This window comes from Chlorocebus sabaeus, chromosome 23 (assembly GCF_047675955.1).
Source record: "Chlorocebus sabaeus isolate Y175 chromosome 23, mChlSab1.0.hap1, whole genome shotgun sequence".
Taxonomy (NCBI): Eukaryota; Metazoa; Chordata; class Mammalia; order Primates; family Cercopithecidae; genus Chlorocebus; species Chlorocebus sabaeus.
Window position 1 is genome coordinate 8,007,210 of NC_132926.1, and position 144,179 is coordinate 8,151,388.

The following is a 144,179-nucleotide window of genomic DNA, read 5'->3' on the forward strand; positions in this document are numbered from 1 at the left end:
CTCAGATCTCCCATCTCCGAGATTCTCAGAGGAAGAAGGATGACACTGGAAAGTTCTAGGTTGAGCTCAGTTTTCAAATCCAGATTCAGCCCTATGAACAGAAGGAGAAGGAAATGAGTATTTGAGCCAGAGGACTTGGGTTTGAATCCTGGCTCTGTCACTTGTTAGTTGTATGACTTAGGGCAAGTTATTTAACCCCTCTGTGCCTCAGTTTTCTCATCTGTAAAATGGGCATGATAATAGTTTCCCCAGATTTAACCAGCCCTGTCTATATTCTCCCAGGTTAAGTTACTTACCCAAGGTCAGATAGCAGAGCCGAATGGATTCCAAAGACTCCAAGTTCAATTCCCCTCTCTTCTCAGAAATGAGCCTTTTGTTTTTGTTTTTGTTTTAGTAGAGATAGCGGAACCATTTATATAAACTCTGAGATATACAACACCATTCTTAATCCCTGTGTCATACCTTAGATATAACTTTTATATTGTGTAAGGCTTTTATTTTTATATTTTTCGAATTATTATTTTATTTTTTATTCTTATATTTTAATAGTTTTGGGGAAACAGGTGGTGTTTGGTTACATAAATAAGTTATTTAGTGGCTATTTAACGAATGAGCCTTTTGAACTGGAGTCCAGCAGTCATTTGTGGCCATATTTCCACTGCAAAAACCAGATTCCATAGTGGCATGAAGAAAATAATGGGGAAAACTGTCTCCCAGTGGCATTTAGCTGACCATACACATTTGTTCTTGAATGCCTCCATGCGCCTCCAACCCTCTAATTCCTCTCCCTCTTCCTATGCTTTGTGGCTTTGGGAAGTCCGGATGAGTTCTCTTACATTGGTGTGAATTTGGCCAACATTAAAAAAAAAAAAAAAAAAAAAAAGAAATTTAAAAAGCAAAGAAAAGCACAAAAGATGCTGTTTGGGAGGAGGTGTATGTTCTGAAGGGCCTGGTCCAGTCATAGCACCGAGGCTGCAGTGAGAAATAGTAAAGCTGGCACTTCTGCAAGAAGCTGGCCACTCTCAGCCCAGCTGGTAGCATGGAGATGGAACCATGACATCTGGCACAGTGTGTTCAAAGCACTTTCTCTCCAGCCCTCCCTGGACACCCAGCAATTCCTCACTCATCCTTAGGGTTGCATCTCCTCGGGAGGACAATGAAAGGAGCTTGAGGGAGGACAAAGGATGGGTTTTATTTCCACTCTAATATTCTGGATTAAAATCTAGAAATGAATGAGAACTGGCTCAAGTGGACCTAGAATCAGTGGATGACCCTGAATGCACACAGTGCTCTGTGTGGCCGTTCAGACCTTAGCCATGAGTCATGTCATTCCACCTTCCGAGGGTGAAAATCTCCATGCTACCTGCAAGAAGATGGTAGGGTGAGGGTTAATAGGGAGAAGAACACGCTCCCTAGGGATAAGCCTGACTCCACTTCCCACCACTGGGACCTGTGCCAGTTGTGGTTAAAAGTTTGGAGTTTGGAGCGATCCCAGGGTTGGAACCCCTTCTCCACCACTCATCCCTGAAGATCCATCTAAGCCTCAGAGTCCTCATCTGCAAAATGAGGGTGATAGTAATAGTACTTCACACAGCTGCAGCATAGCAGGAATGGGCTACCGCAGGTAAGGCCACTTCACAGTCCCCAGCGCTCAAAAAATAAGCACTGTTATTATTCAGTTAACTTCCCTGTGCCTCATTTGCCTTATCTCTAAAATGGCTCTAATAACACTGGCCTCATGAAGTTGTCCTAAGGGTTCAATGAGACAATAACTGTTGCAGATGCCTCATCAACACTAAATTTCTCTTCTATTAGCCGGGCTTATCTCAAGAAATTGCTTCCAACTGTGGGCGGTAGTCTGGAACTAACCTTGTGAAAGCCTCTGGCACACAGTAGGTATTTAATTTGAAAAGCAACAGCAAGTTCTTGGCTGTGTCTGCACAGACCAGATAAATGATAGAGCTTTCTGTAAACAGGCAAACTAGTTATTTCATGCAAAACAAAGAAGCAAATGTCCATGATTGTTTCCTCAACAACAGCAGGCAGGACCCTAAATTATCCAAAGAATCATGCTAAATCCCTGGTTTCCGTCTTCTTAAGTAAAACCCAAGTCTACCCAACACAGGAAGAAACAGCCATCCCAGGGGTGAGTCTTTGGGTAGCTGTGATAGAGTGGTTCCGGGTCATACATGTCCCAGAACCAGCTGGGGGTTGTCTGTGAAGTTTACAGCAGCTTAATCATGGAACTCAAAGAGAATTCCCCAAGGCACCCCGGACCCAGATCTGGAGAAAGCCGCCCTGGCTGCACCTGTCTATAGCAGGTGGATGTGGGCTGGCCGCAACTCAGCTTCCTTCCTGGGGCCCTCCCAGCTCTCCCAGGGAGCCGCATGCCAAGGCCAGGGGCCGGCCGTAACATTGCTTCAGTGTGGGGTAGCCCAGCGTGCATGTTATAAGCATCTACTGATCTCCTGTTGTTCCCAGGCACTGAGCAGGGCCCTAGAAAGAATACAAATGATGATAACTAACTTTAATGTATACTGTCTGCCAGGCTCTGCGCTAAATACTTCCTTTTTTAAAAAATAATTTTTTGGCCGGGCGCGGTGGCTCACGCCTGTAATCCCAGCACTTTGGGAGGCCGAGGCGGGCGGATCACAAGGTCAGGAGATCGAGACCATCCTGGCTAACACGGTGAAACCCCGTCTCTACTAAAAATAGAAAAAATTAGCCGGGCGCAGTGGCGGGCGCCTGTAGTCCCAGCTACTCGGGAGGCTGAGGCAGGAGAATGGCGTGAACCCGGGAGGCGGAGCTTGCAGTGAGCCGAGATTGCGCCACTGCACTCCAGCCTGGGCGACAGAGCGAGACTCCGTCTCAAAAAAAAAAAAAAAAAAAAAAAAAAATAATAATAATAATTTTTTAAAAATAGACACGGGGTCTTGCTGTGTTGCCAGGCTGGTCTCAAACTCCTGGGATCAAGTGACCTGCCTGGCTTAGCCTCCCAAAGTGCTGGGGCTACAGACATGAGCCACTGTACCCGACCACTAGACACTTTTCAAAGGGTAACCTCTTTCATTACCACCATGGTCCTTGGTGATGGTCTGGGCTGAGCAAGCTCTAGTTCACAGATGGAGGACTAAGCCAGACAAATGTCCCCATCCCCACACCACCCCTAGAACCTAAGGACTAGCCTCCATGATCAAGGTGAAGTTTCTGAGCATGACATTCAAGGCCTTCTCTGCCAGCTTCATTTGCACGTTCATGGGTGCTGTGTCTATGGGAACACTTGGCAGTTCCCACAAGCCCTTGACTGTCTCCCACTCTGCTTTTGTGCATTAGCTCTCCCTGTCTGGAATGTTCTTATGTTCCCCACCTTCCCCTGAATTCCTACTTGTCTTACATTAAGAGTTAGCATGTGAGGGCATCTTGTACAGCCCAGGCACTTTATCCACAAAACAACTCTGATTTAAGCATTTTGATACCCATTTTAAGGAATAGGAAAGTGAGGTACTGAATAGGGAGGCAACTAACAACAGGATCACAGAGCCAGGAAGAGGCAGAGCCGGGATTTGAACTCGTAGAAGTTGGACTTTGGAGGTCATAGTCTTTTCTGCACCACAACGTGCTTCTCCTTGGCTCAGGAATCTCCTCCTCTGAGAAGCCCTCGCTGACCTCTCCTGCTGGGTTAAATGCAGGAATGTGGCAGAGCCTGCCCTTACTGGCCTACAAGAGCCAATTATTAAATTGTCAGGAATTTTGCAAGCTGGTTGTTAAATACATCAATTATTAAAGATTAAATTATAAAAACATATAATTAAGTAAATTGTATTAAAAACACAGCTCGTAAATACTCAAAACTCATCACTTCCTAATTATTTTTATTAGATTTTACTATTATCTAATGCTCTTAAGATTACCTCCATCACAGCTGTACAATGGAAATTCTATATAATAGTGTGCTACTGTGCCTCTCTCCATGATATCTCATTGGTAACTTTGAAATTGGCCATGACTGGAGTATTTATACCATGGAAATTGGCAAATGCTGGAAATCAGAGTTTAGTTTATGGTTGTGTTGATGGTATAGACTTTAAAAAATGATAAAAAAAAGTATTAGCAATGCAGATTAAACTTCAAATGTATGTCCTGTCTGTAGTTATTACGTTATTAAAAGCTCCCCAAAATTGAAGAAATAGTCTTCCAATACAGCCATGCACTGCTTAATAATGGGAAATGATGGGAACACATTCTGAGAAATGCATGCATTGGGTGATTCTGTCGCTGTGAGAACGTTGTAGAGTGTACTTACACAAGCCTAGAAGGGATAGCCTACTGTACGTCTAGACGATCTGGCCTATTGCTTCTAGGCTATAACCCTGTACCGCGTGCTACTGTCCTGAAGACTGCAGGCAGTCGTAATACAAAGGTGAGTATCTGTGCATCTAACATAGCTAACCATAGAAAAGATAGAGTCATAATATGGCATTATAATCTTATGGGACCTCTGCCATATATGCCGTCCAACTGAAACATTGTTAGGCAACCCATGACTGTCTTTGAAAACTGTTACCCAATTTAGCGAAGAAAGTCCTCACGTCATCGACGAACAAGTGGGGTCCCAACAGAGTCTTTGTTCTTTTACTTTCATCTTGTGAATGCAAATGAAAATATCGTGTCAGAACGACAGTCAGGAGAGCTAGCTGTTAAGCACTCAGCCGCAGGCCACTGGCCAGGTGCTCCCCGCCGTGGCTACCAGACCCACTGTTTCTCTCCAACTCCTCAGTCTCCTCTGGAGAGCAGGGCTGAATCTCTTTAATTTTTGTATCCCCAGTTCTTGGAGTAGGCACTCAATCATGGTTAAATAAACAAATAAATGCACGTGTGCCTGGATAGATAAAGAACTAACCCTATCTCCAGCCATCCTTTCCATTAAAGACTTTCTTAAAATATCCATTGATGCGAGTTTTAGTCCTTTATTGCATGCTGCTGACTGCCATGCACCAGTTGACTTAATACTCTCATGGCTTGGGCCCATCACATAAAGAACACTAGAACGGATGGGAAAAAAATATTCTAGACTCAAGGGTTCATTCTCATGTCCATGTTCAAAACAGCGCCCAAATTCATCTATTACTGAAGGAAATACAAAGTCATTAACCCCACAATCCTCCCTCAACTCCAAAGCTGACCAAGGACTCTCAGGAGGAGCTGGTGGAGCTCCGTGGAGTGATATGGTCACATCCAAGGCTGAGGAGCTACAGTCCATGGAGAAATGCGGCGGTGTTTTTGATTTTCCACGAATGTCTTTAAACACGGTCTCATTCCTGATGAGAAGAGGCAGGCAATTTTCCTGTAAGAAGAGCTGATTTCTAGGTCCAAACCATAACCAAGTACTTGGGAGTGCCATCTTAGATCTGCTGAGGCAGAAAGGAGAAAGAATGGCTCAAAATAATTTACAATAGGCTGGGTGAGGTGGCTCATGTCTGTAATGCCAGCACTTTGGGAGGCTGAGGCAGGAGGATCATTTGAGGGCAGAAGGTTGAGACCAGCCTGGCCAACATGGTGAAACCTCGTCTCTACTAAAAATAGAAAAATTAGCCAGGCCTGGTGGTGGGTGCCTGTAATCCCAGCTACTCGGGAGGCTGAGGGAGGAGAATCACTTAAACCTGGGAGGAGGAGGTTGCAGTGAGCCAAGATCGCACCACTGCACTCCAGCCGGGCTGACAGAACAAGACTCCGTCTCAAAAAAAAAAAAAAACAAAAAACCACTAAAAACCGAACACCAAACAAGCAAAAAACTTACAACACAGGCTTAGAGGATCAGAAACAGTCACCAATATTCCTGATGTTTCTTTTGACAGAGGCCCTCTGTAAACCCTCACTTTCCTCTTCCCTTTCCTGGATGCACACGACTGGAACTTCAAGTCCATCTTAGCAGATAAACAACATAGCATGTATCCAATAATATGATTAATACAAAGATTGGTGGTCTTAAACTTACTAACAAATAATTAGTCACCAAATGAATCAGAGAAAAGAGCAGCCATGAGCACGTTAAGTCACCTGCCCAAGCTGGTTGTGTGTATGTATTGGAGGTGGGCCCCTTCCCAGGGCCAACCGGGTACGATATCGGGTGCAGCAGCCTCAGAACCTCTTCGAACATATGTTTCTTTCCCTTAAAAAGAAGAGAAGAACAGGGGAAATTCAACTGCTTCAGCTTGAAAGTCAGTGCTAAGGGAGGCATTAGGAAAACCTTTCTTGTGGCTCAGAGCCCTGATTACCGCAATGAAAGTCCAAGGTGTGGTGCCATTTGCTCAGCATGCTCTGGCACATGAAAGAAAATGATTCAGGCAAGGAAAATAATTACACATTAATTTGTGTTTGGCAACTGTGTTTGATTCCCTTGGCCCACAAAGCAAAGATAAAAGGTGATATTGTTGAAAGTGTTTTATCTGCCTTCAATGGGTTGCCATGGGCTGCACTGAGACAAGCTTTCTGGGTCGGGCATTTTCCTGATGTGGTGGGCCTGCCTTTTATGCTCCGTTGCTGTGGCCAGCCAGGAAAGGTGTAGTGACAGCTAATAAGCTGTTTACTGCCCTGGCCCCTTTGTGTTTGTGGGGTTCCCATGGATCTGGCCAAGTGGAGAGGAACAGGGACCCTCTAGGGTAAAAGTTCCAGTCTCCATCCAAGGGGCACTCATCCAGCATCATGGTACTGCATTTTGCCATAGAATAAAGAGGCCACCTAGCAAGGGACATGAACCCAACCACCTCTGGAGACAGAGGACGTCTGTGAGCCAAGCTGCACAGGCAGGCAAGGTTGTGAACAGCTGGCTGTGCCAGGAAGGAATACAGGCCCTATGTGGCCAAATCACCTGATGTCTTGTAAAGAAAAATAAGGAAATCTGTATTTGGAAAAGCACAGTCTTGAGTTTTGGCTGTGGGCTTCATTAAAAATATAAGAAAGCATGTCTGTGGGTCACACCTGGCTTATTGGCCACCAGTTTGAACCTCTGCAGAGCAGAGGTTAAGCGCTAGCTTCTAAAGTCAGAAAGACCTAGGTTCTAAGTTCAGTTCCATCCCTCCCAGTGGGTGACTTTGGACAAGTTATTTAATCTCTCTAAGCTTGGGTTTCCTGTTTGTAGAATAGAGACAATAACAATTATACCTTCTTCCAAGAGTTATTATGGGGATTAAAGGAGACAATGCAGGCAAGTTCTTTGCACAATCCCTGGCAAATAGTGAGCTGAATAAATGTCAGTGATTATAACTATTTATAATTGAACCCCTGGGTGAAGCATCATGGGAGGATAAAAGAATAATCATCGCCCCAGGCTTTTTGTTGAATATGCAGTCTGTGACACAAAAGCTGCTCTATAGATAATGACGTGGCCACTAAATACATGACGGAGTGAGTGAGTGAGTGAATTAACGTTCCATCTTCTCTTAGTCTCCCTGGACCTCGACTTATTCATCTTTAAAATGGATAGGATGTCCCTACCTAGGCAGCTCAGAGGGATGCTTGACTGCCTCCTGACATTATCTGTCAAAGGCCCTTAGCAAAGATTAGAACCATCCCCTGGGAATGTTATCCCTGCCTCTGGGAGGGGCAGCCTTAGCACTGAGATTGTTCTTAACTGGAGGAGGATTGCTCCTTCCATCGCCCCCACCCCGCCTCCACTCTCTTCCCTTCCCCCAGTCTGATTTTTGCCCCAGGAGTCTGACCTGGATGGAAAACAGGCTCCCCAGTCTGTGGGATTTGGTCACTGAGGAGCCTCACTGGAAGCTGAGGGAGAGAGGGCAGGGAGTGAGTGAGGGGCACTTCTTCTCCAGCCTCCTGCCTCACCCTGCAGGCAGTGTCCTTCTACTGAAGGTCACAGCTCTTCTCCTGGGAGCCCTCTCTGCAGACCTCCCTCCTCACAGGTTCCAGGAGCTGCAACCTCTCCTAATCCCCTTAGGTCTAGGGGTAGTAGCTACACAAGGTCCTGACCCACAGCTTTGCTTTTCCCCCTCTTGCCCACACCTTTGATTCTCACTGATCTTCAGGGTCTCAGCTGTTTCCTGCTGTGACCCTGATGGATACAACAGGATATGCTCTTCACCACCCAATGTATGAAAAATGAGTTCTCTAATAAAGAAGGCTCCAAGTGCCTTAGTAGAGAACAGAAGCTCAAGGATCAGACAGGCTGCAGCTCAAATCCCTGTTAGCCATTTACTGGTTCTGTGAACCTGGACAAGTCCTGTCACGACTCCAGGCCCACTTCCTGATCTGCAGAGCGAGATCCTGCCGTGTCACCCAGTGAGGCTGTGGGGCTGAGATGGGCCATCGATGGCCCTGGCTTGGTGCCGGCTGGTCAGGCTGCTCAGGGCCACTCCTTCACCTCTCGTTCTACCTCTCTTTTCTTTTTTAAAACTCCTTTCTTCTTTCTTAGAGGCAAGACTGTTTCTTCAGCCTTTTTGCTTTTTTTAGACTGTGCCTAATACAAATTGCTCCCTCTGGCAGGGTGCCTGCCACATATCCTGTGCTCAGGGTATCGGGGGACTTTCCTTCTGACCTCCCAACGATCACCAAGGGTTATTATGGCGGAAACACAGTATAGCACGAAATCAGGGTGTCAGGAAAAAAAGGATGGTGAAACTTATCCTTGCAAATCTTTTTCAAAAGATTCGTCCGTAGATTTTGATATATCTGATTTTAGATGTATACACTGCACCATGGGTCTACACAGATAGAATGTACACAGCAATGCACAGTATATTAAGAGCTATATATGCAAAGTACAGCTTTACAGGGAACTCATTTAAAGAAGAGTGGAAGCACATGTAGCTGTCATTGTGGGCATTGAAAGCATCTAATGTACAAACTACACTGATTTGATAGATAAAGACATTGAGGCTCAGAGACGTAAGCAATTTGTCTAAGGACACACAGCTAATAAGCGACAGAGTGAACATTCAAAGCCAGGCGTGTCTGACTCCAACATTTATGTTCTTTCCCCTATGGCATAACGTCTGAATTTCAGTTAGAACAAACGGAGAAACAGAAACTCCAAGACAGCATCGCTAAGATGCCTTCCAGATTATTATATGGGAAATGGCTCCAAGTACTGGTCCTGCTGTCTTGTTCATTCCCAGTTTCCTGACTGTGTGGGGCTCCAACCTCCGGCATGGTGAGACCCAGGACCCTGTGCCAGGCTGGGGGGCAGGCGGGTACTCCCTGCCGACACCCCCTGACGACCCAGTGGAGGCAGCAAAGGACAGAGGCCTTCACTGCTTGGCAAGCCAGGTTGAGATTTTTTTTTTTTTTGGCCACCGATGAATGGTGGTAATTGTTGGGAGATTAATTTAAGATTCTCAGATGAAAGATATTACAAAAGTGCCAGGCCCAGAAAGAGGAGGAGGGAGCGGGAGCCCTGGCTGAGCCTGTTGCTCTCCCTGTGGCTCCGGTGCTGACTCAGGCCCTGACCTTGGGCAAGTCATTTAACCTCTTTATGCTGATTTTCCTCATCTGTAAAATCAGCTAATGATGGTTCCTCTTCCAAACCACTTTGATTCTCAGATGAAAGCGTCCATAAAAGTGCACAGGATTGCTATTAATTGGGCCATTATTATTTTTATTATTAAATAGATTAAGTCCACTAAACTTTAACTATGTTTTGACTTCCCCTGACGGGCAAGATGAGCAGTTAACTATCAGATGACGGGCCTCTCTGAAGTCGCCCTGTGTAGAGAAGCCCGGCAGACAGGCGCTTCCTTCAGGGAGGCTTGGGCAGAATCAGTCTGTGCTGGGCCTGCTCAGCAACTTCTGTTTCCAGCCTTAAATATCAATATATCTCATTAACTGTAAGCAATGCTTGCAGCAATTAGAAAGAACGGAGATGGAAGTGCCTCTGCTCTACGCCTCAGCTGTATGATTTTATAGGCAAACCCTGGAAACCCTTTGCAAGTCAGCTTCTGCAGTCGAATAGTGGGACCGGCATTGTCCCACCTCCTCCCAGGCAAGGCTCAGAGGAGACAGGGCTGAGCAGGTGTCCATGCTATGTCAGGCTGAGTGTGGCAGCTGTCAGTCTCCAAAATGCCAGCCCGCTGTTCCGAGACAAGAAATCAGTGTTGGAGTGTGACCCTGGAGCTCAGATCCTGTTTCTACGCCTTCCAGGTGCTGCTGGAAGACAGATAATATCTAGCTTAGAAGGATTTGGAGAAATCCTTGACCCAGTGCCTGACACAATGCATGTACTCAGCAAACTGTGACCACTGTTAGTGTCAGAAAGCAAGCCCCTGGTGAACAGCAAACAAAATGAGGCTCCCCCTTTATTTAAGAGGCGATAGATACCTTTCTAGATTTGTGAGACATACATATTACAAACATATAAAAGTAGCTTGATCTTTCTTTTTACATAGCTACCAAAATGACATCAGTAATGCACAGTTAGTGAGAAAAGACCGATAAACTCAAAGGAGAAACTGCGTCACCTACGGCCCTACCATCCAGGGCGCCAACTGGGAGGCCTTTGGCAGGCGGTGTGTCTCCCCCTTTCTGACACTTTTGTCCCACACAGTTGTAGGTAGCTAACGTTGCAGATCTTAAGGTCAAAAAGAGGCACTCGATGGCGAAGAGCCCTAGATCCTAAAGAAAGCGACTTGAGTTCAAGTCTCCCAATGATACTAAACACTGCGCAATGCTTTCTGCTTTGGTGCTGAATTTTCTCCTTTACATTATGAAGTCTTTTGAGTGGATTAATTGAGTTTCTAGAAGTATGGAATATGGACATATTAAATTTTTTTTCACATACTGCGCCTTTATTAGGAACACTTGGATTGAAGCACAGACATATATTTTTAAAAATCTACACCCAGCAAATCAGACCTTTGATTTCATGAAGGTGTATTGAAATACATTCATCTAAATAACAAAGCTAGTGGACTCAAAGAGAATTGTAAGTAACAGTGAGATGCATTCAGACAAGGCAAAGCAGCTCGGGATGACTGGGAATGCCTGAGAGTTGGGAAATGTGGGACCAAATGGTCTCTAAATTATTTCCAGCTCCAAGATTCTTTGGAAGATTTGTTGGGAAGATGCAACGTGTCAAAATTTATAAAGCGGTGAGCACAGTGCGTGGCTCATAGCATGTGATAAATGCATGAAATTATTATTAATAACTACTCTATAAAATATGAGGATTATTATACCCACTTAAGAGATAAACTGAGGTTTAGAGAGGTAAAACTGCTTGTTCAAAGCTGTACAACTAGTAAATAGCAGAGTGAAGATTTGAGCCCATTTCTCACTCAGTTCATGCTGCTTATTTTCACCCTCTCCCTGGGAAGGGAGAAGGTGTTTCTATGAGAGAGAGAGGTGCCTTTGATCCAGATCACATGCTCTTTCTTCTGTTTGTATGGTGCCTTCTACTTTCAATAGCCTTTTCACTCATTATCGCATAAAATGCTGCTGATGTGGTCACTGCCAAGCCTGGATTATACTTTAGACTCCTCTCTCTGGCATCTTAATTCTGCTTAAAATGTCCTTAAGTTTCATAATTTGCAGATAAAAAATGAGGATGCCTCATTTGATCTATCACTTATGCACCACCTGACAACAGACATTACAACATATCTGAAATTAGACTGTCCCAGAAAGCTTGTTTATTTGGTTTCTGCACAGAAATTTCATCTGCTTTTAAATCACGCTGTCCCCACCCAACTCACTGCTGTCAGTGCACCGCTGGGAGCAGGAATAGAAAGGACAGGAAGTGAAGGCTGAGCTCCATTGAGTTCCATGTGCACAGTGGTTAAGAGCATGTGCCTTGGCTGCCTTCAGGAAGACCTGGGTTCAAATCCTGCATCCCCTCTTCTCAGCTGATGTGTTCCACTCCGCCCTTCTGGGCCTGAGTTAGTTTGTTTGTTTCTTTCTTTCCTTCCTTCCTTCCTTCCTTCCTTCCTTCCTTCCTTCCTTCCTTCCTTCCTTCCTTCCTTTCTTTCTTTCTTTCTTTCTTTCTTTCTTTCTTTCTTTCTTTCTTTCTTTCTTTCTTTCTTTCTTTCTCTTTCTTTCTTTCTTTCTTTCTTTCTTTCTTTCTTTTCTTTCTTTCTTTCTTTCTTTCTCTCTCTCTCTCTCTCTCTTCCTTCCTTCTTTCCTTTCTTCCTTTCTTCCTTTCTTCCCTCCTTCCCTCCCTCCCTTCCTTCCTTCCTTCCTTCAGAGTGCAGTGGTGCGATCTCGGCTCAGTGCAACCTCCGCCACCCAGGATCAAGTACTTCTCCTGCCTCCGCCTCTTGAGTAGCTGGGATTACAGGCATGCTCCACCACACCCAGCTAATTTTTGTATCTTTTAGTAGAGACAGAGTTTCACCATGTTGGCCAGGCTGGTCTCAAACTTCTGACCTCAGGTTATCCACCTGCCTCGGCCTCCCAAAGTGTTGGGATTCCAGGTGTGAGCCACCGCACCAGGCCTGGAGTTTCTTTATTTGTAAAATCATCTCTGTCTTTGAGGGCTTTGATGAAGATGAAATGAGAAAATCCATAGACTGTAAATCATTGAGCTCAGCACAATTCCTGGCCCATTTAAGTGCTCAATAAATAGTAACAATTATCATTTGAGCTTCACTTCCGGTGGGAAGACCAGGCTTCTTTGATGATACCCATCCTGAGATCAAGTAAAATCATGTCTGTGGCTATTTCCTGGGCACTCGGAATTTTCCTCATCAGTACACAAGTCCCTGCTGTGGGGATAGCCTGCAATCAGCCCTCGGCATAGATGCCTGTAGAATTTGTAACCAGCAATTATTACCATATTTTCTTCTTTGCGAGGTCCATTTTTTCTTCTTTCCATTTTTTTAACTTGTGTGAAATCAGAGCAGGTTGTAAAATCTATGGGTACAGGTAGCATAGTGGTAAATGTGTTGATTTCCTTTTTTTCCAGAAAAGCTATTGAACCATCAGTGGCAACGCAGAGTGAGCGAACATGCAAAACTTCCATTTCTTGCATTGCTTCCAACCCTGGGTCTGTTCCGTGTTGATTGTGATCGCAGGAGCTCAACTCAGGCTTGCGCTGTGAAGCCAGCACCCTTGGCCATGGAGCCTCCAGGGAATGAGCTGGTGCTGCGGCGCCCTCTGGTGTCCACGTGGCTTCCTCCAGGACTTGCAAGAAGCTGCGCGGAAGGCAGCAAAGGAAGATTTTTAAAAACATCTGTCCAACTTTCCTTCCTCCTGCAAAAAGCTGCTGCAGGTAGTGTGAGAGGTCTCATGCCTGTCTCACGTGCAATAGTATCAGTGATAAGATCGGCCTTTCATGAGAAGATAACGCAGCAAGCATAACCCAAATGGTGAGTCCCGGCCAGGGACATTTCTTTTCGGGACAGGTCTAGGAAAGCCCAGGTTTCCTTTAGTTGTTTCTTTGCTAAAGCCAAACCCAGCTCCGCTTTCTCGAACAACCTGAGCCCCAAGGTCTCTACTCTGTTCTTTGTCTGCCAAGGACAAGAAAGAAGGAGAAGGGATGCTGGGTCCGGAGAACGACTCCTTAGGAACAAGAAGAGAGAGGGACTAACATATACTTCCAGGACCCTGGTCCTGCCTCTGTGACCCTTCCTACACTTTGATCTCCTGGCACCCGTCAGATTGGGAGGCCCCAGCTGTTTGACTCTGCAACTGACACCAGTCATACGCGCTCTGCTTTTACTCGGAGGCCAGGATCTAGCGTCCAGTCCCCAACATTGGTCAGAGTCCCATTTCTCTTTTCTTTCTTTCTTTCTTTCTTTCTTTCTTTCTTTCTTTCTTTCTTTCTTTCTTTCTTTCTTTCTTTCTTTCTTTCTTTCTTTCTTTCTTTCTTTCTTTCTTCTTTCTTTCTCTTTCTTCTTTCTTTCTTCCTTTCTTTCTTCCCTTCTTTCCTCGCTTCCTTCCCTTCCTTCCCTCCCTTCCCTCCCTCCCTCCCTGCTTGCTTGCTTGCTTTCTCTCTTTCTCTCTCTTTCTTTCTTTCTTTCTTTCTTTCTTTCTTTCTTTCTTTCTTTCTTTCTTTCTCTTTCTTTTTTTTCTTTCTTTCTGTCTCTCTCTCTCTCTTTCTTTCTTTCTCTCTCTCTCTCTCTTTCTTTCGACTGAGGTTTGCTTTTGTTGCCCAGGCTGGAGTGCAATGGCGCAATCTCGGCTCACCGCATCCTCCGCCTCCTGGGTTAAAGTGATTCTCCTGCCTCAGCCTCCTGAGTCGCTGGGATTACAAACAAGCACCACCAGTCCCGGCTGATTTTGTATTTTTAGTAGAGACAGGGTTTCTCCTTGTTGGTCAGGCTGGTCTCAAACTCCCGACTTCAGATGATCCACCCACCTCGGCCTCCCAAAGTGCTGGGATTATGGGCATGAGCCACTGTGCCTGTCTGGACTCGCATTTCTGAATTTGCTTGTCAGGTCTCATAACAGATCACTGGAAGGAAGAAGCATAGCCTGATCACCCAGCCTGATTCAGGATGAAATGAAAATCTAGGGATCAGAAGAAAATGGGAAAGGAACCATCAGCTTCAGTCATTTGAACCGAGTCAACCCATAGACCCCACCCAAGCAAATCTTGCCATCGTGATCATGGTCAGTTAGCATGTAGAATGTATCCCTGTATGCTTTGATGATTTTGATGCTGCCTTTTTGGATTTACCCTATAAGAAAGACTCCCTGAACTCCAGCCCTATCTCCAGCATTATTCACATTTTCAGGCAGTGGTTCTCAAAGTGTGGTCCCCCAGCTAACAGCATTAGCATCAGCTCAGAGTTTGCTAGAAATGCAAGTGCCTAGACCTGCTGAGTCAGGAATTTGGAGCATGGGCCAGCAATCTGTGTTTTACAAAACCTCCCAGGTGAGCGATCTAGGACCCTTATAAGGGGAAACAGAGAGAGATGCAGTATGTGCCGTGTACCTTGCTTGGCATTTTCTTCTATATGTTTATATAGGTGGGGTGAGTTTGAGTGGTTGGTGATTTGAGATGACGATGAGCTTCAAAGAGGAAGACCTACTGGACAGCTTTCCAAGTATTTGCAGATGAAATGCCACCATTTTGTTTGAAATGAATTTATGTATAATACATATACGTTATATTTAAACAAGAATGCATGTTACTAAGTAAAGTATAAAAACCAAACATACTCCTGCCATGTGATCCAGCAATTGTGTTCCTTACCATCTACCCCCAAAGAATTCAAGCCATCGCTGGATGCGGTGGATCACACCTGTAATCTCAGCACTATGGGTGGCTGAGGGGGGTGGATCATGAGGTCAGAAGATTGAGACCTTCCTGGCTAACACAGTGAAACCCCTCTCTACTAAAAATACAAAAAATTAGCCAGGCGTGGTGGCACGCGCCTGTAGTCTCAGCAACTTGAGAGGCTGAGGCAGGAGAATTGCTTGAACCCGGGATACGGAGGTTGTAGTGAGCCAAGATCATGCCACTGCACTCCAGCCTGGCGGCAAAGTGACAACTATCTCAAAAAAAAAAAAAAAAAAAAAGAAAAAAAGAAAAGAAAAAGAAAAAAAAAAAGAATTGAAGGCATATCCACACCAACATATGCACATGGATATTTACAGTAGCTTTATTCATAATTGCCAAAATTGGAAAGCACCCATGATACCCTTTAGTAGACGAGTGAACAAACTGTGGTGCCTCCAGATCATGGACTATTATTCAGCACTGAAAACAAATGAGCTAGTAAAGCCATGAAAGACATGGAGGAAACTCAAATGTATATTTTAAGTGAAAGAAGTCAATCTAAAATGGCTACATATTGTCTGATTCCAAGTATATGATATTCTGGAAAAGGCAAAATTACGGGGACAGTAAAAAGATCAGAAGTTGTCACGAGTTGGGTCAGGGAAAGGATAAATGGGAGCTCAGAGGATTTGGGGGCAATAAAACTTTTCCCTATGACATTGTAATGGTGAATACATGCATGCATTTGTCCAAACCCATAGAATGTACAACACCAAGAGTGAACTCTAGCAGAAACTATAGAGTTTGGATGACAATGATATGTCAACGTAGGTTTATTCATTTTAATAAATGTACCACTCTGGTGCAGGATGTAGGTAATGGGGGAAGCTGTGCATGTGTGGGGTAAGGGGTATATGAGAAATCTCTGTGTCATCCTCTTAATTTTAAACTACTCTAAAAAAATTAAGTAGGCCTGGTACTTAAAAAACTAAATACATGCCTGTAATCTCAGCACTTTAGGAGGCCAAGGCGGGTGGATCGCTTGAGCTCAGAAGTTCAAGATCAGCCTGGGCAGTGTGATGTGCAGCATTTTCCCCCCAATTCCTCCTTTTTCACCAGGTTTGCTGTCTTCAGAGGATTGCCTTTGTGTAATTTCGGCACAGCGGGAAGTGACAGAACATCAACAGTCATACTTCTAGAATGAGAGCCAACCTCAGTGCTGCTTTCCTGCTGGGAACATCAGTGGCTTCTCTCTGCCTGGAGGAGAGGTCTGTGCTCCTTTGTCTGGCTTTCAAAGTCTGCATAATCTGCAGACCTTCACCCTTAACCTGCCTGTCCATCTTGATTACTGCACTTTCCTTCACAGGTTTCTTTGCTCAAGTCCAGCCCAGCTACTCACCATCTCCCAAAAGCTCTGCCTCTGTTCTGTGCCTCGCCACTCTGCCTCAATTCATGGGTCCCTTCCCGACTTGGTGAGCTCTTCTATGTCCACCTAGGGCCCAGCTGAAAAGCCAATACCTCTATGAGATCTTCCTAATCCCCAAGGCAGAGTTAAGCTCATCTTCCTCCCCGTTCAAGTCATCAGACTTGCATATACCAACATTTCAGTAAGAACGTGTTGTAGTGTAATTATTTATCTGTATCTCTGTCTCTTCCAGCAGACCGTGTTTTGCTCCTCAATGATTCAGTTCTGCTATTCTCCATGATCAGTACCTGGCATATAATGAGCGTTCAACAAGTTTTCTGAATGGATGAGCCAAAAGTAAGGAGATAACTCAGACTAGGTTTTATGGCAGGGTTTACCAGTAGAGCAAATTATCTGCTACCACCATCACCAGTCCCAAAGTTAGTTGAACATCAGAGGTCCCATCAGGAGACAGGCCATTCCAATGATGCTCACATCACCACTGTCATCTGATGCAACCCTCAAAGATGGGGTCTCCCTGTTTCCCCACTTTGAGAATCATTGTGAGTTACGAGAGATGTTATTGATGGGACCGTGTTGGCCTATGAATGGTGTGAGAACAGAAAAAATAATTGAACATCATTGATTTCAGGATTTTCTTTAGAGAAAAAAGGCATTAGACTACAAAAGATACATAGGCGCCTACCATTCATCAGAAACTTACTGCAACAAGATCCTGATGCCAGCTAGTATATTCCTCCTGCTAACCTCCTGAGCTCTCTTCTCACTCAGCAGTTAATCAGTGGAGCAAGTTATCTGCTGCCACCACCACCACAAGCAGTCCCAAAGTTAGCTGCACATTCAAGGACATCTACTCTCAAGAACATGGAATTAGCCAAAATGTGAAGGGCACATCAATCCAACAAAAATAAAACTTTTGTCTTGAGGGAGTTGTATCTCTTTGGGGCTTGTTGAATTTTCCACTTTTTTTTTCTACAAGCAATATAAATAGTTTCTTTTTTTTAGTTTTCATCTTGTTTACATAGGTGGTTGATGGCAAACCCAGAAGATTGACTTAATTTATGGAAATGATTCACATTTGTAGTTAGGTTTCCCATAAAGTGAAAAGCTGATCAGTTTTCATCTGTAAAATACAGAGCAGAAGCCCTCACCAGGCTGTAAAGGCTCAAGTGCCAGCCACCTTTTTATATTTTCCAGGAGTCAATGAAAATCCACAGAGGATTCAGAGACAATTCAGATCAGTGACGCATAAACAGGCACCCTTTACTATGTACTGACTTTGTGCCAAGAACTTTAGAATCATGATCTTGTTTAATTCTCATGGCAACCCTGTGGGCTAGGTATTTTGACCCTCACTTTATAGATATGGAAACTAAAGCTCAAAGAGGGTAAGTCACTTGCCTAAGGCCACAGAGTTATGCCCCAGCTCCAGTTAGTCCGTGTCACATCTTCCAATTCTCCCATAGAAACTGGGTATCCTGATTTTTATGGAAGGATACTAAAATGTTGGTAATCTATTAACAAACAGTTTAAAACTCTGAGCAGGCATACAGGACCCATCTGGTCTGTGGGCCCTGGTGGGATCAGCCGTGGTTCTTGCTGTGACTGTTTCTCTCTCCCTCTCCCTCTCCCCAGTCCTGCGTCCTTCCCTCCTTGACAGTGCTGATATTGACAGCAGGTCCCAGTAACTTCCTGTACTGTATTCCCCATCCCCGAGTCTATTTCTGAGAACCTAGTAGACATGGAAAGGAGGAATAGTCTGATTAAGTGAACACTTTACCCCCAAAAATCATCCAAAGTTCTAAATTATTGAGTCTGACAGAGTTTTCAGAATTAAACTAAATTTACTGCTCACTTTTTCTTCCTCTTGTCACCATTGTTATCCAGCAAAGTGACAGCTCACAGGAAGGATTCAACCCATCATAGATAAAGAAGCGACGTCTAGATGTGTGTGTAGATTAGTAGCTCTGCCATCTCTGCTTAGGAAACAGAATGAACCTAAAAAGGCTGTGAATCGTGGTGTGCTAGCAAATGTTAAACAACCGGCAATCTAAGAAAGGAAAAAAAAAAGTCCTAATTGATAGTGCTGTTTATTTCTGTGGTGTAAATACTCCCGCCACGGCCGATTTCAAGCTACTTAGTGCTGATTGGGAAGAGATATACCCAGCAGCTCTTGCAAGCAGATATGAGTCAGCTTCAGGACATGCTGGCCGTGAATTTCTTTTCTCCCCAGCAGAACATTAATTTTATTTATTTTACAAACTCCGATCAAGTCAAAGATAGTAGTGTAATAATTCCAAAGGTCAAGCTTGTTTTTGTTTTGTTTTGCTCTTTAACATTTATTTTAGTTTTAGGAATACATGTGCTTACCAGTCAGCAGTGATGTAAGCACTTGGCTGAGTAATGCAATTCAATTCAACAGACATTTCTTGAGCACCAGCTGTATTCAGGATGCTGCGTTTGTTCTTGTGAGACGTTCAGAGAACAAAGGGCGAGGCTCTAATACGATGCTGCATCAAAACTACGCAGAGATTCTGGAGAGTAAGCTCTTGCCCTAGGGAAGAGTTGGACAAGACCATTGGTTTTTATCTCCTTTTCTCCTGGACCCACATTCCAGAGACAATAACATCTATAATTTCTGGGTTCTGATCCTCAGTCTACTGCTTTGTCATCTTTCACTGGTGATAAACCAGTCTGGATGTTGTAAGCACCAATGCTCATGGGGCAAATGGAACACTGTGGCAGCTCTGGATGATGTTATCCTCCCCCAGAGAGGATTGCTCTTGCTTCTGGAAGGCAGTCAGAGTCAGTGCAAATCGCTTCTTTTCATTTAGAAATTGAGCTGTTGTGAGGCTGAGCTGCAGATTTTCTAAGGCAAGACCTGTGTCTGCTTGTCCTTACTCCCAGGACATCATCCTTCATGGATCCTAACTAAAAGTCTTGGGTATTTGCCAGGGCTCTTCCTCCTTAGAGGGTCCTTCATTCTATCTTCTCAATCACCCCATATCCACAAGACTGACAGCAGCTTTGCTCGGTGTCTCAGAACCTTGGCCCTCACTGCTCACAAATGGTCACTCCCTTGAAGGGGAAGTCACAACACCAGACGTTGGGCTCACTTCTCTGTATTTCCTTTGACTGCTAAAGTCTTGGCTATCTTGGTCACTCTGTTACCTTTGACTCTCCAGCCTGGGAGACTCCTGAAAGTCCTGCTCACTTCCCTGCCTCCCGGTTGCAACCTCCCCATGGTTCTTTCACCTCCCGGACCATTGCAGCCCAGCAACTGGCAAGTGACTTGAGCAGGCCACATGCATTTTCAAGCATTTTCCTTCCTCTGAGATCCTGGCTACTCAAGCTGTGGCACCTTTAGTAGCTCTTCAATGTCATCTTATATATACATATATATGTATATATATGTATATATGTGTGTATATATGTCTAAATTATATGTGTGTATGTGTATATTTCATATATGTGTGTGTGTATATATATGTGTGCCTTCGTTCTGTTTTTTAACATTTATTTTAGTTTCAGGAGTACATGTACTTACCAGTCAGCAGTGATGTAAACACTTGGCTGAGTAATGCAATTCCGTTCAACAGGCATTTCTTAAGCACCTGCTATGTTCAGGATGGTGCACTAGTTCCTGTGCAATGCTTAAAGGCCAAAGGCCAAAGACTAGGCTCTGATATGATGCTGCATCAAAACTACACAGAGATTCTGGAGAGTAAGCTCTTGCCCTAGGAAACAATTGGACAAGACCATTGATTTTTATGTCCTTTTCTCCTGGGACCCACATTCCAGAGGCAATAACATGTATTGTTCCTGGGTTCTGATCCTTGATCTACTGCTTTGTCATCTTTCGCTGGTGATAACCCAGTCTGGGGACAGATAGATTGATAGATAGATAGGTAGGTAGGTAGGTAGGTAGGTAGGTAGATAGATAGATAGATAGATAGATAGATAGATAGATAACATCCAGTTTTTCTATTTACTCTTAATGGGAGGGTTGCTATAAGACAAGCTATTCCATCATAGCTAGAACAGAAGATGTAAACCCTGATTTTTCAATGCTGGCAAATAATCTAATTTTTAAAATATATTGTGTGATCCAACACTTAAAAGTCAAATAAAACATATCTTTAAGCCACAGCCAGTTTCGGCCCACAGGCTGCCAACCTGTGACCTCTAGTGTGTTGGAATGCAAGCGAGTAAGAGTTCTGCTTCAATTGGGAGGCCTTGACTCTTACGATTTATGTTTGTAGTGTGTAGAGTCCAGCTTTGAAGAGGACTGGACTCTCTTTGGTCAGCGACCAGAGTACAGACATCTGAATCTACCTTCCCCCCAGCTTTTCCCCAAATTGGTTTCTTATTCCTGGGTGCCTAAAAGAGAAAAGTGATTGCATGAGATGAATGGAATAAGTACTGGGCCTGGAGTCAGATTGGACCTAGGTTCTAATCTTGATTCTGCCACTTATTAGCTATGTGACTTTGCATAAGTCACTTAACCTGCTTTGGGTGTAAGTTTCTTGAAATGTTGTTAAAATTCCCTTCATAGGATTCAAATTGTTGGCATAAATCAATAATAATGAGACTGTCCGGGGTATGTGGCAGATACCTAACACATATCATGCTAGAGCCAGGTCCCACTTCCCAGGGAATCCTCTTCTCTTTGGCCTCTCTTTCTCTTGCCCCTGTTCAGACCTGCAGGTCCTTTGATCCACTGTGTCTCCAACCCCAGATCCTTTGGTCTTTGAAACAGGAGATGAAGAGGCAGCTCCTGTCTGCTGCCCACACTTACTCACTATCATATATCCACCAGAGGAGCTAGGAGCTCCAGCTCATAGGCCATCAGAGCAGCATAACTCCACCCTGGGCTGGTGTGATTTATTTCTGGGAGGGCTGGGGCTTGAAGAGAGGGGAGGTTTAAGAATTAACTCCTCATAAAACTTAAACAAGCAAACAAGAGAAAACAATAGAGTCATCTGGTGTCACTTTAGGCTCATCAGCTTTCCAACTTTCCCCAACTTTGGAGAAAAGAAGACATACTGAATTGTTACTTAATGGGGCCTTCTAGATGTCACACGTGCAAGAAAATACGGGTATCATGCTGCCTCCAATCACACAGTGCTGGCCATATATTTTGCTGTTGTAGTTGTTTTAAACAAACAGAAAACTGTGAGGTCAATGATAAAAGCATTGAGAAACTCCCCATACCATTTCTTTTGGGGTTCAGCTGTTTCTGAAATCAAAGAACTGCAAGACAATTTAGAAACATCTTCAGTCAAACCCAAACTGTTGACTGATTTTGGGAAAAACCCTGAAAGCAAATATTCTCCATGCCATAAGACTAAGAAGAGCTGAAAAGCCAGCCAGAATCTGTAGGCCTTAAGAAGAAACACTGGGCAGAGATGGAGAAAGGAGAAAGTATGATTAAGAACGATTAATCTGCGTAATTCAAGGACATTGGACAATCCAGAGGTCCTCATTTGACCTGTGTTGCTACAGTCTAATGTTCTAGATTTAATTTAAAATGGTGTTTAAAGGCAAGAATAAAAGACCAAAGAAAGAATAGACCCTTTTGAAGTGTCTCTGTTAATTTTATTAACCTGGAGAAGAAATTATTAATTTGGTAGAAGGTGAACCCATGTTCACCAGCCAGGTAAGATTAAAAACTCATTGAATGCTCACAAAAGCCCTGGGACATCATTGTTTCTTATCTGATCTGGTGCCAGCAATGCCAGAATTCAAACCCACCTCTCTTCTGTGCTCCAACCCCAGTCCCTGCCTGGCTGGACGAAAACGCTTCTTCAAAAGGGCACTCAATGTGACTGTGTCTAGATCCAAAAGCTCACATGTAGCTGTGTGTGCAAATTCTCTTTGAGCTTTCATCGGGGAGAATTATATAATAATATCATATGATTTTGCAAGAAGTTCACCAGGGCTATTTCAGAGGCTGTCAGCCAAGACACTGTTCAGACAGTGAGGCGTCAGAGCTGCCACTACAAAGTGGATGTTAATTACCTAAAACAATGTGTGTAATAGGCAAAGAAAAAGAAACAACCTGCTCTCTCAGTCCAAACCACTCATCTATTATAGCGCCAACTGCACAGTTATTTAGCCTGGAGGAGTTGTAATTAGCCGGTTTGCAAATTAATAAGATCTTTTAAAAAAAAAAAAAAAAAAGCAGAAAGAGCCTACGAGAGGAAAAGAATGGTGGGAAACTTTGTATCTCTGATTCTTGAGGAATATATTTAGCCTGCAATTGCCTCATGACCTGCCCCGAATTCATTACTATGTGCCGTGCACATTCTGCCTGAATGGCATAGTAGGGGCACAGCACAGATCCAGCAAGCAGGACGGGGGGTGAGAGATGACCAACGAGAGCAGCAGATTGGCCTGTTTTTATCTTGAATGCCAATCGCTCGTCTGGTTCGAGTTTGCAAATGCTAATTCCTATACTTCATTGTGCCAGAGTCATTAGAACATACCCAGGTGAATCAAATGCTAAATCATGCTGGTTTTTAAACAGCCAGAAACTAGGCATGACTCAGTCCTAGTAACAATGGATAATGGCTAACCAAGGACACTGTAATTAGCTCTTTAATCCTGTTGACCTTCAATAACAAGACAGACATAATGAATGGTTAGTTGGTTTTGTTTCATGGAGGATGTGTTCTCTCCCAATAATGAAACACTTTTTTGCTTCTTCTTCTTCTTCTTTTTTTTTTTTTCCTGTTTATCCTATTGGCAAAGGAAGTTTCAAGATGAAAGAGGATTCAGCCAGCTAGAGGACGGGTGTTATAGCATACTTAGCCAATCAATGGAGTCACTCCAAATTCTCTTAATTCCAACTTAAGGGCTTCCCACGCACAGGTTACAACTATGACGACTACTATAATACATAAACTGTAGTAACAGCCATTAATTTAGCACTTACTATGTTTCAGCTAAACAAATTATTTTAATCACCATATGAACTTTCCAAAAGGGGGTATTATCAGTCCCGTATTACAGATGAGGAATTTGGTGCCCACATAGGTTAGAAAGTTTGCTCAGGATGCAAGCAAGGGGGATTTGAATCTAGACAATTTGTCTCTAAAGTCCTTTGCACGATGCCTCCTGACCACAGGAGTCTCTCGTAAAAGATTAAGGCCAGGTCTATGCAAGGGGCCAAGGAGTCACTGTCAAGTTATCTAAGCTTATTTCACTGTCCTCAGCCTATCCAGTGAAGGTCAGACGGGTAGAAAGAGTAAACATCAGCCTAGAGAGTACGGCTTTAGCTGCCCTAACTACAAAGCCTCCAGTTTTCCAAAGAATATGACCCCTATTTACTGGCTAACCTCTGACAATCCATCAGTAGAACTTCATTAACTTAGCTTATTGCTTTGAACTTTGGCAAAATTAAAATCCCATTGAATGGACCATCTAAAACATATGTCATGGGTGTGAATGGAATATGGATGGGAAGAGGCAAAGTGAACTTTAGGAAGGAAGCACCAGAAATAAGGAAAGGGCTGGAAATAGGAAGGTGGGGGACGCTTCACTGGCTGCTTGATCAGGGTCAGGCGTGTGCAGAGACGGAGAACCCACGGACACCAAGTCAAAGCTCAGCATGTTGGACTGGACGTAATGTTTCTGTGTAAGCTTCATGAGGGCAGGCTTCTGTCTGTTTTGCTTAATGCTCTAACTCCAGCAACTAAAACAGTACCTGGTACATGGTGGATACTCAAAAATATGTATCGAATGAATGAATAAGTGAGGGAATGAAAGAATGTTCTTCTCTCTTGTCTCAAGGAGACCACGCCACTTCATAAAGAATAGCAAGGGTCATTGATTGTCAGGTTGAAGCATCTCATGGCTCTCTCTTAGGAATAAAGGAGTTTTCCCAGAACTGCTTTGGCAGGCTTTTGGCTGCACCTCATGAACCTCAGCTCATCTCATAGGTCACATGACCTTTCCTGATTCCATCTCCGGTAGGGGAAGTAGAATTATTCTTGGATCTACAGCATCACCCTCAATGGTCGGGGTGGAATCAGCCCTCCCCAATGTATGTGGCCACAAGGGGAAATTCCTTTATTCCTAAGAGGGAGCCATGAGATGCTTCAACCTGACAGTCAATGACCCTTGCTATTCTCTCCAAGAGATACTTGGAGAGAACTGAGGTTTTGTTAGGAAGAAAGAAGGGGGAACTGGCTGCTGAGAGGTCAACCAACAGCCCCCATAGGCAAAAGATTGTTAGTGTCTGGCATAGGGTGGGTATGTAATGACTATTTAAGGAAATAAAGGAATGGTCAGTAAAAGTTTAGAGCCCATCCCAGCACTTTGGGAAGCCAAGGTGGGCAGATTACTTAAGGTTAGGAGTTCGACACCAGCCCAGCCAGCATGGTGAAACCCCGTCTCCACTAAAAACACAAAAATTAGCCGAGCGCAGTGTTGGGCGCCTGTAATCCCAGCTACTCTGGACGCTGAAGCAGGAGAATCTCTTGAACCCAGGCGGCAGAAGTTGCAGTGAACTGAGATCACACCACTGTACTCCAACCTGGGCGACAAGAGTGAAACTATGTAAAAAAAAAAAAAAAAAAAGTTTAGCTCTCAGAGTACACAAAATTCTGACACATCAGTTAAAGGCGATCTTGTCCCTATGTCTCAAGCAATACCAAAATAGTGTAGGTTTTCAAGTCAATAACTGATTAGGTGGCTAACTGGGGAGGTAGGTACTGTTTCAATAATGTGGACAAGGTCACAGGACTTGTACATTATTTTTTAATTTTGTTTGTTTGTTTGTTTTTGAGATGGAGTCTCGCCCTGTTGCCCAGACTGGAGTACAATGGCGCAATCTCGGCTCACTGCCACCTCCATATCCCCGGTTCAAGCAATTCTCCTGCCTCAGCCTCCTGAGTAGCTGGGACTACAGGTGTGTGCCACCACGCCCAGCTAATTTTTGTATTTTTAGTAAAGACAGGGTTCCATCATATTGGCCAGGCTGGTCTCAAATTCCTGACCTCAGGCAATCCACCTGTCTCTCCCAGACCATATGCCACTGGGTTGCGCCTATCAGGTTTAGAGTTACAAATTCAAAAAGATCAAATGACATGCCTGAAACCCCCACCACTCTCATGTGGCTACTCTCAGCATTGTATTTCCTATATCCTTTAGTGTGAGAAATAGTTAAAAAAATTTTTTAATATAATCATAAGCATCCTTATAATATTACCTTTATAAGTGCTGTAGGATAAAAAAATTTACATTAACAGTTGAATCAGAGTTCCTCCTAAAAAGTAACCTGCATTCAAAAGGAAAATACATTTAATTACAAGCAAAAGACAAAGCATCACACAAAAATTACTGATTGTTTTGCATTAGACATAAACAGAAATTTGGGAGAGATGGGAAAAGAGGAGAGAGGAGATCATTAGAAATGGAGGTGAAATATTTAAGAACTGATGTGTCGAGCATTCATGTTTAAGATATGGTGTGTGCTTAGGTGAGACCACTGTTCTCTGTCCTCCAAACCTTCAGCAAAATTTTATATACATACAGAGGTCTTATGTAATTTTTTTTTAAATGAAAAAGAGGATAAATTTGAAGACCTGGGGCAAAGAGATTCTGAACAGGAAAGCAGGAAAAGCATGTACCGTTTTAGCTGCACACTGATCAAGCATGTCAGATGTTGTCCTTAATTAATTATGTTTTTAGGTCTTTGGCTCTACATGGTAAAAAGGGGTTTCCTTTTTTCCTAAAGAAGGGGTTGCCTGTGGAACATCCTGAAGGATCAAAAGAAGAGGGAGGTGACATGAGATCATAGCTTGCAAGTGGGGACCAGGAGAAGAGGTAGTTAATCAAACAGCCATAGAAATTCAAGGCTAAGCAAGGAGAGGGGACCAAGATATATGCCCTTCACCTAAATTTTCTCATCACACTATTTTGAGAATACAAATGAAAACATATTCTTTACTACTAAAGGTTTAAAGTATCTGGCCAGGCACGGTGGCTCACGCCTGCAATACCAGCACTTTAGGAGGCTGAGGTGGGCGGATCACAAGGTCAGGAGTTCGAGACCATCCTGGCAAACACGGTGAAACCCCATCTCTACTAAAAATACAAAAAATTAGCCGGGAGTGGTGGCGGGCACCTGTAGTCCCAGCTACTTGGGAGGCTGAGGCAGAAGAATCATTTGAACCCAGGAGGTGGAGGTTGCAGTGAGCAGAGATGGCACCACTGCACTCCAGCCTAGGAGACAGAGCGAGAAGCTGTCTCAAAAAAAAAAAAAAAAAAGGATTTAAAGTATCTGCATATTGTATATACTATTAACACGATTTTTAAAAATGAGAAGTTGGGGGGAAATACTTGTAACATACATAGCAGAGAGTTAATATGTTTAACATATAAACCACTTTTTTAGGGCAATAAGAAAGTGAATGCCCTATCAGAGAAACTGGCAAAAGGCATGAACGTGAGCTCACCAATGAAGATCTCTTTATACAGATTAAGGCTATCATTAGATACTGTTCCCCAAAACACACTCAAGATACATAAAGAAAGAAAGTTGGACAGGCAAGAAGAAATCAACAAAAATACCAGGGTAGAGGAGATTGTTAATCAAACTTCCTTCTCTTTGAGAGTCAAGCAAGCATCAAAAACACAGTGGAAAAAGTGGATGAAATGATTGTTTAGCTCAGTTTAATGCATCAAACTTAGTACCTACAAAGAATCCACATTCTTTCCAAGTTTCCTTGGGACAGTTTAAGAAAATGACCATTCTCTAAACTAGACAGAAAATCTCAAAGAAATCTCTTTCAAAATGAGAAAATTTGTAGAACACATCCTTTGACCACAATAATGGATATTTAAAGCAAAATAATACCCAAATAACAGTAAGAATATATTTGTGGGAAATTAAAAACATTAATCTAAGTAACTCTTGAAAACAGAGGAAATTAAAAATGTAATTATGGACCATTAAGACAGTAACAATGAAAATATATCTTAAGAGATGTGGTCAAAATTGAACTCCAAGGAAGGAAACAGCCTTGAATTCTTGAATAAATGAACATAAACGAGCAGAATATCCCACCAAAAAACAACTTGAAAAGAAAATAACGAATTAAACCTTAAAAAAGAAGGCATTGCTAAAAACATAAGTATCAACTAATCTATTAGATACAAAAGAAATAAATACCCAGGAGAATTGATAAAACTGAGAACTGGATGTTTCAAAGACCAAATAAAGAGACAAAATTCTAGAAATTCTAATTAATTTTAAAAATAAATGTATGCCTTTAATATGATTAAAATACTTTGTGGTATAGTAGTAAATAATCAGATCAATGGAATGTAATACAAGGTCCAGAAACAGAGCTAATTATAATACATTTAATGATAAAAAATTAAGCTTAAATAAGCATAGAAATAAGATACAGGAAAACAGATGAAAATAATTAATTTTAAAACCCCATGTTTTGCTGCCTCACACCATACAATGAATAAATTCCAAGTAGATTAAAGTTCTAAATATATAAAATATACCCATAATCTGGAAGGATGTGTGAGTGAATTATCAATACTCGTTAGAGTGGGGCTTTCTGGGCATGACCACCAAACAGAAACCTAAAGAAAAAGATCGAATAAATTGGCTATATATTTAAGTATATTTATTTATTCAGTAAACAAGTAACGTCTTCTACGTCCAAGCACTGTAAGAGGCACTTAGCGAACGGCTATGAACAAAACCCACAAAGATTGCTGCTCTCAGGTGAAGGAGACAGAAGAAAAGAAATAGTAATACATTGCTTCGTAAGTAAGCACTGCCATTGGTTAGGTGATGAACTGTACAGCTCATAGAAAGCGGTAAGAATAAATAGACACAGAGCATGGTGAGAAGATTGAAGATGCAGAGAATGAATTGCAATTTTAAATAATCTAGTCAGTGTAGATTTCACAGAGAAGACGACAGCGGTGACAGCCTAGAAGAGATGGAGGGAGCCACGTGGCTGTCTCAGAGAAGCAGGGGCTATTGCAGCCACCCAGGCAAGACCCAGTGGCAGCGTGTGTCAGGGGGAGCCGTGCATGTGGTTGGAGTCTAGGCAGAGCCAGCGGGACTTCCTGTGAGGTTGGATGGGGAGTAAGCTCACTCCCTCACACTGTGCTCAGGGTGTGTTTGCCTGAGCAGGAGCAGCTCGTAGGAAGACGGGCAAGGCTGTGGGCCGAGCAGGTGTGTAGGCAGAAGACCAGGATTCAGTTTTGGATACATTGAGCTTGAAGGATCCCTTAGACACCTGGCCAAGAAGTCAAGGGGCAGCTAGGTGGAGGAGTGTGGAGTTCAGGAGGAGGGTCTGGGCAGCAGTTAGAGATCTGGGCAGGTTCAGAGCATGTCTTAGTCAAGCTGCCGTAACAAAATACCACAGACTGGGTGGCTGAAACTACAGAAATTCATTTTCTTACAGTTCAGGAGGCTGGAAGACAGATCCAGTACCAGTGTCATTGGGTCCCGGGGAGAACTCTCTTCTTGGCTTGCAGATGGCCACCGCCTTGCTGTGTCCTCTCATAGTGGAGACAGAGAGAGAGAGATTTTTCTCTCATCTTTGTTTGTTTGTTTGTTTTTGGTTTTGTTTTTTGTATAAGGATACCAGCCTTTAGAGTCTGGCCTCACCCTATGATGTCATTTCACCTTAATTACCTTATAAAGACCTTATCTCCAAACATAGCCATATTAGGGGTTAGGGCTGGAACATACGGATTTGAGGGGGCACCATTCAGTTCATAGCAGTGTACAAATGGTATTTAAACCTATAAGACTGGATGAGATGACCAAGGGAGGGTGTGAGAGTTGATAAGAAGGGGAAAGGGGCCAGACACGGTGGCTCACGCCTGTAATCCCAGCACTTTGGGAGGCTGAGGCGGGTGGATCACAAGGTCAGCAGATCGAGACCATCCTGGATAACATGGTGAAACCCTGTCTCTACTAAAAATACAAAAAACTAGCCAGGCATGGTGGTACACACCTGTAGTCCCAGCTACTTGGGAGGCTGAGGCAGGAGAATCACTTGAACCCAGGAGGTAGAGGTTGCAGTGAGCCGAGATCGCGCCACTGCACTCCAGCCTGGGTGACGACAGAGTAAGACTCCGTCTCAACAACAACAACAACAAGCAAAAAAAAGAAGAAGAAGAAGGGAAAAGGAACCACAAAAGCATCAGAGAAAGCTAACTGATTACAAAGCAAATGACGCTGGGAAATATTTGCCACATGGAAGGAACAAAGGATTAATATGCTTGTGGCACACGAGGTACCTTGAAATGAATGACACTCCCAAGGAAAACTGGACAAAGGACATGCGCAGGTAATTCACAAGAAACTCCAATGGCCTTTAGACATACTAGGCACTACTTTACCTCTTAAATCATCAGACACATGCAAACCAAAAGAATCATGAAAGATTATTTTTATCAATCAGATTCTTCAGAATTAAAGAAGGGTGACTGGTTGGTGGCTTTTAGAAAAAGAGGCACTTCATGAATAGGTAATGAGAAGATAAATAAGTAGAACCCAGAAGGCACAAAGGCACACCTAAGACACAAAGCTTTAAAAATATGCCAATTGCAAGACACATTTATGGAATCAGAAGTCAAGGGTAGGCCGGGCACAGTGGCTCACACCTATACTCCTAGTACTTTGGGAGGCCGAACCGGGTGAATCACTTGAGGTCAGGAGTTCCAGACCAGCCTGGCCAGTAGGGTGAAATCCCATCTCTATTAAAAACACAAAAATTAGCCAGGCATGGTGGGGGCACCTGTAATCCCGCTACTCGGGAGGCTGAGGCAGGAGAATCATTTGAACTGGGAGGTGGAGGTTGCAGTAAGTTGAGATCGCACCACTGCACTCCAGCCTGGGCAGCAGAGCAAGACTCTGTCTCAAAAGAAAAGAAGTCAAGGGTAATCTGGGGAAGAGGAAGGTGTTAGTGGCGGGGGAGACACTGGGGTGGTATCTAGGGTGGACTCGGCGGGGTATCTAGGGTGGGCATGGGAGCATGGGAGGTGTCTAGGGTGAGCTTGAGGAGGTTCTAGGATGGGCATAGATGTCTAGGTGGACTTGGAGAGGTTTCTAGGGTGAGCATGGGGAGATGTCGAAGGTGGGCTTCCAGAGGCATCTAGGGTGCTAGTAATATTCCACTTGCCGGACTAGGTAATGGTACATGGGGGTGTTCACTTTGTGAAAATTCATTGAGATACATTTCTTCTTCATGTAATTTATACCTCAGTATAAAATTTTAAAAATAGAAACACCTTTCATTTGACACAGAAATCCTCCTCCTTCAGTGGGCAGAGGAAGCAGCAATTCAGCTGGTACTGAGCACCGCATTGAGAGCTACGCTTCAGCCCCAAGCAGGTGCATCCACCTTCCTATGCTCCAGGGATACAAAAACAACCTGGGCTGCCTTTTTGTCACCACTCTCAGCTCCCAAATGCCAGGTACCAGCAACAGCCAGAGCAGCCACAGGCTCCCTCTCTTTGGACTATTGAATTTAACTCCATGTGAGCCCTTTTTACTCAAAGAGCTTAAGGAGAAAGAGGAACCAGATTTCCCATTAGACGAGAAGCATGTGTGTTGCTGTTGCTTTGCTGGTGGTTTTCAACAGCGCTGTTGCCCAAATAGAACTACCCAAAGGAGACACCTAATGGCAGTAGTTGAAATTTTCCTCTTTGTATACAGAGATTTTTTTTCAAGGACAGGGGAACAGCTGCAAAGCTAATATGGTCAAATAATATTTAATTCATCTGGACATCCTCCTCAAAGTGATGATGACAAAGTTATCATCCCCATTTTACAGATGATGATGTTGAGTCTTAGGCCACGTCACATGTCCTGAGCATTCGTACCTGGTGGTCTTGGTGCTGAGGCAGGGCCAGGGGTATTGACTTTAGAGCTTGCTTTCCCCTGTCAGTCCAGCCATCTCTAACTGGATCTTCTTATAAATTCAGAGTTAGGCTTTCACCAGGGAAGCCTATGAAACACATTTTTTTACAAGCAATGGGTTTAACAAGTAGAAAATCAGTTTTATTGTTAAGGAAAAAAAAAAAGTGCTGATAAAGTGAAGACAGATTCCCTAGCCGGCTCTTTCTACTGCTTCAGATCCTGAGTTAAATGTCACTTCCCCAGAGAATTTTCACTAATCTCCTCCCCATTCATCTCTCGGAGCACCTTGTTTTCTTTCACACCCTCATCGTGAGGCATAGGTGACTCTGTTCCTTGTTGTTCTCATACTCCACGGGTATAGGGATAATTTTATCACTGCTGTCTCACCAGCGCTTGGAGCAGCACCTGACAAGTAGTAGGTGCTCAGTAATACTAACAGCACAACTCAATGGTCATTTGATTCCCAATCTCCACCATTTCCCTATGCTTAAGAGAAACGAGAGAGAAATTCAAGTTTTAAATTCTCTAAGAAAAATCCAATCATTCTGTTTGCCCTGGAAAATGGATTTCTGAACCTGGTTCCCAGGCAGGCAGCTAGATGGTCACTGGGCTGAGACAGCAAGGGCTTTGGGAATCAAAAAACCCAAGTCAAGTCTCAGTTTTACCTCTTAATAGCTGTGTAAGCTAGGGTACATTTCCAAATCTCTCTCAGGGTTTGCTTCCTCATAGGCAGGTGCTCATATAGTCTCTTATCTACATTGAAACACTTCTGAAAGGGAAAGGGAGCTCAATTGATAATGCTACTGTACATCAGCGCTGTCCCAGTCTGGGGAGGCTGGGGTGCAACCTGCCCCTACTATGAAGCCTGCTGCTGGCTCACAGAAATCATGTGAGGAACTGAGCACACAGCAGGGGCCCAGAAAGTGGCAGCTTTGTCCTCACACTTCTCTGATGGCTGGACTTCGGGGAGCAAGGATCTAGAGCAGTGTTTATTCACCTTCACTGCTGATACAGTTTGGCTCTGTGTCTCCACCCAAATCTCATGTCGAATTGTAATCCTCAGTGTTGGAGGTGGGGCCTGGTGGGAGGTGATTGGATCATGGAGGCGGAGTTCTCATGATTGGTTTAGCACAATCCCCCCTTGGTACTGTACAGTGAGTGAGTTCTCACGAGATCTGTTTATTTAAAGTACAGTATGGCACCTCCCCAGCCCTTCCACCTGCTCCGGCCATGTAAGGTGTGCCTGCTTCCCCTTTGCCTTCTTCCATGACTGTAAGTTTCCTGAGACCTCCCCAGAGGCAAGAGCCATTATGCTTCCTGTACAGCCTGCAGAAACATGAGCCAAGTAAACTTCTTTTTTTATAAATTACCCAGTCTCAGGTATTTCTTTATAGCAGTGTGGACTATTACAACTGCCCACTGGAATCACCCAGAAGCTTATGAATCACAGATGCTGATGGAATTGGTCTGGGGTGCCGCCTGGGCATTAAGAGTTTTCAAACTTCCCGTGTGATTGCAATGAGCAGCCAAGCATGAACTCTACTCCAATGCAAGCGATTCCAATTCCCTGCTCTCCTCAACCACTCTACTCTCTCTCTTTCTATTATAGTAAAACATAAATAACATAGACATAACATAGAACTTACCATCTTAACCTTTTTTAAGTTTACAGTTTGGGGTCATTAAGTATCTTCACGTTGTTGTGTAGCCATCACCGCCATCCAGCTCCAGAATTTTTTCATCTTCTCCAACTGAAACTCTGTACCCATTAAACACTAACTCCCCTTTTTCTCCTCTCCCCAGACCCCGGCAACCACCAGTCTGCTTTCTGTCTGCTTGAACTTGCCTACACTAGTACCTCCTATAAGAAGAATCATACAATATTTGTCATTTTGTGTCTGGCTTATTTCACTAAGCATATGTCCTTGAGGTTCATCCATGTTGTAGTGTGGGTCAGGATTTTCTTCTGTTTTAATGCTGGAGAATATTCCACTGGGTATGTATACCACATTTTGTGAATCCATTCATCTGATCATGGACACTTGGTTGTTCCTACCTTTTGGTTATTGTGAATATTGCTGCTATAAACATGGGTGTGCAAATATCTCTTTGAGATTCTACTTTCATCCTTTTGGGTACATACCCAGGAGTGGAACTTCCAGGTCATCACTATTCTCTTTTTAATCACTGTCTTACCCACCACCCAACATATTTTTATTTAAGACAAGTCATTTATTCTATCCGAAATCATCTTGAATCCACATGAAGGCTGAGCTGAAGGGAACTTGCACAAAAGAAAGGAATAATATGTAAGTTAATGGTTTCTCAGCAGAGCAAAAATTAGTCACAGATTTGCAAATTCCCTGAACCTGGTGTATTCTGTGCTTGTAGTGAAGGTTTTTGCTGATAAAGCACAGGTGTGTCAATGCCGAACAGCCCAGGCTCATTTTAGATGGATTCTGACATGAGATGATGGTTTCCTGTCTGAGCTCATGGTTTGGATGTCTCCGAGCCATTGCTCCCGCTGGAACCCAGCCCTCCTGATGCTTGGGGGTTGTGACAGATCAGGGAGGAAGTGACTTTGACTTTGTCTTCTTCATGACATAAACAATAAACTGTGGACTTTTCAGGAAGCCTCCTGGGACCCTCTCTACTTCTTGACCATACATGGCTCTCCCAGATGTCAGGAGGATCTTCCTTCTCTGTTTACAGGAGCAGTCTAGCCCATCAGAGACTGAAAATCTGTGGCAATGACATCAAAAATGACACCACATTCTTGGAGCTCAATGCCAGTGTTTGCTCCCAAGAGAGATGTAATTCCCTGAACACAGGAACTGAGCTCATTCCTGCACTGGGCAATGATGATAATCAAATACGGTAGAAGTTAGTCAGCCTGTACGATGGAAGCCATGATTAAGCTGATTTCAAATTTTCTGTAACGGAGCTGGTCAGCCTTGAAATGCAAGAGGAGAGTACCAGGAAGTGAGAGGAGGTCCAGGCGACAGCTGCTCCTAAATGGAGATTTTCTTGTATTATTGTTTTACAGATTTCTGCCTGCATCTCTTAAACAGTCATGTCCTCATTACAATTTTTCCTGGGCACCAGCCATGGGACAGGCTCTGTACTAGGACGCTGGCTAGTTCCATTGTTCAGAGCATAGGCTTGGGTTGGGTCATCATGCCTGTGAGTTCTCTGCAGGCACCTCCTTCTTCAAAGGCTTGGCAGGGATAACAGTAAGCAGAGAATAAGAGTCTATGCAATGTTCGCTACAACCATGGCAATGCCAATGCCAAATCAATGTGAGCTCTGACTCCCAGCAGCCTGTAAAGTCCATAAACCATCTCCGCTTGGCAGATGGACAAATGGGGGCTCAGGAACATTAAGTAATGTGCTGTGTTAGATTCCTACTGCTGCTATAACCAATGATCACAAACAGTGGCATAAAAGCAACACACATTTATTCATTTGAAGTTCTATAGTTCTGAAATGGGGTTCACTTGGCTAAAATCGAGGTGTCAGCTGGGCTATAAGGCTCTATGGAAGAACCTATTTCCTTGCCTTTTCAAGCCTCTGGGGCAACTCTCATTCCTTGGCTCTTTCTCCCCACCCCCTCATTTTGTCTTTTCCCCCTTGCTTTCCTCATCATGTTCCCTTCTTCCTCTTCTGTAATTGAATCTCCCTCCTGCTCACTTTAACAAGGGCACTCGTGATTACATTCAGGGCCCACCCTGATAATCCAGGGTAGTCTCTTCATCTCAAGACCTTCAACTTAACCACATCTGCAAAGTCCCTTTTGCCATTTAAAGTAACATTCACAAGTTCCAGGGATTGGGATGTGGACATCTTGGGGGTCATTATTCAGCCTATAACAATAGCTGAAGCTACACAGCCAGTGAGTGACAGAAGTAGGACTCACCTTCGATTGTCTGATTAAAAATTCATGCTTTTCATCTTTCAAAAAAGTTGTAATTGCACAAGAAATAGAAATATTCCCCCTTTTAAAATGCACAACATTCTATGGAAAGCTAAAGCCTTCTTTGACACCCGCCCCTCAGTGCAATCCCAGCTTCCTCCCATCTGCAGAGATGTGTTTGCTCCACTGGTTATCACTTTGAAAGGTTGCTTGTCAGAACTTTTTTCACTCATTTGCATGCAAAGTTATCTACTTGTAATATATTTACAGCATTTTTGTTGTGTGTGCCTAGTATGTGTTATTCTGCCATTCGCTCTTTCTACAGCTTGTTTTATCTTCTAGCAATGTATCTTGGACACTTATCCATATGGATGCTAGAGAAGTCCCTCATCCTTTTTAATAGCTGTGTAGTATTCCATTTTACAACTGTACTCGTTTTTTACACACCATCTCCCATTGTTCCCAGTTTTCCACCATACATTCTTACACATGCCTCTGGGGCCACACATTGGGATGCATCTCTAGGGTGGACACGGAGAAATGGAATTAGTGGATGATAGATTTTAAATTGTGTTAGATACTGTAAAATGCCTTCCAAATGAAACACAGACTTTTCCTACTACATTAGGTTTCCTAGCAAGAGAAGAAAAGTGTCCTGGGAAAACTTTATCATGCTCAGATCTAGATACCTGAGCTCCCTCAATGAATAAACTTCAGAGGAAGCTCCCTCACTTACTGGTGAAGTCCCACCCTCGTCATTCATTCCAGGACAGTCTGGTCTGGTGCAACTCAGTGGGAATGGGCGCTCAAGGCATTTGCTTCAACTAATTATCAAACCCTTTTGTCTATAAATCAAACTACTGGAAATGGTGTTGGCATGAAACCAGGAGCCTGGAGTTCTAGGCTCCCCTCCAGTTAGGGTTATCAGGTATCTTGTATGGATGCAGCATGTCCAATATTTAGTGAATTTATCCTGTATTGACTTTGTCAGGGTCCCCTAAACACTCTGTATTCAACTTTCTACAATAAGTTAGAAAAATTCAATAGTTAGAGCTACCTTTCAAATGTAACTGAGTGTCCTGTATTTTTATTTGTTCAATCTGGCTACTACACATTTTTTTTTAATCGGGGAGGCAGATTAACCTGGAGGTGTCAAATAAGCCTGGCTTCAGATCCCAGTTGGATTAGTTTGCTGAAGTTGTTGTAACAAACATCTCAGACTGAGTGGCTTAAACAGCAGAAATTATCTCACAGTTCTGGAGGCTGGAAGTCCGAGATCAGCGTATAAACAGGGTTGCTTTCTTCTGAGGCCACTCCCCTTGGCTTACAGATGCTGCCTTTGTAGAGTGTACGTGACCTTTTCTCTGGGAGTGTTTTTTGTCACATTCCTAATATCTCTTCCCTTTCTTGTAAGGACATCAGTTATATTGGATTATGACCCTACCTCAGTGACCACATTTAACCTTAATTACCTCTTTAAAGACCTTATCTCCAAATACAGTCACATTATAAGATACTAGGGGTTAGGACTTCAACATATAAATTTAGAGGGGAGGGGACAGAATTCAGCCATAACACCAGCTCTGGCATTTATCTGCTGTATGTATTCATTCAACAATATTGGGAATTGAAGAAGACTTACACAGCATTAGACAGTGGCCAGGCGATGGGGGAAAGTAGTTAGCAAAATGGACACATCTCTGCTTTTACGAACTTTACGCTTTGATGGAGACAGGCAGTCATCAGACAAATATATGAATTGAAGTGTACAGATGAAACAGAGCGTGCCTGGGTTGGTGAGAGAGGGTTTCTCTGAGGAGGTGACATTTAAGCAGAGTGCTGAATAAGAAGAAGAACCAGACATGCCAAAATCCAGAAATAGAACATTTCAAGAACAAGAGCTGTGCAAACGCCCTGAGGTGGGAATGAGTTTCAATTATGGAAACAACAGAATTTTCTGTTCCAAAATTTTATGAGATTAAAATTTTTTTGTTATGGGATTTTTTCAAACATATCCAAAGTCAACAGAACAGTATAATAAACCCACATATGCCCATCATCTGGCGTCAACAACCATCAACATTGTGGCATTCTTTTTTAAAAAATTCCCTGCATTTCCCAGTCCCCAGATTCTTACTCAATCATTGTTTTTATAGCCTTTCAGATGAAATTTATACATTGAAATGCATGAATTTTAAATGTATGATTTTGACAAAACTGTACACTGGTGTAACTCATACCTCCATATAATATCAAATGTCTCCATTTTCTCCAGAAAATTCCCTCCTGCCTCTTCCAAATCAGTTCCTTTCCGCTCACTCAACAACTATTCTGAATTTTTCCACTATGCATTAGCTTTGCCCGTTCTTGAACTGCCAAACATTGAACCATGCAGCGTGTACCCTCCTGGGTCTGGTTTCCTGTTTTGGGCATCATGTCTGTGAGATCGTCCACGCAGTTGTGTGTGGCCATATTTGTTCCAGTTTACTGCTGAGTCGTATTCCATGGCTTGAATCAGCCACTGTTGATTTATTCCTTCTCCTGTTGATGGATAGTTGGGCTGCTTCTAGGCTGGAGCTATTATGAAGAAGTGGCTGTGAACATTCTAGTACAAATTATTTCATGATGTGTGTTTTGATTTTGCTTGGATAAATGCTGGCTCATAGGATCAGTATCGGTCTAGCTTCATGAGAAACTGTTAAAACTTACTCCACACTGGCTACACTGCTTTCCACTCCCATCAGGAATGTGCATTGGTCCCTCCACATTCTCATCAGCACTTGATATCCTTAGTTTTTAAAGATTTAAGCCATTTTAGACAGTATATAGTGATATCTCAATGCCTTTTTATTTCACACTTTCCTAATGACCAATGATGATGATGATTTTTCATATGCATATTGGCCATTGAGATATATTCTTTCTTAAAGTACTTCTTGCCCATATTTAAAAATTGGCTAGCATGTCTTATTATTACTAAGTTTTAGGAGTTATGTATTCTGAGCAGAATTTGTGTGCCAGATGTATGTTTTGCAGATATTTTCTTTCACCTGTATCTCGCCTCTTCATTTTTATATCCACTTTTTAAAAGTTTAATTTTGAGTAGACATTATTTTTAACCTTACAGCAAAATTGAACAGAAGGTACAGAGATTTCCCCTGTACCTGCTGCCCCACACCTGTATAGCCTGTTCCATTATCAGCATCCCTCACCACAGTTGAGCATTTGTTACCATAGATGAACCTACATTGACACATCATTATCACCCAGAATCCAGAGCTTACATTAGGGTTCACTCTTGGTGCTGTATATTCTATGGGTTTGGATAAATATGTAACAACGTATTCATTTCTTTTAACATGTCTTTGGATGGTAATGGTTATTAATTTTGATAAAGTCAGATTTATCAGGTTTTTTTCTTATATGTTTATTGCCATCTATGTCCTGTCTAAATACCCTTCACAATATATCTGCTACTGCTTCTGTCATAAGCTGTCGCTTGGTGAAGTGAACCCTGTAATTCTAGATCGTTCTATACTCTCTCTCTCTCTTTCTGTGTGTGTGTGTGTGTGTATGTATGTATGCGTGTGTGTGTGAATAATGTAAGCCAGGACTCAGGCTGTCTCTCTCAGAATCCATCTGGATGGCCGTTACTGAACAAACATCCCAAATAGTGAGCAAATAGGGGAAAATCCTTGTTCACATGAAAGATTCAGGATTCAAGAGGAGACCAGTCTGAGGAGTCAAAAGTAAATGTCTCTCTAAGGAAGAAATGGGAAACATAATGTTAGAAAATCACTCTAGGTGGTTGAAAAGGGAATATTCTAAGGTCATTTGAGACTTTTAATATTGAGGTCAAATTGCTAAATATTCAATAGGGGTCATGAATAGCTTATTTGGTGCATTAGAAAACATAGCCAATGAACTGGAAGACTTGCAATGAATATGATGAGCAAAATCAACAAACAAACAGATAAATGACCTGGAGCAGAGAGCCATTCTACCGCTGAAAGAAACTTACTATTTTCATGTATTTATGATCAGTGTTATAAATATTAACATACACAGCAGGGCATGGTGGCTTATGTCTGTAATCCCAGCACTTTGGGAGACTGAGGCAGACAGATCACCTGAGGTCAGGAGTTCAAGACCAGCCTGGTCAACATGGTGAAACCCCATCTCTACTAAAAATACAAAAATTAGCTGGGTGTGGTGGCAGGTGCCTGTAATCTCAGCTACTTGGGAGGCTGAAGCAGGAGAATCTCTTGAACCCAGGAGGCGGAGGTTGCAGTGAGCTGAGATTGTACCATTGCACTCCAGCCTGGGCAACAAGAGCGAAACTCCGACTCTCTCTCTCTCTCTCTCTTTCTCTCTCTGTCTCTGTGTATATATATATTTGTATATGTATTAATATGTCCTCAGGTTTCCACACCAACACATGTGGACAGATAAACTCCCATTAACTCAAATAGGCTGGTTTCTCCTCCATCTATGATATGGTTTGGCTGTGTCCCCACCCAAATCTCACCTTGAATTGTAAAAATCTCCATGTGTCAAGGGTGGGGCCAGGTGGAGATAATTGAATCATGGGGGCAGTTTCTCCCATACTTTTCTTGTCATAGTGAATAAGTCTCAGGAGATCTGATGGTTTTATGAATGAGAGTTCCCCTGCACAAGCCCTCTTGCCTACCACCATGTAAAACATGCTTTTGCTTCTCCTTTGCCTGCTACCATGATTGTGAGGCCTCCACAGTCACGTAGAACTGTGAGTCCATTCAACCTCTTTCTTCTTTAAATTATCCAGTCTCTGCTAACATACATCTATATTAGCAGCATGAGAACAGACTAATATAGTAAGTTGGTACCAGATAGTGGGGTGCTGCTGTAAACATCTCTTAAAATGTGGAAGCAACTTTGGAATTGGGTAACATGCAGAGGTTGGAACAGTTTGGAGGGCACAGAAGAAGACAGGAAAATGTCGGAAAGCTTGGAACTTCCTAGAGACTTGTTGATCAAAATGCTGATAGTGATATGGACAATAAGGTACAGGCTGAGGTGGTCTCAGATGGAGATGAGTAACCTGTTGGGAACTGGAACAAAGGTGACTCTAGCTATGCTTTAGCAAAGAGACTGGCAGCATTTTGCTCCTACTCTAGAGATTTGTGGAACTTTGTACTTGAGGGAGATGATTTAGAGTATCTGAAGGAAGAGATGTCTAAGTGGCAAAGTGTTCAAGAGGAAGCAGAGCACAAAAGTTTGAAAAATGTGCAGCCTGACAATGCAGCAGAAAAGAGAAACCCATTTTGGGGGGAGCAATTGAAGCCTGCTGCAGAAATTTGCATAAGTAACCAGGAACCAAATGCTAATCACCAAGATAATGGGGAAAATGCCTCCAGGCCATGACAAAGACCTTCAGGGCAGCCCCTCCCATCGCAGTCCTGGAGACCTAGGAGGAAAAAATGGTTTTGTGGGCCAGGCCCCTGCCCTCACTGCTGTGTACAGCCTAGGGACTTGCTACTCTGCATCATAGCTGCTCCAGCCTTGGCTAAAAAGAGCAAAGGTACACCTCTGGCCATGGCTTCAGATGGTGCAAGTCCCAGGCCTTGGGAGTTTCTGAGTGGTGTTGAGCTTGCAGGTGCACAAGAGTCACGAACTGAGGTTTGGGAACTTCCATCCAGATTTCAGAGGGTGTATGGAAATTTCTGGATGTCCAAGCAGAAGTTTGCTGCAAGGGCAGGGTCCTCATGTAGAACCTCTGCCAGGTCAGTGCAGAAGGGCGATGTGGGATTGGAGCTCCCACACAGAGCCCCCTGGGACTGCTGTGAGAAGAGGGCCACCATTCTCCAGACCCCAGAATGGTAGATCCAGCTTGCACCATGTTCCTAGAAAAGCCACAGACAACTCAACACCAGCCATGAAAGCAGCTGGGAGCAGGGCTGTACCCTGCAAAGTCACAAGGTTGGAGCTGTCCAAGGCCATGTGAGTCCATCTCTTGCATCAGCATCACCTTGATGTGAGACTCAGAGTCAAAGGAGATCATTTTGGAGCTTTAAGATTTGACTGCCCTGCAGGATTTTGGACTTGCATGGGACTTGTACCCTCTTCATTTTGTCCAATTTCACCCATTTGGAATGGGTGTATTTACCCAGTGCCTGTACCGCCATTGTATTGAGGAAGTAACTAACTTGCTTTTGATTTTACAGGCTCATAGGTGAAAGGGACTTGTCTTTTCTCAGATGTAACATTGGACTTGAACCTTTGAGTTCATACTGGAATGAGTTAAGACTTTGGGGGACTGTTGGAAGGGCATGATTATGTTTTGAAATGTGAGGGCATGAGATTTGGGAGGGGCCAGGGGTGGAACGATATGGTTCGGCTGTGTCCCCACCCAAATCTCACCTTGAACTGTAATAACCCCCATGTGTCAAGAGCAGGACCAGATGGAGATAATTGAATCATGAGAGCAGGTTCCCCCATACTGTTCTCCTGGTAGTGAATAAGTCGTCAGGAATCTGATGGTTTTATAAATGGGAATTCCTTTGCACAAACCCTCTTGCCTGCCACCATGTAAAACATGCCTTTGCTTCTCTTTTGCCTTCCATAATGATTGGGAGGCCTCCTCAGACACATGGAACTGTGAGTTCATTAAACCTCTTTCCTTTATAAATTACCCCGTCTTTGGTATGTCTTTATTGGCAGTGTGAGAACAGACTAATACAATCTGCCAGCCTTCCTCTCAACGCTTCTCCAAGTTATCCTGGGGAGCCTCTGGGGATGGGGTACCCCCTGTGAGCTCACAAAGGGACCTTCGCACTGTGCTTTTCCATGCATGCCACACTGTGCCCTATTTAGGGAACATCCCAAAAGACTCTGCCTGCTTCACTCATTCATTCAAATTCTCACAACACTGATTGAGCAGAGGCTTTATGTCAAGAACTGTGACAATACTTGTAATGCCCTGGGCTATACAGAACACTTCTGGCCCCCACAATGTGTCTTTTAAGTTTCCTCTGCCTAGAATATTCCTCCTTGCTTCTACTCTTTTCTGTGTGGCAAATCCTACTAATTCAACAAGTTCCAGTTCATATATCCCATTTATGGCATAGCTTCTCTTCATCTCTTTCATGAAATTATGGGAAAAATAAAGTTGTTCAGACTTTAAAGACCAACAGACTTGAGCTTAGTCTTCTCTGCCACTTAGCAGCTGTGTGACTCAAGTCATCTTCCTTGTTTGTTAATGGGAACAACACAAGTGCATTCCTCAGAGGCAGTTTCAAAGACGTGATGAAATAATATGGGAAGAAATATGCCATGAAATAATATGCCATCCAATAGATAGCAGCTGTTAGAGAGCATTGAAAAAGACATTTGATTTAAAGAATTTCATCTTTCCCACCTTGGTCAGTCTCAGAGAAGATCAAAACATCCAGGGCACAAGAATTATATCAGCATATTAAGAACACATGCAAAAACAGGGTCAAGGTCGGAAAAGACGATGCCCTCCCCGAGTGTCTTCTGCCCAGCCCTCCCCACCCTCCCAGTATACTGGGATCTCCACACACAGTGGCCAGAGCTCTTTATCTAAATAATCACTACCATTTCTAAGCAGCATGATTGCTACCACAGAGACAATAGGACACTATACTTGAATTAGGACAGTCCTGGAAAATCCAGAGGTACAGATCCTGTTACTATCTGTTTTTTTCTTAAAAAAAGAAATGACACCCATCAGATGGGCACAAATGACAAAGCCTGGCAAAATCTATTGTTGGCGTGAAGCAATAAAACTCATTTACAGCACATGCTTACCAGGCGACATGGGGGAACATGGTCATCTTGGCAATTCTCGTGCTAGTGATAACTGAGCAAAAACCTGAAAGCTGGTCATTAGGCGAAGTGGTAAATCAACTGCGTCATGTTTATGCAGTGGATTATTGCTCAATAATGACCACTAATGAACTAGAGCCACCTGTATCTCAAAAACCATGTTGACTGTGAAAAGTAAGCTGCAGAAAGATGTAAATATTAGGATACTCCTATATCAAGTTTAAACACATGCACAACTCAAAGCTGCACAGTTTTAGAGACCTATCTGTTCATGGTAAGCATGCAACAGCATCACCACCTTCAGAGAAGGTGGAAATCCAATCAAGTAGGGGTAGCCAGGGAGAGCCAACCATATGTAAAGTGGTTGATGTTTCTGGAAGTATATCAGAAGGAATCAAGCAAAATTCTGGGTTTCACATTGGTGGGTGGTGACTAATGAACGTTTGGTATATTATTGGCTACACTACAATGTCAGCTTCAAATACTCCAAAACAATAAAACAGGAAATGTTAATTCATCACCTATTGGATATCAGGCTATGTTATATGTGTCACTCACCTTTAATTAAAGTATCCTGTGAAGGAATTATCTGTATCTCTGTTTTACAGGTAAGGAAACAGGTTTCCAGGCATTCGCATTCCATGATTTGCCAAGGCCAACAACACAGCTGGTAAGGATGGAGCCAGGTCTCCAGACTGAGTTTGTTTAATTTAAAAATGCACGTTCTTTCTGCTACAGCCACAGCCTCTAAAGACAAACTGTTTTCATGAGTCTATCTCATGACTAAGCTGTTCTCCTACTCCCTCTTCATATCTCTCCTCCCATCTCCCCCTGCCTCCTGGCACCAGACCCTGTCTTCTGCTCTCTCCCCAATCCGTTGCCTGGCATCAGTGACCTCAGCCTACCTAGCCTCAGAGCAGTTAAGAGTATCTGGTTTAAGGTAAAGAGGCTGACTGTATCTGGGTTGTTTCTAGATCCCATCTGGGCAGCTTCTCCACCCTATGACACTGGGTGTTTGTGGGCTTTAGCTGAAACACATGGGCTAGTGGGAAGGCCATTGACTCTGCTCTGCGCTGATCACTGATTCTCTATTTTTTCCCTAAAATCATCTTGGGAGCCAGACAACAGGATCCTCTGTCCTTGTCTGTCTCTCTCTCTGTTGGCCACAGTCCTTGATGAGACCACATCCTCACTCACTGGGCTACAGCCTCATCAATCTTGCCTCCAGTTCTACCATCTTCAGCCTGAACCCCACACTGGTACCAATAGCCAGAATGATCATTCAGCCACTCACCAAACATTGCTGAAGAACTGTTGTGCACCAGTTTCAGAGGTTGAGAAAATATATGCCTCTGAAAAACTTAAAGTGTAAGAAATCTCAAATATATTTTGGAAAAGATGGACCCTTCTTTTCTTAGTGACTTAGCTCAGTGACTCCTTAAACCCATTGACCAGAACATCAGTGGGAGGTCCCTGCAAATAGGCGTTAAGTAAGCTCTCCAGAGGAATCCAACACTAATGTTTGAGGACCCTGGCCTAGGAGGGTAAAGCCCAAGGCTCTTAGATTGGATTTGATGGCGTTAATAATCTGCCTCCTATCAACCCTTCTATTCTCCTCTTCATCCTCTTCCCTCCCGGGAGTCCTTGGTTTTGACTACATTTACCTGTAGATCACTTGTTTGGATCACCCCAGACCTAACTTGTAGTAGTATTTCATAATAAATATGTCATCTCTCGAAGAGCACAATGATTTTTAAAAGCTGTGCAAAAATACATATATATGTATACACACACATATTTAACATACATTATTCTTCTCATCTGCAGTTCAACCCAACACAACAGTTGTTTTCCACTGAAATATACAAACGACTGAGGACATTGACAACATTGTGCCTTTCCAGAAAGATGGCCATGACATCGCTGTGATCACTGCTTACATTCCATGCTACCTGATTTGCATGATGTAGGTGTCGCTGCTGTGACATTGACAACCTGTGACTCCCCGGCCTAGTGAATCCTGCCAGTGCACGTGATATGCATGAATGAAATGGAGTGTTTTTAGGATGGAATGCCACTAAAATCATCCGGGTTAATCCTGTCATCTGGCTGTTTCCAGTGTCTGGATATCTGGATGAATGATTTGCTTGAGAGCTCCCCAAATATAGCGGAGGCGGGGATCAGCTCTCTCACACCTCTAAGCTGCTATACATGCTCATCCTTCTCCCTAAAATGCTTGCCCTCTGTGTTTTCCTGGCTACCTTGTGTGCTTTATTGAAGCTGTCTCCTCGGTATGGCAGTCCTTGCTCTCCTTTCCCTCCTTTTTCCTCCCAAAGCACATTAGAGCTTCCTTTTTTGTCATCTGAATTACAGCCTGTCAGGGGATGCTGTATTCATTCTGACCCTGGACTCCACTGCCTCCAGCGCCACGTGCTAGCATAGGAACTCTAGTCCCTGCACAGGATCCTGAAACATTTTGGGGTGTTCTATTTCCCTAGAGCCTTGGTGAGTTCTCCTTTATAGTTTCACATGTCCCTCTAACACTCTCCATACATGCAATTATTTTTTCCTCCTCCTTTGAGAAACAGATGGCAACAAACACAGATAGGACTGTCAGCGATTATTCTAAAGTAAGCCATAGCACGGTATGTGTCCATATTTTCCAGAAAGCTAAATTCACTTGTCTGCAATAAACATAAGATATGATGCTTGTAAAGTTGAAATAAACATTAGGTATGATGCTTGTAAAGCATGAGCAGTGTGTGTTTAAAATCATGCAGCTAACCCAAATGTTCATCAGTTGACGACTGGATAAACAAAATGTAGCAGATCCATACAATAGAATATTATTCAACCATAAAAAGGAATGAAGTACTGATTCATTCTACAACTTGGATGAAACTTGAACATTATGCTGAGCGAAAGAAGCCAGACACAAAGGCCACATATCGTATGATTCCATTTATATGGAATGTCTAGAATAGGCAAATCTATAGAGACAGAAAGAAGATTAGTGGTTGCCAGGAATTGGGGGAAGTGACTATTTAATAGGTATAGGGTTTCTGTTTGGAGTAATGAAAATATTTTCAAATTACATGGTGAAGTTGGTTGTACAGCTTTATGAATATACTAAAAACCACTGAACTGTACATTTTAAAAGGGTGAATTTGGTGGTATGTGAATTATATCTCAATTTTTTAAATTACGCAGTTACTAAATTGCTACTAAAGAATAGAGGCAGTTGCTCATTGAGCCTGCCTAAAATGTGGTAATAGCCCAAAGATTGGGTGTCACTGATGCCAATCATGTCTGTCCCAGGAGAGGTTACAAGAAGGTACAGAACACCCCCATGTTTGAAGCAACCTCCTGGTCTCAGGTTCAACACCCCCACCCCACCCTACCGAAGTAGAAAGATTTCATATAAGCCCAGAAATATGAAAAAGAAGAAATCTCAAAAGCAAAGCAATAACATTCGACTGGCCATATATGTTTCATTTGCCCAGGATAGTCTCATTTTACACCTACAATCACAGGGAAATTGTTAATGTCGCCCTCTTGCATTCTTTAAATTATAGGCTTGAGTGGGAAATTATTTGGTTGCCCTAATAGAACCTGTAGGGGAAATAGCTCTGTGTTATGCCATGCCATATTGAATACAAAATAAAAGGCAGCAGAGCAAGTCGTTGACCATCTTCCATGTCTCACTGTGTTCTGCAGCGTCTGTCTCAGCAGTTGTACTGTAAGAACCAAAGCCTCGAAAGGGAGCCTCTTCATTCTGGCAAAATGCTCAAGTCCAGTCTCCAAGGAGGACTTGCCTGCACCGGCAAGTTCATGTGGCTTCTCCTCACACTGAATGCTGCCTGTGGGATGAAGGCTGCTTCACTTGGTCCTCCAAGACCTGCGCTGGGGTGGAAACTCTGTCCTGTTGGAGTGACAATGCCCATCACCTCCACCAGCCACTGTTGCTTCTGGCCCTGACGGCGTCACAGGGGCACGGTTGCCTTCTGCCGCAGAGGCCTTCTGGAGCTCTGAAGTGCTGTGGGGTGTAGGGTGAGGATTCTCTCCATTCCTATGCTCTTCCACGGTTCCTGGCTTGGGGCTAGCTCAGTTAGTGGCTGCCACTCACTTTCCAGAACAAGGAAGACCCTCTTCCCCTCAAGCCCTGTGCTGGATCTGGTTTCTTGCTCCAGGCTTCTTCCTCCCAGCCTATAGAGAATACTCCCTTGTGGGTCCACTGACCCCCTCTGAAATGTGGCATCCATTGCTCCTCTGGGACCCCGCCCTCTTCAGAGACATCTGCGTAGGTCCGAATGCACTGTGGACATATCCTTCAGGCTTTAGGTTTTATCCTAGGAGAAGGGGGGCAGGCGATGGGAGAGAAAAGGGAAGAAGCAGAGAGAACCATTTCCAAACAGGTGCTTCATGGAGAAGATCATTGCTTAATTCTTTAGCAGATATGCTTGCTTCTTAGCTCTGGCTCCACCAGGAGCCCTGGAATATATTTTTATTTTGCATAGTATTATGTGTTTATGCATCTGTTTTCTCCCCTTAACCATGAGCCCCTTGAGATCAGGGAACATTCCTCACTGTACCTACCTCCTAGCAGAGGGTCTGGCACATAAAGATGCTAATGAATATTTGTCAAATGGCTGCATTAATTGAAATTCAGTTACTTATCACAACCTTCCCCACCAAACATGTACAGCTCTGGATTTACTAATGTATAAGAAAACTGACTTCAACAAAGTGGAAGTTCTGCTAAACTCTCAAAAGAGAGAAGAGTTGTGTTTTATAATTAATTTTAGTTCATAGAAATCAGCAAATGTCTTCTACAAACTTTGATTAAATCAGAGAAGAACCCAAAATGTGGTCTACCTGCTTTAAAGAAGTGAGCTCTAAATCTTACTCATGGGTTGAAATAATGAGATATAAAGTTTAGTTCAGCTTGTTGCTGAACACCAAAATTTGACCAAAGACCATGGCTGGCATGTGATATATTTCTTTCTTTTGCTTGACCTGAAGATGCCTAGAGAGAAAGTTAAAGGTTAAGAAAGAGTGTCAGCTGACCACTGACAGCCAACTAGAAAAAATTGCAGCACGCACATTTTCCCTCATCTGGAAGAAAACATTATTTGTTTAGTTTTGCTTTATTTTGATTGTTTTTGGGGTGGGAAGCTAGCTAGTATGTATATGAAGAGGGGGCACAATGCATGTATTAGACTCCTATTATTTTTGCCTCCCAGTGTTCCTGCCACCTGTGAATAGTGCTTTTCTTTTTTAAAAAATCATTTCTCCCTCTTCTCCAAAGATGGGAGTCCATCAGCAAGGCCGTATTCTCCCAGGACCCTGCTCTTTGACTGTGTAGGGGTGAGCCCTCAGACATGAGCTATATCAATTAGAGCCCTCTCCCAGGGTTAGAAACAGTCAAGGTAATTGTGTATGTGAGGCTTGACAGAGATTGAAAGTCACATTTTTTGCCACATGAAGGAAAACCAATTAAGTCAAATTGATTAATGTTTACACAGTACATCTGTTTCAATCCTTTTGTTTTTAATCTACCTGTTTCGAATTTAAAGTGAATCTCCTATAAGGAACATATAGTGGGATTATAGTTTTTTATCCACTCTTTCAATCTCTGTCCATTGACTGGTTATTTACACCATTTACATTAAGAGAATTATTGATACGCCAGCATTCAACTCTGTCATTTTATTATCTGTTTTCTATTTATTTCTTCTGTTTTTCATTCCTCCATTTCTCTTTTCTTGCCTTCCTGCAGGTTACTTAAATATATTTTAGGATTCCATCTTGATTTATTTGTAGTGTTTTGGGGTATTTTTGTATGATTTTTGTTTCTTTAGGTGTTACAACATACATATATGACTTACAACAGTCTACTGGTATTGCTATTCTACCGCTCTAAGTGAAGTGTGAGAATTTTGCTTTCATTCTGATTTTGGAGAGGGAGAGATTGGATAGTGACCATATACAGACCTTTATCTTCCCTAGTTTTAAATATTATTTTCTTGGATATCAGACAGTATTATAACTTTTTTAATCATCAAACATAATTTATAAACTGCATGAGGAAAGGATAGCTTATCATGTATGCCCATTTCTCAAACTCTTTCCATTGTTTCTTCCTCCATCCTATTGTCCTTAGTCCTGATGCTCTGAGAGTCCTCCTTTAATCTTCTCTTTTCTGTTCGAGCAATTTCTTTCAGGCAATCTTTGAGTTAGAGAAAATTCTTTTAGCATTCTCTCATCTCAGAATATTTTATTTCTCCTTTATTCCTTGATAATTGTTTCAGGATATAGAATTTGTGGCTAGTAATTTTTTCTTTCAGTACTTGAAAAATATTGTGCTGCTTCCTTCTGGCTTCTGGTTTTAGATGAGCAATCCTTTATCATTCAAACCGGTGTGTCCCTATAAAAGATGTCATTTTTCTCTGGTGACTTTCCAGATTTTTTCATTTTTCTTTCTAATTTTCAGAAGTCTAATTAAGATGTGTCCTGGTGTGGATTTATTTTGGTTTAAAAATCTTCGTTTTGGAATTTACTCAGCTTCTTGGATCTGGAGGTTTGTATCTTTCCACAGGTTTGGGGAGTTTTCAGCTATAATTTCATTGAAGACTTTTTAACTCCACTTTTTTTTCCTTTGGGACTCTGACAATATAAATGTTGGCTATTTCATTATTGTACGACAAGTCCTCAGGCTTTGTTCATTTTTTTAAAATATGTTTTCTTCCTGCTGTTTGAATTGGGTGAATTCTATTGTTCTGTTCTCAAGTTACCGATTCTGTCCTCTGTCATGTCTACTCTAATATTGAGTCTATCCAGCATGTTTTTATTTCTGTTCCCATTTTATTATATGTTCCCATTCTATAATTTCCATTTGGTTCTTTGTTTCTTTTTCTTTTCTTTCTTTCTTTTTTTTTTTTTTTTTTTTTTTTTGTGGCAGAGTTTAGCTCTTGTCGCCCAGGCTGGAGTGCAGTGGTGCGATCTCAGCTCACTGCAACCTCCACCTCCCAGGTTCAAGCGATTCTCCTGCCTCAGCCTCCCGAGTAGCTGGAACTACAGGTGTGCGCCACCATACCCAGCTAATTTTTGTATTTTTAGTAGAGACAGATTTTTTGCCATGTTGGCCAGGCTGGTCTCTAACTCCTGACCTGAAGTGATCCGCCTGCCTCAGCTTCCCAAAGCGCTGGGATTACAGGCATGAGACACAGCACTTGGCCCATTTGATTCGTTTTTAAAGTTTCTATTTCATTGCTGAGATTTTCTGGTTTTTTTTTTATGTATTTCAAGATTTTGTGATTGTTAAAGCATTTTTATGACAGCTGCTTTAAAATTCTTATCAGATATTTTCAACATCTTGGTGTTAGCCATAGTCTTTCCTCATTCAACTTGCTATTTTGTGTGGTTCTGAGTATGACAGTTGTTTTTTTTTTAACTGTGGCCTGGACATTTTGTGTATTATGCTAAGAAGCTCTAGGTTAGACTTAAATATTTTATTTTAGCGGGCCATCACTCTGCTTAGGTTTAGCATGTAGGTCTTAGCCTACTTTTATGGGCTGTGGTTCAAAAGGCAATTTAATTCTTAGAGCATTTGCAGTATTATTTTTATCTTCTTTGTTTATCTGGTGCCAGGAAAGCCCTCACTGGTTCCTGCCAGGGTTGCCCGAAGGGACAGAAAGAGTTTCCCCAGTGGCTGGGCCACTTGCGTGCTTCTTGGTGGAGAAGGCGTGTGGTAGGATCACCCTATGGCTGCCTCTTCACTGCCCCAGTGCTTCTTGGCAGGGAAGGAAAATCTTGGACCTACCAGGTCAAAGAGGCTTCTTGGGCCAGGATAACTGCTATAGTGGGGTCTCTCCTATCAGCTCTTCCCACCTTCCTCAGTATCTATCAGTGGAAAAGGGGTGTCCCAGGCCTGGTGGGGAAGAGGAGTGCCTCCTTTGCCCACTGTGTCTGGCAGAACTCCCAGTCAGTGTCCCTGCTGGAGGTGTCAAGCTCTCCTGTGGTCTTCAAAGGGAGACCCTATTAAATCCAGGGTGGGAATGAACCTAGCTGACTACTTTCTACTGCTCGGTGAGAGGTTGGGAAACATCGGGTCTCGGTGGCCTCTTTCTCTGTTAAGTGGAGGGACACAAAATATCCTGTTGCTGTGCTATTCTTGGGGTTCTCAACTAGTTTGCCTTTTTTAAAAAAACAGCATTTCAGAGTTCTCTTTTGATTGCTATATTGTTCAGAGGTCTCCAGAGAAACACAACCAACAGGGTGTGTGTGTGTGTGTGTGTGTGTGTGTGTGTGTGTGTGTGTGTATACAGAGAGAGAGAGAGAGAGATTTATTTTAAGGAATTTGCTCATGCAGTTGTGCAGGTTTTGTGAGTCCAAAATCTAATGGGGTAGGCTGGTAGGCTGGAGATTCAGGGAAGTGTTGCAGTTCAAACCAAAAACAATTTGCTGGCAGAATGACTTCTTGCTCAGAGATCTCAGTCTTTATCCTCTTAAGGCCTTAAACCAAATGGAGGAGGCCCATCCATGCCAAGGAGGGTAATCAGCTTTACTCATAGTTCAAATATGAGTAAAGCATTACATTTAATGTTAATCTCATCCAAAAACCAACCTCACAGGAATATCTAGAATAATGTTTGACAAAATATCTGGGCACCATGGTCAGCCTAGTTGACACAAAAAATTAACCATCGAGTCATTTCTTGTTCCATTTCCAGGATTCATCCTTGTGCTTAGCAGGAAGGAGCACGGGAAAACATGTTTACACTCTGTTGGCTGGACTGGAAGGTTAAAAAAAATAGGAAGCCCAATTTGTAGTAAGAGAATGAAGCTGACCCACAGAGAAAAACAGCAATGAGACCCCACGAGAAAATGGGTTTGTGTCCTGAGTCCATCTGTTCCCTTCCCTTACTGAAACTTGGTCTTCCAAGCCCTTTGTTGTTTCATTAGTTTGACTGGAGTTTGCTTTTTGTTTGTTTGTGTGTTTTTTTTTTTTTTTTTTTTTTTTTAGATGGAGTTTCACTCTTGTTGCCCAGCTGGAGATCAATGGCACGATCTTGGCTCACTGCAACATCCGCCTCCCAGGTTCAAACAATTCTCCTGCGTCAGTCTCCCGCGTAGCTGAGATTACAGGTGCCCGCCACCACGCCCAACTAATTTTTTTGTATTTTTAGTAGAGATGGGATTTCACCATGTTGGCCAGACTGGTCTCGAACTCCTGACCTCAGGCAATCCGCCCGACTCGGCCTCCCAAAGTGCTGGGATTACAGGCATGAGCCACCGCGCCCGGCCTGACTGGAGTTTTTGTCCCTTACAACAACTCAAGAGCCTGGGAAGGTTGATCAACAAGACATCGATGGTGGGACCAAAAGCTCAGCCGTTTCAGCAGCAGTTATTCTCCTCTGACATGACATCTTCTTCTCTGTCCTGGGATGAGGACCGATCTGGAGAACAAGCCCTTGGCTGGGCCAGTAGGGGTGGATTCCTAGCAACCAGATGGGATTACGGTCTCTCTCAAAGGAAGAGCAGGAATTAGGTCTGAGGAGGGGGAACACCAGTCATGGAGAGAAGTTATTAGGATCCCGTCTGATGGCTAAACTGGGGACAGGGTCAGGAGACAAAGATCAAGAACACGCCAAGGTGTTGCCACAAAATGACAATGCAGAGATTTTCAAATTCCTTAGGCTTGGTGCCTTATGGATAAAAAATGTCTATCCAGACTATTACTATCGCAGGTTTTCTGACGGATTCATGATATCCTCATTGCCCCAATCTGCACCTTCTATTTCTATGAGGCCTCACTGAATGCACCATAAGAATTTTAAAATATCTTCAACTTTGAACCCAGGGCTATTGGATTTCCCGTGACTCTAAAGCCGAGTGCTCTGCCCAGGAGAAAACATCCATGAGAAAATATTCCCAGAGCAGTTGGGTCCTTATAACCAGACTAGCTTTCTCGATGAGGTGAAAAACCAGTCGGAATTGGAGCCCTTCAGACTGTGCCTGACAATTGAACCTTTACGTTTCAGCTTAAAACACCAAAGGGAAAAGGGGAACGTGGGGGAAACAGATGTCTTTCTAAAAAAAAAACAAAAAATGAAAATGAAAAAAAAGAGAGAGAAAGAAAAGAACACGCCACTCTAACCTCAACTTTATTTGCATTTTATCCATTTTATATATTTCATGTTATAAAAACAGTCAAGCCCCAACCGCAAGATTTCATAGATAAGAGGGAAAAGCTGGACTGTGCTTAATTCAATATTTTAGAGAAATGCTCTTATGGGCAGTCAGCAAGCGGCATCTCAGCCAGACCAAGTCTGCTGACGACTCTGAAAAATGTGACTGATTCACACTGGGACACCACATCTCATAACACACCGTGTGTGCAAGAGGCTGTAATTACGAAATGTTTGCATTAAGGAACGTGGGTGCCTAAATACAGATGTTCCTCATTGACACTAATTGGACGTGACATGGCTTTGGCCTGCTTTATAACAGTTGCCGGAACAGGCAGCCCACTTCGGCGTGTGTTCTCTGAAGGCCTCTGTTTCATATCGCCTTGATTAGAAGGGGGAGTGGGAGCAGGAGAGGACTGTGCATTAGCGCTGGGCCCTCTTCTGTCCCAGGGCTTGGTGAAAAATGCCTCTCAATTGAAGGGGCACTGTTCTCAGGGGCTGACTGTGCATTTTCATTCAGTTCTTTCTCTTTCTGTTTAAAAGGGAAAGTTCTCCCTTGGTATCCCCTGCCCCGCAATGAAGATGGAGTGAAGGTGCCATTTGTTTTCCTGCTACTTCTTAATGTGTCCAAGATGTGCTGTCTGCCTACAAACATCCACAAAGAAAGCCCTTCTCCTGCCTTCTCTGAAGCTCCAGTCTATCTACCCACTGACCTCCCTTCCACCACATACACTCAGAGCCTTCAAATGCAAAAGGCCATTTCTCTAAAAGAGTCGGTAATTGACACACACGTGAATTGGGTACCTACTTTGCCTGAATTCAACTACAAATAGAAACGTAAACCAACAAGTGCAGACTTTCTGTGGCCGATGTGTACATTTCTGTTGCCTTATGGATCTATTTTCCTAAACAGAGCAGTAATTGATGGTGTTATTGCTGTAGTTTTATGATTGCTGCTGTTGTTTTAAGATTGCTAAATTTCTGTAAAGACATGAATCAGGTCACCAGTTGCATCAGGGTTTTACAAACCACTGGGTGAATAGCAGACAAAACTCATGCTCATCAGTGAGCTGTAACCATCTTTGATGAGATAAGCACAGAAATTGAGAGTAGAACTTGTTTGTTTTTTGTTTTTTTAATAAATGTTTATAGTTATTTGACATTTCTACACCATTTAAGCTCATGACCAGTGGACTTATCTGGCTGAATAGGGTATAATAATATAGGAGCTTGTAGGAGCTTGTTTCATGTAATTTAGAATGAAAGCAATGAGGCATTGGTTGAAAATCTGTGCCCCAGGCAATGTTCAGAGAGCCTTGCAGATGGAGGTAGTGAGGGCAGGGGTTAATAGGGTGGGCCCTGGAGTCACGCTGCCTGGGGTCACCCAGTTTACCGATGGGACATGTGATCCAGGCAATCTGACCCTCAATTTCCTCATCTGTAAAAAGGACTCTTAACAGTTTTGGGGGAGGATGTAAATGAGTTGATGCATATAGAGCCTTCACTGCAGTGCTTGCTGTAAAGAAAATTATTACTTAATAAAGCTGTCATTGACATGCAAACTTCATTCCACAGAATATTGTGAAATAGCCTTAGAGGTGTGAATCTATCTGTCATCCTCTGTATGAATGTAGGTATGAATGCATCTATCTCTCGAGCCTCAAGGCTATTCTGGCAAAATAAAAAATCATCATCTATTTATTTACTTAAAACCAATGGGCCATTAGATTAAAATGAGCTTATATTCAACGTAACATGAAGACACATTTTTACAAAGCAAACGAATCGAGACACAAAGGTCACAGTGGCGGCAATAACAACACAAACTAGGCTGTGAGAAGAGATGTGCTCAGGCCTTCCTGGATTTGGTGACTTTCTTCTGAGCCTAGATATCTGCCGTTTGAATCTTCCAGCATTTCTGCCTCCCTTACGGGTTTGCCCTTTGACTCTTCTCTTCCACTTATCTACTGTTGGGTAACAAACCACCCCGAACTTAATGCTATACAACACCAACAATCATTTCTTTTGCTCATAATATGCAAATTTGGGCAGGGCTCAGTGGAGCCAGCTCTTTACTGTTCCCCAGGATGTCAGCCAGGATGAGTCAGAGACCAGGGGCTGAGATCACACACAGACTCACGCACTCACTTCCTGGTCTGGTGGTGGTGACTGGTCTGCCTCTGTGGCTGCTTAACTTTCTCACACCGTGGGTTCCAACAGCAAGCACTGCAAGAGAAAAAGACAGAAGTGTGTCACATTTTTATACCTAGACTTGAAAGCTACCTAGTGTTCCATTCACACGTTCTGTTGGTTGAGAAAGTGACAAGCCCACCTAGGCTCAAGAGGAAGGAACACAGACCCCACCTAATGACAGGACTGACAACGGCACTTTGCCAAAACAGCCTGTGTGATGGACTTGTTTGGGGGGGAATTCTCCTTTTTAAATTTTAAATCCCAAAGCTTTGGATCTGGAGGTGCATATTTTTTGCATTTATATCCTTCCCCAAATGCATTTTTCTCAATAACAATTTATTGGAAATCCTTGCCATCAAGATGGTTATAGTCTAGCGGGAGAAACGCATGAATAAACAGATGAAAAAAAAAAAGCTGACTATCAGGAATTTTCTTGGAGGGAATTAGAGAAGGCCCCATCTAAGCCCAGCTGGGAAGTCAGAAAGTCCCCAGGAAGAGGGGTCTGTGAGTTGAGTATCAAGCATAAGGAGAGGGAAACTGTGATGATTAACTTGATGTATCAATTTGGCAAGGCAATGGTATTCAGATATTTGATCAAACACCAATCTAGATGCTCCTGAGGGCATTTCTTTTTAGATGAGATTAACATTTAAATCAGTAGACTTTGAGTAAAGCAGATTATCCTCCATAATGTCCATAGACTTCATCCAATCTTGAAGGCCATAAAAAAAAAAAAATGAGGTCTCCAAGAAAGAAGGAATTTTTCAGCCTGCCTTCAGACTCAAGATACAGCATCAACTCTTCCCTGAGTCTGCAGCCTGCCAAACTGCCCTGCAAATTTTGGAATGTCCAGTGCCAACAATCATGAGTGAAATCCTTAAAATGAATTTATCCTCTCCCCCTCTTTCTTCTCTCTGTCTTTGTCTCTCTCTCTGCAAATGTGCATGTGAACACATGTGCATACACACACACACACACACACACACATACACCCCTACTGAAGAACCCTGGCTAACACCGGAGGTAGACATGGAGGAGAAAGGAAAGCAAGGGTCATTCTAGAATGAAAAAACCCCCACAAAACCAGCATGAACAAAAGCACAGGAGGGAGACATGCATGAGAATTGTGGGAATGTGCACTGCAATTTCTGTAAAGGTTCTTAATGAGGGCCTCACTGTCAGATTCAGATACGACAGAAGAATCACTAAGCTAGGCTACTTTGGAATCAGCTTATTATCACAGCTCCTTATAGAAGGTAGGGGCAGGTATTCAGAAGCATCAATCCTATCCCAGTGAGTTCTAGTTTTATCTGTTTCAGGGATTTCTAATACTACTATCTTAAGTGCTCCTTCTGATGCCATTAGGCTAATTCAAGGGAGTCAGTAACTTCTCTTGACAATTTTTTAACCCCCACCAAAAACTATATTAGTAAATACGTCTATGGACCTATCATGTGGACAACATTGTGCTAGTCTTTATTTAGGAAGATAAAGAAAAATAAAGCAAATCCCTGCCCCCAAATTGGCCACAGCCCAGAAAACTGAAAACAACAACAACAACAACAAAAAAAACCCAACAACTGGTAAGTTTTAGCACTCTACTGTTAATGATCATTTATCTCACACTAAACAGATTTTTTCTTACTCTGTTTCATTATCATCACCATCACCAAACAATTACTGAATGCCAGATGATGGATGGAGGGATGGATGGACAGATGGGTGACTGAATAGACGAGTGAGTGGGTGGATGGATGGATGGATGGATGGATGGATGGATGGGTGGGTGGATGAATGGAAATACCTCTAAAGGAAGAAGATGCTGGAAACTCTGTTTTTTAAGGACAAGACAAGCCCAGAACACTTTCAGTGCCAGAGAGAAACAATCAATATAGAGTCTCCACTATTGTTTATAACACCCTCAGGAGTAGATATTATCATTCTTATTTTACAAATGGAGGGACATTTGTTGAAGCAGTTAGCATCCCCTAGTCTATACTCTATTTAGTTACAATGCAGTTAGGAAAGTGCTGCGATGTGGGTATATGCAAAATTTTATAGAATATGATAAGCTGAAATTACCTGCTTTTGAGACCAAAAAATTTTAGACCATTTTCTATCAAATTGGAGGCATTATTGGGCACTGAAGAAGCTGGTGCGTTAGAGATGATATTTTAAATGTGCCTTGAAGAGGGAATGGGATTACTCCTGAGACTGGGTAAGGGTGTCCCAGGGTGTGCATAGGCTTTGGGTGTGAAAGTGCATGGCATATTCAAACAATAGCAAGTTTGCTTATTATACCAGTAAGCCCACGTAAGAGAGGAGGAAAACGAGTTAGGAAAAGAGGTTGAGACTATGTGATGCAGAGTCACGAATGGTGTGGTAAGACCTACCTGAGGGTAATGAGAAGGCAGTGAAAAGTTAAAAAAATAAAATGAGGGGATAAGTGAGATTGGCTCTACATCTCAGTAAGATAACAGTGCCCAGGGTAGCATAGATTATAGCAGGAAGAAACGGAGACGAGAAGCTCAAGTCACTGAGAAGTATTTAAAGAAATTGAATTATCTTAATTCAGCATTTACTTTTGCCAGTATATATATCTACAAGACAGAAAATGATTTACAATTCATTTAAATTCAGGAGTGGGTGGAAATGGTCGATTCGATATTTTTAATCAACCAAAAAAGTTTGGCCTAAAGTTAGCAAGGCTTGTTGATTTGTGGGTGGCTAAACTTAACCCTCTTTGAGTCAGTATTTTATTGACTTTTTGGCAAAGCACAATTTTATATTTTTGAGAACTATCCACTTGACAACTTTCACATGAAATTGGAGGACTTGCTCTCCATCAAATAGTTCTTAGTAACTTGAGTTTCAATACTTTTATGTAAAGGAATCAAAAACATTTAAATCAAATTTCCTTTCAAGCAGACATCAACTTCAAAGTGATGGGAAAAGTGGATTGACAAAATCTGTTAAGGGGCTTGGTGGGCTAAAGTTATTTTGGGGGAAAACTGGTATTTTAAAAGGTACATAGTGAAAGCAAAATAAAAGAATTCACCAAAATTCCAATCCAAATGCCAAGAAATCCAATCCTGAATCCAGCACCTCTCCTCAAATTTCAATATCATTTGAATCCCAAATGTAAGTCTAACGATTTTAACCAGATGGAACTAATCTTTCTCACCTATTCTCTGCCGTGGGTTAGCAGCCAAGTGAAAGCCCATGCGGCAGGCATCCTCCCACACAGCCCCCAGTGATCTCTTTCTCCTAGTATTCCCACCCTTGCATGCCCCATAGTGCTATGGTTAGTCTGTGTGACCACTGCACGTGGCAAAGGTGATGGCATGTCGCTTCAGAGACTAGGTCATGAAAGACTGTGGCTTCTGTCTTGGGGACCGGCTTTCTGTCTCTAAGACTGCTTACTGTGGCGGAAGCATGCCTATGGAGAGGCGTGGGGGGCAAGGCACCCAGCAGTGAGTGAGGAAGACCCAGTGAAGAACAGTATTGCCTGAAATAAATCATGTGAGTGAACTTGAAAGCAAATTCCACACCTTGGTTGAGTCTTCAGATGACTGCAGCCCAGGCTGAACGCTTCACCACAACCTCGTGAGAAACCCCGAGCCACACCAAGTTCCTGACCCTTGAACACTGGGAGATAATAACTGTTATTTTAAGCCACTAAATTTTGAGATAATGTGTTATACAGCAATTGCTAGCTGTTATACCCTCTGCTATGAAAGTTTTCTTTTTTTTTTCAACATTATAGTGTGGTTTGATTTTCTTTAGAGCTATTTTAATTTGCCTTCAGACCCAACCCTCCTTTATGTAAGTTTAATGGAATGTTAGACTGCTTACCAGTGAGTCAGTTTTAAAATATCTATATATGTATTCCAGGTGTGTTCCAGCCCTAAACCAATGGGCTTTGTTTCTCCTGTTTCTGAACTGAAAGATTATCTCATTAACTCTTCTTCCTGCCTTCTAATACATGTGTATTTAAGGCTGTAAATTTCCCTCTAGGTGTTTCAGTAGTAATGTTTTCATTATCTGCTATAAATCTTTGATAGTTTTCATTAAAATTTCTTCTTTGACTAATTATATACAAGTGGGTTTTTTTTTTTTTGGTTTCTAAAGGTGTGTTGTTTGTGTATATGTGTACGTCTATATATGTATATATTATATGCATATACCACACATATAATTTTTCTGCTTTTTGCTTTGAATTTTATCACATTGCAGTTAGAGAGTGTTGTCTGTATTATATTGATTCTTCAGTATTTGTTATGGCTTCTAATAGGCTTGATATCTATTAAATAAATATTTGCAAATATTCCATGTGAGTGTGAAATACACACACATTATATTTATTGAATATAAGGCCGTATATATGTCAAATATATGTCAAATCCCATCAAATTTGTGAATGTGCATATTAGTCAAATTTTTTATATCGTTCTTATTTTTTTCTTTCTTGATCTCTCCACTTTTGAGAGGTACATTAAAATAATCCCAACAGAGATTGTAAACTAGTCAATTCCTAATTGAATTTCTAATTTTTTCCCATTGTGCAGCTATGTATTCATTTATTTAAATTTGACCATGTAAATAATAATTACTGGAGGACACATAGGTAAACATATACAGCACAAGCCTAGATAAGACTGAGATTTATTATAGGGAAAAAACAAGCTAAACGCACACACACAAACTCTCACTTCCAAAATCTTCGCAAGTGTGTACATGGCATTCCAATTTCCTAAGTCTCCTTGTTCATAGAGATCCATTTCTTCACCTGCTTCTCATCCCAGCACCGACCTCATAGACGTAAATGTTAATTGACTTGAATTGAAAAATCCTTAAATATTTGGAACAACAATCCAGGGGCCTAGAAAGATAATGGGTAATCATTTGTTATTACTATTAATAATAGTGAATTTTACACAAAACAAGAGGAAAAGCAAATCAATGAAACACCTCATTCCCCAGGTACTCTGACTTCCTGTGACTACATCAAATGCCAATGGTCTATTTAACAAAATAATTCCAAGTCCTAGACATTGATCACTTACTTTTAGCAAGTTTCTATACAGCAAATTCTAGTCTAATAATAAATAATTTCATTTTTACTTAAAATATGACTATTGTTATTATCATAATGATTTTGTTATTATGGGTACTCTTACTATTGTACCCAGGAGTAATAAGTTTCACTTTCTGAACACACTTCTTTATTTCTAAAATTTATTTTATCTCTTGGTTAGTCAAGCTCCTCATGTCCTTTATTTGTCTTCACAACTATGAAGTAAGCTGCACGAGGCAGGGCCTTGGTCTTCATTTTCTATTGTGATATTCCTAGCACCTAGAGTTGTGTGTGTTAAAGATGCTGAACACATGTCTAGTAAAGATGTTGAATGAATGAAGATTTAAACTCATATCTTACCTGGGCCACTAGTGCCAATTTTTAAAGGCTGTATCCATGGCAGTTGTTTTGACAGTTCTTGGTAGGGGACTGTGGCCCAGCACAAATTTACAGATGTCCCCTGTCTGACTGCAAGCTGCCATGAGAGTCAGCTCCAGAGCTGGTAGGGCAAGGACAGGGGAAAACAGAAAGAGCTGATCCCAGTAAAGAAAGTGAAGCTCTAATTATCTTGAAATCAGTTGTCAAACAGAGAAGGGATGGTGATTATCCTCAAATAAGAGACCTCCTCTCCAGGCCTCTAATTTGCAGGGCCTATAGCATAATCTGATTTCTTCAGGGTCCTTGAAAAGACGCTTTGTTCACCATGAGTGACATAACCCCAAGGGAAGAATGTAAAGGAATGAGCTAAGGCCATTACAAATCAAAGAACTGAAGCAGGGGAGGAAAACTGGGTGAGACTGGAATGAACTGCAGAGCGTCATTCCCCCTGGAGCGCTAGAGTCCTCAGAACCTGATTGTCAGTGTGGAGATGGCTCTCTCTGCCCTGGAACCCCCCTGGGTGGCTTCCTCATTCACCTAGTACACATACTATACACCTGGCCTGCTGCTGGCTTCTCTAGGCTGGTTCAAAAAGTCCAGTGACGTGGGAACATAGAAAGACTGATTTGAAAAAATTAATTTCAACCACTCAGTCAACAGGAATTTCTTAAGCATACAAAGTAATTATAAGGAGACTGAAATCTAGACTCAGACAAAATGAGGACCCTCCAATCCTGCCTCTCCTAGCTTGTGACCCTGGAAATGGAATTACCTCTCTCTGCCTCCGTTTTCTCAATTTCAATAGAGGGAGAATGACAGAAGCCATCTCACGGTGGTGTTGTGAGGATTTGAGTTGGTGTGTGAAAACCCCTTAGCACAGTGTCTGGCACAGAGTACTAAATGGTAGGCATCAGGCTGAGTTATTCAGCCAGCTGTCCTGGCGCAGATACCAGTTCTGTCTTTCTCTGACTCTAAGGGGTCCACATGGAAGGAAAGTAGAGGAAAAGGGGCTCCCAACTCCTTCTCCTGTAGAATAATTTTCATGGGACCTGGGGACTTGTTCCCATTCAATGAAGAATTTGGGGGCTTCCGCCACTTGGAGGTCAAGTAAGATGCAAAATTCAGAGGGTTTAGCTTAAGGATATAAAGATCCACTGGCCAGAGACACAGGATTAGGATGAAGAATCAAGGGTTTGAAGACAGGCAGACATAAGTTCTAATCCTAGCTCAGCACTTCACCAGCTCTGCTACCCTGAGCAAGACAGTGTTCCTCTCTGAGCTCAATTTCCCCATCTGTAGAACGTGGATGATAAATATGTATCTCTTTGTTTGACAACAATTGGACAAGGTAATGGTTGCAGAATATCCAACATAGTTTCTGAAACAGAATAAGGAGTTGAATAGCACAGGTTTCTTACCATAAAATAGAAAAGGATACCGACTTAAATCCAAACCAAGGCTCATTTAACAAGAAGTAGGAGCGAATGACCTGTCTAGTCAACAAGATGACCAGTATTTTACTTGCCACTTAAATCCCAAGTGTCCTAGCACATGGTAGGAGCTTAGTAAATATTTTCCCAGTTAACGATTGGCTCTCCCAGTGACTCATGCCTATCCATCTCTTCCCCGGGTCTCAGTTTCCCTATCTTGCAGTGAGATGGTTACCTCTATAAGGACTCTTCAGTTCTGAGTGACTAACAGCAATTTGTCTGTAGGTGGGTGGGTACAACATCACTAGGGTGTGCCTGTGATAGCATTCAGCAGTAAAGAGCTCCCCCTTACAGCTCTGCGCTACTAAACAGAGAGCAATTCATGTTCTCCTGGAACCCAGATCTTAATGCTGATAATAACTGGATTCTAAATGAAGCCTTCTAGACCTAAATTCTTTATGAAGCACTCTAGGGGAAATGGATGCGATAAACCCCAGCAGAGAATGGGGTGGGCATGTGAGGATCTGTCAGAATTTTGCAAAATGCAAATCAGACTGTCAGTGTCTCAGCTCCCAAATCAAGTTACAACAGCTTTGACACTCCCTTTCTAGCTTTCGTTTCCTCATTTCCCTCACTACAGTTGTGACATTCGAATCCTACAGCAACTGCCATGAAGCTTATTTTAAAAACTCAGCAGCAGAGAACCTTTCCCAAAGACGAATGACGATGGCCTTTCGCTTCTACTTCTCAGCGCACACTTAGTGCCACACATCCAAGGTGCATGCAGGGCTTGCACTCTGTCACTCCAAGTCCTCTAGGAAGTTCAACGCTAAGTCAGACCAAGGCTGGTCCATGGGGTTCAGGATGCACCTGGTGAAGGCTTAGCACTCCTGAGTATTAGTGACATGATAGGTGGGGAAACAAGTCTAATCCCTGACATTCTAGAAAGCGTTGTGTATGGTAGAAAGCAGACGAGGAGTGTTGGAGATAAACATAGATTCCATCCTGGATCCTAATACAAACTCTTTCCACCTTCTCTCCTCCTTCGATCCATTCTCCTTGTGGCACTCAAAGCAAGGCTTCTAATTCATTCTTTAATGTAAATCTCTCCAGTGGCCCTATTGCCCTCGGGATCAAGTATGCATTCCTTAGGCTGGTCCATAGGGCACTGCGTCATCTCATGCACCCACATCCCTCCCTCCACTCCACTCCCCAACATTTTCTCTGGACACCCCCGACTCTCTTTTGGCTTCCCAGTCTCTCATATCCATGTGACCACTTTATGTTGCCTGTCCTCTGCAAGCCTGCCTCTCATCACATGTTACTATGCTTACTTTTTTGGTGGGGGCAAAGTCTGGCTCTGTTGCCAGGCTGGAGTATGGTGGTGTGATCTCGGCTCACTGCAACCTCAGCCTCCTGGGTTCAAGCAATTCTCCTGTCTCAGCCTCTCAAGTGGCTGGGACTACAGGTGCACACCAACACGCCCAGCTAATTTTTGTATTTTTAGTAGTGACGGGGTTTCACCATGTTGGCCAGGATGGTCTCGACCTCTTGACCTCATGATCCGCCTGCCTCAGCCTCCCAAAGTGCTGGGATTATAGGCATGAGCCACCACGAGCGGCCTACTATGCTTATTTTTTAATCACCTGCCTTCTCCACCTGATAAGAAGCTCCTTAAAGGCCAAGGAATTGGTCTTACTCATTGTCCAACCCTCAGCACTAAGTATATTCACACTGTTGTACAATCATCACCACTACCTATCTCTAGAACTTTCTTCTTCCTCAACTGAAACTCTGTATTCATTAAACAACAACCCTTCATTCTCTGCCCCTGGAAACCACTATTCTACTGTCTCTATGAATTTCAATGCTCTAGGTGTCTCGTGTACGTGAGGTCATAAAGTGTTTATCCTTTGGCGCCTGGCTCATTTCACTTAGTATAATGTCCTCAAGGTTTGCCCATCTTGTAGCATGTGTGAAAACTGAGTTCATTTTTAAGGCTGAATAATATTCCATTGTATATTTAGACCCCATTTTGTGGACTGTTTATACATTGATGGACACTTGGGTAGTCTCCATCTTTTGGCTATTGCAAATAATGTTGCTACGGACATCGGTATACAAATATCTGTTCAAGACCCCACTTTCAGTGCTTTTGGGTGTGTACCTGGAAACTGAATTACCAGATCATTGTTAAGTCTAGGTTTTAATGTTCTGAGGAACTGTCATTCATACTATTTCCACAGTGGCTGCTCCATTTTCCCATCCCACCAGCAATTACACAAGGGTTCCAATTGCACCACAGCTTGGCCAACCCATTTGTTGTTTTGTTTTGTTTTAACTAACCATCTTAATGATGTTTCCCAAGTTTTAAAGCATTCAAGCTGTCCTCAAAACCACTGTCTGCATTCATCCAATGAGTATTGATTTAGTGAACAGGCACCGTTCTAGCTGCAGGGATGGAGTGGTGAGCGAAATCAATTTCTTCTGGCCAGGGAGCTGACATTCTCATTGGGAGAGAGAAAATAAACAATCTAAACAAACAACAAGTAACACATCAGATGATGATAGGCTTTATGAACAACAATAAAGCCAAGTGAGGAGACAGGCAAGGGGTAGCATTTCAGATTTGCTTGTAGTGAAGGCCCAATTAGAAGAGATGGGTTTTTAACTGCACTTGAGAACTGAGGAAACTGAGGCTCAGGTGGGGTATGTGACTTGTGAAGTTTGGGCAGCTAAAGTGGGAATGCAGCATCAGTTGTGCCTTTGAGACTACTCAGTGAGCTGCACACCTGTGACTTGTGTGCTTACCTGTATGTATGTTGTTCTCCAATAAAAAGCATAACTCCAGAACTTGCCATCCTTAAAGGACACCACACCGTCTGTCTTCTGTAAGTTTGGGAGAGTCAAGGACATGTTGGGTCCAGTAGACAGATCTAAATGATGATGGTTAGGGATCACAAGATGGCCCAGTGGGTGGATTTCTGGAAGGGGGGAGTGGGAGAGCTGCAGTGAGCTTGGCTATTCCCTTCAATCCTCTGCTGGGCTGGGCCTGGGGTCCAGCTCCTCACCTTTTCATTCTGGTGTGCAGTTGCTGAATCCCGCAGTGAAGGAAATATTTTTCTCACAGGCCACTCAAGAGACTGCAAATGGCAAAGAGGCTTTTCCCTCTCACCAATCCCACTCCCAGCCACTATTCCTGCGCCAATATCACGGGACAGACCCAGGGGAGACACAGTTTCCTGAAGAGATGAATCACTATAAGTGCTGTGAGGTTACCAATAGGGTCAAGGCAGTCACTCAGAAGTTGCAATAAAGTTTGGAATCTAAAATAAAGGCCTCCTCAGGCTCAGGAAATCGAACGGCTGCCCACAAAGGTGTCTGTAGACAAACTCTCTGCGGGTCACCAGCCTGTGTGTGCAACGACCAAATGACTCATTCTCTAAAGAGCACTTTTGGCTGCTGCAAATGATTACCAGCAGGTCCCCAAGGTTCACGTCACGCTGGAAGATTGACACCACAACAGAGGCAGACTTCCTGATAAGATCTCGTGGTTGGGTCTGGCGCAGGCATAGGGACAAAATATTTAGAAGCCTTTCCTCATTGTAGAGCCAGCTAGAATGTCGGACCCATTCATTCATTCATGAGGGCTTTGCGGTGTTGCAGAAAGCATGGTTCCCATCCTCAGGGGGCTCACACCCTCCAGATTGGGAGGCCAACCTGTTCACAGCCCCTATAACAAGTGTTAACAGTGGAGGGGAGCATTTGGGCTGGGAACACTGAAGAGGGGCTTGAGCATATCTAAGGAGTGCATCAGAGCTGAGGTCTGGGGTAAGTTTGGAGGGAACATGATGTGCCAAGATACCATGACGTGAGACCTTGGTGCATTTCATAAGGAGGGAAGGGGAATAATAGAGAAAACAAGACCAAGAACATGGAAAGCTATAATGCCAAGCTACCAATGAGACATGAAAGCATTCTGAGCCTGGAAGTGACATGCTGAGATTTGCATCGTAGATGATTGGCATAAAGGGTAGAGAGATGCAGGGAGTAACTTGAGCAGGAAGACCAGTGAGGAAGCCCGTCCAGGAGAAGGTAAAAGTATCATGGGAACAGAGGTGGAGCAAAGAGGTCATGGATTTGCAGAATTTTAATTGGCATGCCTTGAAAATACCCGAGATGTGACCCTGAAGGGAGAGAGGAGTAAAGATAGCTGGGAGCTGGCCATGCCACCATTGAAGCCAGCAAGAGGTGTGGGTTTGGAGGAAGGAGAGGATGAAGCACCTAAGTGTGGGCACCTGGATGGCTGGTAGGGCCTGTTACCAACAGCAGGATGATACCATGTGTCATGGAGCCAGCCTTCAGGGTCCTATGACACTCTGTGGGCACAAGAGGTGGCACATGCAGGAACCCAGCACCTGTGCTGGAGATGACCAGATCATCACTGTACTGCAGTGAATGAGAAGCTACAAGATGAAGTGCAATTAATGAGGGATCTGATTTGTGTATGGGTGCTTCTTTTCTCGTGATCTGGAATGTGTTTTCACAGCTCAGAGAGAAGAGAATAATCTTAGTAAAACAGACTTGCTCATTTCCTTCTGCGTGGAGGGGGCGTAGGTGACTGTGACTGCCTGTTTACACGTCTGGCTCCCCTACTGCACTTTTTGCCAAGCAAGAAGGGTGTCTTGTTCACCCCAAAATCCTGAGCACATGACATTGTCCGTCTATGGAGGCACACCATAAATACTCGCTGAATGAATAGCTGCATGAGGGTGAAGCTGTCCAGTAGGGAGGTTGGGTGGATATGTGGGCCTACTCCAGACCTCGAGAGAAAAATCTGTAGAGTTATGAATGTGGAGTTGTCCACCTATAGGAGTCAGCATCCACTAAATGCTGGTTAAATTGAATGTACCCAAGATTCTTCCTGCAGATGCCAGGCCGTGAGGGCTGGTGATTCTCATGGCATCTGCCTTTCCCCCAGCATATATTCCTCTCCCTACAAGGCCATACCTTCTCCTTGTAATCTGCCAGCACTGAATATGATCTAAAGGCAAAACTGGCCTTGGGAGAGCAAATGATTTGTTATGGCTCTTGCTCCTCCCTAGAGAGGCAACACTGCTAACCAGGCAACACCTAGTGAGCCACCGCACCCGGCCACAATCAGTGACTCTTACTCTGCATCTGATTGTGTTGTTGGAGTATTAGCACCTGCTGGCACCAGATCACTACCTCAATGATCTGTTAGAGCCGAAAGAGCTATTAAAACTCTTGCCTCGGTTGGGCGCAGTGGCTCATGCCTGTAATCCCAGTGCTTTTGGAGACCGAGTTGAGCAGATTGTTTGAGGTCAGGAGTTTGAGAACAACCTGACCAACGTGGTAAAACCCCCTCTCTACTAAAAATATTTAAAAATTAGCTGGGCGCAGTGGCACACGCCTGTAATTGCAGCTACTCGGGAGGCTCAGGCAGGAGAATCACTTGAACCTGGGAGATGGAAGTTGCCATGAGTTGAGATCGCACCACTGCACTCCAGCCTGGGTGACAGACTGAAACTCCATTAAAAAAAAAAAAAGCAACAAAAAGCCATCTTGCCTCTTTTTCTCCTACTGAGCTGCAACAGAAGGACTATTAGTGGTCTCAATACCCACAGCCAGGCCCTCTCTGCAGCTGCTCACCTTCGAAGATGTGGTTTCACAGACTGGCTGACATGGTGGGGAGACAGTGGTCCACCTCCTCCAAGTCTCTATAGTTCTCTGATGGTTTCCATAGGCAAACTCCTCTTGGTAACAAGCAACCCAGAATAAACTGCGGCATGGGGAGATGTGGAGTATTCCTTTCACCCTAATGTACACCAGCACAACCACGGTCCACCCACCATGCCGCAAATCTAACATCAACCCCAAATGAACCAGTGCCCCCAACTGGAAAACATGCTATGTTGAAATGCCACAAACAGACTCACCCAACCTATAATCTGCCAAATAGACTCTCTTTAGGGTTCATCAAAAATACCAACATTTTCTTCTTTTCAAATGGTTTGGGTTTGAGAAAACCCCAAGCAAATTTTACCAAACTGTTTATATTATTTGGTTTATGCCCAATTTAAGGGAAATTTAATCCACATGTTTCTGATTTGCTTACCATTAGATCCTCAAAATATTACTGTTCAAGAAGCATTTCCTATTTCTAATGTTTTGTTTTGTTTTTTTCCAAAGCCTATGCCTTTCAAATAACATAGAATAGGAGTACTTAAATTTTGGAGGTGGGGTAGTAAAACTCGGGGTTATCCTATTAGAAAAACGAACATGCATGCAAAGCTCTGGATCTAAATCCAAGAGGTTTACAGACTGCCCCCAAGTCAGGTGAAGATCTCATACTCTAGAAGGCAGCATCTAGAAAGCATCATCTGCCTTAGAAAACCATGGGGGAAAGTCACAGACAAAAGAACGTAGGCATGAATATCCCACTGCGGATTAGGTGTGTTACCTAATGGCTAATAAGACCTCATACAGCTGTTACAAGGATTAAAAACAGTAAGAGCTGTGAGGTGGTCTATGACAATCAGCAGCTATTGGGAACTTCCATCTTAGAGCACAACATGGAGGACTCTTCAGTCTTGGGGATACCATCTAGTTACCGTTTATGGATCTGAGCCTTTTTCAGCCTTCTCACTCCGGAAGCCAGTTCTCTGGCTCACTACTAAAAATGCCTGATGTTGTCAATCATGTATTTTTTAAATAATAAAATTTGAATTTTCTTGTTATCAGGTCATATCTGTTCAGTTCAGAAAAAAAAAATTACAAAGTGCGAAAACTATCCAACAGAAAATGAAAATCTTCCACCATTCTACCACTCAGAGAAACTGTTGATATTTTGATATATTTACAATCAGTGATATAAATGCAAATAATATCCTCAAGTTGCCACATCAACATATGTGTACAAATGAGGTCCCTGAACTCATATATAGCTGTTTTGCCTCCAACTGCCAAGCTCCCCTTTCTTTTTTTTTTTTTTTTTTTTTTTTTTTTTTTTTTTTTTTTTGAGATGGAGTCTCGCTCTGTTGCCCAGGCTGGAGTCCAGTGGCCTATCTCGGCTCACTGCAAGCTCAGTCTCCCGGGTTCCCACCATTCTCCTGCCTCAGCCTCCCAAGTAGCTGGGACTACAGGCGCCTGCCACCACACATGGCTAACTTTTTTGTATTTTTAAAGTAGAGACAGAGTTTCACCATGTTAGCCAGGATGGTCTCAATCTCCTGACCTCGTGATCGGCCCGCCTCAGCCTCCCAAAGTGCTGGGATTACAGGCATGACCCACCGTGCCCGGCTAAGCTGACCTTTCAATGTTTCCCCAAGTGATCTCAGGGAGCTCAGGGTGGGGGAGTCTCATGTGCACTCACAAGAGGGCCCTCCTGTTCTGTGCCCACCACGCTGTCTCCTACTCAGGAAACATCTCCAGGCCTCGATCGATGCTGTCTGTGTCAGTGCCCACTACGACAGTGGTGACATCTGAAGCTTGCTTTCTGGCACCACTGAGGGAACGACAGTGATCCTGTGTCCTCAGAACCCCCACTTGACTCTGTACTACACAAAGACGTGGAAAATGGAAAATGCTCTTAATCTTTATTCAACATCCCAGCGTGCCCTCTGAGCCTGCTGCTGTGCTGCTTGGGCCCTGGTCACACTGAGTCCTTGAGCACAGCTCCTTCAGTTTCTGCCTGAGGCCCCTTGTTACTGTTCAGGTAGGTGCCCATGGAGCTGGCTTGGGGGCTACAGGTATTTTGCTGTCCTCTCCACATCCCTTTCCCATTTCTCTGTCAAATGTCCTCTTTGATGTTTTCTTACCTCCATTAAGACAAACTCATGCAATTAAACACTTGCTTAATGAGTTTCTCTAACATGCAAAGACAGGTCTAAATCCCAGAGGTTCAGGCTCAGCTGGGACACAGGCTATTTTTATAAAATTGGAATCTTATTTCATCTGTGCTCCGGCATCATGTGCAAGTCAGCCTGTAATCAAAGATTCTTCTAAAATATAATTTTTAAATTTGCTACTAGGTAGTACTACATATAATTTTTCTACTCTGTTTTATTTGAGCAATACCGTATTCTTGGACTTTTAGAGCCTTTTTTGGTGTTTATGAAAAGGGTTGCAATAAATGTTTTTGCATATTCATGCTACTGTGTGGGTATTTAACCAAGTTCCAATGGTTCCTCCAGTTTTCTCTGTGACTGGAAAGACACAACTCCTCCCCGAGGGTTTACTTTCTCATTGTTAATGGATTTTTTCCAAGCTCCCTTCTAATTCTCCAGCTTTTAAGCTGAAAAGCAGGCGTTTTTCAAGCTCTTGGAACAGAAAGTCTTATTTAAGGAGGAAAGGCATGTCCTCAGTGAAGTGCCAAGGTCAAGCCTTTAGAATAAGGATTACAAACTGGCAGCCCCTGGGCTGAATCTGGCTCACAAATTGGTTTTGTTGGGTCTATACCACCCTTTCAGTATTGAACTTGAATCCTTTAGCCACATACTCTCTACTCATTTGCCCTGCCACCTCCATACCTCCATGCTTCACATTCAGCCTTTCCATTACAGAACCTGGCTGGCTCCCAGCGTCATTTGACTGGACTGCCCTGCTTTATAGTTTAGTCAATTACTCTTGTCTTGCCTGCATAGGGTTCCAATTAATTAATCAATTTATCAAATGAATCAAATACTTATTGAGCCCTTTCTGTGTTGGTTTCTGTGCTTGGTGCTGGGGACGTGACTATAAACAGCAGGTCTGTACTTTCAGAGAGTTTATTACAGGTAGAAAAGACAACACACAGACAAACATATGCCTCAACAAGCAGGAAAATATTGGGTAATGGTAAGAGCCACGATGAAAATAAAGCTGGGTGACATGGTAGAGAGTCATGAGGAGGATGAGTTTAGGGAGGGACTCTGAAGATGTGATGAGTAACCTGGAACCTGGATGACAAGGAGCAGCCTGCTCGTGAAAACCTAGAGTAGCCATTCTCAAACTCGGGTGAATCACACACACCTGGAGTGCTAAGTAAAACCCACATCTCAAGATCCCACCTTCAGGGTTTCAGATTCAGTAGATTTGGGGTGAGACCAGAAAACTGCATTTCTAACAAGGTCCCAGGTGATGCTGCTGCTGCTGGCCTAGGGACCATGCTTTGGGAGCAACTGGACTAGAGGAAGAGTGCTTTCAGTAGAGAAAATAACTGGTGCACAAGATCTGATGGAATTAAGTTTGGTGAGTTGAAGGAATAGATGGAAGAAACATGATGAGCAGGAGAAGGAGTGGGAGACTCAGAGTAGCAGGCAGGGGACAGATCTAAGAGGTCACTGGAGGTCAGGGTAAAGGGCTAGGTTTTGGACTAGTCTAAGTGGAATGAAAAGTCTTCAGGGAGGTTTAAACAGTGAGTGTTGTGATCTGTAATATGAGGATAATAACAGTATCAACCTAATAGTTTTGCTGTGAGAATTAAGAGAGTCAATATATGTAAGGTGTTTGCAACAATGCTTAAGAAATAGAGAGTACTCAGTAAATGTCAGGTATCATCACCATCACTGTCACCATCACCACCACCACCATCATCACCATTACCATCATCATCACCTCACCACTACCATCATCATCACCACCACCATCATCATCACCACCATCATCATCACCATCATCACCATCACCATCATCATCACCATCAACATCACCATCACCATCATCACCATCACCATCATCACCACCATCAACATCACCATCACCATCATCACCATCACCATCATCACCACCATCAACATCACCATCACCATCATCACCATCACCATCATCATCACCATCAACATCACCATCACCACCATCACCATCATCACCACCATCATCATCACCATCATCACCATCACCATCATCATCACCATCAACATCACCATCACCATCACCACCACCATCATCATCACCATCAACATCACCATCACCATCATCACCATCACCATCATCATCACCATCAGCATCACCACCACCATCATCACCATCACCATCATGATCACGACCACCACCATCACCACCACCACCATCACCATCACCACCACCACCATCACCATCACCATCATCATCACCATCATTATCACTATCACCACCACCATCACCACCACCACCATCACCATCACCACCACCATCATCACCATTACCATCATCATCACCTCACCACTACCATCATCATCACCACCACCATCATCATCACCACCATCATCATCACCATCATCACCATCACCATCATCATCACCATCAACATCACCATCATCATCACCATCATTATCACTATCACCACCATCACCATCATCACCATCATCACCATCACCATCATCACCATCACCATCATCATCACCACCATCACCATCACCATCATCACCACCACCATCATCATCACCACCATCACCATCACCATCATCACCACCACCATCATCATCACCTCACCACTACCATCATCATCACCACCACCATCACCACCACCACCATCATCACCATTACCATCATCATCACCTCACCACTACCATCATCATCACCACCACCATCATCATCACCACCATCATCATCACCATCATCACCATCACCATCATCATCACCATCAACATCACCATCACCATCATCACCATCACCATCATCATCACCATCAACATCACCATCACCATCACCACCACCATCATCACCATCACCATCATGATCACGACCACCACCATCACCACCACCACCATCACCATCACCACCACCACCATCACCATCACCATCATCATCACCATCATTATCACTATCACCACCACCATCACCACCACCACCATCACCATCACCACCACCACCATCACCATCACCATCATCATCACCATCATTATCACTATCACCACCACCATCACCACCACCACCATCACCATCACCACCACCACCATCACCATCACCATCATCATCACCATCATTATCACTATCACCACCACCATCACCACCACCACCATCACCATCACCACCACCACCATCACCATCACCATCATCACCATCATTATCACTATCACCACCACCATCACCACCACCACCATCACCATCACCACCACCATCATCACCATCACCATCATCATCACCAATACCACCCTCACCATCACCATCATCATCACCACCACCATCATCATCACCACTACCACCATCATCATCATCATTACCGCCACCATTATCATTACCACCACTACCTCTTTGTTCTTACCAGTAATGCCTCAGGAACATCTTTGTATCTGTTTAATTGAGCATGTGGGCTGGTGTTTCTCTAAGGTACATGCCTGAAAGTGTCATTGCCAAACTTCAAAATGTGCCCAAGTTTTATTTTCTACCTCTGACTGTTTTCCACAATCTCTGGCTGTTCTTACTTTAACAACACCTCAGACTCCAATAGCACAAGAAGAATTCTCGAAGGCAACAGCCTGGATGACCTCCTTTCCTGCAAAGGATGGAAAGTCTTATTTCAAAGCTTCCATTGACAAGATGATGGGTATGTTGTGGGCTCCTGATAATGCCAGGTAGGCATTTTAGGTAAGACTGTGCTTGCTCCCGGGTTTTCCCTGCTCTAATCCCTAAAAGCTTGATTCTCTCACTTGTGCTCCTGATTATATTTTCATTAATGTGGGACTTTAAATGAACTCTGAAGGCTATTTATACAAAATTCTGTCATTGCAGAATAAAATTAATTTGACATATTTGGCATTTTCTATTTCCTAAATATTTTTTTGCTCTCATAATGACAAACCTAAAAATATATATTTTTTTCTGATATAGTTTTTCTTTCTCTACAATCCCTCTGGAACTGTTAGGGTCATCACTCTTCCAGTCTGTCAATTGATCGTGATAATAATTGTCACCTTCATTGAGCATGTACTCTGGGCCAGGCATGGTATTCAGTACTTTTTATGTATTCTCTCATCCACCCCCATTTTACAGAGAAGGAAACTGAAGCCCTAAGAAGTTAAGTAACTGGTTCTGGGTCTCAGGAAACTCCAGCAGGCTGCTTTTGAACCTTTGCTCTTAGCCATTATACCCTACCATCTTCTGGATGTAACACAAGATACATAAGAGTTCTTATTTTATTTTATTTTTGAAAGCATTATTGCTTTTTTATTTATTATTTTAAAAATGCATGGTATGTATTATAATTCATATACCATACAATTCACACACTCAAAGTGTAGTATACAATTCAATGACCTTTATTATATTGACAGAGTTGTTTACCCATTGCCACAATCAATTTAGAAACATTTTCATTACCTCAAAACAGAAACCGTACCCCTTGGCTGTCATACACCTTCATTTGCTCATCATCCTCTGCCCCTGTCAGCCAATAAACTTCTTTCTGTCTCTTTGGATTTGCCTATTGTGAACGTTTTATAGAAATGGAATCAAATGTTATGTGGTTCTTGGTGTCTGACTTCTTTTACTGAGTATAATATCTTTGAGGTTCATCCATGTTGTAGCATGTATCAGCACTTCATTCCTTTTCATGGCTGAATAATATTCCTTTGTATGGACATACCATATTGTGTTTCTCCATTTGTCTTGTTGATGCACTCTTGAGTTGTTTCCACATGCTGGTTATTATCAATAATGTTGCTGTAAACATTAGTGTACAAGTTTTTGTGTGCACATATGTTTTCAATTCTCTTGGCTATATAGGACTGGAATTGTGGGTCATATGATAACTCTATGTTTAACTCTTTGAGACTGTTTTCTAAAGTGGCTGTGCCATCTTACATTCTTCCAAGCAGTATTCGAGGATTCCAATTTCTCCACGTCATCACCAACACTTCTTATCTATCCTTTGATGATAGCCGTATGAGTAGGTAGAGAGTGGTATTTCACTGCAGCTTTAATTTACATTTCTCTGATGGCTAGTGATGTGGAGCATCATTTCACGTGCTTTTAAGCTATTAGTATATCGTATTTCTAGAAATACCCATTCTGATCCTTTGACCATTTTTGGTTATTTGCCTTTTTAAATAATTGAATTATAATAGTTCCTTATGCTCCAGATTAAATTCCCTTATCAGATACATGATTGGCAAAAGGTTTCCCCCATTACATGGGTTGTCTTTTCACTTTTTTGATGGTGCCTGTTTTCCATTATGATTCTGTTGTCCAGTTTATGTTTTCTTCTGCTGCTTGTGTGTTTGGTATCATCTCTATCTTCTTTCTCTCTCCCTCTGTCTGTCTCTCTCCTCTTTGCTTTTATGCACACTTTCCTCTTCCTGTTTTCATCTCCTACTCATCCACGGGAAGTCAGTTTAAAATCTCCTCCTTTCGGCAAACTTCTCTGGTTTCCAAGACAGCTGGGATCCTGCTGGTAATCTCACAACCTCCTGCCCATCCCCTGTTGGATCTGATTGTTTACTCACCCCTCTCTCCTGGCAGACTACGTTCTCCTTTAGAAAAGGACTGGGTCTTCCTTACCACTGAGTTAGATCACCAGGCCGGGGACAGAGTAGCTCTCTATAATGCCGAAAGAAAGAAGGAAGGAAAGAAGACAGAGCACCCTGGGAGAGGGTGAGAGAGGACAGGACGGCAGGTGCCTGGGACAAGGAAGGGGCCTCTGTGGCTGGACGGCAGGTTTTACGTAGAAGAAAAAGCCAGCAGGTCTTTATCTTTGTGGGAGATAAAGCTGGAGAGATGGGAGGTGATTATGTCATGAAGGCCTTGAATGCCAGCTTTCATGTCTACAGAATTCAGACCCAAAATGAAGCTACTCACGTTTTGAACTAGAATTTCATTTGCTTCTACGAAGTGGACGGGAAATCAAAGAGGATGAGAAAACGGCAGAAATCAAGGTGTATTCCTAGAACTCCCTATTTTAAAAAAAATCTCTAGGTGCTGTGCAAAGAGTTCTGAACTTGGAATTAATTGACTCTACACCCAGATCCAACAAATTTGCTGTGTGACCTTGTCCAGGTCACTTAATTTCTCTGGCTTCAATTTTTTCACTGTGGTGTTCATTAGTATGCCTTGGCTCTAAGCTAGCTATTAAAATGGGGTTATATTGGAAGGCTTTCAGGGACCAACAGACTCAAGGGGTAGTTGTACAGCATGCTGGAACCATGGAAGGATTCAGGAGTCCTCCTTCCAGAGGCTGGAAAGCAGACACTCAAGTAGGGCCCAACAGCAGAACAACAGGCCCAACAGCAGAACAACCTGCCCAAGAGCCTGTCCCGGCGTGGAGCCCCCCGTCTTCCCCACCCTGCCATTCTATATCAGCCCTTTCATTTTTCTGTTTGGGATTCCACTTCCAGGAAGGGAAAGCTCACTTCACTGGCTTGGGAGTTGTCCTTGCCACTTGACTAGGGCAGGATGCACACCCCAAGTAGCCCCATCAGACTGTACCTAATGAGGAAGATGTAATTCCTCAAAAGGAGACTGAAGAGAAGGGAATTAAGTATTGGGACCACAGAAAACAATGAATACCCATTATAGCTACAAAAATGAGCAGGGGGCTGGCGTTACCACCTTCAAAGTCCCTTCCACATCTAATAATTTGTGATTCTATAATTCCAGGGGTAAAGTAAACATCTTTCCTTTTTTTTTAACCTGAGAAAAGCCAATATTAGAATGAGTGGTCTCAAATTTTGAGGATTTTGCTGAACTCAATATCCTCACCCCCAAAGAAGCAAGGTGATAGCGAAGCCCACTCCTGTTATCAAAGGTGAGAAACACCATCAGTTTCACTTATCTCAAGCCAACATGTTGTGTGTATATGTTACGTATCAGCCACTGTATTATGTACTATTAAGTATTGCTGTACATATTTTCTCATTGACTCTCCCAAATGACCTTGCATAGTAGGAATTACATATTTTACAGAAGAGGAACCTGAGGCTCAAAGCATGAAGAAACTTGCCTAAGGTCACAGAATGAGTAGGTGCTGGGACCAGATTTTGACCTGAGATGCATTTGTCTTCCAGCTGGGACTTGTGTCATACTTACGAGCTTTCAATAGCCTCACATGAGAGTAGAAATCCTTAACTGATCCACGTGACCCTATTTGACTCGATCATTGCCTCATCTTATATTGCAGGAGTCTTTACCCTCTGCCCTCAAATCGCACTGGCCTTCTTTGAGTTTATTAGACATGACCTACTGGCTCCCATGATGAATTTTGGCCTATGCTGTTCTCTCTGCTGCAGACACTGTTCTCAAGTTTCTCCCTCTGGCTTCCTCTTCGTATCTTAGCCAGATTACTTCCTTTCCTGATTTGCCAACTAGATCAACAGTTCACTTGTAAGTTCTTATCATCATCTTTGCAGTGTGTGTGTGTGTGTGTGTGTGTGTGTGTAAAAAGAGAGAGAGATTATTTTATTAATCTGTTTTCCCAGGAATCTGTGAGGTCTGGAGGGAAGATGCCATGTAGTATTTGCTCTCAAATATGCCTCTAGTGCCTACCAGGTGCCCGGAGCAGAGTAGGTACTCAAGAAACAAACTGAATGCATGGACTAGGCTACTACAGTTGGTCCACATTGCAGTTGGCTGAGCTCTCCCAGAAAAAAATAAGAGTAACTAGGAGAAAGTTGCTTTCCATATCCTTTCAATGTTCAGCCCCAACACGTTCTGAGATTGTGTCTGAAGAGTGTCAGGCATCATTTTTCTGTTAAAATTAGGCTGAAAAGTCACCCTCTACCCCCAAGAGAGAGTAAAAGTGTATGTCATATTGGCCCAGATTCTTGACTGGGTTCATTAAGAATCAAGCAGTTGACAGTTATTAATTCCTTTTGTTCTGCTCTGTCCTCCTCTCCCCAGTCCCATAAACATTTTCAAAATCTATGAACAATTAAAGAAGAATGAATAAAGTGAGTAGCTGCATAATCCCAGCCTTTGAACCCCCTCTGGCCCAGCACTGAGATCCTGCTAGCTATTCATTTGCAAGCGGTTTAGCAATTGGAGTCCCAGGAGAAGTTGTTGTGTCAGATGCGACATTTTGATCAGAGACGGTTGTTGGCCACCCATTGCTTGTGGTACAGTTTTGTGTATACTCTGGACTTCTTTGGCATCTGTGTTTTTAAAAATATTTTGCTCTGAAAATTTGATTAAACAAAGTGAGTTGAAAACAAATCAGCTACTGTTTGCATATCCAGTGCCTACGATTCCACAAGTGATTGGTGAAAAAAAAAATTACTGAATAATTTTACAAAAAAGTGAACAATAAAATTAGTGAATTCCTTAAACAAATTAAACTTTTACAACACCGAGGCACACTCACAGATCAGACCAACAGACTAGGGTGCTAAGCAGACACAAGCTTCTTGAGCCAAAGTGCTTTCAAAGAAAACCATCCATGCCTTTGTAAAACTGAAACCGCCTTTAAACTGTCCTCTAGCCTGTGTTTCTCTTATGTATCTTAGCCATTTCAGTTGACAATAAATCTGTTTGGGCCAATTAAATAAATGTCAGCTATTAACTGAAAGCACTATTTTTTTTAAACAAAAATAATGTTCTGTGAGAATATACTCAGCAAAATCTATTTGCTCTGGTCAAACTTGCAGAGTGTTAACCCCGAAGTTCCTGACACCGTTGTAGAAATGAGCATAACTTTTTGCTAGAGGTGGGGTTGCTGCAATTACATGGAAGTCCCACTTGCACTTTCCCATAATTGCAACACAATCACCATCAATCCCTGCTTTTTGTAAAGGTCTTTCATTGTTCAAAGTCATTTCCCTTTAGATGACCTCATTTCACAGAATGGTCTTTTAAAACTAAAAATAAGCTCTGAAATTATCCTCTCTAGAACATCCCCTCCCCATCCAAACATTTTGTAGATGTGAAGCTGGGATTCAGGGCAGTTGAGGGGGATGATCAAGGCCACACAGGCGCAAAGCTCATAACTAGAATAATGTCCTAGTTCACGCCCTCCCACAACCTCTCTATATGACCTTGGCACCTGCATTACTCTGTTTTGTTTTGTTTTGTTTTGTTTTGAGGCAAGGTCCCTACATGACCTTGGCACATACATTACTCTGTTTTATTGTTGTTGTTGTTGTTGTTGTTTTGTTTTTTTGGGGGGGTAGGCTCTTGCTCTGTCACCCATGCTGGACTGCAGTAAGTGGCACAATCATGGCTCACTGCAGCCTCAACCTCCTGGGCTCAAGCCATCCTCCCACCTCAGCCTACTGGGTAACTGGAACAACAGGCATATGCCACCACACCTGGCTAATTTTTGTATTTTTTATAGAGACAGGGTCTCCCTATGTTGCCCAGGCTGGTCTCGAACTCCCGAGTTCAAGTGATCCTCCTACCTTGGCCTCCCAAAGTGCTGGAATTACAGGCATGAGCCACTGCTCCTGGTCTGCTCTTCCTTAAGGCAGTTACATCCTCAACAAAATGAGCACAAAGCCATCTTTCCCCGTGGAAATGAAAGACAGTAACTGTGGGGGTGTCTCTGCAGAACAGAGACTCAAAATATGTTGATTTTAGGGCCCATGCCTTGGGGAAGAACCCCCAACAACCAATTCTTTGCAACCTGCAAAAATATCCTCATTATCTATCAAGAATCGTAGCAGATATTTTTTATCAGGCTCCCCTCTATAATAACAGCACCTGCATTTATTCAAGACTTACAGTGTGCCAAGTGGTGGCTGGGGTGGAGAATTCCCATGCCCATCTGTGTCTTCGTCATCTCCTTCTCTCAATGTCCACAGCTAAACCCCATTTTGAGCCACTCTTCTGGGTTAGCTGTGGCCACTGGACGATGATGTTTATCCCCTTATATCTAGGACTGGCCATTCCTTCCATGACCCTTGCTCTTTCCCTATCTGCCAGCTCTAGGGAGAGAAATCTCAGGACCCAGAGGAAGCTGAGCACCAAGATGGAAAGAGCCTGGATCCCTGAAAGACTCTGTGGAGGGGATGCACTGAAATGTGACCATGAGTCACTGGGACTAGGAGTTGACTTGTTACAGTAGCTAATGTTGTTCATGCTGTCTAAATCACAGTTGCATTTGTAAATGACTGTCATGTACTGACTTATTCATCCTCACAAGTACTTTCATTCTCATTTTGCAAGTGAGGAAGTTGAAGTACAGGGAGTTTAAGCAACCTCCCCAAATTCTCATAGTTAGTAACAGAGCAAGGGTTCAGCAGACAGTCTGCTCCCAGCATATATATTCTTGGCAACACTCTGGAGACTTTGACAATAAGGGACAACAGATGCTTTCTCTATTTCTTTTGGAGAATTCACCCTTCCTAGCCCCTCCCTCACATGCTCACTTCCTTCTTCCCTTACTAATTTTCTTTCACATTTCTGTATGTCTACTATGTGCAAAGAGTTGAGACATGCAATAGCCTGGGACTGTTATGAGAATAGGCCATGGTCTCTGCCCTTCTGATATTTACTGCCTAGCAGAGAGAGAGACTTGAGAACAGATAATCATCACCGATGTGACAGGTGCTCTGATGGGACAAACAAATAGTACCAGGGGGTCACTAATAGGGGACATAGTGGTGCTGTTGGGGCCATGTAGAGGTTGTAGGCTAGAGAAAGGCAGATGCTTAAACTGGATCTTGAGGGCAAAGAGAAGTTTGTAAGGCCAAGGAGCTGGGGAAGGTCATTCCAAGTGGAGGGTATAGCTTGAGCAAGGGCATAAAGGCACCAAATGCTGTGCCTTGCATGTAGACTTGCCAGCCTAGAGAGAAGGGACAGGAAGAAGAGAAAGGGAGGACAAAGATGATGAAGGGGTTGGAAGGGACTGATCATGAGGGACTTGCATGACTAAGTTAAGGACTTTTGACTTAATCATGGAGGCAAGGGGTGTTGGGGTCAGATTCACATTTCAGAGAGATTGCTCCTGCAATGACACCGGATATTCAGGGCTGGAACTGCCTGGTGCTGGTGCAGAGCCAGGAGTGTCACCAACATCCCTGCCAGCTTCCCCTGCCATCCAGCCCAGGCCACTAGGCTCCTCCCATCCACTATCATGAACAGGGTTGCCAAGCAGTTTATCTCCTCTCTTCAAGAGCCTTCTAAAAACAGACTGAGGGGATGTAACAACTTCAGACGGCAGCCTCCCATTAAGGCAGCCCATCTCCCTTGCTAGATGAGACCAGAAAGCCAACAGTGCTCAAGTAACTGCTATCAGAAAACATTTAAAAATTTTTAAAAAGCTTCTCCAAGAACAGGAGGATGTTTCTCAAGTCCAAGAGCCTAGTCGTTGAGATCCAAACCACCTCAAGTAACTTCCACTTCAGTTTAGAGCTGACAGCCAAAGTCAAATGTTTGAGGACTGACTTTTAAGCTCACAGAATAAATAGAGGTTGTGCGGTCACCGCTGAAGATTCCACTCAAGGACAACACTAGGGGAGCCTGGTGGCTTTAAGAAAGCAGTATTCCCTGGCCGGGCGCAGGGGCTCACGCCTGTAATCCCAGCACTTTGGGAGGCCGAGGCGGGTGGATCACGAGGTCAAGAGATTGAGCTCATCCTGGCCAACATGGTAAAACCCTGTATCTACTAAAAATACAAAAAATTAGCCAGGCATGGTGGCAGGCACCTGTAATCCTAGCTACTAGGGAGACTGAGACAGGATAATTGCTTGAACCTGGGAGGCGGAGGTTGCAGTGAGTCGAGATTGCGCTACTGCACTCCAGCCTGGGCAAAAAGAGTGAAACTCTGTCTCAAACAACAACAACAACAACAACAACAACAACAACAAAAAGGCAGTATTCCCTGATCAGCCCAGAAAGGATTCATTTTCTATAATCCTTGGAATCCATAAATGTCAGATTTGGAAGGAGGTCCAAAATCAGCTGGATTCTACTGGAAGTGACATTATGATGCTCAGGGCCTGCCCTTCCTGGAATCTTCTGAGGATGGCCACTGGGATTTCTGCCTTGTGCAATAGGGTCTATCTCTGATTAATTTTGGTCTCATAGATGTGGAGCAGAGGTGGGAAGCAGAGACCCTGGACCTGAGTCACCAAAGTTTGCCTCCCAGCTTAGACTCTTATTGTCTTATTGGGCTGTAAAATTTTGAGGGTTACGTAAGCTCCCTGAACCTCTCCTTCTTCTGTAACATACAGAAAATAGCATTGCCTCACCATACTACCTTGTGAGGATGACGTGAGATATTATCTATGAAATGACTCAGCTGAATGCCTGCCACATAAATGTTAGTTCCTTTCTCTCATTTGTGAAATTCAAGTGTATCTTACAGGCTTTATTGTTAATTATGACGAAAATTCTTTTTAGTGTCCCAACATTTACATTTGCATGGTACCATGCAGTATTTGGTCTGCATTCCCATTCCACGTGGATCTCATGTGCAGCCTACTTACCTGCAGCTCTACAAAGCTGACAGGGCAGGTGCAGTCTTTATTTTACAGAACAAGGGACTGAGAGTCTTACAGGGCATTTTACTTGCCAAAGTCCATTGTTTGGGCTGGGCCTGCTGTTGCTATTGTAGTTTATTTCCATCCCGTTTTGAATCGTGGTGGGTAGAAAGAGCTGTGTGTTGGAGAATGTTCCCTCCTGGGGATATGCTAGGCACTGGCTACCAGGCTCACACACATCATCAGGTGGCCCTCATGTCTGGGCATCTGTGGAAATCTAAACCCACAACCCCATGATGCCACAAATTCGTCATTGCTTCCATGGCCACTTTGGGCTGAGTCTCAGTTCTCAGCAGGGCTCTCCTATTTCCTCCATGTCTGGAAGAAGAGAATCATCCCATCTGTCTCCACAGACAGAAACCAAGGCCAGCGTGGCCCTTGGCCAGGAATATAATCAAGTTCTTCCCAGAATGGCCTGCTCACATCAACTTTAGCATAGGGCAGGAGTCTTTAAGAGGCTATAAAACAAGCTCTTTTCTTCCTTCTAGCAGGCCCAACGGGGCCCAATTTGAAAGTAGGATGATGTTCAATGCATGAAGAAAAGTAATCAAATGCTATTCAAAATAATAACATAGAGTCTGACTGTGTCAAGAAAGAGGCATCATACACATTATTTAATGGTTAGGAAAAACTTTATTTTCCTCCTTATAACTTGGGACTCCATTTTCTCTGAGAATTCATGAGTTTGTTCATGAGTACACATGATGCATTGTACACATGATGCATGTGTACAAGTGTATGTGTTTGCATGTGTGTATGTGTGCACAGGTGAGTATGCCATGTTTAAGACAACAGTTGCCCTCTGTACAACTGGGCCAAAGAGAAGGCAGGCCTGCAGCTCATGGGGAAGAAGAGTACCAGGGCTCTGAGTACTAGGGTTCCAAGTGGTGACCTCATGCCCAAGCTGACCTGTGTTTTGAGACTTAGAGAACCAGAGTAGTGCTTTTCCCAACTGAACCCTCACATCCACTTCCACACAGGTAGCCATGAAAATGGAAGTTTCTCCTAAGGAGGAGATGCTATCCAGGAGTACCAACTGGTGACCACTGCCACATGAGCCTGCTGATTTGGGGAAACACACAATGGTGTGCTAAAGAGGAGACAAAAGAAAATAGGATCCTTCTTAAGAAAAAGTAGAGGCCGGGTGTGGTGGCTCACGCCTGTAATCCCAGCTCTTTGGGAGGCCGAGGTAGGCAGATCATGAGTTCAGGAGATCGACACCATCCTGGCTAACACGGTGAAACTGCATCTCTACTAAAATGCAAAAATTAGCCGGGCGTGGTGGTGGGTGCCTGTAGTTCCAACTGCTCAGGAGGCTGAGGCAGGAGAATGGCGTGAACCCGGGAAGCGGAGCTTGCAGTAAGCCGAGATCACGCCACTGCACTCCAGCCTGGGTGACAGAGTGAGACTCCATCTCAAAAAAAAAAAAAAAAAAAGAAAAAAAAGAAAAAAAAAAGGTAAAACTGGAGCAGGCCAGGTGCAATGGCTCATGCCTATAATCCCAGCACTTTGGGAGGCTGAGGCAGGTGGATCACAAGGTTAGGAGTTTAAGACCAGCCTGTCCAATATGATGAAACCCCCATCTCTACTGAAAAATACAAAAATTAGCCAAGTGTGGTGGCACACACCTGTAGTCTCAGCTACTCGGGAGGCTGAGGCAGGAGAATTGTTTGATCCAGGGAGGCAGAGGTTGCAGTGAGCCAAGATCACACCACTGCACCCCAGCCTGCGCGACAGAGTAAGACTCTGTCTCAAAAATAAATAAATAAATTAAATAAAACAAAAAATAAGAAAGAAGAGCAACTTTTTCAAACTGGAGAAATAACATACAAGTAGGGACATCCATTTAGTTGTTTATGATGAGCTTTCCATTTAAAACAATACTTAAAGAAAGAAACAGAATAAACTAGAATGTATTGGATGAAGTGATGGTAACTTTTGTTCTTGAAACTTTTGTTTGATGTAGACTATAACTTGAAAGCCCATGGCTAAAAGACACTAACCTTTGAAAGGAAGTAAGGTAGATATATGAGTAATATAAAAACCAATGTGTTCAGTGCTATTTTTATTTTGGAAAGTTATGGGCCATTTACACTTTTACATTTTTTTTTAAAGTCGTTGACTCAATAATTGAGCATCTACATATTCTGGAATCTGTGCAGGTTCCGGAATCACCAGGCTAAATAAAATACAGCCTGTGACATGGAAGAGCTCACCATTTGCTAAGAAAGACTGATGCAAAAACAGATGTAACAGAGACAACAGTAATTAATGAACTAATATTCATGATCTTCTACCTTTTCCCATGGCTGTTGGGAGAGAGATCTTTGCTTGTTGAGCCAGCATCCAGAAACTGGCTAAGGGAGAAAAAGTCAGAGATACTAAGTTGTTATATGCAGAACAGAGCTGAGAGAGAGGAATGACAGCAGATCTACTGTGTTGCAGGGAACACCATTCACACGGTATTCTATGGAAACAGCATCCTTGGAAGCTCCACTCCAAAGACCATAGTGGGAGTGGTGTCCGTCTTGTGTATAAGTCAGTGGCCTTGATGAGAAGGGAGAAATAAACAAACGTGCAAGGTAGATGTCAGAGGTAGCTTTAGAAAGTTAGGATTTGGGAGAGAGAAAATGAATGAGTTAGTTTAGAGAACAACTGTTGACTGAGAAGGATATTGAAAGAGTCAATCATTGGGAGATAATTTTTTTTATTATTATACTTTAAGTTCTAGGGTACATGTGCACAACGTGCAGGTTTGATACACAGGTATACATGTGCCATGTTGGTTTGCTGCACTCATCAACTTATCATTTACATTAGGTATTTCTCCTAATGCTATCCCTCACCCAGCCCCCACCCGCCAACAGGCCCCAGTGTGTGATGTTCCCCGCACTGTGTCCAAGTGATCTCATTGTTCAATTCCCATCTATGAGTGAAAACATGCAGTGTTTGATTTTCTGTCCTCGTGATAGTTTGCTGAGAATGATGGTTTCCAGCTTCATCCATGTCCCTGAAAAGGACATGAACTCATCCTTTTTTATGACTGCATTTATCATTGGGAGGTAATTTTAAAGACGTGTAGTATTAATTGGAAATTCATTCCCCTCTTGGTCATTTCCGTGGCAGGGCCCAGCAAAGATTTTAACTACTTTTCACTACTTGTGGGTTGCATAGTTGTGCTTTTTGGAACTTAAGACTGGGCTGACAGTGGACCACTGTGTTGTCTGAAATTTGCTTGGGTTACAGAACCATGGTAAACTGATGGTTTAGTGTATTAAAGAGACAATAGTGCCTGAGAACACAGATGAAGCACCAATTATTTTATTCTTCCTGGATGGGAGGAACAGAATGGGCTAGCTAAAGGAGAAGCTTTTTGAGCTAGGGCTTCAAAGAAAAAATAAAAACTTACCTGGTAGCATACGGAAGTAAAAATTCCAAGCAGAAATAATACGATGGGGCAGACATGGAAATGTGAAAGTTATGACATGTTGAGAAAATGGGATGGCTTGATAAGGTTGGGTTCTGGGGTGATATGGTTAGGTTTTGTGTCCCCACCCAAATCTCATCTTGAATTGTAATCTCCATAGTCCCCATAATCCCCATGTGTCAAGGGAGAGGCCAGGTGGAGGCAACTGGATCATGGGGGCAGTTTCTCCCATGCCGTTCTCATGATACTGAGTGAGTTCTCACAAGATCTGATTGTTTTATAAGGGGTGCTTCCCCCTTTGCTGAGCATTTCTGCTTCCTGTTGCCTTGTGAAGAAGTGAAGAAAGTGCCTTGCTTCCCCTTCACCTTCCGCCATGATTATAAGTTTCCTGAGGCCCCCCCAGCCATGCTGAACTGTGAGTCAATTCAGCCTCTTTCCTTTATAAACTACCCAGTCGGGAGGCCGAGATGGGCAGATCACAAGGTCAGGAGATCGAGACCATCCTGGCTAACCCGGTGAAACCCCGTCTCTACTAAAAAATACAAAAACTAGCTGGGCGAGGTGGCGGGCGCCTGTAGTCCCAGCTACTCGGGAGGCTGAGGCAGGAGAATGGCATAAACCTGGGAGGCAGAGCTTGCAGTGAGCTGAGATCCGGCCACTGTACTCCAGCCTGGGTGACATAGTGAGACTCCATCTCAAAAAATAAAATAAAATAAAATAAAATAAAATAAAATAATAAAATAAAATAAAATAAAATAAAATAAACTACCCAGTCTCAGGTAGTTCTTTATAGCAGTACAAAAATGGACTAAGACATGGGGTAAGTGAAGGAGAGTGGAGATTATTCCAGAAAGTTCATTTATTAACAGATCTGCAGATCAGAAATGTTGAAAACTCTTTATCCTGAGGAAAATGGGAATCAGTGAATGACTAGTGCATGGTCAGATTTCCATTTTGGAATGGCCGCCCTGCAGTGTGGGGAAGGTCAGAAGCAGCAACAAAGAAGGGAGAGGACAATTCTGGGGCTGGCACAGCTCCCCTGAAAAAGCTGAGGTGGTGCAATTAGAGTGATAGCAGTTGTGATGGGGATGAGAGATTGGACGAGAGGGTCATCAAGGATGGCTTTAAATATGGGATTGAAGGACAGGGAATAATCACCTGTGTGAGGTTGTTGGGCCATTCTGAGAACACTGGATGGGGAGAAGGCTTTGTAGAGAAGATGGCCAACTGGATTTTTGACATATTTTAAAATCTGTTTTGGTGGCTAGAAAAGAGTTAGTTGGGCTGGTCCATCTGATTCTCCAGCTAATATTCCTCTACTTAACCCTGCACCATCATGCAACACGGCCCCATGAATCTGCCATTTCATCTGCCACCCTGACCCCTTTAACGCATAGCTCTCTCTGCCTAGAGGGTACTTCTCTCCTTCCCTCACCTACTAAACTCCTCCTAATCTTGGACATTCCAGGTGTTTACTGCCTTCCCTGGCTTACCACTTCCCATACTTCCACTCGAGGTTGGGCTTCACTCCCTTCCCGAAGGAATTCTTAGTTGTCCTCTTTTGTGCGTGCCATGTTAGCCCAGTGCACATGATTTGCCTGTCTGTCTCATTCATAAGACTGTAAACTCTTTGAAAGAAGAAATCAGGCATTTGCTGAATCCAGAAAAAGGCCTGTGGCAGAGTTGATGCTGAATCCTTACAGAATAAATGAGTTATAGTATTTTTGATTATCTTAGTTGAGTCCAGACTAGCTAACGTATTTTCTCTTTCCATAGCTACTCTGCCTCTGTGACTTTTCCAAGTGACTATTTACACATATTCATATGGATGAGAGTTTTGGGACACTGAGAAATGGACATCTTTGTTAGAAGACATACAAGGAGGGATGGATGGATTAGGAAAAGGCAATGTTTGCCTTCCCCGGGGTTCTTTGGACTGGCTTGGAGACCCTTGAGTGGAAGAGTAGAAAAGGAATAGGAGTTTCCATGACACCATAGTATCATTAGAATAGGTATAGTCTTTGTTTGTAGACAAAGGTTGATAAGGCGTGGAACATTAAAATTAATTCCACCTGTTTCTTTGTACTTTTTTCTAATGTGGCTACTAGAAAACTGACTGGCATTATATTTCTACTGGACGACACTTCTATAAACTAGAATATAACCATTAAATGAATGAGGTACCTCTATAGATACCAGCAAGGATGATCTCCAATATAAATTCACTATTAAGGCGGGAAGGAGAGTTGTGTTGCTCTAGATGCTAAAGTGACTCCATCTTGGAAGATAATCTGCCATGTTGATCTCTGATTAATGCAGGTTCCAGGAATCTCTAAGATTTCCAGTTTCTCTATTGTTCCCTGTAAATCTGCCTTTAGATCAAATCAACCTTGATAAACTTATACTTAGCATAAATTCTGCCCTTAGATTACATTAAGCAGTTACACCCTTTCCCTATAGTATGTAATTCCTGGGTCTGGGAGCAACGGTGTCCATAGTTTCCCAATAAAATCACCCTATAAAGACAAGCTGGACTTGTTTGCCTCCTTCTCTGGTTTCTTGATTCATTTTGTGTGCAGGGGCAGCTTTGCATATATGGTCCTTTCATGGAACAGTAGCTAATTATATCGCCCAATTAAAAAAAGAACAAGTATATACACATTTCAAAGAGAAAGAGGAAAGATGAAGAGAGAGTATCTGAAAGGGCCCAGAAGGGACCCGATAGTGTTCCCAAAACTGGCAAGTGAGCAGTAGTTAACAAGAGGACTCTTGACAAGCTTTAGCAGAATTAGGAAAAGTCAGTAGAATGGTGAACCATCCTGGGGAAAGGTACAGGTTTGAGGAAGAGAGATATGTGGGAATTTGATATTTTACTAGATTTTATGATAATGATATGTACGCATTCTGTAACTTCTGAAATAAAAATCGATCATAAGACAGGCAGATCATCATTGTTCAGCTGACGCTGGTCCTGGAGGGTGTATCAGGACTGTTCAGAGGCTGGCCTGTTTCACCTGGCTCCCACGCACTGCCTCCTCTAGTACTAATTCCACGGAGGCAGCTGCATGCCCCATTTGATAAATGCCTTGTCGATAGCTCAAGCCAACTGAAACAATAATGGAAGAAACTTCTGCTTCTGCCAAGAACTGAGAAGTGGAATGACGCTAGTGAGTGTTTCCTGAAGCCAAAGGCAGGTTTCCTATAATTAGAAGCAATTTGCTGGCAAGTTTACTAGGCTCTTCCAAAGCATACAATATGGCAAATTGTTAAAGGTTTCTTTATTTTTCCTTTCCTCTTCATGACACATTGCAGATGGAGAGTGTGAAATACTCCCTTTTCTTGGGCTGGGGTTGTTATTTTAGAGGATCACATCTTTGCCGAGTCAGTGGAGTGGGAAGAATGAACCAATTTTTTTTTTTGTATCATTGTGGGAAATGGGAGCAAATTCAGAGTCATATTCTAAATATTTTGAAGCTCAAGCCTTTCCAACTCTGTCCACTGAGAGACCTCAGCTTTAGCCAAGTAGGATCTAGAAAGTGAAATATAAACCAAGACCAAGCCCATCAAATTTCCATTCCAGTGTATAAGAAAATAGGAAACTCAGCATGTATTTACTCAAAGAGATATTCCCATTTTTGTATTCCGAAGTCAGTCTCAAAGGCCAGAGGTGCAGAAATGGGTAGACTGACATCTTCTGAGCAACTAGGATTTTTCCAGCTCTGTGCCAGGGACCTGGCCCGTTACTATGTGGTGTAGTCCCCACTGTTGTCCCCACCCCCATGGCCCCTCAGCCCTGTTGTAGGTAATAACACTATTCTCAATTTATGGACAAAGAAACCGAGACCCAGCAAAGCTAAGAAATTTTCCCAGGGTCAGAGGCAAAGCTAAGACTCAACCCCAAGTCTGATTGACTCCTAAACCAGTGCTCTTCCCCCTGCACCTGTCTGCCCTGCTCTTGGGGTCAGTCTTAAAAAATGAAGGGTTGGTTCCCAATGTCAGAACTGACTATAGGATTCGCAGACCCTCCTAGTCTGTAGAATCTAAGAGAGGGTGTCAGAGTAGGAGTCGTAAGACTTAAGAAACCCCCTCCTTGGCCCAGGAATCATGGCTTTATAGGATTTGTAACAGTCACATTTCTAGGAGTCTTTTGGTCTGGATTTAGCTGACCACTTTACTCAACAATGGAAGCAAGTGTTCAACCAAACAGTCCTGGAAACCCATGACTCAGGAGGCCATTGTTCTCAGTCCTGCATTCTAACCTTGGTCATGTTGATGTCCTTAAACACCAGGAAGATGGTCTCCTCAATCTTGCTTTCCCATTTCTCTAGTAAAGAGAGAAAGGCAGTGAGTGCTGGGGGTTATGCAGTGTGTACGTACAGCATGACTCAGAATGAGAGGGGCATTATTCCAGAAGTCCTCCATGCAAAGGAAAAGAAACTGGTTAATTGATTAGCCCAACCTCCCATCTGCTACCTACACACCAATCCACCCATCCACTGACATTCTTCCATTCATCCACCCACTCATCTATTCATACATTTATCCATCCATCCACTCATCCATCCATGTATCCCCATCCATCCACCCATCCATCCATCCATCCATCCATCCATCTACTCACCCCCCCATCCATCCACACCCATCCATCCACTCACCTGCCCATCTATCGATCTACCCATTCATTCATCTATTCAGCCAGTGCAACATCTGAAAGAGAGCAGGCAATAATTGAGGTAATAGTCCCAAATGAAAAGAGATTAGGGTGATAAGATAGTAGACTCTTGATTTTCATTTAAAAAATTTTTGGTGATTTTTAAAAATCTAGAGCCTTAAAGAAACTGAGGAAGATCATCAGGACAAAAATGTGGGTTTTGGCAATAGAGAGGCATGAAGTCAAACTCTGACTCTGCCCTTTACTGGCTGGTTGAAGCTTGAACACTTTTCTCGGTTTTTGTTTCCTCATCTACCTTACAGAGGCAGCAACATCCACCTGGTGGTGGTGAAGGATGATTAAGATACCTGGATTGGAAAGATTATAGCCAAGGCTAACACATAAGGAAGATTTTAGGATGCATTTGTTGAATGGATAGAAGAGGAAGAGCATGGTATATGGGGTCTCTGTTACCCTGAATGATGAATTTCAATTGATGTTGTAACCAGATGCCACCTTCTCTTTTTCATGATTAGATAACACATAGATTACCCACCTACAGGATGGAAGCTGTTAGAAGTCGACCTTTAGGAGAGCAAGTGGGGAGGCAGGTGACAGTGTTTCAACACCTCGCTCTAAGCCTCTTTATCCAAGTGGTTACATATTCCGCCCAAATTGCCTTTGAAACTTGGCAAGTTCACTTGACCTGAGAGGTTAAGTGCTGCTGGAGCCCCAGCTGACCACATTGTCCTGGGAATGGAAAAGTTTTGCCAGTTATGCCTTCCTGCATAGGAAGGTTTAATCTGCTTACAGCTCTCCCACCCTTAAACCGGTTGGAGTGTGGCTTCTCTGGGTACCTAGAGAATAAAGAGTATGGCTTCTCTGGGTACCTAGAGAAGAAAGCCACTCCAGGATTTTGGTGAACCTCTTGACTGAGTAGCACATGTCTTACATGTTGGGAAGTTCATGGTAGAATCAATTTAGCAGGTGAGGAAAGAAACAAACAAGAGAGGATGGTGGCCTGGTGGTGGCGGTGATCAAGCTTATCACTCATGAATTCATGTCATCAGCTGTACTGTAATGGTATCACTTTTGGATTTGCCCAACTGTGTTGCACAGGCCTTTGGAGAATACCAGCAGCTCAGAGTCCCAGGTTACCCCTGAAAGCAGCCTCCGGGAAGCCAAGCTGCATCTCATTAATCAAGATTCTAATTATTCAGAGGTTCCAGCTGTCTTTTTTCATAACATAGGAGGCTTAAATCTTCTGCAGGCCTGGTGTGTGTGTGTGTGTGTGTGTGTGTGTGTGTGTGTGTGTGTGTGTCATTGGAGCACAGGTGAGTCACGCTTGCATCAGGAGGCTCCTGCAGGTGTGTTCTTGTAATGGTAAGAAACTAGAGGTAATCAAAATGTCCCCAAATTGGGAGTGGTTAATTTTTTCCAATTCTAGCCATCTTATGGAACACCATGTAGCTGTTAAAAATGAATGAAATTTTCTTTTTCCAGACATTTTGTATAAATATATTTCATATCATGTTTGTTTCCCTTTACAAATATGTATTCTTGTGTCATGAAAAAATAAATGCCTTTTATTAAAAAAGGCAAGGGCAAAGTGGGTCACTGAGATGTTTCTGGGGACACTGAGATGAAGCATAACAAAAATGCATCCACACAACTTCCAGAATGAAAGCTCCCAGGGGTCAGGTGCTGGGCTGGCCGTTTGGCATAAGCGCCTGTTTAACCTTTAAAAAAACGATACATTGAATTTGGAAATAGGGTCTTTGAAGATGTAATCAAGTTAAGAAGAGGCAATTGCAGGAAGTGGGGAGGCTTAACTCAATATAATTGGTGTTCTTTTAAGAAGAATGGGCACAAAGACCCATGCAGGGAGAACGCCTTGTGGCCACAGAGGCCGAGAGGGGAGTGATGTGTCCACAAGCCAAGGAATGCCAGGAGAGAAGCCCAGAACAGATTCTCCCCTAAGACCTCAAAAGGGGCATGGCCCTGCCAACACCTTGATTTTACACTGCCAGCCTCCAGACCTGCGAGGGAATACGTTTCTGTTGTTGTAAGCCACTCCATTTGTGGTACTTTATTGTGGTGGCTTAGGATACTAGCACAATTGTTGCTCCCATTTTACAGAAAAAGAAACTGGGGCTTGGACAGGAAAAGAGGCAGGTCCAATGTGACACAGGCTGGAGGTGGCTGAGCTGGGATTCTAACCCAGCTGTGTGGTGAGCCGGTGGTCTGTCTGGCTCCACAGGGCTCCCTCCCACTTCCCTCGCAGGCACTATGGGAAGTGTTATCATTCCTACCCTACTCTGTTAGATAGTATTGAGAATGTATTTCAGTCCCTTAAATGGAATATATGAGGGGGATAAATTTCAGACCAGATAACTAAGCCTAAGAGACACAATCAAAGCAATAGCTTACCTCCCAAATCCAAATGGCATTTTAGGAAAAAGCTCCTTCTACTTAGTTCTTAGGAACATTCAATGGAGACACACTTTTCACCTCCCTCACCTCCCAACGACATTTTCCTAGGGATCAGGTCTCCCAAATCTTGCCAGAGGAAGAAGAATTCTTTTTCTGTGGCCACCATTGCCGAAACTGGCTGTGTTGTAGGCAGGTAGCAAGGAAACAAAATTTCACCCAGCTCTGGCCTCCTCTGGTGGAACTGTACTCCACTCCAAAGGGGCAGGTTCAGAGTCCACGGCAGACATTCCCAGGTGTGTCCCTTTTTCCCGTACTCAGAGTGGATCTAATGAATATGCAGATATGACACCCGGAATGACCAGAAGGTCAGCCGCTACTGACGCTAGGTGTTCAGCCGCAGTCCTCCGGCCGCGCGCAGGCCTGGAGCCCGGGTGTTCAGCGGCAGTCCTCCGGCCGCGCGCAGGCACAGAGCCCAGGGGGTGCTCAGGGCTCTGCTTGTGCTTTCCCAGTGACTCCTCACAATGCTGCTTTGAGTTCATTACTGGTGTCATCCTCATTTTACAGCCCTGGAAATGGAGGCCCAGAGAGGGGAATTACTTGCCCAAGCACACACAGCTCATCACTGCATGGTGCTAGGCAGTGAGACCCCAGGGCTAAGCTACATGACTGTCTTCAGTGATTAGGAGCTTGTGCTGTGGAATCACGCAGACTTTGCCCAAATCTTCTGCTATGGGCTGTAAATGAGGATAATATTTGCACTTATCTCCAGATTGTCAGGAGGATGGATTGCATGTTTCAGCAGTGAGTGTCTGGGAGTGTCTGGCACGGCTTTACAAAGGCGGCAGTTGTCATTCGGGCTGGTCCTCATCCTGGAATGCCTCCCTTTGTTCTTGCTCCTCACCAATATGAGGGTTCAGGTGGGGGAGTGGTCCATATCTCCCCTTTCTTAGTATCCGACTGAGAGGCACAGGCCAGGCCCTCAGGACAGTCTCGGGAGGTAGCATGACGTGATGGCCTTGGGGTCGAAAAGCCTTGGGGTCTGATTCCAGATAAGAGGGACCTGGAGTCACATAGGGGCCTTGCTGATTTCCGATGGGCTACTTCTCCTCTCTGAGCCTCAGTTTTCTTAGATATAAAGTAGGGCCCATAATGCCTCCTTCCTGGGTTGTTCAGAGGACGTGATTCAGTCTCCTATGTGAAAGGTACCTGCCAAAGCAAGTGCCCACGGAGCCTCTCTCTTTCTTTCCCCTTCTTTCTTCTGTCCTTTCTTTTCCACTTCTGTCCTCACCTGTAAAAGGGGCTGAACTGGAAGGTCCATCTCCCTGGGTCACATAAAGGACGAGTGAAAGCCTTCTATCAACCCTGCGGCACTGGACACGTTCATCAGAAGTGAATTGAAAAGAAACATCTAGAAACACAGAAATCATTTGCTTTTCCTGCCAGAGAGGACTGGGTCCATTCCCCATCTACCACAGCTCATGGAAGTCAGAGGCCAAGGGATAGAATGGTTTCTTGGCAAGAAAAGAACGAAGCCCTGCAGAATGAACAAAATCCTAACACACCTTTCCAGAATATTATATCAAGCAAGAAATGGTTTTAGCTGAAGCTGTCTGAATAAATTACTGGCAGTTGGAGGGTGAGGAAGTGGAGCTGTGAATGTATTTCTATAAAGTATTTCTATGTCAAACTTAGATCCTGCTCTGTATATTTTTGTGACTTTTAGACAAAGGATATTTTACCAGCTTTTTTTTTCCTCAAAAAGCAGCTGTGCAAGTTAGGAGAAGGCCCACAGATCTCCAAGAAGGATATAAACTCTTCCTTTCTTCAAAAAATTTTGTAAGAAAAAAGAGACCTTTTACTGAGAGGTACATATTCAGAGACATAATTCTTAAAGTTGAGTTGGTAAATCTTTGAATGCAGCCTTAAGATACTCTACTTGGTAAACTCCTACACATACGTCAAAACCCAGATAAAAGTTGTCCAGGTCTGTGACCCTTCCTGACATGCTCCTAAAGCCAATGGGCCCCCTCCTTTTGTGCTTGAACTACCTACTGTAGAGGCCTCTGTCATAGCACAAGATACCCTGTTGATTTCTGATAGAAACAGGTACCCTTGTCTGTGTCTCACCAGAGGCTTTGACCTCCTTGGTCACATATTGACCATATTGATCTATATTGCATCATATTGATGTATATTGGATCACTTTTGATCCATATGGTTACGAAAGAACTCAGCACAGGGCCTTCCACAGAGCATGTGCTTAGCTAATGGATTAATGAGTGAAGTACATGCATTCATTTATAATAAGCAAGGGAAGAACACAAGACTGTGAAGAAACACGGCACAGAAGATTCTTCCGAAGGCGGGTAGCTGGGCAGAGGGATGGCTTGTAACATTTTCTGAAAAGTCACCAGCACCTCATTTTGCCAGACCAACAATATTAAGAACAACCTATCATGCACTGTTGAGGTTGATCTTATTGGGTGTGAGGTCAGCACTTAAGAGAAGAGCAGAAATAGTCAAGATTTACCCCTGAAATTCTTTAAATCGCTTATAAATAACAATAAAAAATGGCCTTATATATCCAACCTCACAGATGATTTTCTCAATTTATCCTTTTTTTTTTTTTTTCTCTTTTGGTGGCTCTTAAGTTTTCCTTCAGTTTTCTCTCTGGAAAAGTAAGATTCCATCATCCCTCAATTTCCTATCTTCAGAAAACTGAACCCAACTTTACTTCGGTGGCTGAAAAAATCATCCCCACACCACCCATTTTGGGTATGGGAATTAATGGCACCAGGCCAGAGGACCTCCTGGCCCAAGGGCCTGTGCCCACAGAGGGAAGGGCAGGCAGGGCCCTGGGCATGAGCTACACTGCATCTCATCATGCCATGAGGTCAAGCTAGAAGCAGCATCTCCATGTGTATTTATTTATCTTTTTATACAAAATATCATTTAATGCTATTATTTTAAAAATCTGTACATACACCATAATGTATACGTACACACCACACATCACACACAAACATTTGCAAGGGACAGGAAACCCTTGCAAAGTAGCTTAAGAAAAAGTTGGAGGGAGTTCCTTGTCTCAAACCTCAAAAAGTCAGGACTCAAGCAGGCCTTGGGGATGGCTGAACCTGTTCCCTCTTTTCTTTCTCTTATGGAAGATAAGCTTCTTCATGTGTCAGGGAACAGGGCTGCTGCCAGGCATAGATTCACATTATTCCAACTCCATGGCTGGAAACACAAAGAAAACGCTCTCCCATGATTCCAACAAAAAATTCAAGGAAGAACTCTGACTGGTTAAGCTTTGAGACACTCCTGCCTCTTTGGTGGTGGTGGAGGGAGCTGTCTATCAAAGAGGGTGGGTGCCTGGGTCTTGGACAGACATGGATTAGCCCTGACAGTATATAATTGGGTAGGCTTCAGGTGGAACCTTGGAATCTATATTTTAAAAAATTCCATAGGTGATTCTGATGTATAATCCCAATTGGGAAACACTGATCTATCTATACTTTAAATATATATGGATATAATGTATCAGGGAATACATTCTAAGACCCAAGGAAGCTGAAAGAAATTACCTAATCTCTACATTTCATAACTATTAGGTGTCTACTCCATGCTAAGTTTAAAGACATGCAGACAAATAAGATTTGTATCCCATCAGTAAGGAGCTGCTGTTTAGTGAGAGAGACATATACAAATAAGAAGTGACAACTGGGAATACAGTCTTGGGAACCTAATGCATCGAGAAAGATCCTGAAGTCACCAGGGAAGTCTTTCCCAAGGAAGGAACATTTGAACGTGGTCTTGAGGGATTAAGTAGAAGCTTGGTCAGGCCAAGGAAGGGCATTTAGGTCATGCCAAGGAAGTGCATTTAGCCTCAAGGGAACAGGATGTTGGAGGATCTGGTGAAGCTTTAGTGTCTAGTCCTTGGGTATGCCCCTTTCTCATTAGGCTTCATGAGTTCAAATCCCACCTTTACCACTTACCAGCCATGTGACCTCAGAAGAGATGCCTAAGTTACATACTATGTCTGGTGCCTTAATCTTCTCATTTATAAAATGGAATTACTAATCCCATCCTCATGGGATGTTACGAAGATCACATTAGATGATATTATAAAATAGGTTAGTATACCAGGCTTTTGAGTCACGCAGGACTCGGTTTGTGTGCCTATACCATTGCTTGTTTGCTGTGGTCCTGGGAAAGTTGTTCTACCCTCTGTTTCCTCACCTAAAAAATATAGAAAGCAATAGCACACCTCTCAAGGGTGATTACGAAGCTTAAGTAAGAAATAGTGTATGCAGAGTATTCGACTCAAAGTCTGATACATGATAAGCGCTAAATACACATTGTAAATTATTATGTAATAACTACTTTGCAAAGTCCTTAGTGAAGTGCTAGGCACACAGTAGGTGTTCTGTGTCCTCCCATTACAGTGGAGACTGGCCTGTGCCTGGAAATCACTCTTGAAAATCTAATTGGACAGATACCAAGAGGGAATGTGGATGGGGGATGGGGGGCCCAAATCCACCCTTGTTGAGGTTGCACGTCGGGCAGGGAGGTTGTCTCCGTGCAATCCAGTTCAGCTTTCTTAGGCAGAGACCCAGAGTCTAATGAATGGAAAGCTGACATGCCAAGGAGTTCATTCTGGAAGAGAATTCGGCCCATTTGAAGAAAATACTTCGGTCGACTCACCCGTTCCACACGGAGGGGCATCCTGGCACATGTCATGAAATCACTAAATCATGGGATGGTACAGTCTCTTTCCTCGGGAATGTGTGAGAAGCAAAAAGGGGGTTCAGATGGCCGTACACACAGGCAGCTAGGACATGCTCCTGAGCAGCTGAGCCTGCCGGGAGTGGGGAGGGATGACGTCATGAAGAGATCAGAGCTTGGCATCCACATGCCCACAGGCCTGAGCAATGTCTTCCACCTTCATCAGACCTAACCAGGGCCCGGAAAATCCCAGAACAGGCAGTCCATGCCCCTTGAACCAAACTTCATCAGAAGAAGGGCGGTAATGCCTATGGAGTGCCTTCAGTTAGACAGGCTCTAGGCTGCTTTTCCAAACCCAGAAACACTGATATGAGCAGGGAAGTGACATGCCCAAGGTCAGAGTCCGTTTCCAATGAGGGTCTGCTAGGTGCCAAGGCCTGGAATGTTCCATTGGCAAATTCACATGAAGCTCTCTGTGGTGGTGACACCTGTTCCAGAGTCATCCAATCATCCAGATGCTGGTGATGCACTTAGCAGCTGTGTGGTCTTAGAGGCAGGTTCCTCCCTGAGAGCCTCGATGATCCCCATCTGTGAAATGGGAACAGCAATGCTGTCTCAGAGGATCATGGTGGGGACTCTACTGCAATGAAGGCTGTGTAAATACCACGAGAATGATACATTCTCTGTACACGTGCACAGAGCTTATTTTATTCTGAGTTCCCAAAGGGATTCAGAAACCAAGAGAAGGCAGGGGGAATGGCAGGTAGGGCGGAGAATTAACTCTTCAGGGTGGCGAGGCTGGAAATTCCCCAGGGAGCAGCCGGTCCTTATTGGGCATCTATGAAAGGCTTCGCGAAATCTTGGCACATGGGAATACAAACGAAATGCAAGCCAGGGGACTTCTAAGGCTACATTTTGAACCCTTCGAACACGGTGCCCCAACCAGCACCTCTTTGATTTCCAGGCTCTTGGAACAGGATAGTGATGCTGTAATGTGTGCGCTGTGTGAGCAGAGAAATGGGCTCAGGTTTCAAACTGAAGCCACGAACCTGCAGTGTGGAGTCTGGTTGGTGAAGCTTCTCCCCACTGCAACGCGGTTAGAGGCAGCGCAAGGGTGATTGTTGTTTTTGTTTGTTTGCTTTAAACCAACCTGTTCTTTTGAGGCTTTGCTTAAACGTGCTCCATCTTCAGGCAGTCCTAAGCCATTCTTCTCCTTTGCTAGGGATTTTTCATTCTCATCTCTAAGTGCCTTTATTCTCTTTCAGTTTTCAAACCAGATATGAAGTGCACTATTTAAAAACTGGAAACCTTTCCTTGTGCTGTCAGTTGATAAGAAAGTTCCAAGGCCTCAGGGCACTGAGAGCAGGGAGAGGCTGAGTCCTGGACAACCTCACACTGGGCAACGCCCGTCCTGGGCTTCGGGAGAGTGGAAAGAGGAGTGCGGGTTGGGAGGCCTGCAGGGGTGTGGGCAAGGCCAAGACATAATTGCCAATCGCTGGCTGGAGGTGGGAGAGTTTAATCTTCTTCAGGAAATCCTCAGGGTGTGAAAAGTCGGGCCCGATATTATAAAAACCCTGCTGAGAGGTTTTAATGGAAGCGGACACGGTGGGCACATTCTCCAGCTCCAATTTTCTCATTCTGAAACGGACCGAAGGAGTGTAGAAAACACCCAATGCACATCATCTAATATCTCTAATATGCAGCCGCCTTTTAGCCTCCGGAGAAGGACAGGTATTCATTTTCATAAATTACTTTTTAACCATTTTTTTTTTTCAAAGTTGGGGGGGAGTGGTGAAAGGAAACAGAGACAAAACAGATGCCTTCAGCCCTTTGATCAGCCTCCCTGCAGACAACCCGGCTGCCCGATAGCACCTCTTAACTACAGCTTGCCAGGAAGAAAATGAGTGGTTTTAACTCTGCAATTACAGTGCCTGCTGAAGGCCTGTCATCGCAGCCAGAGGGACCTGATCCCACCAGTTTGGCTGCCCCCAGAATTACAACCATCGGGCAGAAAGTTAAATACCCCCTGCGGCCAGGCGGCTTCCACAGGCCCTGAAGCTCTGGGCCAGCCACCCCCAACCCCCTGCCCCCTACCATGGTTCCCCCATCCTTGTCTCTATAAATATAGAAAACTAAGACCATATACGCCAGCTCAGCCAGGCCAGACAGAAGAGAAGGGAACAGGAGACAGCGGCCTTATCTCACGCCCAGGAGTCGGGGAATGTGGCCGAGGCAGAGGTCAGATTTCTGGAAACAGAAGGGGGGAGGCCAGTCCCACCCCCCACCCCCACCCCCTGCCGCCCCACCGACTACAGCCTCTTTCCTAATCATCTGAGAGCACTCAGGCTGACTTTCTGAACACTGAACATCAAACGTCTATTGGCTTATCTCAAGAGGAGAGAGAGGGAGGGTAATATTGACTCGATACTCTCCTCAGGCTCAGCCCCAGGTGGTTTCCATGGGTCCTCGTGTCCCCTGCAGCTGGTATCTGCAGGAGATGTTATTACCCAACCCCCTATCACGGCCCAGGGCCACACACAGTGGAGCCTCCAAGTTCTCTCTGCCGAATCTTCCTTTACACTTGGTGCAAATCTACTTGGAATGTCTGCAAACAGGCCTAGCTTTCTTGCCTCTAGGCTTTGGCAGATGCTGTTTCTTCTGCCCAGAGCCCCCTCCTTTGCTGATTTCCCAGCGGACTCTCCCTGGGGAGACTCTTGCCTTTGAGGGATCTCTCTGAGAAGTCTTGGGGGAGTCCCCTGCTTTGGCCCCAGCATCCTGTGGCGTTCCCGGGACCCCATCCACATGAGGTTGCAGTGGTCTGACACTGGAGGTCTTCCTCACTGACTGTGAGCTGCTTAGGGCATTGATGGGTAACAGTCACGCCACACACACTGTCCCTGGTACATGGTAGAACCCTGCAAAGAACTGGTTAGATAAATGAGGGACTGGGAAACTTTCAGAAGAGAAAATTAATGCTCATAGACGTTGAGTTACTAGGATGGGGATGCTAGAAATGGGGTTAAAACCTGGGTCAGCCCAAACACAAAGCCAGTTCTTCCCAGAAGGGTGCTCTGCCTGTCTGGGGAAGGACAGTACATGTGCCAACAAGGGAATATGGATCCAACACAGTGCCCTGGCTCTCAGGGCCGGGACTAGCCTCGGAAGCAGAACTGAAAGAGGTATCTGGAAAACTCCATTATCAAAATGAATCATATTTTAACCTGATATTTTCCAGCATCCAAATGAACACAAAACCCCACTCTGAACAAAATACCGAATTTTAAAATACAGACAAGCTCAGCTTTACTGACCTCTTCTCTTACCTCAGATTCAAATATGACTCAGGATGATGCTGTTGACTTTAAGTTGCTGATGACCTTAGGCATCCTTTATTGTTCCCTCTCTAGGACTCAGTTTCCCCATCTGTAAAAAGAGTCCAGGCTGGAGGCTCCTGGAGGCTCTTCTGACTGCAGCTGGTGTAGGTTCAGTCCCAGGCCAGCCTGCCTGCGGTTTGTCCCTCTGTAGCCCTGAAGCTGGGGAAGGTGTACGGGTGGGCACTCACTCCCAGACCACGGCCCAGCCTCCTGAGCCCGGGCAGCCCCTGGGCTGAGTTTCACAAGTGCCTCCCAAAGAATGCTCAGGAAGGCGCTGGGAACCGAGGTCAGCTACAGACGCGATGTTGCTACGTTTTTGGCTCCAAGCGGCTAGGATGACTCAAGGGTAGTGCTTTTGGCTTCTTATGGCCTCAGCGATGACAGCCCATCGTGAAGTCACCCTGGGATGCCAGCTCTGGAGAGTCACTGCTCTTCCTTTATGTGGCTTTTTCACTTATTTCCCTGACTCATTAGCAGAAATGCTTTTATTTTAAGAACAATGAGAGGGACAACTGGGGAAATGTTGCAGTTATTTGCTTAAATTCTTCTGATGTTTGCTCATTGTTTTGTGATTACATTCTGATTCTGTCTTCTCTCACAAATGAGTTCTATACATCCATTCCAGCCACTCTCTCACTCGTTCATTAGTTGATCCGCTTAAATAAATGGTGGTGGTACCTGTCGAGTGTCCTCAGTGAGCCATGCCAGGCAACCATCCATTTGTCTGTGTAGTCCCAGCAAGCATCATGCATCTACCCCATGCCAGGCACTGGGCTAAGTTCTGCATTTACATGTTGGAGCAAACCAGCCACATCTGTACCTTGTAGCACTGATAAGAGGCTGCGGAACACTGGCATTAGACTAAAAGTAATCAACAAATCTGTAGCTACCACTTCTGAGAAGAGCTGGAAAGAAAAGGCACATGGCGCTCTAAAAGCTTAAGACAGGAGGATCCAGTCTGGTCTAGAGGTCTGAGGAAGCTTCTCCAAAGAAGTGCTAATGGGGGTAAGATATTTGATGAACTGGGGTGCGGTGGCTCACACCTGTAACCCCAGGCGGGCAGATCATTGAGGTCAGGAGTTGGAGACCAGCCTGGCCAACATGGTGAAGTCTATCTCTACCAAAAATACAAAAATAGCTGGGTATGGTGGCATGCACCTGTAATTGCAGCTACTCAGGAGGCTGAGGCACAAGAATCACTTGAACCAGGGAGGCAGAGGTTGCAGTAAGCTGAGATCGTGCCGCTGCACTGTAGCCCGGGTAACAGAGAGAAACTCTGTCTCCAAAAATAAAAATAAAAAAAGCTATTTGATGAACTAGGTGAACTAAGGGAGGGAAGTGCATCTAGCACTGAGAATAGCATTTTCAAAGGCCCTGAGAAAAGATGGTGATGAGTTTGAGAAACCGGAGCAAGCCTCAGGTGGCTGGAGTGCAGAGAGCCATGGGCCTCTGTGTGAAATGCAGCTGACGAGGTATCAATACATTGAGGCCAGCACACAGGGCATCATAGGCTGTATGAGTTGGAGCTTGACATTATCATCCTGACTGTGGTAGTTGTTACTGTTACCGTTGTTATCACTATTTTTCAGATGAGGAAAATAAGGCCCAGAGAGGTTCATTCATTCATCCAGCATACATTTATTGGGCAACTACCATGTGCCAGGCATGGTTCTGGGTGCTAGGACATAGCTATGCCTGGGGCAGGCTGGGCCTTATTGCTGTGGAGCTTTTATCCATACATGCAGCAAAGGCAGGATGGAGACCTGGGTCTGCCCGTTCCAAAGCCTTTGCTGTTTGCTGACCTCATGGTGTGTTGGGCCCAGTCCTGGGATGCAACATACTCAGGGTCCTCCTCAAGAGCTACCGTCTGGTGTGAGCTGCCACTGTGGTTTGTCCACTGGACCCAGACTCAGCATCCTGCCCCCGCCAGGTATTACAGTTGCTTCCTAAATCTCCAAAGAAAGAGGCTGAAACAGGAACAGGGCCGTGGCCCTGGCGAGGGAAGTGGCAAAGCAAAGCTCTCTAGCCCTACAGTTGCTGGGCCAAATTCAGACCCACCTCTTAATCTCATTTCCACTTTTGTGGATTAAAGATGGTCACAAATTCTTTACCGATCTTTTCTTTGAGACAGAGACTGCTTCCCTATCCTTTTTGATTCTGGGCTGTCCTTGTGACATGCTTTGACTAATGCACTAATGAGGCTGCGGTGCTGGCCTCAGCCTCTGTGCTCCGGGAAGCAGCACCCTGGAAGTAATGCTGCTCAGGCTCGTTACTGAATGAAGAGCAAGCATGCAGAGAGGGTAGCAGGTAACCCTCCACCCCCAGAATAAAGCATGAGAAAGAAGCCTTCTTGGACCCTCTAGCCCAGCTCAAGGGCCTACTGAATCATCTCAGATCAACTGGAAGCCAGACCAGCAGAGGGATTGCCCAAGAAACCCAAGGACTCGTGGGAAATAATAAAACACTGGGTTTCAAGCCACTAAGTGTTGGGGTGTTTTATTGCTCATCAAGAGAAAACTGAACGCCCGTGGGATGTGCCTCAGGAGAAAATGTAAAGGGTGATCTATGACCTGAATAGGGGTTTCTCCAAAGAAGACATACATGTGGCCAGCAGGTATAAGAAAAAGTGCTCAACATTTCTAAAACCCAGAACCACAATGAGATATCGCCTCATGCCTGTCACAATGACTGTTATCAAAGAAAGAAGATGTAAGTGTTGGTAAGCATGTGGAGAAATTGGTCCGCTGTTTGTAGGAATGTAGAATGGTACAGGTACTATGGAAAATAGCATGGAGGTGCCTGAAACATCTAAAAATAGAACCACCATATGGTTCAGCAATCCTACTTCTTGGTGTTTATCTAAAGGAAATGAAATCAGGATCTTGAAGAGATATGTGAACTATTGACAAATAGTCAAGATGTAGGAACAGCCTAAATGTCCATCGACAGATGAACAGATAAATAAAATGTGATATACAATGGGCTATTATTTGGCCTTTAAAAGTAAGGAAACCCTGCAACATGTGACAACATTGATGATCCCAGATGACATTATGTTTGGTGAAATAAGCCAGGCACAGAGGGACAGAAGCTGCAGGATTACACTTACAGGAGGAATAAAAAATAGCCAAACTCACAGAAGAACAGAGTAGAATCCTGATGGCAGGGGGCTGCAGTGGGACAGAGAAATGGTGAGTATTTGTTCAATGGGTATAAAGTTTTGGTAATGCAAGGTGAATAAGGATTCGTTGCACAACATCGTGTCTATAGTTAGCAATACCGTGTTGAGCACTTAAAAATCTGTTAAGAGGGTGGATCTCATGAAGCATTCTTACCACAGTTTAAAAACTAAAAGAATGATTTATGGGGAGGAGACATCTGCTGTCGTCACACGTATCCATTTCCCTTTCCCTTGTTAACAGAGGATCCAGCCTGGTCTGCCCCGTTTTTCCCCAGGGTTGCTTGGGACACCCATTCAGACCATGTGGTGATGGGGGGTCATGTGGCAAGTAAAGCTGATCTTCCTCCTGCTCAAGGAGTGGGCAGTTAACTCAGGACTAGCCAATGAGAGCATGGCATCATCCTGGCCACAGGGATTGGTTCAGAGATGGGCACATGACCCAGTCTGAGCCAATCAGAGCTATTCCTGGGACATTTGCTCTAATGATTAGGAAAGAAGGAGGAGGGCTCTTTTCAGCTGGATTTTAACCTGGGAAGAGGTGGCTCCGGAACTGGTGATGGCATCTTACCTCCACGTGGAGACAGCCTTTGCAAGAATGGAGCCCATATCAAAGAAAGCAGAGCCATATTGTGAGGAATATTGTGGAGATGTCATCTGAAAACCTGGGCTTAGCCATACCTGAAGCAGCTCTGATTCTCAGCTTTCTGGTTGTGCAAGCCCACACGTGTTTCCCTGTGGCAGCCATGACAATGTGCCACTAAGACCTCCTGCCGTGGGACAATGGTTGACTGACAGCCCCGCTGCATGCTCCCCTGCATCTGCCCAGGCCATGTTCCCCACAGTAACCTTCGGTTGCTCCCAACCAATGCCTGACATCTGGGGGTCCTAGTACTATTCCATTCCTGTGGGTCCCCTCCACCTGGTGACTTAAACTCTAGGACTCCCCATTGGCCTGGCCAAAAGGTTTTGGAAATTGCGTGGCCGTCTGAGACTCCTACCCAATGCTCCTCCCTCTCCTCTCCCTTCCACAGGGTCAGCCCTGAGTCATCCTGCCTCCCTGCCTCCTCCAGCTGCCTGGCGGCAATTCTTCACCAGTGAACCCCCCAGTAAATCTCCTGTGTGTCTAATACCATCTTGGCATATGCTTCTTAGAGGACCTCCAACCCCTTTCTAGTACTTTTTAAAGCCAGTGTGACTGGGCTTTCTGTCTGTTTCAATGGAATGATTTCTGATAAGCACAATTCTCCTGCTAAGGCACTGTGGTCTTGTCTGGAAGGTGACAAAAACCACAAGATGAATTTAAGTGGAGGATATAGTCAGATCTGTGGCAGACCTTCTGGTTGCTCTGTGAGGGGTAGACAAGACAGGAGTGGAGAAAGGAGACCAGTCGGGGTCACTGACAACTCCAGGTGGCATCCGTGTGAATGAACCCAGGTGATAGGAGAGTGGATGGAAAGGAGGGGATAGATTTGAAAGATATTTTCAAATAAGTCTCTCTCTCTCTCTTTTTTTTTTTTTTTTTTTTTTTGAGCCATAGTCTCACTCTGTTGCCCAGGTTGGAATGCAGTGGTGCAATCGTGGCTCACTGCAGCCTCAACCTCCCAGGTCCCCTCCCGACTCAGCCTCCCAAGTAGCTGGGACCACAGGCACTTGCCACCATGCTCAACGTTTCTTCTCCTTCTCCTTCTTCCTCTTCTTTTTGTAGAGTTTGGGTCTCTCTGTGTTGCCCAGGTTGGTCTTAAGCTCCTGGACTTAAGTGATTCTCCTGCCTCAGCCTCCCAAAGTGCTCGCATTACAGGCATGAGCCACCATGCCTGGTCTCAAGGAAGTCTTAATGGGATTTGATGACTGGTTGGAAAGAAGGACCGGTGGAGTGGGCACGGAGTAACAGAAAGGGCCTCCCCTCACCAACTCCGAATTCCCCTACTGTAAATGATCACAATGATGACTCCGCAGTACTGGGCACTCCCTGTAGTTGTTAGCTTACATAACATCACAACTGACCCAAGAAGAAGTGAACATTACCCCATTTTGCAGATGGGAAAACTGAGGCTTGGACAGGTTTAAAAAGCTTGCCTAACATCTGACAGCTAGTAAATGGTGATGCTGGGATCGAAACCCAGGTCCCACTGGCTCTAAACATCAGGGTGCTCAGCTACCACCCCATGCTACCGTGTGCCTCAAGGGCTATTCTGAGGGAGGAATAAGGTGAGGATAGGGAAGCCCTGGCTGGCTGCCCAGTTCAGGACTCCCTCACCATCAGTGGGGGCCCCTTTTCCTGCCTCCTCCTAAACTGCCACCTCTCAGGCCATCCTCAGATTCACTCTCTGAATGGACAGAGGGATAGCCCAGAGTTACCACCTTCCATCCTCTTTCATCTTATTTCTAGATCATCAACTGTACTTCTAAAATAGCTTGTTCATGGCTGGAGAAAGAAAGAATAGCAAATAGACCTTGATGAAATGTGACTTCCTTCACTACACTATGATTGGTTTTCTGTATTACACACACGGTATTAGAACAAGAGGAAGCAACATTTTGAAATGAACACCAGCCCCTCCATCCCAGGGATCCACCGTATCTAGTCCTTATGCAGATATGGCTGATATTATGTGGCAGAGGCTCCTGGTGGTTTAAATGAAACACTACATGATTTTATTGTCTTCTTGGACAGGAAAGGGATTTCGCAGGGAACTGCATCTTACTCTTGTCCTTTGGCAGTGGCGGATGTCATATTTTGGCAAACATGGAAGCCTAGCTCCTCCTACCTTGCACCATCTTCCCCAGTGGATTCGTCATTGATGGTGTTCTGTGCACCATCTTCCTAATCTCCCACTAGCAAACATATACCACACGGTGGCCTTTTTCAGCAGGAGACTCTGATTTCTCTTAAGTTCTGATCTTCAACTGGCCTCTCCAGGAAAGGGGGATGTAAAAGCTCTGGCTTGGAAAGAGCAAGTTACTGTGGTCAATGATGGTAACTAAATGGAGCAAAAATCTGGTTTCATGGGGAAACTAATGAAAACCAGATGGGTCCAGAGAGGTTCCTGGCCTATCTTGTTTTTGTAAGGGAACAGACCAGCTGCATTGAAACTGTGCCTACCAGATGCACTGAGATGATTATTTCTTGAATGCACATTTGCTTCTAATTGTCACAATGACTGTGAATTGGCTTAACAAAGAGTAAGTCTACTCTGGCTACCAGCACAGCCAAAATGACCACATAGGGCATTACAGGTTATTCTGAATGAATAAAGTGGGAAGGGATGGGAAGGGGTGCGGGAAGGGAAGGAAGAAAGAGTAAAATGAGACAAGATGAGCAAGTACCACCTGCTCTGGCGGGCACATCCATGCAATATCTCATGAAGTAGCCCCACAAGTTGGGACTGGTGCACTTTGACCTCTATTTTGCAGGTGAGAGAAGCAGAGGCTCTGAAAATCGAGATCCCCTTGTGTGCACAGGTGGGGTCGAACTTTGAAGGCAGAACTACAAATACAGTAACTACAAATCTAACACTCTGATTTTCCCCTGCAACAGGGGCAAAGCCGTTCACCTCATTCATACTCAGTCTCTACAGATTCAGTCAGAAAATGGCCTCCTCTTTTGTATTTACTCCTTGGAATGAAAAGCAAGCCCAGACATTGCCATGGCCCTTTAAACGGGATCTTCAGCTTTCTCCAGACCTGACCATGGCGTCAACTTGATAGCAGTAACCGTCTTTCGTTTCAGCTGTGCCTCCACCTGTACCGGCCACATGCTCTGGCCCTGCCCCTCCAGGTACAGGCACATCTTTAGGAGTCCCAGAGGAGGGTCTCCCCGCAGGAGCTCTCCCCACAGTCCCCTTGCCTGTTCCAGTCGCCTCATGAGGCACGCCGTCACTAAGTAACTTTGTGCCCTGGTTCCACACACGTTCTGGGAGTGCTGTCACCCCAGGGATCCCCTGGACCTCCTTGCCATCCACAGGTTCACAGGGCTGAGCCGGCAGGACGCTGTGCAATACAGACCCAGGGGATCCTGTCCCCCACCTTCCTTTGCAGGAAGTGTGCAAAACCACTTCCGCATTCTCCTTCAATCAAAGACAACAAAAAATCTCACTAGGTGGACTCTTGGAGGGCCTGCCCAGACACATCCCAAACAGGCCCAGGCTTGCCCAAATTCCTGAGTGGGCTCAAGCTAAAGTTCCTGCCTTCCAATTTGGTTTAGGAAATAATTTTCTACAGAGTCTTTCAAATGAGCTTCCAAATAATCCTATGAAGTTGGCAGGAAAAATAGTTCTTCTTTGCAAATGGGGAGGTGGAAGCTCAGAGCGTCACATGGAGGGTCCGGTTAGACCTCTGTCTCCTGAGGAGCAAGGCCCCCTACTCCTCTCGGTCACCCGCTTCTCATGGTCTGGTGCCCAAGAGCAGGAGACTGGATTCCCACCCCTGCTTCTTCACCGGTTTCTTGACTCCCTTCAGCCTCAGTTTCCTCATCTGTAAAATAAAAATAGAAATCATCTGGACCCCATAAGCCTGCTGTGAGGATTGCATGGAAGGATGTCTGGAAAAAGCCATGCGACGCTCTGGACACCCAGAAACTACCAGCTGGCCGCCAGCTACCCACACGGATGGGCCAGAGGGGAGGTCGGTGAGCAGAAGCCTGCAACTCTGAAAGGCATTCACCCTTCATTTGAAGAGATGCTCTCACCCCAATGCGACTCGACGCTTTTGCTGTACAACGGATATAAAATTCCATCTCATTACACAGAGTTCTTGTAAGGATAAAGCAACAGTAAGTGTGACCATTTCTTTGGAAACGATGACTGATTAATGCGTTATTATTGTCACCAGCAGCCTGTCACCAGGTGTGGCCAGGCCCCCTCCAGCCTTCCCTGCAGAAACCGTAATGGATGGGTCTCTGACTCTGGGGAAGGAACTGAGACATGGCTCACTGACTGAGCCCCCCGGGTGTGAGCAGCACTTTCGCTTACCCTGACTCCTCCAGCTCAGATGAAGCGATCTCATTTTTTCAGAGAAGGAAACTGAGGCTCAGAAGGGTGGCCCCACATGCCCCGGGTGGCACAGCAGGGGAGTGGAGAACCAGGGATTCCAGCTCAGTGCCACCTGACTCTGCCAGGCTGAACCAGCCTGGAGAAAGGAACCAGCAGGCCCACGGACAGCAGATAAGCAGAGACTCCTCTACTCATTTCCCTGGGGGCTTTTATGAAAAAACGGGGGTGTGGCCTGATAAGGGGTGAAAACAGCAGATGGTGAAAAGACCGTGGCATTATGAGAAAAAGCCCCAAACAGCCATGCAGGCCCAGGCTCCTTGGACAGGACTGTACCAGTAAGGAGGGCAGCCGTGGGCTGAGACCTGACAAACTGAGTTATGACCTGAGGTCCAGAGGCTCCCGCAGTGCCCCCGGGCCAGGCTGAGAAACCTGATCCCAGAGGTATTATTAAGTGACTGCAGCCTGGCTGAAGGTGGTTGGAGGCCACTGGGCTTCTTTGTCAGACAATGGCGCCCTCTGCTGGCAGTATAAAGAGAGGCCGCTTCAAGGGAGAGGCCTTAGCTGCAGGCTAATAATAAAAACAGCAGTTATGATGACAATAATAGTAATAATACATAATGACATCACAAAGAAGAGAAGGAGGAGAAAGATGCTTTTATGGAGCACTTCCTGCAGTAACTGTGCTAACCATTTTACAGATATTATCTCATTTTTTTCTTTTTCTTTTTTTTTTTTTTGAGACGGAGTCTTGCTCTGTTGCCCAGGATGGAGTGCAGTGGTGCCATCTCGGCTCACGGCAACCTCCGCTTCCTGGGTTCAAGCGATTCACCTGCCTCAGCCTCCCAAGTAGCTGGGATTACAGGCGCCCGCCTGCAATGTCCGGCTAATTTTTGTATTTGTAGTAGAGATGGGGTTTCACCATGTTGGCCAGGCTGGTCTCGAACTCCTGACCTCAGGTGATCGGCCCGCCTTGGCCTCCCAAAGTGCTGTGATTACAAGCACTAGCCACTGTGCCCGGCCATTTTTTTTAAAGTACTAATATTTTTGTCAGCTTGAGGAAGAGTGAGGTTCCGAAGTTAATGAACTTACCCTGGTGAAGCTGTGGCATGAACTGATATGCCTGTCACTTCTCTGTCCTCTCTAGCTTGGGGAAAGACACTCTTGGCCCACCACATGGTCCATTTCTGTCCCTTGATGTGCAGGTGGCTGGCATGCTGGGGGGATTCAGGGCAGCTCTGCAGTGTGACAGAAAAGCAGGGTCCTCACTCTGTAAGATTGCCAGACTTAGCAAATAAAAATAAATGGAAATTTAAAGCCAAATTCAAATGAGTATTCTATATTTATCTGGCCCATCTCCCCAGACCTGGAGACCCAGATTGAAATCTCATGCCACCACTTTCAAGCTGTCTGGCCTTGGGCAAATGGTACAACCTCCCAGCTTTCACTGTGACAGGAGCCAGGTGAACCCAGGCTCAGTTAATTCATCAGACTGGCACTGCCAGGGCCTGGGTCGGCTTCCCTGTGACTCTCTTGGCTTCCCACGGTGGGCAGAAGACCCACGTCTTGTGACCTGTTCCCTGCCCCCAACACCATGTCCTCACAAAACTGTGACCAAAGGCAAGAAAGAAAGGAGGTTTCCATCCAGCAGACTCCCGCTCAGGTCTCGTTGTCTAGACATGGGAAAAGGGAGGCTGGGAAAATAAATCTCTGGCATTTCAGCCTCGTGGTGGCAGATAGTCTTTGCCTGCGAGGCAGGGGTGACCGGGGAGGTGCGTGGACAGACAGAAAAAACAACAGTCAGTCAAGAGCAAACATATCATGCTCTTTTCATGCCAGGCATTGCCCTAAGGGGATTTGCTATGTATGTTAATGCATTTAACCCTCACCATTATCCCATTTTACAGATGAGGAAAGTGAAGCCCAGAGAAGATAAGCCACCTGTTGATGTTCACAGAGTAGCAGGTGGCAGAACAGGGATACGCACCCAGGCAGCTGGTACCATCACGTAGGAAGCCAGCCCCCAGCCCTTCTGCTTCTCTGGAGACAGCGGCAGAGAGGCCCCGCCCTCTCCAACTCATCTCTCCCTGGTTACTGCCAGCACAGCACAGCACAAGACTGGTATTGGGTAAGTCCTTACCTAAGTACCTGATAAATGCCTTATGAGGACAAAGGGGCTGTTTCCTGGTAGGCACCTGATAAGTGTCAGCAATTCTTAGTGACTGGCACTGCCTTTCCACCCGCCCCTCTCCTCTCTGTGCGGATGGTGACATTGCTCTTCACCTGTGCAAACACCTAACTCCATGGGCAGAGCTCAGGGCACTGCCTGTGCCAGTGGAATGAGTTCTCACTGTGTGACCTGGGCCTGGTCCCTGCGTGATTAGTCCCCATCAGTTCCTGGAATGTGAGTCGCTGATGAGACAATGCAACTGCCGTCCCAATTAGAAAGCAGGCAGGCAAGCTGGAAAACGCCAAGTGTGGTTTTATTCATAGCTCTTAAACTTTTTGGTCTCATTCCTAACAAATTCTTGTCCTATTATTTCTTATTTTTACATATTTATGTTTATTATTTATTATATTTATCAATTTAGAGTTTGAATTATCATTATTGTTGATGTGGGTTGTTTATCCATATTTACTGGGTTATAAATTGAACTTGGTAAATGTGTAAAATACTTATTTTAACTCATCTTTAAACCCATTACATATTTTTATTAAAAAATAACTTTTTTTATAAAACAAAAAAAGTAGAAAAATGCCATTGTTTTTGTTTATGCAAATCTCTTTAATGTCTGTCTTAATAGAGGACAGCTAGATTCTCGTGTGGTCTCCTCTTTCAATCTGCTGAGATACATTGGTTGTAGTATACGAAGAAAATGCGGTCTCATACAAATATGTAGTTGGAAAAGAAGGGAGTATTTTAATTGTCTTTTTCAGATAATTGTGCCTATTCTTCTTTCATATGAGACCCAAAATTGATAAATGGTTTTAGATTTTAGATTTGCTGCAACCTGGAATCCGAAATCATATCATGGAATTATTTTTTATTCTGTTACATAAACTCCTTTGTTCTCTCTTGGATGGATCTTTCTTCATGCGTGATTTTGTACCATCATGCACCAGTCATTTGGAAAACATTGGTTTACTGAGTCATGCCAAGCTTCCAAATGTTAGCACATTTCTCTTAAATAGCAAAAGATCCTGACCACTAACGTTACCATAGGTTTTATCAGAAGAATGTTTAATTATTAGGAAATGGCCAAACTCATAGTAGTGGATATAGATTTTCCCAAATTCTAATTTTCACTTGAAAGATCAAATTTTTATTGTTGGTAACAAATGTCATTTTTTTCTCCTTGAAGTGACAAGCTTACTTCACCTGCTTTCAAGAAAATGTCTACTAAATACTCAAGTCTGAATCGTTTGCCACTTGTACTTTCAAGTGAAATGGCTGTCCATAAAAAAGTGATGAGTTCAGCTGAAGAAATTGCTCAAGGGTTTTTCCTCAAGACAACTATGAAGCAAAAGTGCTTCATGCACAGCTTCCATTTTGTCACAAAAAGTTGTGTATGCAAGAGTTGAGGCTGAATAAAATTAATTCATACAGCTTTGTCAGGGACATCCTTAAGTGAAACTGGCATCTGTATTTTTTAAAGCAACAAGTCCACGGTAACACTGTGAAGAATCCAACGATGGCCACGGCAGCGTGCCGCCACTTCCCTCCATCCCTGCCAAAGCTCCAGCAGGTTCCCCTCTGCTGCTTCTCCACCCTCAGTGCACGCATCATTTGGGAGCCAGGCACGCTTCTAAGCTCTCTGCACACATGACCTCATGCACCAGCCTCCACAAGTGGCTTTGTTTCCATGGAGACAGTTGCCCAGCTGAGGACTACGTTTCCCAGAGTGCCTTGCTTCCAGAACCAGCCACCTGACTGGTCCTCACCCTTGAAACAAATACAGGCTGAAGTGACTCCTGCCAGCTCCTCTGACTCAGATGTGCCTTCCTGGCACTTTCTTCCCCTTCCACCACAGGATGCATGTGAATGGCGGATTAGAGATGAAAGGAAATAGACATAGTCTGGACATCAATAGGCAGTGGAATGAGAGGAGTATGGAAGGAGGGGTGTGAGGGAGGAAAGCGCAGAGGAAGATGCTCAAATGCATTGCCTTCCCAACCATGTGGACGCTGGTGTTGCTCAAAGCATGAAGATCACCGAAGGAGAACCAGGATATCAGTTACTGTCCAGGCAGAAATTCTGGGCTGTTTTATCAGTATGAATTTCTATTACATAAGGACTTTTAAAAAATGTAAAGCTATAATCACATTCAATGAAATAAACCATATTTATGTAATATTAGTAGCATCCAATACCCAGTCTATGTTCATTTTTTTTCCCCATAATGTCATTTAACAATTGGTTTGTTAGAATCCAAATAAAGGATCCAACAGGTTTTTTGTTTGTTTGTTTGTTTGTTTGTTTGTTTGTTTGTTTTTGAGATGGAGTCTCACTCTTATTGCCCAGGCTGGAGTGCAGTGGTGTGATCTCAGTTCACTGCAACCTCTGCCTCCCAGGTTCAAGTGATTCTCCTGCTTCGGCCTCAGGAGTAGCTGGGATTACAGGCATGCACCACTACGCCTGGCTAATTTTTTTTGTATTTTTAGTAGAGACAGGGATTTGCCTTGTTGGCCGGGCTGGTCTCGAACTCCTGACCTCAGGTGATCCGCTTGCCTCAGCCTCCCAAAGTGCTGGGATTACAGGTGTGAGCCACTGTGCCTGGCCTCAACACTGCATTTTTTTTTGGATGTTGCTTAATTCTCTTTTAATCCCTAGTGATTCTCTCCACCTGACCGCCATTAAGTTCTCTAAGAAACTGGGTAAAATTTTCCTGTAGAATTTCCCAAATTATGGCTCTGACTGATTGATGTTGCTTACACGTTCATCTCTCCCACATATATCTTGGAAACTTAGTTCTAGAAGCTTGATTAAATTCCAGTCACGTTATTTTTGGCGAGAACACCTGCCAGGTGGTGCCTGGGTACTTCCTACTATGTCAGGGGTGCACCGTGCCTGTTTGGTGATGTTAAAATTCTTCAGTATAAGGTTGCATCTGCCTGGTCTGTCCAGTGTAGGTGACCACATCAGTCTGTCCTTTGCAAGTCTTAGCAGACATTCACGATCATTGCCGAGATAGAGTGTTTCATTTGGTATTACAAAAGGTTAATTTTTCCATTTTATCATTCCTCTTGCACTTGTTAGCTTTGACCTTCTAAAAAGAACTTCTTCTCATCAACCCTTTTATTATCCTGAGCTATGGTCTTTAGAGGGAAGGCAAGATAAATATTGTATTCTTTCCCTTTTTTAATCAATTTTCAGAATAATGAACTGGTACACTAGCCACCTCCAAAAAGAACTAGTAGTGTCATTTTGAACTCATAGCTTTTACACATTTGCTGTATTTCAATCCACTGCAGCCAGTATTCTTTCTGAGGCTAAAGTTATCCCATCCTAGGATAGTGCAGGGGCCCTTCAAATTGGCCCCTCTCTCCTAGAAGTCTTTGATCACGTTTTAATTCCAGCATGGCAAGAGATTCCAGACTCTTCTTGTACATTTCCTGCTCAGGACCTGGAGTTGGACAATCCAACTTTACACCAAGAAGCTCTGGTGCCTCTTAGTGGGGAATGGTACTTAGACTTTCCACACCCTTCCAAAATCTAAGCAAAATGATAATGGATATAAAAATTAAGAAAAATCCACAGCAAGTGAAAACCAGAAAGAGGATCCATGGTGCCAGGCACAACAGGACTATCTGCACATAAAACGCAGAGAGGGTCTTACCAACCCCAGAGAAAGAAAACATACCTGTCTGGGGAGGAAGCAGAAGGAACCCTGGCAGCTGCAGGGTTGCCCTCAGAAACTCAGCTGGGAAGAGTGGGAGGAAAGCCATGCTTATTCATACCTGTGCTGTGGGAAAGCATGTCAGTGGTTCGTCTCCACCCGCAGTGCAGTCCGGAGCCAGGCCCATTTCACACAGCCTTGCCTGACTGTACAGATAACAAAACAGAGATGCAAGGAAGCAAAGTTACCTGCCCGAGGTCACACAGCCAGTGATAAACTGAACCCTCAGCTCCGACTCCCACACCTGCCACTCTGCCTCCATCAGCACCTTCGTTCTCACTATTGCCCTCACCTCCTCCCCAACGGGCTTGGCTCACCCTCAGCTTCTCCCCAACCAGTGACACGGGAGGTCTGATTTCCATCCTCCCAGCTCTGCTGTGCTTCCCTGGAGGGTAAGAACCTTGATGTTCATTCCTTCGGTTGACAAACATCTATTGTGATGAACCGTCCAAGTTTCCACCCTGGTGATGATGAATTTTACGTGTCAACTCGACTGAGCCCAGGGATGCCCAGATAGCTGGGATGCATTATTCCTGTCTGAGAGGGTGTCTCTGGGGGAGATTAGCATTTGAATCAATGGGCTGAATAATGTGGTTAGGTACCATCCGCTCTGTTGAAGGACCAAAGAGAAAAAAGTTCGAAGGGTACATTTGCTCTCCTTGTGTGAGTGGGGAGTGGGGCCATCTGTCTTCTCCTGCCCTTGGACATCAGTGCTCCTGGCTCTCAGGCTTGCAGATTCAGACCAGGGCTGATCCCAGTCAGCCCCCAGATTCTCAAGCTTTCAGACTCAGGCTGAATGACCCCGCCAGCTTTCTTGGTTATCCACTTGCGGATCACAGATAGTGGGATATCTTGACCTCCATAGCCTCGTGAGTAATTCCTATTTTTTAAAAAACACCTTCTCTCTCTCTCTCTCTCTCTCTCTCTCTCTCTCTCTCTATATATATATATATATATATATATATATATATATCTCCATTTCTCCTATTGGTTCTGTTTTTCTGAAGAAACCTGACTAATACAATCCTTTTGTGTCTCATCCAGGGCTTAGAATACTTGGCAGTGCTCCCTAAATAGCTAGCAAATGAAAGACTGAATCAGTAAGCTCACAAGGGAAAGAAGGAAGGAAGGAAGGAAGGAAGGAAGGAAGGAAGGAAGGAAGGAATGACGGAAGGAAGGAAGGAAGGATGGAAGGAAGGAAAGAATGACGGAAGGAAGGAAGGAAGGAAGGAAGGAAGGAAGGAAGGAAGGAAGGAAGGAAGGAAGGAAGGAAGGAAGGAAGGAAGGAATCACAGTAGTAGCAGCCACCATGGTTGAGACCCCTGAGTCGTTCCAGCCTCTTCCAGCAGGCAGGGAGACAATCCACTCTCCTGAAGCCACCGTAAACTTTATCTGGGCCCCACAAGGGCAGGGAGAGAAGCCAAAGTCATTTCCAGGAATGTGGATTGACAAGACCAGTGGCCGGATGCAGGTAGTGTCCTCTCACATCTGTCCATCAGGGGCCTGCAAACAAGAGGCATCGTCAGGAGAGACCTGCTGTTGTGAGGAAGTCAGGAGGTCCACTGTCCTGGAAACCAACTCTGCACTTGCTCAGTTTCGGAGGGCAGCCCTGCGGCTGATGAGTAGGAGACAGTGATTCTGAGAACTCCAATTCCATTCTGATGCCAGCAGCGGGAGCAGAGGGAAGGCATCTTCCCTTTCAACACAGGGGCCTCTGAATGTGCCCCAAGGACTTGCCAATTTACAGGGATGGCGAACTGCAGAAGGGTAGATATGGGTGCTAGTGAATGATTAGATTTAGTCTGATTAAGGGAGGTGAAAGAGAAAGGGAACTTTATTGGGTTCCTATGCTGTGTGAAGCTCTTGGAGTCCAGGTTTATGATCCCTGGTTTATAGATGGAAAAACAGGTGGAGTGAGTCAGAGTACTTGGCTGCAGGAACCCAGCACACAGGGAGCGATCAGTTGGATGCCTCACCCACTCAGCCAAGCTGACCCTTGATCATGCTGCCTCCTGAGCAGGCCATGCGAGGACCCTGAAGAGGGGCCGGCTGGGAGGAGGCTGCCCGCTGCCCAAGGGGCCGTGGGAGCCAGCCAGTGATCTCTACTCTCATCACCAACTGGACCAAATTGAAGCCCAGTTCTCCTCATATTGACTTGAGCTAAGATTTGGGAAACAAATCTCCTCAGTTATGCCTTTCTTTGAAGGTCCTGATGAAATCAATGGCTTTTCTCTGCATCAGCACTAACCATTTAGAAGTAAAATAAAAAAGAAAACACAGAAATGAAATATTTACTTCAAAGACAAATTATAAAATATCTAACCACAGAGTTAACAGAACAAATACAGCACCTGTATGAATAAAGCTACCTGTGTTATTGAGAATAAGTCAAGAGAAATTTTAGACTCCTGAACAGAAACATGGAAAACCACAAAAATGTTCATTCTTGCCAAATTAACACATATATTCAATCCAATTTTAGTTAGGATCCCAACAGTTTTGAAAAAAAATACATTTTTTGAGTTCTTAATGGAAGAACAAATGTCAAAACAATGCAATATATCCTTGAGGAGGGAAATTATCTAAACTTACTGTAAAGCTACCATAATAAAAACTGTGTGGCATTACCACAGAAGCGAACAAACAACAACAAAAAACAATACAACAGACAACAAAGATGAAACAGGGCAATGAACCACAAGAGAACAATGATACAGGATAGAATATTGAGAAACATACCCAAGTTTACATGGAAATGTAATACTTATAGTGCCATTTTATTTTAGTGAGAAGTAAATGGTATTATATATCTGGAAGAAAATCTAAACTGGACTATATTAATCACACCATTTAAAAAAATATTCAAAGTGAATTAAGAATCAAAATGTAAAAAGCAAAGTGAAAAATAACAGAAGGCGTTTTAGGAAAACAACATTGGATGGAGAGAATCTTCTTAGGCAAGACAGGAAACCTAGCTGCCTTAAGAAATAGGAGAAATAGCTAACTTTGCAATATACTTAAATTTTTGTATAGCAAAGAAACCATAAATAGAATCAAAAGATTTGAGGGGAAACATTGCATATAAGACCAACAGAGTTAATATTTTTCAATATATGAAGATCTCCTATAAATTGATAAGTAAAAGGCAAAAAATGTCATCTAAAATGGACAAAGGATATTCAAAGACATCTTACTTGTCATGGAGAAATGCAACATTTTAAAAATGCAATATTGTTTTCACTCATTAGACTCACATTGCTCAAAAAGAGTGGGACATCTCTGATGCGGGGAAAATGTCATTCTCATACACTGGTGTGGGAGTGTTGATCGCTACAACCATCTTGCAAGGAATTCTGGAAATATTTATTATACATTCACAAACACCTTTCGGTACAGTAACCTCACTCTTTAAAATCTGTTCCTTAGATTTTCAAATATGAGTATGAAGATGTTCAGCACTGAATAAGGAAACAGAAAAGATAGAAGTTGCCCTAGTGGTCTGGAGTGGGATGTGGTTGAGCAAATCGAAGTACTCCCTCGAGTGCACAGTCATGCACCTGTTACAGAGCATGCACCTTCTGCCTGGGCTGACCGAAAGAGATGGCCATGATCCTTAAGCAGAAATAGCAAGTTACAGAGAAAAGGATGGGGCACCATCTTGCCCTTTGTCAAAAAGGCAAAACAAACCAAAAAAACCAAATAGATGTCAATGTATGTATGAGCACACACACAAAACATATTTAGGAACTTAACCTCAAGCCTGGTGAGATCTGAGGCCCACGAACAGTGAGTTCCTCAGACAGACTCTCAATGTGGCTGGTGCTGGGGCTGGAGCTGTGAGCTAACGGTGAGCATCTCTTGTGAACTCTGTGCTCAGTGGCCTCGCGCTGGTTCTTCGAAATTGGCCACGTTGGTAGCATTTGCACCCCTGAAGTTGGCAAATGCCGCACACCAGGGTTTCCTGCCTTCAAGAACCCGTTGTTAAACCTTTATCAGCACGTCGCTGCCACAGGACTGAAAATGCCGCTTTCGCTTCGTCTCCAGAAGCCTCTGCGCTCACATCCCTGCTTACTCTTTGTACCGGGAAATGCATGGGCACAGATAACTTCAGAGCACACAGGAGACCCTTCAGTTCTAATTGTCCAGGCGTCTCTGGCCCCCGGCGGGGAAATGACATCCTTTCCTGAGGACACTGTCGTCTGTGCCGCCTGAGACGGCGCTACGCTGCATCCTCGCCACTGGAGAGCAGTGTTGCCCCAGGCAAGCCGTCTGCCCAGCCAGGAACAGTTGGGAAGAGCTTCCAGTCTCAGCAATGAGTAGGCAGCGTCTCAGCCCTCAGGGCCCTGGGACCCCTCTCTGGGGGGTGGAGATGGGGGAGAGGGAGGAATCAAACCTTAACATCCTTACACACAAAGAGCATGGATTTCAAGGGTGGGAATAACAATGAGACATTCAGCATGTTACCATCCAGGCCAGCGGGCTCTGATACCTACAAGCAGTGTGAGAAGTTAATACCCCACTAGCCTCCGTTTCCTCATCTGTAAAACGGGGCACACAACAGTATCGACTTCACAGGGATCTGCAATGATTCACTGACATGATGCCCTTATGCACTTGACAGGGCTTAGAAAGGTGCCTGGCGCCTGGAGACCCCCAGGAACGGCAGCTCCTATTATGATTGCTAACACAGTGTGTTTAGGGTCTCGTTAATATTTGTGCCCATCCTCTGAGGTCTGAACTATAATTTTCCATTTTAGACTGAACACTGAAGACACAGAGGGAAGGGGCTGTCCCAAGGCTACACAGTGACTGGGGGACAAGCAGGGCCTTGAATCCTGGCCTCAATGATGCCATGAGGCTCCCCTTCCTCATTTGGCACAGCAGCGACAATGCAGAGGGTCTGGAGCCTGCAGTGGGGTCTGAGCTCTCTCCCCAGCCGCGCCCGCATACCTGTGCAGGCTGCTGAAGCTCAGCATCCCCTCTCTGAGCTCCTGTAAAATGCGACTTGCACTCACTACCGCAGAGTTACCGTGAGACCCAGTAACACAGCAAATACGAAATCCCTCAAAGCAAATAAACCACCCATTGATGTCTTCATTCAACTCATGCTTGTCACACTCCAAATGTATGCCAGGCCCTGGGCAATGCTGTTTCCTGAAGCCCCAGGCTTTGCCCAGATGGGCTCACAGCCTGTGAAGGCAGGGCTGATGCAGCCTCAGTTTTCTCCTCTGGCTACAAACAGTTTTACCCGGCAGGATCTGGCATTAGAGAGGGTAGGCAGGCACCCTTCCAGCGTCCCACCACCAGCACACACACAGGCACACACTCACAAGGGAGGTATTGGGTCTTCACTTGTGGGCTCCATGTTGGGGAGCAACAGAGGTGGCTGCTTGTTGACAGGCAGCGGCTCAGCATGGCAAGGACTTGTCCGGGGAGAGGCTGGAGTCTGTCCCATGTCCAGCTGCAGCAGGAGCGCTCTGGGCTTTCCCCATACTTAGGCGGTGTTCGTTCCCCAGCAAAGCTCTTGGTGTCCACTGCTGTCCCCTGGAAAGAGGCCACCGGCACAGGAGGCCACAGTCAGGCAGCCATGTCCAGTTCCTGATCCTGGCTTTCCCACCTTTGAGTTGGGGACAGCACCAGCCCCTACACCAGTATCAAGGACTGACTGAGGTTCTGCAAGCAGCAGGCCTGGAGCCCAGGGAGCGCTGGCAGGACAGTGGATGCCCACATAGTCACTGCTCGTCTACGAGACTCCGCTCCCAGCTCCCGCCCGAGGCCCAGTGCCGCTTCTCCTTTGCAATGTCTTATAAAGTAAACAGGTGCTAGTGATCTCCACCTGTAGAGCTGTCTGAGGACTGAATAAGGCAGACGTGAGTGCCAGGCACATGATCTGGCAATGCAGAAGCCAGACAAGACCCAACCTCTGAAGCTGGCACCTCCACCCTTCCTGGTGCTCAGGCCGAAGCCACACTTCCACCTCAATGCCCTCTCTCCTGTCCCGCGCCAGTTGGTCTGAAAAGGCAGCTGCCCCACCTCCAGCCTGACCGCTACTCCCCTACATGCCCTTCCAGTGCCAGCCATGTTATCATCACACCTGGGCCAAGCCAGTGGCGCCGGGACCTCCTGGCTTCACTCTCCACGAAGTTGACAGAGTGGTTCTTTTAAAGTCGAAATTCGATCCTGTCTGTCCCCTGCTCTGAGCTCTCCAGTGGCTTCCATCTCACTCCCATGGAATAAAATCCGAAGCCCTCACCTGGCCCTACAAAGGCCTCACCACCTGCTTCTTATCCACACCTCAGAGACTCTACACCTTCTGTTCCCTGTGCCCAGCACCCCCTTCCCCATGCAGCCACAGGTGGTTCCTCCATTCACCCCGGGCTCTGCCACGGCCGCCAGGACAGAGCTGCCCCTTCCTTCCCTGTTAGGTGGAGGCTGCTCTCCCCTGCACTTCCTTGGGACTTCCCATCTCTTCACCTTGCTGTCTGGTTCCTTTTAGCACCCAATGCCACATGATGGGTTTAGCACCGTCACCATGCCCCCATCACCATGCCCCCGTCACCATGCCCCCTGTCACCATGCCCCCGTCACCATGCCCCCATCACCATGTCCCCATCACCATGCCCCCGTCACCATGCCCCCCGTCACCATGCCCCCGTCACCATGCCCCCATCACCATGCCCCCATCACCATGCCCCCTGTCACCATGCCTCCGTCACCATGCCCCCGTCACCATGTCCCTGTCACCATGCCCCCGTCACCATGTCCCCGTCACCATGCCCCCTATCACCAGCCCCCCGTCACCATGCCCCCGTCACCATGCCCCCGTCACCATGCCCCCTATCACCCGCCCCCATCACCATGCCCCCGTCACCATGCCCCCCGTCACCATGCCCCCCGTCACCATGGCCCCGTCACCATGCCCCCGTCACCATGCCCCCGTCACCATGTCCCCGTCACCATGCCCCCTATCACCTGCCCCCGTCACCATGCCCCCGTCACCATGCCCCCTATCACCCACCCCCGTCACCATGCCCCCATCACCATGCCCCCCGTCACCATGCCCCCGTCACCATGCCCCCGTCACCATGCCCCCGTCACCATGCCCCCTATCACCCGCCCCCATCACCATGCCCCCGTCACCATGCCCCCCGTCACCATGCCTCCGTCACCATGCCCCGTCACCATGTCCCCGTCACCATGCCCCCCGTCACCATGCCCCCGTCACCATGCCCCCGTCACCATGTCCCCGTCACCATGCCCCCGTCACCATGTCCCCCGTCACCATGTCCCCGTAACCATGCCTCCGTCACCATGCCCCCCATCACCATGCCCCCGTCACCATGCCCCCCGTCACCATGCCCCCATCACCATGCCCCCCGTCACCATGCCCCCCGTCACCATGCCCCCCATCACCATGTCCCCGTCACCATGCCCCCCGTCACCATGCCCCCTTACTCGTGAAGCTCCAAAAAGGCAGGGGCTTGGTTTTGTTTTGTTTTCTCCAAGCCTCCGCCTGGCACTACTAGTAGGCACTCAATAAGTACCTCTTGAATGAATAAATGAATCAGTAAATGCAGGATTGAGTGAGTGAATGAATGAAAAGCGCCCCATTAACCCATGGATGTGCTCTGAAGGATTGGTTCAGAATCAAAGGATTTTGGTCAATTACCCCATAAGTACCAGTGTCCTCTCCAGACCCAAATTCCTCCAAAAACAGACTCACCTCTCCTTAGGGACACACAGAATGTTTACTCCTAAACTCATTCCAGAAATCCTGGCGGTTGGGTCAAAAAAAATCAACCCGGAAGAGCCCAACAGACCTCTCATAAATGGAGCTCCTGGTGACCCTGCCCTTCCTCTCGGTAGGTGGCCTTGTGGAGGGAGAGTTAAAGACTCCACTGACACAGTCCTGGGTCATAGTCCTTCTTTCTCCAATCAGTGTGACTCGGGCCTGTCGGAGCCTCAGCTTCCCTCTACGGATAAGGGGCATGAGCCCACTCCACATGCCTAGCTTGCGGTGGTGTTGAAGCAGGAACGGGGCCGTTTTGGTGACAACCTGCCATATGCTGGGTGCACACAGAGCACTCAGTCTCTGGGGACGTTCAGCAAATCTCAGCTCCCCTTCTCCACTGTGGCCCCAGCCATGGCGTTCCCTAAAAGGGGAAGCAAGGGCAGGAAAAGAAACCGCTTGCCTAAGGTTATGGCGATATTTTGCAAAGCTGGGGCTGGATGAATCTCAAATTCCTGAGTCTGAGCCCAGAACTCACCCACTGCCACCCACTGAATGTGTTGACTTTTAAAGGCTGTCTGAAGATGTGTTTCCCCTGCTGAGCACTGAAGAGGGGAAAGGATGAGAAAAAAACCAGTGCCCAAGTGAGCTCCTTGCCTGAAGAAATCTACTGAGGCTGCAGTGGACTTGGGGACTGGCATCAACTTGCCCGTTGGCATCAACTACTTCACTTGACTCAATTCTAACACAGCTCTGGGCAGTAGGCATCACTGTGCCCATTTCAGAGAGGCAAAGCTGAGGCTCCAGGAGGGGTAACCACATGCCCAGAGTCATACACAACTTGCAGATGGCAGAGATTAGATTCAAGCCCAGGTCTGCCTAAGTCCCAGCTTCCCCCCACTGTGCTGTCCACATCCCCAAGTCCTCTGATCACTGCCTTTCCAGCCAAGCCAGCCGGGACTGAGACACACGCTTTCTTCCCACAGCTGGGTCTCCAGCTCAGCTCCCCGAAGGTCCTGGGCAGGTGACAGTGGTGCGAGAGGGAGCCGGCAGTCAGTGTGGGGGACCGCAGAGGGAACACCCTCTGAAAATAGGCTCCACTCAGTCTGAAGGTTAACCCAGGGTTCTGTTGTAAGAGGAAAGGCAAATCCAAGCTTTCATGGAACATCTCCCGACTTTTCCATGTTGTCAGTTACGTTGGTGCTTGGTTTTGGGTCCTTGAGCCTCCGTCCAGTCACTACGGCACCCAACACTGGCAAGACCAACCCTGGCACGAGCCAGTGCGGATTCTCTGTTTCTGTTTCAAGCTTTCCGTTATGGGCTGAGTCATGTCCCCCCCAAAATTCCTATGTTGAATCCCTAACCCCTAGTACCTCAGAATGTGGCTGTATTTAGAGACAGGAAGTTTAAAGAGGTGATTAAGTTAAAATAAGGCCATCAGGGTGGGCCCTAATCCAAAATGACTGTTGTCCTTATAAGAGGAGATTAGGACACAGACAGGTACACAAGGAAAGACGGCGTGAGGATGCGGTGAGAAGGCAGCCATCTGCAAGCCTCTGCAGAAAAGAGGAGAGAGAGGTCTCTGCAGAAACTAACCCTGCTGACGCCTCATGGCAGACTTTTAGACTCCAGAACTGTGAGGAAATGAAGTTCTGTTGTTTAAGCATTCAGTCAGTTTTGTCATGATAGCCCTAGCAAACTTTCCTTCCTTCCTTCCTTCCTTCCTTCCTTCCTTCCTTCCTTCCTTCCTTCCTTCCTTCCTTCCTTCCTTCCTTCCTTCCTTCCTTCCTTCTTTCCTTCTTTTTTCTCTTCTTTCTTCTTCTTCTTCTTCTTCTTTTTTTTTTTTTTGAGACGGAGGCTTGCTCTGTGGCCCAGGCTGGAGTGCAGTGGTGAGATCTCAGCTCACTGCAAGCTCCACCCCCCGAATTCATGCCATTCTCCTGGCTCAGCCTCCCGAGTAGCTGGGACTACAGGCGCCTGCCACCACGCCCCGCTAATTTGTTGTGTGTGTGTGCGTGTGTATTTTTAGTAGAGACGGGGTTTCACCGTTGTTAGCCAGGATGGTCTCCATCTCCTGACCTCGTGATCCACCCGTCTCGGCCTCCCAAAGTGCTGGGATTACAGGCGTGAGCCACCGCGCCTGGCCCTTTCTTTCTTTCTTTCTTTCCCTGTCTCCCACCCGCCCCTTCTCCTTGCTTCCACTCCCTTCCCCTTCCCTCCGCCCCTCCCCTCCCCTCCCCTCCCCTCCCCTCCCCTTCCTCTCCCTCCTTTCTTCCTTCTTCCTTCCACGCCTCCTCTCTCTCTCTCTCTCTCTCTCTCTTTCTCTCTCTCTCTCTTCCTCCTATACCTGGTGGGACATAACGTGATCAAATTAAAGAAAGAAACGATGGCTGCAGGCTAGATTGGGGCAGACCCGTCTGGAAAAACCGGTCCGAAGCACAGATCCACCCCCACGCGCTTCCATGCGACATTCCACTCAGCTTCCTTCAGGGACCAGGGTGGACAGTGCTTGGGAACAGTGCAGGGGTGAAGGGCGAAGCCCAAGGGCATGTTCTCTACAATGATGGCTGCAGGGCAAGGTGGTGGGGCTCCGGAGGGCTCTTGTGGGCAGGGCTGAGGAGAGAATGGAAAAGAGAAAGAAGGGTGGAGAAAGACGGGCAGGAGATGCCTGCCTCCCACCCCCAAATCTCTAAAATTCTACTCAATGTCACAAAAGGGTGCGTGTGAGTGGATTTCTTAATGGTGCTTACATAGGGGCTGCCATCAGGGTCAGGGGGAGACAAAGACCCCGCCAGCTGGTGCAGGAGGTGAGGAGCGGGTCTGCGGGGAAACTTGGTGGGGCAAGCCGCTAGGAGGCCTCCACCGGCGCCCGAGCCACGTGTGCACAAATACCACCACAATCAGCGCCCCCACACCCCGTGAACCGGTGCGCGCTTCCTCCCACTGCAGCAGCGGGAGACTCAGGCTCTGAGCAGGCTGGGGAGCCGGGCCTTGCCGCCAGCGAGCTGCCCGGCTGGGACTCGACCCTCGTTCCCCGCGCAGCCCTGACATCGCGGCCACCCTCTCTGGAAACCAGGGCTTCAGACTCTAGCAAGCTTGGGCCGCAGAAGCCGGGACCGCAAAACAAAGGAGCTCGCGTTTGCGGGGAGCGGCCTGGCCACCAGGGGGCAGCGTGCGCCCTCCGATGCCGCCGCTGGGCCGCCTTTGTCGCGGTGCAGCCCGTCCCGCACCCCGCAGCCGCCCGTCCAGGGACCCTCACAGGCCCCCGCGCCCCCGCGCCCCCGGGTCTGCCGCCTGCGCTGCTCCTGCCGCCGTCGCCTTCTCTCCTTTGACTGGCGGAGTGAATGTCGGCCATCCCTCTGGGCCTAACTGGAAGATCTGCCCACGCAGCCTTCCTTCGGCTTCCGCATGCAGAGTCAGGCATCCTCCGCCGCCGGGCCGCAGCCCACGCGCCCCTCCAGCAGCCCCCGCTCTGCGGTGAAAGTCTTCCCAGCGTCCAGTCCAGCACAAATGCAGATTCCAGCATCCCAGTGCCGTCTAGATGGAGCCCAGACGCCTGCAGAAATATGGGGGCTGCCGGGCCTCCTGGGTCAGGAGAGCTGCCGGGGCTGTGCCTGTCCCATGCTGGCCACACCGGGCTGGGGGCTGGGAAGGTCCCTTTATGGATCTTTCTCCACTAGCCCACGGCAACCTCCTCGGGCCAGGACCACATCTGAGTCGCCCCTGTCCCCCCAGGCCCAGCTTGGTGCTTGCTGGTCGAGACCTCTGTGGGTTCCCAGGGGTGCCCTGGGGGCCCCTCTCAGGCGTGCCCGCCCTCCCGTGTTTCTCCTGGTCTGGGTGCCTGTGCTTCGAGTCCTCTATACACCCAAGGAACCCTCCGCTGAGACAACATGGCAATCAGCAGAGCTGGGATCTCAACCCAGGCTGGCTGTTCCCATGGGTGCTGTGAACCCCAGCCTCCTGTCCCCGCCCACGGGCCTCCTCACACACAGAGGGAAGAGTGTGCTGCTGCTCTGCACTGAAGCTTACACCCAGCTGGAAGATGTCCTTCGTGTGCATTTCCTCATTTCACCCTCAAAAAGCCCCACAAAGTCGAAATGCTGCCACGCCCATTCCACAGATGAGGAAGCTGAGGCCCAGAGCTGGGGAGAAACCTGCGCAAGCTCAGCCTCCTGGAGGGGCCTCCCAGAGCTCTGCCCCCTTCCTGGAGCCTGCCCACCCCCATTTGCTGTCCCCTGCCCTCTGATTCTGAAACATTCTCCTGCCCTGTCTCCTAGCCTGTTTCCTGAGAGGGTGACACAATATGTTCTTGTATAGTTTTTCATGACTGCTACTGCCTGTCTCTCCTCAATTCTGAGCGCCATCCAGGCAGGAACCATGCTAATTTTGTTCACCATCCTATTCCTGCTCATAGCAGTTTGCCTGACACATAGTAGCTATTCAATGAAATGTGTTGAACGAATGACTGAAAATTCAAAACATCCTTGAGGGAGTATGTTATATCATCCTCATCACCATCCTATGTTACAGATAAGAAAGGAATCTGAGCTCGGAATTAGAGCTAGAATTAAAAAGAAGGAAAATTTCTGATACAAATTAATCAAGAAGTCTATCCAAGTATTATATTTGGTTAAAGAGTTTATAAATATGAAATTACACATATGTATATTGCAAATACCTGGCATGTGTTAATAACAGAAATAGAACGGACAAAAATAGTCACCTTTATGAAATGCACCACATGAAGACAAAGGTGATGGACGGAGGAGGCTTTGGAGCATTTACGTTGCTGTTACAGTAGGTGTGCTGGGAGCCAAGAACACAGTTGGAATTTGACCAAGTAGAGCAGAGAGCCAGGCTGAAGCTAAAATGTCCCAGCACTGTGCGGGCTTCCCTGGTCATGCCCCACCTCCCTCCTCCTGCTAATGGATTTATGAAAATAATAACACAAGCTGCAGGTAAATAAAGTAATCGGGGGGCCCTGCCAGCCTTAGCCTTGCTAGCTACACCTAGAGGAGAGGTTGGGAGAGTTTGCAGTGAATCTGAGTTGCTCATGAAATGCCTGTATTGAAAGGTGGGTTTGGAGCCCTTAAGAGACCCCATGCCTGCTGGGCATGGTGGCTCACACCTGTAATCCCAGCAGTTTGGGAGGCTGAGGTGGGCAGATCACAAGGTCAAGAGATGGAGACCATCCTGGTCAACATGGTGAAACCCCGTCGCTACTAAAAAAAATACAAAAATTAGCTGGGCATGGTGGTGCACACTGTAGTCCCAGCTACTCGGGAGGTTGAAGCAGGAGAATCCGGGAGGTGGAGACTGCAGTGAGCCAAGATTGCGCCACTGCACTCCAGCCTGGCGACAGAGTGAGACTCTGCCAAAAAGAAAAAAAAGAGAGAGAGACAGAGAGAGACCCCGTGCCTGCTGGGGCACCCTCTTATACATTGCCCTGTGGAAAGAGTTCAGACTGTCTCCATTTATGAGTGAGAGGAGGTCATGGAGGGAGAGAGGTCAGCAAAGAGAGGGGCCTCCGCTGGCCTTGGCCTCACAGCAGGTGGCAGGGAGAGGGCACCCACCCAGCTCTGCACAGCCGCCTGGGCTGAAAACTGTTTCCGGGGCAGGGCAGGAGCTGAATCCTAGCAGACTTTGCCATCTCCAGCTCCAGTCGTGTGCCATTAATTATTCCTCTAGCATCAGGGACACCGTCCAAGCCTGGCGACATCACCGGTTTTTAATTTATGATGCTTCCCAACAGGAGGCTGCTGGAGGCCGAACTGTGAGCCACGTGGGAGAGCCCGCGCCGTCCTCACACCCTCTGCCCATTTGTCAACCCCGCAGCACAGGCCAGGTCCTGGGCTCAGAGTCCCTGTGAGCAGCCTCAGGGGAGACAAAAGAGCTAAATTCAGACCTCTGATTTGCCTCTTACTAGCTGTGTGATGTGGGGGAAGCTACTTGGCCTCTCTGGGCACTTTTCCTCATTTGAGAAACGGACCAACTACTCACAAGACTTGGGTGTCATGTAGATGAGAAACTGTATGTGATATGGAAATACACCTGATGTCATCAAGGCAAAAGGACCACTAGGCTCCCGGCCCGCAAGCCAAGGCTTTCTCCAGATCAAAAGGCAGAGATAGTAGCGGTGTGGGGAGGGGTGGGTGACAAGCCCTGTGGCCTCTGAATACTGGGAACTGAACTTGGATTCGATCCTAGGGGCCAGGGAATGTTTGAAAGGAAGTGTTCAGATTTGCATTTCAGGAAAGGCTCATGGGAGGCTGGAGGCTGGGAGAGGCAGGCACGGGAGATATCCAGGGTGATGGGGGAAGCTGGGGAACACAGGAGCAGGGCCAAGAACCTCAGAGCTGCTCTGTTTCCATTCATGTCCCTTTTATGGGTCACATTTGTGCTGCGCCCGGGAAGACCCACATCCCTGGATCTCTGCAATTTGGAGGCCTCCTCACTTGGCTTTTATCCTAATCTTTGAACCTGCCTCTTTCTGCCCGTTCCCAATGAAATATCAGAATTTAAACATTTTCTTTTGAAGGAGGCTGTGTGGTATCCAGAAGGGGAACTGAGGAAAATGTTGTCCTGAGTTTCACTCCTTGCTGTTCCTACTACTTACACTGTACCTTGGGCAAGCATCTCGAGTTGGGAGAGTATCCAGGTTAACCAGGGCACCCAGTGGCCTCACAAAGGCCCTCTTGAAAGGGAGGCAGGAGAGAGAGATGAAGATGCTGTGCCGCTGGGCTTTGGAGATGAAGGGAGAAGCCACGAGCGGAGGAATGTAGGAGACCTCTAGAAGCTAGAAAAAGACGATGGAAAGCATTCTCTCCTAGAGCTTCCAAAAGGAACGTGGCCCTGCTGATACCTTAATTTTAGCCAGTGAGACCCATTTTGTACTCTTGATCTCCAGAATTATAAGATAATAAATGGATGTTGTTTTTAGGCAGTACATTCATATGTTACAGCAACAGTAAGAACATAATGCCTCCTCTCTCTCTGGGCCTCAGTTTCCCCACTGGGGTTGTGGACACAGGGCATGCTTCATGCTCAGGCTCTGTTGAGTGGGACCCAAGGCTGTGTGGAGACCAAACAGACCTTTCCCACTTGGGAGACCCAGACTGTCCCAGTGTCCACCATGGCAAAGGCTGATGCCTGTTCCATGGGTTGTGGGTGAGAGGGACAATAGGGACTGGTGGGGCCTGTGGAAAACCACAGAGCAAAGGCTTTGGCTACCGGGGCAGCCCCATGCATGTGGCCAGGTGAGAAGTCAGGCCTCAGGTGGCCAGATGGCCCAGCTCTGCTTAGAGAAGCCAGAATGATTGGTTTTCATGTGAAATCTCCAGCCCTTAGATGTTGCCAACCAATGAGAAAGAATTCAACACTGAGCGAGCCAAGTCAAACACATCTGCAGCCCAACCTGGCCTTGGGGCTGCAGTAACACTGCCTCCAGCCTGTCCATGCAAACTCTGGGCTTTGGAACCAGCCAGACTCGGGCTGGGATTCCGGCTCTGCCACAGCCCTGTGTCCTTGGGCAATGTACCCACCTCTTTGAGTCTCAGTTTCCTCATCTGTAGAAAAAGGGTAAAACTGCCCACCTCACTAGGTTGGATGAGGAATAAATTATGGAGTGCATGTAGAGTGCGTGCAGTAGGCCCCAGCTGGGAATTCACTGGCAGTAACATGTGCGTCATCATCACTATGATTATTTTATTGTGTGGGTGGGAGGACAGCTGCCCATGCCTCCGTACCCTGTGCTGGTCCTTCCGGTAAGAAGGGCCTCTGTGTCAATTCATGACAGCAACTTAGAGACCAGGCCCTACAGGAAAGAGCCCTGCAGCCCGCTGTCTCTGAGTTCATACCTCGGGGACGTGGGGAGTGTAGTGAACTCACAGCACACCCAGCCGAGTGCGGGAATACTGTGCGGGAAGGTGCTACAGACAGCAAGGCGAGTTCACTGCTGCACTGAATCCCAATGGCATCCATCGGCATCCCTATCTGTTCCTTTACAAAGCAGCACTTTCCCGCCCCCTCAGATTGCCTCTGCCCCACCAGGCAGACTGATGGACAGCTCTGTGGCCGCCACGCCTCCCTCACCCTAGGAGGTCGCGTTCTCAGTGCTTCCCAGACTTTATCCATTACACTATAGCCAATGTCGTCTTCTCCAATCTTTTACTTACTATTTTACTTTAGGTTGACTCATTTCTTATATACATTTAGCTCTATCTTAGCAACGCCATATGTAAAATAATGAGTTGGATGAGTACTTTTTTCTTATGCATGTTGAGACCAATGCATCTCTGTTAAAATTTACAATTTTGCCATTGGAAGATCAGTCCGCCTGCCCCCGTAACGGTGGGGGCACCTCCTTTGGGTTGGGTGTGATGTCGCCCTCCCTGTTTCTCCCTGTGGGGTTTTCTCCCATCCTTGGTTGCTGCCGCGGCCCCTGCCTTGGGGACTGAGACATCAGAGGGAGCAAGTAGAGACAGTGATCATGAGAATGTTCCTTCCGGCATCCTCATCTGCTCTCGATTCTTTAAAGATGGATTTTACAGTGCGTTCAACTCATTCATTCATGCCTTCCGCCTGTAAAATACTTTCCAGTCCTTTCATTGCAATTAAATGTGTGAACTAAGTATGTGGCTTCTAGAGCTCCCACTGCCTGTGAGACAGTGCCTGAGCTCTGCGCATGGTATTGGAGGCTCTTCACGGCCCCCTTCCCAGCTCTCTGTTCTCCCATCATGTCCCCGTTTACTGGTTGTGTTCCAGCACCATCCAGCCACTCAGAGTCACCCTTGTGGAATCTCACACATGCTGGCCTCATCGTCAGGAGAGGCCCCTTAGCCTTCACTTGCTGAGCAAACTCCTACTCAGTTTTGAAAACCCTACCAGCACCACCTCCCTTGTGGAGCCTTCCATGACTCACTGTTTCTCCAAAAATACTTTGGCTTTTTGGCGTCTCCTTTGCCAGTACTGTGGGCTGAACCTACAATATTTGTTACCCGGCTAATGACAGTCACCTCCCCTCCATCCTTCCAACTTTCCCTCCAATCTGATCTCCACTGCCAGAGGAACCCTAGAAAGACATCAGTTGGAGCATGTCATTCCCCTGTTTAAAATCTTCCAGCAGCTCCCATTGTATACAGAATGAAATTCAAGCTCTTGATAAAGGCCCCCAAAGCCTCGTGTCACCTGGCCTCTGCCTCCTCTCTGGCCTTACCTCCAACCTCTCTCCACCAGCTCCCTGGCCCAGTCTTTCTGACTTAGAGTCTGCAACTGCTCTCTAATCTAGAATGTTCCATTCCTCCCTGACCTCCACTTATGTACTTTCCAAGCCCTGTCCTACACACACTTTCTTTACCCGCTGGTCATCACTCAGGTCTCACCTGGACTACCACCCCCTCCTCGGTGACTTCTCCAGTCTGCCTCTCCCACCTGGATGGGTCCTCCTGAAGGGGAGGGGTTGCATTGCATTCATCTGCGTGTCCTCAGGCTGAGGACCAGGTAAGACTCATTTACCTGTGGAGACAGACTCTGCCCCACTAGTCCCAGAAGCAAGACCAGCTCCTCTAGTGACATGGTCCTCAGCCAGCCTTCCTGAGGGCTGGTGCAAGTGAGCATGAGCACCCCTGACCGCATACAATGTCCCTTCTCTATAGTGGTCATTGGGAGTTTGACGCAGCCTGCCTGGAGATTTACCAAGAGAGCGGCCAGCATGCTGATCTGGGTGGTGGAGACACATCCCTTCGAGATCAGCCAGATGTGAGCAGAACAGTCACAAGATAGGGAGCCAGGAGAGCCAGGCTGCAGACCCAGCTCCACTCTGAGTTTAGCGCAGCCCCGCAGGTGCCCTGCCTTGCTGGGTCCATTTCCTGGGGGCCAGGTTGGAGTGCGCCCAAGGCCCTCCCAGCGTGGGGCTGGTACATCTCAAACTTTCTAGACCCTTAGTTCCTTCACCCAAAAAATGGGGACAGTGATGCCAACCACACCACCAATGAATAAACAGGGGCAACACACACAAAAGCCTCACTCGGGGCCATCCCAAGGAGCCAGGACCCCTCCTGGGACTTCCATGGGCCCCAAGCATTCTTGCCTTCATAGGCCCTTTCCTCAAAAAAAAATTTAAAACGTATATTTTACAGCTGCACTGGTATAAAGACAAATATAATTCAGGCTGGATGAGAGTCACTGTTCTCTTCTTGTTTTAAGTAAACTGAAACATTTTTGTGGGCCCCTAAGAGTACCTACTTCTCCTCCCTGCCCCCTGCATTTCATTTCCCCACTAACCCCCACAGCACAGGTCCTGGGCTTTGTCAGGGGGCTCTGACTTCAGCATGGCAGATGAGGGGTCAGCCTTGCTCATGGTGCCTAGCAGGTGGGAGAAGGCAGCCCTGTGGCAGGTCTGTAAATGAGCTCAGTGTTTATTGAGCACCTGTGATCTCTGGTACAGCTGGTGTTCATTTCTCGGTGCTATTCACTCCCTTTGTTTTGGCTTCGTTCATGTCTGCCTGAGAAATTGGCCTTATTTGAAATAATGACAGCTTTTGTAGCTGTAACTAGTCAAGGACTTTAAGATGAAATAATCCTGGCTTTAGGGTAAGGCCCTAAATGCAATGATTGGTGTCCTTATAAGAAGAGGAGAGGGCCAGGCACAGTGGCTCACCCCTGTAATCCCCAGAACTTTGAGAGGCTGAGGCGGGTGGATCACCTGAGGTCAGGAGTTCGAGACCAGCCTGCCCAACATGATGAAACCCCGTCTCTACTAAAAATACAAAAAATTAGCCAGGCATGGTGGCAGGCGCCTGTAATCCCGCTACTTGGGAGGCTGAGGAGGCAGAATTGCTTGAACCTGGGAGATGGAGGTTGCGGTGAGCCAGGATCGAGCCACTGCATTCCAGCCTGGGTGACAAGAGCGAAACTCCATCTCAAAAAAAAAGAAAGAAAGAAAGAAAAAAGAAGAAGAGAGGACACAAAGAGACACAGAGATAAAGAGGATACAAGGATGGAGGCAGAGGTTGGAGTGACACCTCCACAAGCCAAGGAACCCCCAGGATTTCAGCAGCCCAGAAGCTGGGAGAGAGGCCAGGACAATTTCTTCCTTGGAGCCTCCAGAAGTAAGCAACCGCCACCTCGGTTTCTCACGCCTGGCCTCTTGAGCTGAATGAGAATACATTTCTGTTGTTTTAAGCCACCCAGTTTGTGGCCATGTGTTATGGGAGCCATAGGCAGCAAATCCGCTCAGCTAATCCTTACCGAAGCCCTGTCTCTAAGGGACCGTCCTGATGGTGCTCTAGTTTAGAGATGGGGAAAGAGGCTCACAAAGGTTTGGTAGCTTGTCCAGAGCTACCCGACACATCAGACCCTGGCCAGAACAGGACCAACACGCAGGGACTTGAGGAGCTCAGGGCAGCAGATCTGGAAGTGGTGGGAGCTGAGACTGGGAGGCGGGACAGAGCAAGGCTACCAAGGGGGAGCCACATTCTGAAGCCAATGACACTGATCATTGGAAGCACCACCCGAGAAATGTTCACACACAACCTCGAGTGAAAAAAGAAACGTGAAAGCAAAACGGCTTCTGCACCAGGACCTCAGCTATGCAAAACCAGAGCTGCCTGTGCACAAAGCCTGCAAAATATGCCATGTTGCACCCATAGGGCACTAGATTTGTGAGAGATTTTTTTTCATTTCTTTTCCAAAATTTCCCTGATGTGATAATGTGTTTTGTTTTATTTTGAAAAAGGGCAACACACAGAGGGACCCTTTGCCCTGCTCCTAAAGGTGACAAAAACCTGAAGCCCCCGGCACACAGGTCCCTCCACTTGCTCCGTCAGTTCTGCTGCCAAAATTCCAGTTCTCTCCTATAGTGTCTGCACCGTGGGGGCTGCAGCTCTGCTGGAAGCTTGGCCCTCAGCTAACAGAACCCACCAGCTCAGGCTCACTTGTCAGGGAAAGCACAAAGAGAAGACTCCTTATCTCCTGGGCTGATGTCAGAGGGCCCTGCTAGAACCCAGGACCCTGTGCCTGTGGGGAAGTGTGAGTGGAGATGGGAGAAGCCTTGCAGGGTGGGGGTGGGAGGGGTAGAAATGGCCTTGGGTCTCCACTGTTGAGGCGCTGCCTTTGCACAAGCTGTATTTTTCCGAAGAGCCTGCCGCTTATTAATTAATGATTCCTTCCACTTGCCGGGCGAGCTCATGTGCGGGGTGCTGGGAGCACGGGGTAGAGGCTCAGGGCCGTCTCCTGGAGTTGGGGGCAGCTAAGCCCTTTTGTGTCAGAAGTCCCGGCTGGGAGATGGGGTAATCTGCAAGACCATCCTGATTCCCTTCAGAGGGCACGAGGATAGGTTCAGCTCGCTGTTCAATCATTTATTTCTGTATATTGACTACTACATATGGAGCCCCTGGTGTGGCCAGGCATAGTTCTAGGCCTCAGGATCCAACGGTGGATAAGAAGTGTGAGACCTCCGCTCTTGAGGGGTTTACGGGCTCATGTGAGGGACAGCTGTCATCATCCTTCCACACATATTTAATGACATGTTTAACTACAAAGGTAAGAGGTGGAAGGAGACAGGAGAAGTACTTCTGGGGCCCTAGGAGGCTGGCTTCTCCATGGAAGAGAAGCTTAAACAGAGCGCTGAGGGATGCGGAGGCTCCGGGCACAATGTGGGAGAAGGGAGGTGGCCTTGCATCCTGGGAGAGGGAACAACAGCAGGTGCAAAGTCCCCGAGGCAGGAGGGAGCACAGCACATCAAGGAATTGAAAGCAAGCAGTGTAACTGGGGAAAGAAAGTGATCAAAGAAAAAAGTGAGAGATGGGGTTTCAGGGAGAAGGGCTCAGGGAGGAAGAACTGAGACACAGGAGAGGGGCCTGGTGGGTTCCGCAATGGTTTTGGTCTCTAGCTTAAAAAATGGGAAACACCAAAGAAGTGCAAACATCTGAGTGATGTGGTCAGATTTTAACAAGACTGGGGACCTGCAAGCCAGGCTGGAGCCCCTAACACCTGCCATGGCTGTAGAAGTCACTGAGATGCTCCCAGCCTCTTTTCTCCTTTGTAAAGTGGGAGTCAGCAGGACCACCTTGCTGGACCACTACCATTTAATTAGGTGTCAACTTAATGCCATAAGGGTGTATTCTTCTCCACCTCTAGGTGAGAAAACTGAAGCTCAGAGAGGTGAAGTGACTTGGCCAGGGACACACAGCAAGTGAGAAAGTGGCAGAGGCTGGTTTGAAGTCCAGTCTCTCACTATTCAAAAGTCTATCATTACATGGACCCGAATGTAATTCAGTTAAGACAAAGGACAGAAAACAGACGTGGAACTGACAGTCTCTTCATCTCTTCCCTCTCCCTTCCAATCCAACCTCATCAGATGCACAGAGAGAAAGAATAGGGGCGCCTGTGTGTGTGGGGAGACAGGAGGGGGGTGGGTGGGGACCTGGTTATTTTTTGGCAGCAAGGGAACTTAATTAAGAATTGAGTTCTCAGCTTTCCTGCTGAGAGTTAGCCGAGGGGTGCAGGATGAAGAAAAGGCGTGGAAGCCAGAGCAGCCTGCAGACAGTGACTCCAAAATAAAGAAACTCACACAGAGCCTTCCAGCAGGACAAGGGAGGGGGCGTGGATACTATTTTGGGACCTGGTCATGCATCACAAACCCAATTTGATGATGCTCTGTTTTCACAGGCAGAATTCTTTCTGAGCCTGAGCTAGAATAGTCTGGGGACTGTTGTCCTTGGTAGCAGCAGAGACTATCATTGGACAGAGGGTGTTTAGGCAGAGCCTTTCATTCGGTGAAGAGCCTTGCCCAGGGAGTCAGATTCCCTGGAACCCTCCCCAGTCCTCCAGCAACTCCTTATCTCTACTACCAACTTTCTCCTCAACCAGGCCTTTCCCTGTGGTCTCCTGAGCTCTGGAGGCCATAGGTCCTTGCCCCCACTTTCAGATTTCAGAAAGCTTCCTGGAACATCTATCCAAAACAGGCAGCTGTGCAATGAATGCAGCTTAGAGAGAAGTTTTGTTTGGCCTGCACTGTTTTAAAATAATGTGAACCAATATTCTGAAAACGTGAGATTGTATGTAGAAAGGACAGCTGTGTGTCAGGCCCTGCGCTAAGTGCTAAGGGTACAGTGAGACTGAATAGAAGCCCGGGCAGACTCATGGCAAACACGTGTGTACGCACACCAGTGACTGTATTTGGATGCTGATAAGGGCCACACAGGGTGATTAATAAGACAGGAAGAAGTGACTACAATACACTGGGTGGTCGGAGAGTCTTCAAGTTGAAGAGGAGGCAGACAGGTAAAGGAGAGAGGAAGGCATTTGTTACAAGTAAAAGCTGGTACCAATGGAGAAAGAAAAAGGAGGATATCAATTTCAGGTAAGGGCACGCAATCTGTGGGGCTGGAGCTTTGCATTCAGAGGGAGACCAGTGAGAGAGGAGGACAGACAGACGGGTGACGTCAGAGGACTGTTGTCATCAAAGTCACAGGCTTTATGGTCAGGGCTAGGAGTGCACAAGATGGAGAGACTACTCTGGTGCCATAAAGAGGTCATTGTTGTGAATTTCTTGTCATTGTTATCACTGTAACTGTTACATTAAACAAGAATGCCTTGCAGAAGGTGGTCAAAAACCACCTTTCTCTGTGTCTCCTGAATTAGAAGGAAAGTCCCCATGCCTCTCCTGCCACTCCCTCCTGTGTGGCAGAGGCAGACCTAAGCCACTTAAGTCCCTAGCCACAGCCTCAATCCAGGAACTAACAGTGTCCATCCATGATATTAATCGACCTCTCCCTCTCCTCTCAAAGGTAAAGCTGCTGCCCCTCCACCCCTTCCTCAGCTAAAGCCAACCTCAGTGGAAGGGACAGCTGGGGTCAACCAGTAATCTTCTCTGCTGACTGCACCTGCACCTCCTCTGCACTTGCCAGCTGCTCTTTCATAACCCACTTAGGATGGAAAGGAGGAGAGGAAAGGGGAAGCGACATTTCCTATACAACTAGGCAGCTTTGCATTCTCTGGTTGGGGAAGGTGTTAAAGCTGAGACTGTCCACCGAGGGTGTTTCCATGGGTTCTCTGGGGGCTCCTCTGCTGGGATCCTCTGCTGGAACTCGTATGACAGAGATGCCTTTCCTTTTGCCGTCTCCAGTCTCCTCTTAGGCCCTTGTCCCTTAGCCATCCCTTTATTTAGTGCTAGCTGCCCCTTCCAGTAGGTCCTCCCAGTAGAAGTTAAAGCCGTGCCCAGCTGCCCTCCTTTACTTCTGGGTCCACATCTGGTTCAAGGAAGTACTCACGCATTTCTTGGCATACCTTAAGGTAAATCAGTTACATCATTATCATCATCACTGTCATTGTCACCACCATCATTATCATTGTCATGATTGTCATCGTCGTCATCATCATCATCAGTCTAAACCACATTTGTCTAATAGACAAACATTTTCTTAAAAGTCCAGATAGTAAATATCTTAGGACTGGCTGGCCATTATGTCTCTGTCATAACTACTCAGCTCTGCCTTCACAGATCTGCTTACTAATCACAGACACTAAATGAATGATTAAATGAATGAGTGTGGCTGTGCTCCAATAAAACTTTATTTCTAGCCAGGCATGGTGGCTCATGCCTGTAATCCCAGCACTTTGGGAGGCCAAGCGGGGTGGATCACTAGGTCAGGAGATCAAGACCATCCTGGCCAACATAATGAAACTCCATCTCTAATAAAAGATACAAAAAATTAGCCAGACGTGGTGACACACACCTGTAGTCCCAGCTACTCAGGAGGCTGAGGCAGGAGAATGCTTGAACCCTGGAGGCAGGGGCTGCAGTGAGCTCAGATTGCACCACTACACTCCAGCCTGGGTGACAGAGTGATACCCAGGCAAACAGGGTCTGGAGTGGACCTCCAGCAAACTCCAACAGACCTGCAGCTGAGGGACCTGACTGTTAGAAGGAAAACCAACAAACAGAAAGGAATAGCATCAACATCAACAAAAAGGACATCCACACCAAAACCCCATCTGTAGGTCACCAACATCAAAGACCAAAGGTAGATAAAACCACTAAGCTAGGGAGAAACCAGAGGAGAAAAGCTGAAAATTATAAAAACCAGAGTGCCTCTTCTCCAAATGATCGCAGTTCCTCACCAGCAACAGAACAAAGCTAGATGAAGAATGACTTTGACAAGCTGAGAGAAGTAGGCTTCAGAATGTTGGTGGTAACAAACTTCTCCGAGCTGAAAGAGGATGTTTGAACCCATTGCAAAGAAGCTAAAAAAACTTGAAAAAAGATTAGACAACTGGCTAACTAGAATAAACAGTGTAGAGAAGACATTAACAGACCTGATGGAGCTGAAAACCATGGCACGAGAACTACATGACGCATGCACAAGCTTCAATAACTGATTCAATCAAGTGGAAGAAAGGGTATCAGTGATCAAATTAATGAAATAAAGTGAGAAGAGAAGTATAGAGAATAAAGAATAAAAAGAAATGAGCAAAACCTCCAAGAAATATGGGACTATGTGAAAAGACCAAATCTATTTTTGATTGGTGTACCTGAAAGTGACGGGGAGAATGGAACCAAGTAGGAAAAAACTCTTCAGGATATTATCCAAGAGAACTTACCCAACCTAGCAAGGCAGGCCAGCATTCAATCAGGAAATACAGAGAATACCACAAAGATACTCCTAAAGAAGAGCAACCCCAAGACACGTAATTGTCAGATTCACCAAGGTTGAAATGAAGGAAAAATTTTTAAGGGCAGCCAGAGAGAAAAGTCGGGTTACCCTCAAAGGGAAGGCCATCAGACTAACAGTAGATCTCTTGGCAGAACCTCTACAAGCCAGAAGAGAGTGGGGGCCAATATTCAACATTCTTAAGGAAAAGAATTTTCAACCCAGAATTTCATATCCAGTCAAACTAAGCTTCATAAGTAAAGGATAAATAAAATCCTTTATAGGCAAGCAAATGCTGAGATATTTTGTCACCACCATGCCTGCCTTACAAGAGCTCCTGAAGGAAGCACTAAACATGGAAAGGAACAACTGGTACCAGCCACTGCAAAAGCATGCTAAATTGTAAGGACCATTGATGCTAGGAAGAAACTGTATGAACTAACAGGCAAAATAACCAGTGAACATCATAATGACAGGATCAAATTCACACATAAAAATATTAACCTTAAATGTAAATGGGTTAAATGCCCCAATTAAAAGACATAGACTGGCAAATTGGATAAAGAGTCAAGACCCATCAGTGTGCTGTATTCAGGAGACCCATCTCACATGCAGAGACACACATAGGCTCAAAATAAAGGGATGGAAGAAGATCTACCAAATAAATAGAAAGAAGAAAAAAAAAAGCAGGGGTTGCAATCCTAGTCCCTGATAAAACAGACTTTAAACCAACAACAATCAAAAGAGACAAAGAAGGCCATTACATAATGGTTAAGGGATCAATTCAACAAGGAGAGCTAACAATCCTAAACATATATATGCACCCAATACAGGAGCACCCAGATTCTAAGCAAGTCCTTAGAGACCTACAAAGAGACTTAGACTCCCACACAATAATAATGGGAGACTTTAACACCCCACTGTCAATATTAGATCAATGAGACAGAAGGTTAACAAGGATATCCAGGACTTGAACTCAGCTCTACAACAAGCAGACGTAATAGACATCTACGGAACTCTCCACCCCAAATCAACAGCATATATATTCTTCTCAGCACCACATCACACTTATTCCAAAATTGACCACATAGTTGGAAGTAAAGCACTCCTCAGCAAATGTAAAAGAACAGAAATCACAACAAAGTGTCTCTCAGACCACAGTGCAATCAAATTAGAACTCAGGATTAAGAAACTCACTCAAAACCACTCAACTACATGAAAACTGAACCACCTGCTCCTGAATGACTACTGGGTACATAACAAAATGAAGGCAGAAATACAGATGTTCTTTGAAACCAATGAGAACAAAGACACAACATATCAGAATCTCTGGGACACATTTAAAGCAGTGTGTACAGAGAAATTTATAGCACTAAATGCCCACAAGAGAAAGCAGAAAAGATCTACAATTGACACCCTAACATCGCAATTAAAATAACTAGAGAAGCAAGAGCAAACAAATTCAAAAGCTAGCAGAAGGCAAGAAATAACTAAGATCAGAGCAGAGCTGAAGGAGATAGAGACACAAAAAACCCTTCAAAAAATCAATGAATCCAGGAGCTGGTTTTTTGAAAAGATCAACAAAATTGATAGACCACTAGCAAGACTAATAAAGAAGAAAAGAGAGAAGAATCAAATAGACACAATAAAAAATGATAAAGGGGATATCACCACCAATCCCACAGAAATACAAACTACCATCAGAGAATACTATAAAGACCTCTACACAAATAAACTAGAAAATAAAATTTAAAAAAATGGATACATTCCTGGACACGCACACCCTCTAAAGACTAAACCAGGAAGAAATTGAATCTCTGAATAGACCAATAACAGGCTCTGAAATTGAGGCAATAATTAATGCCTACAAACCAAAAAAAGTCCAGGACCAGACAGATTCACAGCTAAATTCTACCAGAGGTACAAAGAAGAGCTGGTACCATTCTTTCTGAGACTATGCCAATCAATAGAAAAAGAGGGAATCCTCCCTAACTCGTTTTATGAGGCCAGCATCATCCTGATACCAAAGCCTGGCAGAGACACAACAAAAAAAGAGAATTTAGCCCAAAATCCCTGATGAACATCGATGCAAAAATCCTCAATAAAATACTGGCAAACCGAATCCAGCAGCACATCAAAAAGCTTATCCAACATGATCAAGTGGGCTTCATCCCTGGGATGCAAGGCTGGTTCAACACATGCAAATTAATAAACATAATCCATTACATAAACAGAACCATCGACAAAAACCACATGATTATCTCAATAGATGCAGAAAAGGCCTTCAACAAAATTCAACAGCCCTTCATGTTAAAAACTCTCAATAAACTAGGTGTAGATGGAACATATCTCAAAGTAATAAGAGCAATTAAGGCAAACCCACAGCCAATATCATACTGAATGGGCAAAAACTGTAAGCATTCCCTTTGAAAACCAGCACAAGACAGGGATGCCCTCTCTCACCACTCCTATTCAACATAGTGTTGGAAGTTCTGACCAGGGCAATCAGGCAAGAGAAAGAAATAAAGAGTGTTCAATTAGGAAAAGAGGAAGTCAAATTGTCCCTGTTTGCAGATGACATGATTGTATATTTAGAAAATCCCATCATCTCACCCAAAACCTCCTTAAACTGATAAGCAACTTCAGCAAAGTCTCAGTACACAAAATCACTGTGCAAAAATCACAAACATTCCTATACACCAATAACAAATGAACAGAGAGCCAAATCATGAGTGAACTCCCATTCACAATTGCTACCAAGACAATAAAATACCTAGGAATCCAACCTACAAGGGATGTGAAGGACTTCTTCAAGAACTACAAACCCCTGCTCAATTAAATAAAAGAGGACACAAACAAATGGAAGAACTTTCCACGCTCATGGATAGGAAGAATCAGTATTGTGAAAATGGCCATACTGCCCAAGGTAATTTAGAGATTCAATGCCATCCCCATCAAGCTACCAATGCCTTTCTTCATAGATTTGGAAAAAACTACTTTAAAGTTCATATGGAAACAAAAAACAGCCCACATTGCCAAGTCAATCCTAAGCCAAAAGAACAAAGCTGGAGGCATCACGCTTCCTGACTTCAAACTATACTACAAGACTACAGTAACCAAAAAAGCATGGTACTGGTACCAAAACAGAGATATAGACCAATGGAACAGAACAGAGGTCTCAGAAATAACACCACACATCTAAAACCATCTGATCTTTGACAGACCTGACACAAACAAGAAATGGGGAAAGGATTCCCTATTTAATAAATGGTGCTGGGAAAACTGGCTAGTCATATGTAGAAAGCAGAAACTGGATCCCTTCCTTACACCTTACACAAAAATTAATTCAAGATGGATAAAAGACTTAAATGTTAGACCTAACACCATAAAAATCCTAGAAGAAAACCTAGGCAATACCATTCAGGAAATAGGCATGGGCAAGGACTTCATGACTAAAACACCAAAAGCAATGGCAACAAAAGCCAAAATAGACAAATGGGATCTAATTAAACTAAAGAGCTTCTGCACAGCAAAAGAAACTACCATCAGAGTGAACAGGCAACCTACAGAATGGTAGAAAATTTTTGCAATCTACCCATCTGACAAAGGGCTAATATCCAGAATCTACAAAGAACTTAACTTTACAAGAAAAAAACAACCCCATCAAAAAGTGGGCAAAGGATATGACAGACACTTCTCAAAAGAAGACATTTATACAGCCAACAGATACATGAAAAAATACTCATCATCACTGATCATTAGAGAAATGCAAATCAAAACCACAATGAGATACCATCTCACACCAGTTAGAATGGTGGTCGTTAAAAAGTCAGGAAACAACAGATGCTGGAGAGGATGTGGAGAAATAGGAACGCTTTTACACTGTTGGTGGGACTGTAAACTAGTTCAAGCATTGTGGAAGACAATGTGGTGATTCCTCAAGGATCTAGAGCTAGAAATACCATTTGACCCAGCGATCCCATTACTGGGTGCATACTCAAAGGATTATAAATCATGCTACTATAAAGACACATGCACACGTATGTTTATTGCAGCACTATTCACAATAGCAAAGACTTGGAACCAACCCAAATGTCCATCAATGATAGACTGGATTAAGAAAATGTGGCACATATATACCATGGAATATTATGCAGCCATAAAAAAGGATGAGTTCATGTCCTTTGTAGGGACATGGATGAAGCTGGAAACCATCAT

General features: G+C 45.0%; 3 long non-coding RNA genes across 3 annotated transcripts; 1 reads left to right on the top strand and 2 right to left on the bottom strand.

Moving 5' to 3' along the window:
• Nucleotides 1–55,159: 55,159 nt before the first annotated feature.
• Nucleotides 55,160–102,179, bottom strand: LOC140709901 (uncharacterized). The gene is made up of 2 exons (XR_012090685.1): nucleotides 101,464–102,179; nucleotides 55,160–55,662 (listed from the first exon to the last, which is right to left on the bottom strand). It is a non-coding gene; the product is annotated as an uncharacterized lncRNA (long non-coding RNA).
• On the bottom strand, nucleotides 60,279–61,184 carry LOC140709900 (uncharacterized). The gene is made up of 2 exons (XR_012090684.1): nucleotides 61,067–61,184; nucleotides 60,279–60,511 (listed from the first exon to the last, which is right to left on the bottom strand). It is a non-coding gene; the product is annotated as an uncharacterized lncRNA (long non-coding RNA).
• A 5,716-nt stretch (nucleotides 102,180–107,895) lies between the features above and the next one.
• Nucleotides 107,896–114,612, top strand: LOC140709903 (uncharacterized). Its single transcript, XR_012090686.1, has 3 exons — nucleotides 107,896–109,466; nucleotides 111,591–111,811; nucleotides 113,046–114,612. It is a non-coding gene; the product is annotated as an uncharacterized lncRNA (long non-coding RNA).
• The last annotated feature ends 29,567 nt before the right edge of the window (nucleotides 114,613–144,179 follow it).